Source organism: Boleophthalmus pectinirostris, unplaced genomic scaffold (assembly GCF_026225935.1).
Source record: "Boleophthalmus pectinirostris isolate CB_2022bp ecotype Guang Dong unplaced genomic scaffold, ASM2622593v1 HiC_scaffold_23, whole genome shotgun sequence".
Taxonomy (NCBI): Eukaryota; Metazoa; Chordata; class Actinopteri; order Gobiiformes; family Gobiidae; genus Boleophthalmus; species Boleophthalmus pectinirostris.
The window spans coordinates 24,258,772-24,402,950 of NW_026571207.1; the positions used below are offsets into that span (position 1 = coordinate 24,258,772).

The 144,179-nt window shown below is 38.3% G+C and overlaps 3 protein-coding genes across 4 annotated transcripts in view; all 3 read right to left on the reverse strand.

Annotated features, from left to right (window-relative positions):
• Nucleotides 1-10,776: 10,776 nt before the first annotated feature.
• Nucleotides 10,777-82,818, reverse strand: LOC110162382 (protein diaphanous homolog 1). The gene is made up of 27 exons (XM_055159315.1): nucleotides 82,066-82,818; nucleotides 68,742-68,768; nucleotides 67,719-67,883; nucleotides 67,348-67,449; nucleotides 67,122-67,255; nucleotides 66,032-66,115; nucleotides 65,876-65,942; nucleotides 65,344-65,483; nucleotides 65,162-65,267; nucleotides 64,466-64,576; nucleotides 64,238-64,356; nucleotides 64,019-64,135; nucleotides 62,453-62,568; nucleotides 61,020-61,084; nucleotides 60,153-60,332; nucleotides 57,318-57,833; nucleotides 56,126-56,240; nucleotides 27,478-27,576; nucleotides 27,270-27,364; nucleotides 26,696-26,797; nucleotides 25,672-25,911; nucleotides 25,472-25,601; nucleotides 24,983-25,108; nucleotides 24,650-24,813; nucleotides 23,861-23,993; nucleotides 19,041-19,130; nucleotides 10,777-13,301 (listed from the first exon to the last, which is right to left on the reverse strand). The coding sequence occupies exons 1-27, from the start codon at nucleotides 82,162-82,164 to the stop codon at nucleotides 13,114-13,116; spliced, it is 3,630 nt and encodes a 1,209-aa protein (XP_055015290.1). The 5' UTR covers nucleotides 82,165-82,818; the 3' UTR covers nucleotides 10,777-13,113.
• Nucleotides 82,819-84,072: 1,254 nt separating this feature from the next.
• Nucleotides 84,073-85,495, reverse strand: LOC129410659 (small integral membrane protein 32-like). The gene is made up of 2 exons (XM_055159327.1): nucleotides 84,946-85,495; nucleotides 84,073-84,730 (listed from the first exon to the last, which is right to left on the reverse strand). Exon 2 carries the CDS (start codon nucleotides 84,694-84,696, stop codon nucleotides 84,343-84,345), a length of 354 nt encoding a protein of 117 aa, XP_055015302.1. The 5' UTR covers nucleotides 84,697-84,730; nucleotides 84,946-85,495; the 3' UTR covers nucleotides 84,073-84,342.
• An 11,840-nt stretch (nucleotides 85,496-97,335) lies between these two features.
• LOC110162245 (short transient receptor potential channel 7) overlaps nucleotides 97,336-144,179 on the reverse strand; it is a 48,528-nt gene continuing 1,684 nt past the window's right edge. The window contains exons 2-12 of one of the 2 annotated variants that reach the window (XM_055159321.1): nucleotides 139,634-140,396; nucleotides 135,824-136,006; nucleotides 132,717-132,881; nucleotides 126,996-127,212; nucleotides 123,391-123,624; nucleotides 121,579-121,843; nucleotides 104,399-104,594; nucleotides 103,316-103,534; nucleotides 101,014-101,094; nucleotides 99,723-99,798; nucleotides 97,336-98,839 (exon numbers count right to left, since the gene is read on the reverse strand). In XM_055159321.1, the coding sequence (XP_055015296.1) occupies nucleotides 98,700-98,839; nucleotides 99,723-99,798; nucleotides 101,014-101,094; nucleotides 103,316-103,534; nucleotides 104,399-104,594; nucleotides 121,579-121,843; nucleotides 123,391-123,624; nucleotides 126,996-127,212; nucleotides 132,717-132,881; nucleotides 135,824-136,006; nucleotides 139,634-140,396 (2,539 nt within the window). In that variant the 3' untranslated portion in view covers nucleotides 97,336-98,699. Of the gene's footprint in view, nucleotides 98,840-99,722; nucleotides 99,799-101,013; nucleotides 101,095-103,309; nucleotides 103,535-104,398; nucleotides 104,595-121,578; nucleotides 121,844-123,390; nucleotides 123,625-126,995; nucleotides 127,213-132,716; nucleotides 132,882-135,823; nucleotides 136,007-139,633; nucleotides 140,397-144,179 lie in introns of those variants that run through there. The other variant, XM_055159322.1, reaches the window with a different exon arrangement.

The window sequence follows — 144,179 nt, forward strand, 5'->3', positions numbered from 1 at the left end:
AAATAAAATAGTGCAGCATTATTAACTATGTATAACTCTATAACTGCACCATATCTGATGTAGTGTGTAGAAGTTTGGGGATGCACATGTAAAACTTACTTACAGCCATTATTTATTTTACAAAAAAGGACCTTGAGAAATATCACCAACAGTCATTGCAGAGAGCCATCCAACCCATTATTTGTTCAACTTAAAGTGTTGAAAATGCATGATATTGTTGACCTAAGTATCCTCAAAGTAGCGTATAAAGCAAAGTGCAATGTATCACCTGTACGTATTCAGAGTCTGTTTGAGATGAGAACGAGGCCACTGTAATTTAAAAGGAACCTACACATTTAAAAAACACAAATTCAGAACCAAGGTTATGGAGCGAAGCATCACTGTGAAAGGAGTTAACTTATGGAATAGTCTTGAGAAAGATATAAAAGAATCAAGTACAATGATGCATTTAAAAACACACAAAATTGAATGCAATGTGTATGTAGCAAAAATAAAACCAAGTTGTTGTGCATAATAGTGAAGATTTCTGTTTGCAATCCATTAATAATTGTGCCTGAACTGAAATGTACTGTTTTGAAATGTTTTAAAGTAACTATCGGTGTTGATGTATAAGATGACTCTTCTTTCTGCTCCTTTTCATTGATTTCTTGTATGTTTGATGTTGCGACACGGTTGTTGTCTTTTTATACTTTATGAATGAAATAAATAAACAAAAAATGAAATAAAATAAAAATAAATAAAATAAAATAAATGTAATCAAATCTAAAGAATGTAAGTAAAGTAGATTAATAAAGGAGATTGGAAACTGTCTAGCTAATCTGCACAAACCATAATAAGTGTGGTACCAGCAGGCAGAGGATAACACAGTAGTAGTGGATTAATTATAAAGTGCTGCAGGACGTTCAGAGAGAGAAAGAGGAGGAGGGAGATGCTAAGACAAGCTCCAGTGCCCCAGTTTAGTGCTCTCATGGCTTTTTCCACTCTCCTCCTCCTCTCCCACCATCTATTATGCATTTTAGTCAGCATACCAAAGTCTTTCCTTGCAAAAATCCTTTCATCCCCCTCTCAGCTTTGTTCTATTATTGTCTTCCCATCCATTTCCCTTGCTCCTAACCCAGATATGAGCACTTTTCACAAAATGAAGCTGGCCCCACCCTTGCCTTTTCTCCCATATGCCTAAATCCTCTATTTTTGTCCCTTGCATTGACCTGTAGTACTAGGTCTCACGCAGGGGTGTGTGTCAAGCAGGCGCCATGCCACAGTCCATAAATCTCAAATATTCATGTGTTGTTGATGCCACGCTTGAGCAGCAACCCATGATGTCGGCAAGTGACAGACTCAGTTTCCATGGTAACCTCCTCCATCCGCTCCCCTCCTTTTTCAACATGGAGGAAAACACACACACACAGAGGCACAAAATGGAGGAGAGTTGTGGGAAAATGGCATATACTGTCCATAATACAGTAAATTACATGACCTACTTTTGAAATATGAAAAAAAAACAGCTAAACTACAGTGCATTATCACAGCAATAATCACAGTTCATCTAGAGAAGTCTAAAAAATGTTAAAGGAGCACTGCAAAACCTGTCTGGTGGATGGTGTGCTGTCTGCTTTTCTTCATATAGATGTTATTGCTTTGTATTCCATGTTCCACAATTTACATTAAATATATTTTGCATTTGTTCAATTACAGGTGTTTTTTATAGCTAAAAAATAATAATAATAATTTTTTTAAAAACTCAGAAAACTATATGCATTTTTACTGTGAGTGGACTCACATCTCCACAGATCTGAACTGTAACATGACAAGCTTATCTCCAAGGTGATAGAGGAATTTAATGTCACACAGTGGACCATTCCAGGCAAAGCAGCAGCCATGCCATGTAGACAAACAAGTGGTGGATAATCCAACTGAAAAGTACATAGTGCATCTTTAAGTAAACCTGACATATTGAGTACTCCTGTTTATTCTCTGTCACTGTCTGTATTCGAGCCTTTAAGTCAGGGGTGTCAAACTCAAATTCACAGAGGGACAAAATTAAAAACTGGGACTAAGTCGTGGGGAAAACTAAATATTTATTGAAAAATTTCAACAGCATCTGCATGTTTTCAATTTTTTTGAGATATGTTATCGTAATGTTAATCCTTTTCTTATTAAAATTTTTTTATAAAAAACTAATAATAGTTTTGCTTAAACATTGACTCCAGCACAAGCACAATATAAAATAATAACACATTTTTTAATACACAAAGTCTCTATAGCCTGTAGCCAGCAGGCCAGCTCTAATACATATTTGATATGATCTCATGGGTCAAATATAATTATGTCGCAGGCCAAATTTGGCCCCTCGGCATGTCCACTTTAAGTCAACAGTTATGGGTCTGATAGTGACCAACTTAGAATCATGCATGTTTTACACTAATTCCATTTTAACAAGTGTTTAAGTATATGTTTTTAATTATGTGTATGTATGTATGTATGTATGTATGCATGTATTTATTTATTTATTTATTTTCTTAAGGAAGTATGCTTTCTGAGTAACATTTAAACAAGTATCGAGCGTAGACAGAGAAATAAACAGGAGTGCTTTGGGGGTGAGTAAACAGTGTCTCTTCAGCACAAAGAAGCAGCAGCCCAGACAAGAACTGTAAGCTGCTTATTCTAATACAGCCGTACAATAGTGTTTAATACCAGTATATTTACCCCCACTCACTGCACTGTCCCCACAGCAGAGTCCTGATGCACTGACCTCACTGTCTCTATCCCCCAGTGCAAAAACACATCTCTGCTGCTCAGTCTGATGCACACAGTGTCCTTTAACACAGAGATGTAACTCACGGACCAGCAGTCACTTTGTTTATAACCCTGATCTTTACCATCCTAATTGTGTTGTTCAATGGATTTTAAATGTTAAGGTTACATCTGTTTGAGGCGTAACATTTTATAGCATATTTTGTATATAAATAATAAAATCTTCTGTCTGTACATGTCAAACTGCACTTACATGGTGTATGGTTAAATCTGTTTTGTCATTGTTCCCCTCGTATAAAGTTATGGCATATGTAAAGTAACAATTGTTTTTTTTAAATGCATGAAGCCAAAGGATTTCTGTGATGAGGTTTTGGATGCCAGTTGTTAGTGAAATTGGTGAATTTGTGTATTTTTTATTTGAATAGCAAAATCATTGATCTGAAATTTTGACATGATCACTGTCTGGTATGTCCAACTATTTCTCATATTAAAGATTATGTATTTTCTTTGTCTAATCTGAGAACTAAACATGAGCATGTGTGAAGCAGAAAATCAGACACAAAGAGGAAAAACCTATCACGGAAATGCACGGCTGCATGCTTTTTGGCTTTTTTTTTTTTTCTTTTTTTGCTTGCAGGAGTATGTGTAACCATGGTAACCAAGCTGAGCGAGGGGTGATGTCATTGCTTTCAGCAGGGGCTCTGTGCGGCTCAGCATTTTAATGTCTCACATCAGGAGAAAATGGCCGCCATCAGCTTCATGTATTGATTACTGATCATTTGCATGTTTAGGCGGTCACCCTGCAGCCTTCAGTTCTGTGGCTTCCTTCTCTATCAATGCCACTTCAATTATGTGAAGGAATAATGAGATCTAGAGCAGATGTGAGAAAAAAAATTAAATGTCACTGAATAATAGGCTGTTCATAATACACCCACCTTCATTTCATTTCTTTAAAGGTGCGCTATGTAACTTCTAAGGTGGATGTCCACTACTTGTTGTCTCGATGGAGATGTTATTTCTTTGCCTGGAATGTTCCACAGTAGGGCATTAAACATATTTCCCTTGCATTTGTTCAATTACAGGTGTTTTATAGCTCAAAAGTACATGATTTCTTACCATGTGCTTCTTCATAGATCGGACCGATAACCTGTCTCCATTGTGATTACCAAGTTTATTTCCATACTGTTGTAAAATAATCAAGGCAAAATAATAATATCTCCATGGAGACAGGCAGGCAGACCCTACACCAGAAAGTTACACAGTGCACCTTTAAAGTGCACTGCATACTCTATCTAAAACTAAATTCGTTGCATAAATGTTCTTGTGAATGTGGATCTATAGTTACCCCAGATTCATGTTTACAAATGGGGTCATACTTTAGTGGGACAGACATTGATTAAGTCATGCATGTTTGCCCCCCAACACACACAAACTGGGGAATCCACAGCCCCCCAAGGAAACACACCCACTACAGGCTCACTTTATATGGGTCAAATACATTCTCCCTGGACCTCAATCAATGTGAGTGGACACAGGGTTAAAAACAGGATTATGTGGATAATTATGTGTTATTTCAATTATGTTATCTTATTGGAAATAGATATGGTACCCAAAGTAACATTTATCTATTGACATGATTCATATAAACAAATAAAGGTGTGGTTCTCGTGACTGTTGCAGACAAAGACAAACAGCCTCAGGGTTTAACATGGAGACACACATCACTTTAACTTATTCACATCAGTACATCCAGGACATCCTAGTAATTTGAACCTATATTTGCAGTTTGTCTAGTCTACCATGGTTATTCAACCTATTTAAGTATATTTTTAATTCTTTAAAATTTTGGGGTGTAGAGCTGTTGAAGATGTTAAGTTATTTATATAAATATATAAATATATATATATATATATATATATATATATATATATATATATATATATATATATATATATATATATATATATATATATATATATATATATATATATATATATATATGGGAATATAAGATAACCTATATATGGTGCATGTCATAAATGTTATAGTTAAATACTGATCAAATGGTACTAACAACAATCTTAATGATGCACTATGTAACTTTTCTGGTTGAGGGTCCATCACCTGCTTGACTCCATGTTTCTCCTGGACTGTTAAACAGGATGGTGTTTAATTTAAGTATCTCAATGGAGGCAAGAAGGGCACATCACCACACCAATTTACAGGTCAGATGTGTTGAAGAGTGGGCTCTCTCACAGTAAAAATGCACATTATAGTTCTGCAGGCAGAACAATAACATCACCATGGAGATAATTTTGGTTGGACCCTCCACCAGAAAAGTTACATAGTTCACCTTTAATAGCCATGTAGTATATAGCCAACTGGATATACTAATGATGTAAAGGATTCCGACATTCGGTCACATTCAATATTGTCCCAGCTCCAAATATTAGACAAATAAGCTAATTAGAACTGACGACCAGGAGACTGAATGTTTGTAAAGTAAATTAAAAGAACCGTCCTGTAAATTTAGTTAATGAATAAAATGTAGATTTCTCTTCCTCTGGGGTCCACAGTGTGCAGTTTTTCCACTCCCACAGAATCTCAGAGACTCTGTTTGTGTGAGTGACCCAGGCCTTGTTAATATTCTGTTTGCATCAGGTCTCAGAGCAGAGACACAGACCCTCCTCTCTCCCAGTTCTTATTTACGGGAAACCTATCCTTACAAATGCTCAAGAAGTATATTAATGACTAATTAACTATTTAAATGCCACTTTTAAATAACTAAATGTACTGCCTGGCAACATTTTAAAGGGTCCATATTACACTCCTTTGTGATCTATGTTATAATGTTGTATATTGTATAACATATGAATAATGTTGTTTCCTCATCAAAAACCTACCTGAACTTGAGTTTTGTTTCATTCACACATGTTTAACACACAAATCATCTGTTTAGGCCAAGTTCTTCTCTCAAACAGAAAACACTCTGTTCCACCTCGTGATGCAAAAGAGAGATACAGGAAGTGTTCCACTGTTTTTAAAGTCCACTTCACTAGTATCAGTTGGATCATTTCAACCCTGGAATTTCCAATCTCTTTTGAACTAAAGATAAAAGGGAGCTGTTAATACTAAAACTACCATTTCATGACATTACAAAGTGGAACAGAGCATGTTGAGCTTTGGAGATAAAGACAGACTAATAATAAAGGGTTACTCAAACGTGTGTGAATGAAACAAAACACAACTGCAGGTCTGTTTTTGAGGAGGAAACAACATTATAACATGGCTTAAAGCTCACAAGAGTTAATTTTGTGTAAAATAGGACTTTTAAAACATGCCCAGAGACTGTGACATTGAATTTACTTTTACTAGTAAAAGAAGACAAAAGGTAAAAACTGTGTTTGTTGTTTGATGGATAACCACAAACTCTTGTACAGTAGAAGTTCCTTTTTAAAACATCTGATTTATGATTGCACTGTAGATGCTCATATGTGGTCCACATGCACCCATCAAAGAAACAGATAAAAGTATTTTGATGGCAACATTCACATGCTTCCAATATGTTCTAAAAATAAACACTTTTATTGTTGGGTTTGAAGTTGAAATAAATAATTGCGTGTCTTCTATACACTTACAATTGCAATAAAAGAGATATGGCCTTTATGAAACATTGAAAATACCCCTGGAAACATTGAGAGTTGGGAATTTTCAAGATTACCACTAAAAAGATGAATAAAAACATAATCCAAAAATTCTATACATCTGTCTGTCCCTCCATCCATCAACCCATCAATTTATCTCAGTATTTTTGTCAGATTATTTAGCATGCATTTAACTTTTTATAGATGACTGTTGTTTTAGTTATTCCCCTGTCACAAGTAAACTGACAATAGCAGGATACAGATGTAAAAAATATGTAAATCAACATGGCCGTACAAACTAGTTCCTGTGGAGTATTAGTAGTTTTCAGAATATAGAATGTGATAACAGGGGCAAGAGCCAGTGTTTCCTATTAAATACATGTACTTTGCCATGAAATATCCACAAGATAAATTCATAAATGTTGAACCTGGTCATTTTTATCAGTGACTAGACACCAGAACTCACTGTATTACAACAAAAATCTGCATTCCAACTGTATTTACTTTAGCTTCCCCGCATCAGTATTAAACATGACTAAACTGTGATGTCATCTGAAACCCAGCATAGACATAGCAGCAACACACGGGGAGGCAAACTGCTCTGGGACATGGATGAAGATGTCACTGTTTAAAACCACACCACCACGGCCAATCGGTTGACACTCCCTGGCCCCCACTAATCGTGCGCTAATTGAGTGTCACATGCGTAGTGTTGTACAAGGAGCGCAGTAATTCAATCAAGGAGATATGATTAAGAGATGAGGGGAGGCCAAATGAAGTCATAGACACATAGAGCTGTGCTGGACTATGAACTCATTCGATCCAACTCAAACTTAGGCAAATAGAAACTCACCACAGATCATCGCTATGTCAGGGCTATAGCAACCAGAAGGGGTAAGGGAAAACCTGTTTGTTCAGTTACATGTAGGTAAACAACAGCATGAAGAGGTAGTCAAATGATGTACTGTAAGTATTATTCATGAAACTCAATACACTTATATGTGTAATAAATACAACTTAATTAGTCTTAATAAAGGGGAAACAATCAGTATATTAATAATGATTTTGACTTAATAGTTTCTTAATTAAGGGGCTAGAAAAGGGGTGTCCTAATGCAGTACTTTTTACTTTTCTGAGCTGATCCACTTGATCTTAGGCAATAATTTTTACACCAAATGCAAGTAACTGTGTATTGTGATCAGACATAGTATTGATGTTAGGTGCTGTCAAAACTATAAAATGCACCCATCTGAATGATTCACTATTGGGCCCTTCTGTTTGAATATGTTTCAAGATTTGGACATCAGTGAAAAAAAGTTTGGAAGTTGTTGTGTTAGAAATTATAGTATTTATTAATTAATTAATTAATTAAGGCCTAATAAGGGGTTTGAATTTGGAGTTAGGGTAAGATAGGTTCATTTGTTCATCATGTATCAAGTATTATTATCAAAATGGCTAATTACATGTAGTTATGATTGTGGTCGTTGCCTGATTTAACTGCACTTTAACTGGTCACTGAGCCTTTTTACAAATCTATGACAATTAAAAACCAATATATTCATTAGCTTTAGACTGTGCACTGTCCCTTTAACTCACATACCCGTCTTGACTACTAAACTCATTTGTTTCATTCCAGAAGCAGTGGGGAATGCCTTAAATGTCCTCACTGAAATAAATGGGGGGGAGTTAGTTCTAGAAAGTGACTGAAAGGAGAGGCACAGCCAAGTTCAGGACAAATTAAACATTTTTTTGTGAGTGCCCGGGCAATGCGAGCTGAGCCAGGAGCAGAGATACGCACGTAGACACATTGAGGGCAGTGTCAGTGAGGGACTTAATACAGAAAGGGCAGAGAATATACTGTTTTGTTGATGTGCATTTAAGGTCATAGTCTTCCTCAGTCCTCTCCCTGGTTCACTCTGCTACCTGGAGACCGACAACCTCTCCCTCAGCCAATCAGACACTCCAGAACACCGTCTACTGTTTCCTGATTGGCCAGAGGCATCCAGGAACTCGTTCCACCATCAATGGCGTGTCATTGGGTCGTCTGGCAATGCTGAAGCCAATTATACTGCCCCCTCCCCTTTCTTTGTTAAGATCTTCTTTTATTCTGGCTGCTGCAGACCCCCTTCACGCTCATAAGGGCAGACACACACACATAGACGTGCATACAAATCTAGTCTCAATGTGTCAACAACAGGCTAAAGGAGTCTGGGAAAGCAGGAGGACTGACGCGCTTTGTAATAAGAAGACATGGAGGAGACCCCCCACTAAAGACCAAATGTAGCCTTCACACATACAAATATAATGACAAGTGTTATTCCATGGAAATCATGGGTTTATGAGTCATACTTTTACCTCAGCAGTTACGTCACGGTTTAGGTTTAAACAACAGCTACACTGACCACCATTCATGTATTACGTGCTAAAAAACAACAGGAAGCAGTGTAGTTAATATAATAACGACAGATTAAAAAAGACTGACACAGACATTGTGTATTGGGTATTGAGCATTCATCCTCCTTCAATCAGTTGAAAAAATCTACCTTGTTTTAGCCTTTATATGTAATTACTATTTCTACAGTCTGTTGAATTTCTCATCTTGTTTTGGATCAGTTTTGTTATGTTATTTGTGTTTTTGAACAATGCAAAGCTTTTGTATCTCAATTTCTGTTGGTGTCCCTGCTTATCTTCATAATAAATAAGTTTAATGGCACACTGTGGAAACTTTTAAATAACATAACAATCTTTCCAATGAAGAAACAAATCATGGTCTACCAGAAAGGCTCTACCTTTGAGGATCTTAATGCCACTATCTGGTATCTGTTGATACTGCATATTGGCAGATTATACAGCCAAAGTATCAAAGTATGGATACCAGCAGGAATGATCTCCTATTACTGCTCCCATCACATGCCACATGCATTTTCACATGATTCTTTTCAGTTTAAACAAAGTTCAAAGGGAAAACAAAGAGCCCTTGAGTTTGTCTTCAGTTCACACATGACCAGGATGTACACATTTACATTTGTGTACCACAGAGTCAACTCAGACTGGATCACTGTACACACGCACACACACACACACACACACACTAATGCAAATCTCCTCAATAAACCCACACAAGAGGCTTTTACATGCATGCAACTCAGACCTGCTCCAAACCTACACCATTCAGAACACTCCACTCCTCCTTATCCAGGTTGTGGACCATGGGAGAAGTAAGAATGTTGCTCAAAAATGTGTTATATTACAATTGTATGACTATTATCTTGGTGGTTTAATTTTAAATACATTTTGTAGTTCTCCAGATTGCTGAGATATCATCAACATTATCCTGTCCTGGTTAATTTCCTTATGTTTGTTTGCCCGACAAACTTTGAGGATGTTTGTGTTTGTGTTTTTACTGCAAGACAAAAAACTTTTTTCTGGTAGAGGGTTTGTCAGATACTAGTACAATACAAGTTACAGGTCAGATCTGTGGGAAGGCCACTGCACTCACAGTCAGAATGCTTGTTTTTCTAGGTACTTTTTGAGCTATAAAACCACCTGTAATTATAATAAATGTAAGGTAGAGCTGATTAATGTCATACTGTGGAACATTCCAGACAGATTCCAGACATCTCCATAGGAACAAGGTGACAGACTGCCAACCAAAAAGTTAAATAGTGCACCTTTAACTGTCACTTTTATCTGTGAATCATCACAGTACCAAGAACGTATGGCCAAAATATAGTTTTTTTCTTACAGATTAGCACAGAATTTATGCCTTGTTAGATATGTCTATGTAATCCCTCTGCCATCCAGGCATGGCCATGTTAGATATTGTAACATGTGTGAATATGTATTAGCCAGTGCATATGATTGATGCTCAACTTCCGATTTGAATAAAGAACAGATGGAAGGTCTCAGTGTGCATCGTCTGTGGGCAGATGAAAATATCTTTGGAATGATTTAAAGGTGGAAAGAAACATCTACGAGCCAAAATGTGTTCTCCAGATATCCGCATATTGACTATGTAAGACTCTTTATACAATACTCACTAAAGGCCAAGGCAAACTCCAGAAGCCTACAAATCTTAATCAGAAGTGGAAAATATTCTTACATAACTTGGAATCGAGTTAACTGGGAATGGAAGCTGGAAAATCTTTATGAAATTCATTAATTCCACTGTTTACTTGTGCCCTTTGGCTGCAAGTTTATCTTTAGCCGGAGTAAAGAGTTAGAGTTTTAACAGTACTACATGTTTGCACCAGTGAAATGGAGCTGAGGGGTTAAAAACTTGCACTAAAGGAATGTCCCTGGCCTACGTTCAACCGAATTAATAAACAAAAAGACATCAGTGTTGTTTATAGGCACCAAAAACGACTCAATAACATGATTAAATTAGTTAAGACTTTTAATAGCTCTGTGTAGCAACCAGCATGTGCATTACTCCATATACATTAAGCAATTTTCCAAAAAAAAAAAAAAGATCTATTCAAATACAATAAAATACTCAACTGTAAAAATTCACATAGAAAACATCTTAAAAATTAACAAAAAGGAATGTCCAAGTTGTTTCCAGTGAAGTCCATATTCATCAATCGTTTTTAGTTACAGTTGTAAAGCATGCCCAGAATAGCACAAGAGTAAAGTGTGCCTCACAGTGCTCCAGCATAGGCACAGCAGAGTACATGGGAGTTTATGGTTTGGTTGGGTGCAACCAATTTCTCTTACAAGTTCCCCAAGTATGAAAATGGAAACTTGTAAAACTAACATGCCAACATCATGTGACTTAAAATTAAAGGTGCCTTGTGTAACTTTTCTGTTGGAGGCTTTCTGTCTTCTTGGAGAAGAGGTGGGTGACCCCACTAACACTCAATGCCTGTTTTTCTAGGTATTTTTGAGCTATAAAACAATCTGTAATTGAATAAGTCAGAGCTTTTAATGTCAGACTGAGGAACATTTCAGGCACAGTAATGATGAATCCATACAAAAAGGGTGACGGACCCCCAACCAAAAAGTTACACAGTGCACCTTCAAGCATGTGACATTGTTTTGTGTAAATGTAAGTGCAAGTTTTGTTGGCAGATATTACAAGCTAAGGAAGGTCTTTGATATGTTTATGCTTGAAATCGGGAGCTAGACATGGACCACAAAAGTCCACCCAGTGCTATTTAAACATTTAAACAGTGTGCCTGGGTTAAACACATTCATTTTTGCATAGGAGAAGGCAGCGAACGTGACCATTACATTAAGAGATTTAGAAGTAAACATGTCAACGTTGATATATGTTGATCATGGAGAAGGTCAGACATCAGCAACCAGCACAGCACATTGAGGATTTTTAAGATTTTGAGTGCACAAAAAACATTTAGAGAAATAGACCTGTCTCCACAGTTTTCAGGCAGTCTCAAGTGTGCAACATTACCACAGAGCCGCTTGGGAAACCTAACATTCAAGACAGCATCCATACCTCTCTGTACAGTAATGAGACGCTGACATAGACAAACTTTATGTGCGCACAAGTCATTTTAGTGGCTTATTTTACACAGTCAGAGACACAGACACAGGAATGCAGTTGGGTAGCTACAAACGCCCTTTTAAATGCTATTTGGTTAAGTCTCCCTTTTCCAAACAACTGTACTTCCTTTTCCCTTTTAAGGTTTATACCAAATGAATTAAAGTTTGTCTCATTAAAAAACAAAGTGGTTTTAAATTTATCAACATATGTGTTTTGATGTGCCCTTAGAAATAACCCATAGAGACCAGTGTAACAAAAGCACTTTTGAAACACCTGAGTGAAACTAATATAAACTTTTCTTGGTTGGCACCATGCTACAGTAAAATAAACTGTGTCTTATGAATATGTATGAACAGTCTTGGTCGATAGTTTAAAACAGAGGCTAGAATGGATCAAAATGCAGCTCTTGGCTAAAATACAGAAAGTGAAATGTCAAGAAGGCTGTCTTTGGATGTGTCCAAAATGCCTTTTTAAATTCAAAACTAAATAATTACAGAGATGGTCGACAGAACAAAAGAAATTCAAATTAAAGTGTGAAATTGGCATACTCATTCTGGCCACATTATTCAGTAAACCTGTTAAGAATAGATAATATGTTACAATCCAATAAAACAACCAATGTGTTTCTTCAAGAGACATTTGAAAGAAAAATAAGTTGGTAACAGTGACTTCTACTAACGTGACGTGATAGCACTTTATAATAACTGGACCTTAATTAGCCACTGACAGTGTTCTTTAGCCTTAATAAAGACACCTAGTTTAAGAATGATTCAGGCGTAGTGACTCCTTAATGAAGGGGTTAGGGTTTTCATGAAATAGTTACTAAGCCTGGATCAGTCTTAATAAAGTATTTGCTCATTATGAATTAAGTCTTTATGTTTTATCAAGGCTGATTAAAGTGTAGTTACTATAATAACTAACTAATTCAGTGTTATCACTGATGTTTAGGGACTGGAAAAATGCATATATGAAGTGAGTTGGATTTTTGAAGATGCTAAAATTTTAAGAAATGCCAAACTAGAACATGTCTCCATGCACTGAGTTGCTGTCTTGTGATACAAAATAAATAACAAGTGCAACTAATCAAGTCATCGGTGTGTTTATTTCTAGTCAAAATTTGGTTTCCCAACACAAAACCGTTCTCTACTCAGTATATTATTGGCCCCTGTAATAGCTATATGTACTTGAAAGCCCTGTCCATGTCATCAAATTTTAATTGGATCGAGAAGGGACCGCCTCCAGAATATCCTCTAAAGATTCAGACGATTCAACGTTTGACTCCTCTGGGTCTTCTAGCCGTTGTTTTTTCACTGTGGATTTGCTTGGCGTGGGCGTGTCTTCCTGCATCAGCTCCTTGGCCAGGATGTTAGTCACTGCATGGCCAGCTCTTCTGTGGTTGGCTAGGGAAAAACCACAACAAATTATTGGTAATGTCTTTGATATGAGTAAACAAAATACGTCAATATTGTCACTGCTTGCCAAGAGTAACATATTGACATCTCATTCCCATGCAAAATCAACTACATTAGTTGATTAACCAGCATCAGCCTCAACCATGGACACTTAATGCAAACTCCATGCATTTAACATCCAGATGACTTTATATCTGTGGTGTGTGTGTGTATGTGTGTGTGTGTGTATATATGTATATGTATATGTATATGTGCATCTGTGTGGATTAATGTGAAATCTAGACCAAGTCACTACTCATGTCAGATTAGACCTGCTCTGCCCTGATCTTCATAGAGAGTCAAACAGAGTAAATGCAAAGAAGGGTGTGGCGTTAAGGTCAAATGGAGAAATAAGAGGATGGTAAAAGTAATGGGAAACTATGTAGGATCAGGGATACTATGAATCATGCTGTGGGAAGATTGGGTAAGCTTAATCAGAATGTGGCTGACATGGATAGAGAGAGAAAGAGAGAGAAAAAAAGAGGATTTGAAAAACAAAAGTGTGTGACAGTGTGTGCCCTCAGGTTGCTGTTCTAATACAGTTCTACCTCTTTCAGTGATGCTCACTCTCCTCCTACGCTACATCCACCTCCCTCCCTCTCTCTTTAGTGAGCTTCATTTTGCGGTGTGCAAGGACAGCTGTGCCGCAGCCGCCATTTTGAATTATATAGGTCAGTGGGAGATTGTATTTGTGTGTTCACTCTTATCCTGCTAGATGTTAAGAACTCTTGAGACGTGCAGCTGTGACATGAATAAATCATGAATATAAAACATACATGATGCAAATAATTAAAATCACACACATTTAGAATGTGTGAGTAACAACAAAGAAAACACATTCTGTATTCACATAATGTAAAATCAGTAATGACACATGCAAATGAGCCACACAGACACAACCATGAAACCACTCAGTTTTGTTAAAGATGCACTACGTAACTTTTCTGGTGGTAGGTATGCTACATGCTTGTTTCAATGGAGACAGTGATTTCCCTGGAATGTTCCACAGTATGAAATTAAACATATCAATAAGCAGGTGGCTCCACTAGGTCAAGTTATAGATTATTTACTTTGACCAACACCTGTAATAAAATAAATGTAAGATGGACACATTTAATGTCATTGTGTGGAACATTCCAGGCAAAATAAAAATATATCCATGGAGACAAGTAAGTGGCATATTATGCTCCAGATAAGCTACAGTGTGGTGCACCTTAAAAATATTTTCAAAATACACATGGTGCCACAAAAGGCCATGTCCACACCTGCATGCTTTCATTTAAGTAGTGAACTGGTAATAATAGCATATCTGCATTACAGTACGTTATATGAATTACAATAAAACAAATATAAATCATGCAAATTGAAAATTCTAAAAACACCAATTCTATCCTCATTCTAGACATTATTGGTAGCTCAGTGAAAACAAACTGGTGTGGATGTAGCCAAAGTTACCGATCAGGTCTCCAGAATTAGCTGTGACAAAGAGACAATAGAGTCTGGGGAGAGAGGGGAGAGGCAGATTAAGAGTTCACAACTTAACAGGTGTCTATGAAAGGAGCCCAGCACAATGTGTCACATTATCACTTCAACACACTTACTCAGTCCACTGTTCAACACCTCTCCTACTTTTCATTCCAAATTTAGACAGAAACTAATTACAAGTTATGTAATGACCTATAAATTCACAGTATTTATAGCAGTGGTTCTCAACCTGTAGGTTTGGGCAGCCCTGGGGGTTGCAAAATAATTTCAGGGTCTGTAGATGATACTGGAAAAAAAGATTTAAATGTATACTAGTCTTTAACCCTTCAAATGTGATGCATGTAGATTCTAATTGTTAGGCCTAGATACATTAATTTGGTAGGCTGTGTCCTGAAAATAAAACGGTTAGACATAAGGCTACTTTAGCATTTTGCAGGTAGGATTTTTTTGTTTTGTTTTGTTTGGGAGTCATGAAAAGCCAGCTGGTGTTATTATGGGGCTTGTGACTGAAAAAGGTTGAGAACTACTGATTTATAGTACAGTGACAGGCAACAATTCAAAAAACAATTCACAAAAGAAAATGTTGAAACCATTGTCCTGGTAATAAGACAACAGCAACACAGCTAGGACATGAGAAAAGACATTTAAGTACAAGCATTTTGACCAGGCATGAATAAAACATTGATAGTTAATGGCTACATCAAAATCAATATTTAAGCTTGAAGGAAGCAGTAAGTACTAGTGTTTGCTAAGAATAACTCCTGAGTAGTTATTCTAATGGGTTTAAGACTATAGGTGTGGGATGTCTTAATATATTTAAGAGAAATATTATGTTTGTCTGAGAGAGTTGTAGCATGTTTTATAGATAGAACAAGGATTTGCAAAGCTTATTTTGCAAATCTAACTTCATTACACACAGACACAAGTACAGCATGGTGATATTGTTTGGAACACCCCAGGGAATCTATTTCAGGAAGGGTCTTAGAGGTTAAAGTTTATATATCTATGACAAGATTCAAGGAGGAATATGTGGACAGTTAAGCAGAATTGTGTAGCTATGTTTTGGGTGACTTCTGGCAAGATGGACACAAATTCAGAGTCTTGGCCATAACACCCGTTACTGTTGAGACTGGACAGGGTGGCAGCCATGTTTGTTGGTATTAGAAATAGCTACTGTATAGAACAGGTACAACATAATGGAGGGTTTGAACACTGAAAGTGTGCTCAGTTTAGCAGAGACTAGTATCGCCATCCTCAGGCTACACTGTAAAACTGCAGCTGTGCACCCGAGCACTGTGGGAAAGGCTGACGTCACCCTGCTCTTCTATTGGCTGAGTGGTGGCATCTCTGTTCTGTCTTTATTGTGTCCATTGCATTAATTGTTTATGGAGCTGGTAATGGTGTGATTGATGTGGCCTGTGGGTGTGAACATCTGTGGGAGCACTTCTATGTTTCAGACTTTTTCTTCAGAGCAGACGGGGAGCAGAGCAGCGTGTGCCTCTTTTGTTACTCTCTCTTTTATTTCAGAGCCCTGTTGTGATTGGAGCTTTGTCCACCAGTTGCTACTGTGATTGGTGGTTTTAGTGGAGGTCATGACCCAGCAGATGGGTCTATTGCCAGTCTACAGCATGGCATGCCTCCACACAGACACATGTGGCCTCAAAGGATGCATTGTGCCCAATCAGGCTAATTGATCCACACCATTAAAGGGTTTAAAGAGCACACTGGCAGGGAGTGAAATCAGATTTAAAACAGTGGGGTTTAAGGAAGTGCATGCCACTGGACAGCACTAAATGTGGATGGATAAGTACCGTATATGTATGGGAATGCAGAGTCCATTTGTCTCTGTAATAAAATGCGAGCATCTGGTGAGTGTGTTTTGTCTGCACACTGCACTGGGCAATTCCACGCAGCCTACTCACTTTACTCAGACAGGGGAGGTCAAAGGTCAGGGGGTGCAGGCAGCACAGCCTCGTGGCTCTGCATTCAGCCCTATTACTTTGACACAGAGAGCATGACAATACACTCAGCAGGGCAGCAATAGTCTTTTAAAACCACACTAGTGACATTTCAGTCTCCGGGCGTGTGCACAGAAAGCACACTCTGTGATGCTTATGACTATGAGTAAAAACTTTTAAGTTAGTCATTTGTTGGTAACTATTAGTATTTATGTATTTGTGTACTTTTTCTGCTACAGTTATGCTTTAAAAAGTATAATATTGTTATCAAACTGATGTAATATCAGATTTAAAGCAGCAGCTGTTACAAAGAAATGGTGGTGCATGTGGTTCATGTTGTTAAACAGATGTCCACCTTGATTCATGTGAAACATTTTCTCTTTAGGCTGGTAAAGAATTCTGCCACATTCCAGAGTCATGTACATAGTGAAACATTGGCAAAGTGGGTTTATGTTTTCTTTTACTGTTAGTTTTTGTGCTCGATTGCATGCACACTTTATTTTATTAATAACATCTACCTTAACAAGTTAGTTTCTTGGGTTTTACCTCATCTTAATTCATGAAAATGTTTTATGTGTCTAACAAGTAGACTTCATCCTAATTAAAGTATAATATGGTGCTCAAAAGTGGAGGCAGCTTTTCACTGTATAAAGTAATTTAGCTGTGTAAGAGGTGACATCATTTTATTGTTATGCTCACAATAATGCCTGTAATGTTTTATAAAAATGGGTAAAATCCCCATACAAGTAAAACCATTTAGAAATACAGCAATCCCACACTGCCTAAAACTATTATGACAATGAGGTAGGGACATTAGTGGCCTCAGTGGGGCCTGAAAACACCCAGAAACAGAAGCCAGTCAGCACAAACTCTGCCAACTCTGCCATTTTCAGAGCTCTGATTAAACTAAACAACCCAGACAAAAGACTAACACTGCGGCTGGTATGAGATGTTACTGTGGGGCATACTTTAGCTATAGTGTGGGTAACATATGACTATTATAAAACTTGAGCCATATTATAAAGCGATGTAAGTGTGCAGACAAGTCACAATCCTTCAAACACAGGAAATCTTAAAAAAATAAAAGCACAGGGGCAGTCAAAGGACAGAGTGGAAAAGCTGAGCAAAGCTGCAGTATTTTTTTTCTTTCTTTTTACCAAATGCAGGCTCCAGAACAAATCTTTTCATTTTGTCTCATGAACACATGGTTTGGCATTTCCTGTGAAGACTGTGAGGTGGTCAGACACTAAAATGTGCGACTGACAGAATCCTGGAGTGAGGCCCTTTTTGAACACTTTTCCCTTCTATATATGTACTGGATGAGTTGTACTGGCATTGTATTTGAGACACACCACACCTGTGTTCCTTTGCAAAAGCTGGAAAATAACAAAATGGAGGACAGAGATTTCTTTATCCCCAAATGAATCCATGAACAAAAGAAAGTCTACCCTCTGGTCATGGTCTTTACACTGTGAGCACTGCTACACATCTGGCTTCTATTGAGAGGGATTGGGTTGCACCACTGCCCTGTTATGTGTGAATGTTGAACCCACACAAGGCTCACACACACACACACACACACTTTGAGCCCATGTTTCCCTCCCTCTCTTGGTAATGGGCATGGCACACTTTCCCGCTCACAAGGCCGGGCTACATACCAGTTGTTAAAGGGGATCATGTTACAAAGTTACTATCACCACTCTGACACATTCTTCCATGTTAAGTTTTAGAGGGCACAGAATGAAAAGTCAACAACTACTGACAAGCCTACAAATCTTAGCACAAAGTGAAGGGAAAACAGAAATAAAATAGGGTCTAAACAGGGGCTAAACAATGACTATACCTGGTAAAATTCAGGTCTAAAACAGAACCAGTAAACTCATCTAAAAACAAATCAGATATATTTGTTGTCTAAATCGCTATACCCAAACAGTGCAGTTATAAACAAATGCACAATGTAATGCTAGGAGTTGTGGTTGTTATAAAGACCACAAACAAAGGTAATAATAATAAAAAATGTAATGAGTGTGATATATTTGGAACATTTGTGGCTTCAGTATTCCCATAAGCATATTTTCCTGTTTTTATTGTACACTACCCCTCCCACTGAAAGCTATGACTAAGAACTAGCAACCCACAGCCTCTGAGCCATGCAACAGATGGATCAAAGATGAGATCAGCTAAAACAAATTCTATTCCATTCTATTAAATTCTAATGCAGATTTGTATTAGCGTTAATATTTACCTGCTTGTCTTGGTCCTCTCTTCCTCCTGAAGGCAGCTCCGGACTGTAGCGCCTCCAACAGGCCGTCCATGATGCCAGTCTCATCTCCCTCTGTAAGCACAGCACACATGTTATCAATCACAAACACCAAACATCAAATCAATCCAGCGTGGGCATTCGGAGCTCATACATGACGCCAAGCTATTTTTACGACCATGTTATTTTAAATCACAGCTACTTGTATGTGTCACTCTTTCCAGTAAAAAGAAATGAGTAGTTTTGATAAATGTCCCAGGCCTATTCACACATACACACACACCAAAACACACGTGACCAGATGTGTCATTTACTTGCCACGTGGCCTTGTTGGGAAATCTGCTAAATTAACCCAGATAGGCAGTGACCCACTTCTGCTAACATCAGCGCTTAGGGGCAGCTCTCATTCACTTAGCACTGAGGAGGGACACGCCCACTCAACATCTCCAAATGTAAATACTGAATGAGTGTTAGGTGCCCCATAATTGCCAACCAATTACATGCTACAAGAAAGTTACTGCCCTGTCATAGTAAAGTTTGAAATGTGATGAACAAAAATGTGCAGAATTGCAAATAGGAAGCATCACTAAGCCTGAGATGTCTGTGGGAGATTGTGGACCTCCCTGCTACTGCACTGGTACTATTTATTTTACAAAAAGTGTTCAGTCATGGTCCAAACTCAGTTATACTCTTTTCACTGGGTGGCAATCCCTGTTTCAGAGTACTAAAGAATCTATAACCTCATTTTGTTCTATGTGAGTGAAAACAACTTTTTTTTACTGAAAAATATAGTTGACCTGCATTTATATATGAATTGGGGCAAATTGCACATTAAAAGATTTAAACTGTTTGTCAAATACTGCAGTAGAGACAAATTATGTATCACATTTATGAAACATAATAATCATTTTCAGTTTTGTCCTTGCTCTGCCTGATCTCCATTATCATTATTGTCAGTAAACATAAACACACACATATATGATTATTATTTCTTTATGTACTTAGTACTAGGCACACTTTGCAACTTTTCTGGTTGGAGAAAGTTTTACCATGAATGTTCCACAATATGACAAGGTTACAAAGAAAACAGAACAAAACAAAAAACAAAAAAAATCTGCATTGAGGAAAATCACACTCTTTATTTTGTTTATTTAATTATTTTGCATATGCAGTTGTAAATAAGGAGACAGGCTTCAGTCCACACATGTCATGACATGACCACTGCTGTGAGTAAAGGTGTCATGGCAGCTTTGTGGGGTAAGAAAGAGTGTGTTGGCTGAGCTCTGGGGCAGATGGTTTTCATTATTTCTATGTGAACCTGAACACGGACAGAGAAGAGGGGGCAGAGGGCTGGGCTAAAGGTTTATGTTGTCACTGACTAGCCTCCGCAGCAGCATACTCCTCACTAACACAAACACATACCATATATTTAATCCTGAAAGTTAAGCCATGGGGCAGATGGTGTGCGGTCACGCCTCTCACGCCACAGTCTCCACAGAGCGCTCCTAAATCTTTCACAGCTCAAATACGCCTCTCATTGTTCATATCTAGAACTGCACTCTGGCTGCAAATAATGTAGGGCATGTTTTCAGTCCAGAGGAAACACATCTGGCACAGTTCCACAACAACTAATCACATGCTGTGCTTAAACCGCTGGAGTTAGCACAGAAACACAGAAACCCAGTTGTGTTAAAGAGCTGGAGGACATAGAGAGACCCAACAATGACTCCCCTTTGAGTTTCAGGACATATGTGTACATCTAAAATAGCAGCTCTATTCTCTCTATGGTGTGACGAATAGTTATAGTGTGGCTGTTTTGAGTGAAATTTCTTTTAAGGAAATTAAGCTGATCACATGTTGACATTTATAGCAAAGATATAGCCTTAGGGTATACTTGTAAATACCCTGATTGTTAGTGTGAAAAAAAGTCAATATTTTATAAAGTAGTGGGGGAAATTAACTTGTAAATGGATATAACAGTATCTTGTACGGGTCAGAGTATATTCATAATAGCAAGACTATAACTGTGAGCAGCATTTATAGCATCTATATTATCCTACAATTATAAGTAAACCCAAATGTAAATGCTGTTAATGACATTTTAACTTTACATTATTGTGATTCAAAGTTTGTATTTATAGAGCTAGCCATATACTACATTAATAGTAAGCTATTAGATAATGTGAACAAATTATATTCCTATTATACATATACGTATGGGTGTATGTATGTATGTATGTATGTATGTATGTATGTATGTGTGTGTGTGTGTGTGCGTGTGCGTGTGTGTGTACAGTACAAAATGGGGGGAAAAAAAAGTTTTGGGGTGAAAATTATATTTTGTTTACATAATACGCAATTTATTTTTGCTATATATAAATATTTGTTAAGTTCAGTGATTAATGTACAGAAGCAACCACATAAATTTTGAAACTATGTCATGAATACGGGTGGGTTCATACAAGTTTTTCTTCCCACTCCTTTTTGAGAAATGTGCTTTTCTGTTGTTTACAATGTATATGTAGTATACATGATTATTGTTTCTCTCTTGGCACAAACTCAAAATAAAAACAAATCAATCAATCAGTCAATCAATTATTTGTTCATGGTGTTAATTGTGAATGATCGTACTTACAAAAATTTTACAATGTGACATCCTTAAGTGATAAGATAATTTCGCCAGGTTACAAACTTCCTTTAAGACATTGCAGAGTTTAGACTAGAGAATCCAATAAAAAGAGACAGATTAATTAGTGTAAAAGGATTAGGCTAAGAGCATTTAAAGATGTCCGTATTAATCCCATCTAGTATGAAGGCTTGCACTGAGCCCATGTGATCGTCTGTTTACAACACAGCTATAAGAATTAAATTTCATATAGAAATGTACTATATGAAAACAATGCATTGATACGTCATAATGTATAAGTGCAGTATTTTTAACTATTGTAGCTTTAAATCACTGCTGTTATATTTCAAGATCAGCAGTGTTGTGTCCTCAGCCTTTCTCCTCTCCCTCACTCCACTAAGAGCGCACACACACAAACACATTTAAATCCCCCTGAGAGCATCTGCTGCTTGCTCCACATTTCTACCCTCCCCCACAACACTTACCCTACAAACTGAAAAATAGAGCAAGAGCACGCATAGTGGCCATTCCCAGACCAGCAATTCTGCGGCTTGGTCAATCCCACACACACACCCTTTTCCCACAAACAGTACCACCTTACAGCAAATAGCGACACCTAGTTGTAGCATGTGGAAAAGCACTGACTGTGTTGTGTGAGTAAATATTATGTTTGTGAGGCAATGCTCAGATATATTATTATGATAAGCAGTTTTCAGCACATAGGGGATAATTAAAGTGACTCAAAGGCAGCTTGTGACTGTGGGCATGAGGGAGTGGCACTAAACTCAAAATAAACTCTGGAAAAGTTGGACAATAGATGGAGATTTTTAGTAATCAGAACTTTGAATAAAGTATTAAGTATCACATTAACAAAGTTTCTATAGTTGTTCAGTTATAACTACAGTAACTATTATCACACGCCAAGAACATTTATGTGATAAGTGGGGGCAGATGAGGTGAGTGGCTGACTGTTTCACTCACACAGGAATGCCAAGGCCGGGAAACACAAATAACACTAGCCTATATGCTTCAGCACACGTGATGCATTGGTGTAAAAGTAGGCGCAGTAGGACACAACAGATATGCAATGTACTTGTGAATGAGTTGACAAAAACAATAACAGTCAGTCTATAAAGCAGCAGAGACTGTATTCAAAACAGTCTGTGTGTAATGGCTGTGCAATATGGACGTTAAACAAATCCAGAACAAAGAGCAGGCCTGAGTCGGCTGGATTTGTCTATGGGACAATTTAAATGGGGGTTGTCAAATAACCCCAGGCCACAGGCAGTCAAATATGCCACCTGTATGTAAATGTCCTTTAGCTCACAAACGTCTGCAAACATCAAACTTGAACATGAAATCTGACTACCCAATTCACAGTGCTTCAAACTGTTTACTGGGAGTAAAGATTTGAACTTTAAAGTGTTCTTTAAATAAAAGGGGAGAAAAGGAGATGAGGCCAGCTGGAACATGGAGCTCTGGGACAATGGCCAAAGAACTTTGTAAAACTATCACAAGCCAGACACACACTGAAGTCTTTACTCCCAGTTGCCTAAACACACATTGCACAAACTTATTGTGCTCCTAAAGTGACGGAAAAAGGGAACAAAAACTACCCTCTTGGTTTTCCTAACACACATGCAGAGTGCTGAGGTTGTGGCAAATTTGGACTGCGGAGGAGTCCCAAGAGCCCAAGTGGAGCCAGAGAGAGGAGGAATGTATAAAAGTAGGTCAGCGTCGAAGGGGGAAAGTTTCTGTATCTGCGGGCTGCACTGTGAATATGGGGATAAGAGCTTCTCAAAGAGTGACTATAACACTGTTAAACACACTGTGCCACTCTCAGCTTTAGATAGGAACCTAACTTTTGGGAAGATTTAGACTTCCTTTGGCTTCTCCTTCAAAGTCACAAAATCCCTCATGTATTTCTGAAGTGAAAAAGAGGTCAGGCAGTTTGTTGAATCCCTCCACAAAAACTTCATTGTTGTTTCTCTGCTTGAAGCACGGATCATCAACATTTGATTAACTCTGGCTTATAAATCCTGCAAACTTTTTTCTTCATACACGCATTACAAACACACAAATATACTGTAAACTGTGGACTGTGACTGCCCCCAAAAGGACAGAGCTGGGAATGCAAAGAGAGTGTGTGGAGAAACAGGTTGAATGCAGCTGTACTGACCTGCATTGATGTCCAAGACCTGGCTCCTCTTCAGTTTTTCCTCCTTCTCCTTCTCTGCCTTTTCTCTTGCCAACTTGGCTTTCTTAATCTTCTCCTCAGCCTCCTTCCTCTTCTGGTTCTCCTTTACTGCTTGCTGAAAAAATAACATTAAACACAATCAATCAACAGATAAGATATATTTTAACACACACATGAATTTGAGAATATATAAATGATTCTATGATCAACTAGTCAGCAGTGGCTGGCTTAAAGATGCACTATGCAACTTTTCTGATACTCATATCCATGGAAATGTTTTGCCTCGAATGGTCCACAGTAATGAACCTATCTATCTTGCAATTGTTCAAATATTATTTGCTTGAAAAACATGCATTCTTATTTCTGTCACTTTACTGGTCTTAATTTTAACTTGGGCTCTTTATCATCTGCTTGTGGAAAATTCCATAAGAGTAAAGACATCTCCATGGAGACAAGCAAGTAGCAAACTCTCCACCAGCAAAGTTACATAGTGCACATTTAAAGATTAGGGTGACTACCCCAAAATAAATGCAGCGGATTATGAGTGGAATGAGAAGTTCAGAGCATGATTTTTTGCTGTTGTGAGGCCGCAGGTGATGTGTAAAGTAAAAATATGTCAAAGATTATAATACATAATTGTGTCTAAACAAACACAGTTGTACCGTTCATGTTTTTCTCTTTGATCTATTATGTTTGTGCTCTTGCAGCAGCTGCCTCCAGCATTAATCCAGAAATAGCAAGCCTTGCACCTGTACATAATCACTTACTTACCCGGAACATGTTTATGAATGTTTTGAGGTCTCCAAAAAACTCCTCCACTGAGACTTTACTGGGGTCAAAAACAAAGTAGTTGCCCAAGTCTGTGTATTGTTTCTCCATGTTCTTGTGCATCAGGTCCAGTTTCTCATATTGTTCCTGAGCAGTGACGACAAAACTGTGAATCCTATGTGTTAAGGGCCGCACAGTTAATAATATATCTGTACTGAAGCAAAATAAACTATATTACATGAAAATAAAGTAGGTATAGCCTCTTTCATGTAATATTTAAGTGCAGGTTTAGACTTATTGTAAGGTTTAATGAGACTGATGCCAATGTGAAGGATATAGATAAAGTCTCCACAAACTTGTCCTTTTCATTTTGTGGAGGAGGAAATGTTTCCAGGTCTTTCTGAAGGTTTTTGATCTGGCGTCCCATAAGCTCTAGGTTCTTCTGAAGAGTCTCTGCAGATACTGGAGAGGGAAATGGGAAAAGTAGTTTAATAAACAATATTACACACACATAACACAATATTTAGTAATGCAATACAAGACATAGGCCAGAGACTGTAGAGGACCTCGTAATATTAAAAATGCAGTAAAGACTGAAGTCTGTGTAATCTCTCAGTCACCCAGGTAGGTTATGATGCAAAGACAATTGAATTCTCTCAGCTGGAAAAAAGGTTTTAAGAGTGAATATGTTTTGCAACTCACTCTGCTTTATTAGATGTGAAGAAGCTACTTGAATGAGTGGTGAAACATTCACTCTTAAAAATTTTTGTACAGATGAAAGTAGGACAATTTTTTTGGAACAGTCAACTTAGATTGTATTTGTACCTCTGCTGGCCTTCTCCACGTGAATGAGCTCATCAGGAAAACTCATAATATCTGGGTACTGATCTTGACACACTTCAGCCAGGAAATGGAGCAGTGTCATCTTCAGATCTGCAGATTTGGTGTCCCGTAACTAAATAAGAAAGAAGATAATATAGTAATACAGATCAGATGTAACTGCTGTCTTGGATGGCAGCATTTACCTTGCAGAGATACGAAATTGAGAAACCAAATGCTTTGCCATTGCGAGACCCAGCGTTCATGTAGTTGCCCACAAGGAGAATAATCTGCAGTAGTTTGGAGAAGGACTCGCTTTTGGACAGTTCCTCACAGGCTGCGGTCACAGACACCACATCAGGTTTAATGTTGTTGAGCTGCTCCTCAAACTGAAGCTTGAACAAAATAGCCTGGAGTCGTGGCATGAGCTTCTTCACACTGGATATCTGCAAATATGAAGAAAAAAATATCAGTACTTCAGTCTAGTTTTATTTCTAATGCTTCAGTTAAAGAGCATTTATGTGTACATTAGGGCTGCACACTTATCAGCATTACAGTCTCAAAAGATCATAGATTCTTAGTGCCCAGGGGTTAGGATTTAGCATAACGTCTTCTGTGACTGTGGAGCCTTGGTCGAAGTGGCAGATAAGGCTGCAGTGTCTTGGCTTTGGGGAGGATGAGACTGTGGTAGTATCTTATTTGAACAGTTACAATCATGGCATCATAAAGACTATACATGTCCAAAGACTATGAAATTAATTTCTTGTTTAATTTAGCAGTTAATAGTTTAGTCTCCTCTAGAATGTCTACAATGCCTCTGGATGCATTGAAAATGTGCACTTTAAAATGAATCCTTATTTGATAACATAAATTGCACAGCGCACATCATCACAATTATTTTTTTTTCCACTTAAATTATACTGCTTTGGTAAAGACAGGTGTCCAGACTGTGACAGGATGTGTGTCTAGAGTGACTGAAGGGGATTTTGCCCATTAGTCATATCCTCCTCCGGTGAATAAGGCCCTCTGTGCTTTGCAGCCTGACTGTCCCTGTATCTTAACATACTGACACTAGTAAAATGGTGCATCAATTTCCTTTCTGCATCATTTACAATTTCATGTGCCTGATACAATTTGTGATGCTTTGTTTTAGTTAGTCATGTAGGAGTCAGCTGAGAGTTATACTTCTTGTTTACAGCTCTTACATGTAAAGAGAGCCTTTGTTCTTACCACGACTCCGAACTGCTCAGACTCAGCCAAATCATCATATTCGTCCTTCATCTCGCCCAGGACACTGAGCTGCTCTGGGCCTGGGAGCTGCTTGATGAGATTCTATGTGACAGTGAAAGAAGAATATGTACAATATAAATGGATGGTTCAATAAAGTCAAGATGTCCACACTGTAACATTCAAACGAAATGATGTGAAATTGTATTAAATTGGTAATAAACATTGTATTAAAAGGTACCTTATTCGTAAAAATGTGAAAAACAGAACAGATTAATTTAAAGTTTCTGCAGTGGTCCAAACGTATTCCTCTTTGTTAAAGCATCGGGCTTTTCACAACCAGGGCGGAGTTTTGCCCTCACATTAATGCTAACAGTGAACCAACCTTACACCTTGTTCTGGGAATAAAAAAAATTTTCCTAAGAGCTGCCTTCACAAAATATTTGTACTGAGGCAAGGCCAATTTACTTTATTATATGAAAAAAATTATATTATTCAAACTTTCAAAAGAGCAAGGCATGTTAATCAATTATAGTTCTTCTTTATGTGATAAATGAAACAAATCAGTGTTTTATACCTGGACCATGGACTCTGTAAGGATCTTCTCATTAACCTCCAGAATTGCATTTTTGATCTCTTCATATGGAAGACGAAATGATCCCAGAAAGATGGCTGTAAAAGAATTACATTTCTTTTACAGAAGAAGTACATTCAATGAAATACATTTTCGTTAATTTCAAGGATCTATTGTAAAGTCTTAATCTGAGGGGGGGAAAGGTTCTTACAAAGATTCTGTGCAGACTTTCCATCCAGAATCTTTAGCTCCTTAACTTTCTTCTTCTGCATATTCTTCTTGTCATCTCCACCATCCGTCACATTTTTGGCTAAAGATGGAAAGGTAGGAGCAAGAAATGAATGATAAGGAGGAACACATCAACAGCATCAACATTAAAAAAGGATAAAACATGTATTATCATATGCATCTTACATAATGATGATGAATACAATTATAAAATAAACCAAAAGGATGAGGAAGTGGTATTTGTGTGTACACAATGATCCAACTGTACTTAAAAGTAGCATAAATCGTGTGGGTGGACAACACTGTGGTATTGTTTAAGGTCAGACAATGAGGTAAAGGGAAAAGCTCTCCTCACAGCTGCCATATGTTCTTCCACTTGTGTGAGTGAGCCAGCTGCTGCTGCTGTGTAGAAAATGTAAAGATAGAGAGAAGAACTGATTTGAGGCCGGAGAGTCTATTCCCCATCTCTGTCCACTCCTGGTCAAACAGTGCTTTGTTTTAGTGAGAGGGGAATATGTTAACAAGCCAAGTGAGGCCCTTATTTCACCACTTACCCATTCATTCAGAGCACCCACTACACAATCAGCCAGGAATGTCAATAAGCGCCTTTGTGCCACTCAGTATAAAAATCAACTCTTTATTGTCTGCATCTGTAACTCTCCGAGCTTAGAGGTTTGTAAACTTTGATACTAGATAACTTAGGCTGTACTCAGAAGGCAGCTGAAGTTTAAAACCAGATTTTGTTTTATATAGACAGTTTAATAATTGTCTTAATCTTGCTTTTGATTAGCAACTGACCCTGTTATTATCCTCCTGTAGTTAACATTTCTGATCAGTCTTGGTATAGAATAGGTCTGTGCAATACAATATTTAAAATTATTAATAATAATAATAAAAAAAAAAAAAAAGTCAGTTCTGAACTATATGGGTGCTAGTTGCAAGTACAGTCAAAGTTAGTTTTTTGTTTTAATTCTGGTTCAGTTCAAGTTTAATATGAGGTTATTCCACAGGATTATTTTTGAAATTTAAAAACCAGTGTCCTGTTAAAATTTTAGTTATTTTGATATTAGAAGTAAATTCTTTTTAATCAAGTGGAGACATTATGATAGATCACTGACATTATTGTACAGAGTGTTAGAGTCATAATCACAGCTCATTAAAGGGCACATAGGAAAACCAAACAGGAAGTACACCAGCACAAAATCACTATCTGGAACATTTCCGAGGAAACAACATGATCTCTTTCCACAGCATGACACAAGCCCCACGGGAAGCAGCCTAAATTAAAATAAACAAGGGGAAATGGGGGCTGCAGCCAAACTGCAGAGTTTCTGGGGAATAGAAGACTCCCACTGAGAATCAATGAAACAAACAAGAAACAAAATATATCTTGGTGAAATGGTGAGGTGGATATGACTTTAAAAAGGTGTTTGAGTTAATATGCATGCACCAAGTTAGATAAAGTATAGAGGCTACAGAAGCAAGGAGCCTGATCTGCAATCTTAAACCCAGTTAGTGGGACAGCTCAGCTCAGAGCATCGTGTCAGTGGGTCAGCAGGCAGGTCTCTTAACATGGGATTGTGAGTGTGAGCATCTGTGTAACAGTGGCAGCAGAACTCCAGCCAATCAGATTGCTCAAAGGGATGTTGACATCATGGCTGATTCATAAAATGGGGTCTGGTGTACAGATTGTAAAATGGCTGCTCTCTGGTTTCCCACATGCCGGCTCCATCCATTTATGGGCTGATGGCGCCCCTAGTGCTGAATATGTGTATTTGCCCTACTTTGCACTTAGTCATTGTGGGGGAGGAAAAAGGATGACAGAGGCAGATGACACAGGCACAGACAGACATTTTTTTATAAAATAAAGAAAAAAAGGACAAACAACATTTTTATTTATCCAGCTGCACTTTGTCTACTCCTGGACAAAAAAACAGCAGTACTTCTAAAATAATAATCATTATCACTTGTACCAGTACAAACACAGCCTGTTTTACGGGAAGCCCCCCCTCCCCTTTTTGTGCAAGCCAACAGCTGCCTGGCACTGAAAGATGATGAGGCAAGGGGGGGTACATGCGTGTGTGCACGCATGCATGTGTGTGTGAGTGTGTACCTTTGGTGTCATGAAACCAAATTCTTCCATTTCTGACTTCTGTTTTTAATTACAAAAAGGACAGAAGAGGCAGACAGATGAAGGGGGATGGAGAGGGGGAGACTTCACAGACTCATGAGGAGCCAAGTCATGCAGAGGTCTCAGTCAATATGTAACTCAGACTGTGTGAGTGTGCACAAAGAGTGGTCTGTATTGGTCTGAACACCCCCTCCTCTCACACACTCCCCCGCACTCCTCTGCTGTTCTCCATTTCCTTAAAAGGAGAAATAATGTTCACTGGAAAAGGTGATGAGTATCCAGCCTTGAAGCTCCAATGTGAAAAGTTAACAGAGGAGAGAGAAACAAAGAGCAAATGTATAAAGGACATGCACTGTCTACTTTCATTTGTGACCACAACAGACAACACCCTAACTTTTAAAAGAGTCAATAGTATTCTTTGCAGAGAATGCCTGTACTTTTCCTTCACATTGTTACTTTGATGCCCACTTCCTGTCACAGCAGTGGTTTATTTTTAACCCACTAAAAGCTTTCAGATGATGGGCCCCTTTGTATATGTGAAGCAGCACATGTTCAGAGGCCCTCTGTTGGCCAAGTTTGAGAAAAACAAAATAATTTAATAATCTACAAACTTTTCTTCCCCCACATGCAGACAGCATTCCAGAGTGAACAAGATTAAATGGAGCAGTGGAGTTATGGTTTCTACATCAACAGGCTGCAAGTTATGTGGAAAAAGTCAGATATAAACAAATCTTAAGTCCACATGTCATTATGAAGACTACCATAACTCCAGGGAAACTAAACAAAGTCTTGAGAATTTGCAATTAAACAACCATACCTTTTTAATTTTACAGTTAAAGTTAGATAAAGTTGTACAAAAAAAGTAGTGGAAAAGTTTGACAAAGCAGAGCACTCTTTGTCTAGAGGGTACACAATACCCTGACAGACGGCCAGCTGTATCCCAGGTCCTTTTAAACTTTAAATGTCTAGTCTTGTGTCACTCTGTACAGCAGTGTGTATGTGCGTGCGTGCCACAATGTAAGAGTGTTTGACAGAAGGAGAATAAGAGGTTTCCACGGTAACCCCAGGTCTGAAAGAGCCCCTTCATCCTGTTTTTCTCTGTGAAAGGAAACAGGGAGAAAAGATTCCTGGCTGTGTATTGAAAAGGAGCAGATGGCTGGGTGCGGCAGGAGGGAGGGGGGACGGGGCAGGATGTGGGACGGACATAGGCCAGGGGGCGGGTCAATGGGAGGGGCTTGGAGCTTGCTCACATGCGCTCCCCTGGTGCATGAACAGCGCAATTGCAGCCTAATATTTATTTTGGGGAGTTTTAAATAATAAAAGTTTATATGCATTGAGGATAGAAACGACTGTCAGCTGAGAAAAAATAAGCTAAAAAATGTATAGTGTCTGAACTTTAAAATCAAACATAATATGCTTGTTTTCACAATAAAAGTCAGTTTTTAATACAGTATATACATAGCAAGAGAAATTTATGTAATGGTTTGTTGTTATTATTATCTTTTTCTCAATTTTAAATCAAGAATATTTTATTTGATTAATTCTGAACTATTATTGGTCATGATAATTTTTTTTTTTTTTTGTATAGTTTGAAAAGTAACATTTAAATATACCATGGAGATATAATTTAGACATTAGTGCATTCATTTATTTGTGCTTAGGCAAATGGAGTATATGCAATTTAATTTTTTTATAGAGAATGTGCATTAAATGGTATATGTTTTTTACAGCAAAAACTGACAGCACGATGTTTGTCTTTAAAAAAAGTTCCTAGAGTGTTTAATTCTTCAAGAAAACAAAATCATTGAAGTTAAATTTTAAGTGTGTTATCATATAATGTCTTTATAAAAATTTATGTAAAGTTATTACTGCATTAGTCAGCTTATTCAATTAATTTTGTATGTTTTACATGTACTTGTTGACACTACAGGAGGCATAATGTGCGGAGCCGCAGACGGCGAGGTTGCATTCATACATGGAGTCACATTGCCCTCTAGTGGCGAAGTTGTGAATGACAGTCAGTGATTGTCATTAACCTCAAGTATCTTGCTCATTATTCTGCATTTCTTTTGCTGTTTAAGAAGAAGACGGGTATCTGTAATGGCATAGGGCAGAAATAAATTTGAAAAAGTAGTAAGAGGTTTGGGGAGAGCTGGAGTTTTAAGTGTGCATGGGAGAGTGCTTGTGTGTTTCTCTCAGGGCCAATTTGACCTCTCTCTGCTCTTCTGGCCATGAAGGTCTTCAGCAATGACGCACACACGGCACGTAGCAGCCTCCCTGATTAGACCGCGCACACTCATACACACATACAGGAGGATGCTGGCTGCATTGCTGATAAGGTTGCACTACAGTCAGGGCACCGACACAGCACTACCTTGAACTCAAATTCGCACTTTCTGAAATCCCACAAACAACCCCATAAATCCCTATAGCAAATAACACACAGGACATAGGCAAGCCCGCGCCCGCAAGCACAGCACAACAACAAGAGTAGAAGAGGTGAGCCAGGGATGGTGTGCTTATTAAATCAGTCCCATATCAGCCAGTCTCCTTGGGACAGAAGAAAAGATTTACTACAGCAATTACACGGGCTAATTACAAGGAGGGGAGATAGGAGGGATTGAGAAAAAACGTACAGGGAATAAAGCAAATCAAATCAAAAGAAGAGACAACAAATAAAAGGTAGCAAACTGTGACGATGACAGCCAATAAAAGAGCACGAAGGTGAGGAAAAGAACTTTATGACCTTGAGACAAAGGGCACGGAGGATGATTGATGAATGAAACAAAAAGAGGCCTTATACAAAAGTTCAGTGATTAAACCAGGGCTATGAGTCAGGCAAGCTGTGAATATGTGTTTATTATTCTAACTGTGAGTGTCCTTGACATACACTAGGACTTTAGTGTGCCCTCTAGAGGGAGGATAGTGAATTACAAGCTCAACAATGTCATTGGGTATCACTCATTTGCTGTTGTAGATTGTACATGATGCAACATGCAGAAATAGTATATGTATGAAAGTGTAGCCTTGCAGCATGGGGATTGCTCAAGCAGATAGCTGGGTATGTAAATATCAAATATGAAGACTGACATTTGTTAGATCTACACTACTTCAACTAAACTACATTTAACAAGATGTGCAAGGAGTCAAGCGTATCGATTGGATTCATTTTTGACAGTCCATTTGTAGTCTATAGGTATGGATGTCAGATCAAATATTTGTCAAAATCTTTCAAGTAGCAGAGGCTCCATACATCCAGGAATTTTATATTTGCATGATCAAGGAAGAAGGCAGGCTCACTGACATTCTCATATGAAGGAAGAAATGGAAACTTATAAATGAGGTTTCTATCTCAATTAAAAAGTTAGATGAACTGTAACACAAATGCACCCCTTGAGAACACCCTGCCCTGGGCGAAGAGGATTAGGTCGAGCATTCACGTCCGCCTTCAAATATTCATTATCACCTTATGGAAAGATAGTGGTGGAGGAGAGAGGGTGGGAAAAGTCGCCAAAAGAGCACTGCAAATTGATGGAGAAGTTCTTTATAAATTCAGAGTTCTGACTTATGCAAAGTAACACAGATGAAAGGGCCACAGACAGAGATGAAGGTCTATGTGGTGTCATGCCGCAGAGGACAGTTAAAAGGCGATGGTGGAACGCTAATCCTGCCGCTCCGATCCTCTTGTGTCCGACCATACATCACTTCACTCGTCTTTATCTCTGCTTCACTGATGAGGACAAAGAAAAGCACTCGTTTGCTCCATCCCTCCCCAATTCTGCCCCCTCCCTCCTCCTCACACGGTCTCTCCAGGCTAAGCTCGCAGGCCTGATTAGTGACTTGACCGTGTGGTGGAATGAGTGGCACACATGTACAAAAAGACACGAAAGCATTTACACATATGCGCCAAGGAGGGGACAGGGGCCAGAACTACTAGGTCTAATTACCCCTTAAGCACAGCCCAGGGATGGCGCGCGGGCTGGAAGGAGGCAGAGAAATTTTTGCCTCTTCAAATGTCACTGATGGCTTACGGGACACACATGCGCACAGTGTCTAAGAAGGGGTCTTATGGGCAAAAAAATACTCTGCAGCTTCTTATACCTACTTGTCACTGTATGCTTTCTTCAAACCAATGTGCCGGCAAGGAGAAGTTCAAGAAATAATAAGCACAACTAGAAGTACAAGTATGATGTAGAGTCAAATAGAACTAATTCAAAAGAAGCTGGTGTGTGTCAAGAGACTGCGGAGGAAGTATAAGCGATAAGAACAAAGAGCTTTCTGAGACCAAAAGACGAGCTCGGACTCAATTATATACTGACTTGTGGGAAACCTTAAGCTATTTATTTTATTTACTTAAATCACAAATGCTGGCAGAAGTAGCAGTTCATGTGCCAAGAAACAAAGGCAGCACATATTTGCATTTGTGTCTGAACTCAGCTCTTTGTTTCAGAGGCTTAGGGGATCTCTTTTGCAGGTATTTGAGCTACATCAATGACACTAGATCATAGTCGAACTAAGTAGCTGGAGGGGCACGACAACCATGATCTGGCAACTCTCACTCCAAATGGGAAAGGAAAAGTCTCTCATCCAACTGCATAAAACTTACTTCCCCCTGTAAGAAAGCGAAGGGAGTATAACAAAAAAGGTATGCATGACAGAATCAATGAGAACATCTGTTTGCTGGCCTCAATCATGCGTTGGCTGAAGGAGGCTCGACTGTACCACACATGCTGCACACATCGGATCCCTGGCTGTGCTTCCTGAGGCGTCGAGGGACGCGTTGCCAATCAAATAGCTATTTGAGAGCAGGTGAATGAAAACAACACAATGCACAATACAGCGAGAGACTGGCACCTGTTAAGTGACAGAGTCAATGTGTGCACATGGCTTTGTGATTGTGCTCAGAAATGCATGCACAAACACTGCCAACCGAAGAATATCCACTGTCCTCACTCATTCCTGAGGGACAGAGTGGGAGGCTTGGACTTAACTCTGGAAATATGATGGATGGGGAGCGGCACATTGGCACAAAAGATAAATGTTTACAGGATCCACTGGTCCTATTGTATATTGTGTTTGGTATGGCCCAAAGTAAATAAAATTCACCATTTTCAATGCCAGTTAATTTTCTATTGTCCTTTCAAAAAAAGGCTCCAGATAGTAGGAATGTAACTATAAAATACACTGTAAGCATTCAAAAGGTGCATTGTAACTTTTCTGATGGGGAAATCTACCACCTGCTTTCCACAGTTTAGCATTGAACATGAAGACGCAAATTATAGGGCAGAGGAGAGGAGAGAGGCAACTCTGCTCACAATAAGGATGTTTTTTAGCAACAGAAACACTTGTAATTGAATAAAAGTCAGATAGTTTAATGCCACACAGTGTAACATTTCAGGCAAAGCAATAAGGTCTTTAATAGAGATAGTAGGTGGGAGGCCCTCTACCATAAAGGTTATATAGTGGCCCTTTAAGAGCATGTACAGAACGGGTCAATAACATGTCCTAGAAAATGGTACTTGTGTTGCAGACTACAGTGACCAAGCATCAGTGTGCATGTCTAGTGGGCTATCGCTCCTCTTGCTGTCTTGTCTCTTCTCTCGGCTCACTGAGTGTGTCAGTCCACATTGGCCTTTTTCAGGAGCTACTGAGAGATGGCAGCACCATTAAAATTTTACCCACTATCCCACTCTCCACAACTCCCTGACAACACATGAACGAGCAGCACAGATAGCCCGGGCAGTGTACATGGATATTCACAGTCATGTATCTGACCGCAAATATGCACACACACGAAAGCACACGGACTTATTCCCAAGGAGTCAGTCAGATGTGATCGCAGGAGATGGGACGCGACGAGGCGAAAGATCCCATACAGATGGAAAAGTAAAGAATAAGATGAACAGATTACTAGTTGAAAACCACATGGGCGCACACATTTGACACATAGACAGCAATGGGAATGACTGACATCAATCCAGCAGGGGAAATGGAGACTGTGGATCAGCTGCACGCTCCATCCCTCACAACCATCTCTAAACCCACAGCAGACTTCTGCAGCCACCTACACTTGCTCTTTTAAAAGTAGTGATACATTTGAGTTCTTCCTCCTGTTCTATCACTTTATCTTTGGTGTTTTGTTTGACACAAGGCTCTTTTATGTGAAACCCTCTTCCTCCTTCTGCTGTCCCTTTATGCCCCAGTGGAGTATGAGATAGAAGGCAGGACTGGGAGGCCTATGGTCTCTTAATTAAGAAGCACGGCGGAACGAGGCCACAGTTAACAAGGGCACGCGCACTATTTTTGCATCGCTTTACTTCTAAGTAATCACACTGACTACAGGCCCCTGCGCTAATCTTCATCATCAGCGCAGCATGCACAACATAACCTGTACCCTTGGACATTAATCATTACTGAAGCCAGATGAAAAAATAAACTTAATGTACACCTAAACAAAATCACAAATTAATACACCCTATATATGGGCTGCATTATAGCAACACCTGGTCAAGGTAACTTTAACTATCTTTAGAAAGATGTCCAATTTTAGTTATTATTATTCATTCTGCAGCATAGTTCTATTGGCAATTACCCCAAATCATGTTTTTCAACTTAAAGGGTTATAAAGAAAGTTCAAAGAGAAAGAAAAACATGTATAAAGTCACCAACTCAACTAAGCCTACTAAGGCACTAACTTTAGCTCATGTTTAAAGTGCTGAGAAAATGACTTCAAACTACATATTTTAAGTACAAAATCCTTTTAAATTTAATGATTAGGATCTACATTTTTACTTTTATCAATATCCTGGTTGGCTTGCCTTCTTTTCTGAAAAATCTTAAAACGGGTCATTACTTTTTTGGTTCCCTTTTCTGGGAGACAAATTAAACAAACCAATAGCAATATAATTATGCACTCTTTCACTGAGCTAATAACTTGGGTCATTTAAGCTTTTACTGCCTAAATAAAAAACCCTGAGACTCACAAAGTTCCAAACACTTAACATTCAAAGAGCAACTTTTCTTGTATGATTCATAATTTTCTGAGTAATAGCGAGACTTTCTACAAATTAGGGGTTGGCTGACATTACTTGGGTAGATTGGTAGTTTCAATGGAAAACTTGACTGAGAACTGCAATATCACTCTTGGGCAGTATGTGTTCATTATTTTTGCCAATAAATCAAAGTCAGTCAACCCTGAATGGTCACTCCTCAACTTCCCACCCACGTTTGTCCTGAGCCTCACATCACATCATCTAATCAGAAGCTGTGGATTGGGCCTGAAATCTGTGGGTTGCAATCAGACATAGGACACACATACACATTAATTCACATGCTGCGCTGCAATCACCCACAGGAAAGACACAAGCTTAATAAGCCCAGAGCAAGCCGACCAAAAGGGGCCCATGATATTATTCAGTCTACCTCATCACCACTGTAACATGCGCTCGGAGGAGGCGGGATGAAAGCAGCTATTTTCAGAGTGCGTGTCCGTTCTTTGCGAAGGTGACTTTGGGCACGGTGGAGTGGTAATTGGGTACACATACAAATGCCTTTTTCTTTCTCTTCACCACGTTCCCTTAAACTCCTTTTCGCCCCTTCTTCTCACCTCAACACAGCCCTCAGAACGTGATTACATTTCCGACACGAACACGGGCTAAGGGGGGGCGGACGAGGTGGAGAAAAAGTGAGAGACGTGTGATTGACTGGAAAAACAAAAGACGGGGTAAGGAACAGGTCTTCTGCTGGGAGGGAAAAAAAACAAATGTTGAGACTAACATACATGCAGCCATTTGCATTTGCACCCTGCAGACAAAAGCGAACACCTATATATACATATATATCATTTACTCGGCAGGGGAGCCTGGCAAAGCGCCGGAAAAATATGCAAAATGTCAGTCAGTCTGCCACCCTGATCTTTTCTGTAGAGACACACACACCGACAGAGTAATGGCCATCTCATTTCCTCAGACGAGTGACATTTTCTCTTCTACTCTGTATTTTTTATTTTTTTTCTTCCGGTTGCCTGTCGCTGTGCTGGTAAAATTAGCATTCCTTGCCTTCCTCTGCCTCTCCCTCCCTCACTGGGCCCGACTAGAGGTGAGGACCATAGAGACGGACAAAGACAGCAAAAAAGTGTAACAAGAAGAGGAATGGAAACAATAGGAGGTATGGAAAAGAGATAGGAGAGGGACAAAGAAACAAACAGGCCGGTATAGCTTAGCGGAGGAGACAAAGACCACATGATGCAAAGAGGGAATGAGACAGCATACAGAGTGGACATGAGAGTAAATGAAGGGGGAAATATGCCCTCCAGAGATTTTTATCACCATGACAACTCTCTTCTGTCTCCTTTGCTGTCCAGTTGCATGATGAACACTGCTTACTCTAGTCAGACAACTCTTGCATTCAAAAGTGTATTCAAACAACTAGAGAAAGCACTTCAATGTGAATGCTGCTTTTTGAAACAGTCTACCAGTAAACAAGTAGCGAAAAAGAGAATAAAAGTTAGCTCAAGTACAAAGCCTAAATGAATGCCAAAAACAAAAGAAGTCCTTGGGAAATAACAGAGGTGAAAACTTAAAGCGCAGGAGGGAATACAAAAAGATACAGCTATAGTGACCTTTAAAAACAAACAAAGTGAGAGAGATGAGAGGTCTAATGGAAGATGCTGTTGAGGGAGATACAGTGAATTAACTTATGCTGAATAGGAAACAGCAAAGAAAAACAATCAGTGAAAAGGAGGAACAGGGGACTATAACGATCGGATAAGGAGCAAAGAGAGGAGAATCCTGATCAGAAATGTACGGTACAAAATAATAAGACTCTTCGACAGTGAAATGTCAGGGCACACAGACAGAAGCGGAAAGAATGAGAGAATTTAGAAGGAGCCAGGTGGGGTCAGGGAGATGGAGACGCTTCCCAATCCCTCCTATCCGCCCTAAAGGATGGATACAATCTTTTTGGATGCGAAAGAAGCAACACATCTCAGCGAAATATATTCCCTGTCTCCCACTGGAGGGAAAAACAGAGGCGCCGGGTCAGCGGGTGAATCCTCATACGATTGGAGAGAGACGTGTGTGTGTGCGCTCCTGTCAGCAGACACGTTCACCGGCTGCCTCAGAAATGGTGCCCTTGACTCAACCTTGAATGCTGTTTCACTCCAGTAAAGCTCTGTTTAATTCCAGACTCAAGCCCCATTGCTCCCTTTCTATATTACTCTATTACAACTTGATAGGACACCAGATAGAGAGCACTTTTCACCGTTATTTTTGACTAGATTTTTGGATAATGCTTGCAGTTGAGATGTTGAAAAAAGGTTTGTATTCATGTTTATAGAACCGGATGTGGAGTTCTTGTAAATAGATTTCATTTCACTAGGAACAAAATGTGTTCAAGTACCAGTAAAAATCCCAAAGAGAATTAGATAATGTATGCATTGTGTTGGCGAGAACAAATGATGTGAATCTTAAGCAGAAATCAAACTTTAATGATTTAAACTGTTCTTTTATGTTAACCTTAGGTCAACTGAATAGAGGAAAGGTTATTCCGCTGCGATTCCTTCCTGACAATCTGAATACCAGATGTACTTTTTCTATAGTTATTATAGTGGCAGTTCTTATTATGTGTGCTGTACGTGTATGAGCCATCACAGACACAAAATGCATTAATGCAGTAATCTCAATGGTTCAAAGCTCTAAAAGGAAGATGACTGAACGTGAACACCCATAAATTGGACTTCAACTCACTTCAAATGACTATGGTCTGGTCCAAGTAATCAACACGCAGTGAAAATAATACTAATCATAACCATTTCACTAAATATGCCTACTTTACAACCATTTTCAATAATAGAGCTTGAACTTCTATGTATTTTTTTCCGAAGTAGTTCGGCAGAGACCAGAACCATTTTCTTCTTAAAGGACATCTTCCCAATCACTTGTTCTGCTCTTTGCACCCTCCCCTCATCGTTCTTTCTCCACCCAGTGAGTAATGGCGGCACCAAAAGATACTGGCAGAGAGCTATAAAAGCGTAATTTGTTCCATTTTCCTCTAGAAACCAAATTCACTTTCTGTCCTGTGTTACAATCTATTAACATTCAGATGGCCAGCATTCAGACAGCACATTACCCACCTACACTCGCCGCTAATGACCCCCACAAAGAACGCGCACATATAGACACGCTCACAAGAGCGCATGCACGCTGCACAAGAAGAAAAAGTACAAAGTGGAGCCATGTCTGCTTGAATATGCACTGGCAAGTATGCAAAGAGTCGTAATAATGAAGTGTAGAGGGCACAAGGAGAAACAATGATTATATAGCAAAGCGAAGATGGCATGAAAGAGTGCTGAGGCCGACGATGTCACTCTGAATCAAATTAGGTAACTTCTACAATCTGACTTTCCATTCAAAGGGAGGACTTTGTCTTTTCTCCTAATGCTCTCAAAGTCATGACATTTCAATAGTTTCAGTGTCTATGCAAATCACCCCAACTCTAGCTTCATCTTGCCATTTTGAAGTCACCCTGCTCACCACTTCTGTGCCTTTCTCTTGCCATCGCTCACTTGCTGATTCTCTTTCACACTCTCATCTAATCATCCCTTCCTTACAGGGCTCTTTCTCTCTCCTCCTCTATCCCTCTCCTCCATTTCCAGCTCTTCTCTCTCAGGGAGCTAATAGCCTCATCCTTTGTTCTTGGAGAACAGCAGGGAACAATGGCGGAGTGGGGCTTGTCGTTGTGGCAACAGGCATGAGACAAGAGAGAGAGCCCGGAGACAAAGAAGAAAGGCGTGGAGAGAAAGAGCACGCTCAGAGGGGATGCTGGTTGTTAGCCGGGCGGCAGGGAAGCGAGTGCCGGCTAATTACACTCGTTTCTATGCACAACGCAATTAAGCCCCGATACACACCGCCCTCACTCATATAACCAGCAGCAGTCACACGTAGACCCCAGAAAACTTTTGAAGTACAAGAAAGAAAAGGAGGTGGTACAGAGGCAGTGCAAGAGATTCTGTGAATTCAAATCAAGGCAACACCATTAAGTTCAAGTTAAACAGTGTCAGGTTCATATGAGTCAAATTCTTTAAGACCCTATTAATGTCAAAACTTGCTCTGGGTAACTCAAATTCTAATTCTCTACTGCAATCGACTCAAGAGATATAAAATGGGGCTGTCAAAAAAGACCAAGTAGCACTTTCTGACAGATATCACAAGCTATGGCATAATGGCAAAACATATTTCTAAGGAATTCTAGACCTCTTAAATAAATGTTGAGTAGTAGTCTTTAGTTTTTCAAAGTAATATTGTTTGTCCTATACTGCTCTAAACATCTTAGCAAAGTGTTTTTTTTTTTCATTTAAACTGTGCCGAGATTAATTATTTCCCTCTTGGCTACAGTGCTCCCTGTGCATCAACTTTAGTTCACTTCTATCTAATCAGCACATCGGATGATCTCGGGCATTCTCTGGAGATGAAGAAGTGTAATGTCACACAAATTAACGGTGCAAATAGTAGAAGCTCTAAAACAGTGCAAAAGGGAGTTGCTGGGAAATAAATAAGAAAAAAGGGAGAAAGTGCAGGATATGGAAATGTGGAGAATTACATCCAGGTCACACCACCCTGCAGGCTAAAGAGAAAATGTTCCCCCTCATAAACAGCCCTCTCCAGTCCCCCTCGTCTAGCAGCACGCCTCAGTACACTTAGGCACTAACACGTCTCAGAGAAACATGTGCTGTGCGCTCGCTGCCTGACTGTCTCTTTTATTATTCATGTGGTTTAATGCCTGCCCAAAGTGTGTGCATGTGTTAAAGGTCCATGTTAAGGAACAGAAAGTGTCACTGCACATCGGAGAGCCCGCTGATCATCAGCAGAAGACGTAGGGCTGTTCAAAACTGAGTCACCATTGTGCATGGCAAAAGCCCAACTTCCACACCAACAGCGCAAAGCCACAAACGCCAATGAGCCAGATGAGGAGTGAAAGGAGTCACATTAAACAGCCAAACTCGCCCTGTTTCGCTTTCATAGCCCCAGTCCATTTTCATAATGCATTAAAACCACCACTGAGAAGAAGACGGGGAGGAGGAGGAGGAGGGGGGCAGAGAGAGAGGGATGCAGGACACAGAGCGAAATAAAATAGGATAGGAACGGGGACAAGAAACATTCTCAAAGTAATCTAAAGCTGCTGGATGTAGTATGGGGGTGCGAAGGAAACAAGATAAGGATGAAGGGTGCGGAGGAGTAAGAAAAGAGTGCACGTCTTAGAAGGGAGATATGGGAATAGAAAGTGTCTGATAGAGGCACAGACAGATTAGGGAGGTGGATAAAAGGAGATGGGATACACTGATAAAACACAGTGCCAAAGGATGGGAGCAACAAGCAGCGATGGTTTCTTTATGTGCACATATGGGCTGGAAGAGCTCTGTGCACTGTTGTCTGCAGTCTGAGGCCAGAAGGGTCTCCATTTCAGCACCAGCAGGCTGATGAGACTTTGGGGCCAAACAGCCTCCGGGCAGAGCTGGCCTTGTTACTACCCAGTTTTTTTTCTCGCTTTCGCACAAACAGACACATGATCTTGAATAGAGAGCCAACAGGGACATGGCCGTAGTGGCAAGCAGAGAATTTAAAGTATCCACTCATTAAAAGCTGCATAAACATAGAACTATTAAAATGGAGCTGATTAATTATTTAAAATGCATAGTTTGTCTGAAGAGAAATGTCTATCGTTTTGAATTTGTATGAAGGTTAACCATAAACACAAATATATATCATCATTACATCAGTCCCATGCCTGGATAAGGGGACTTTTGAAAGAGGCATCTGGCAATCATTTTGCCAGTCACTGCTGATGATGAAGATGATGCCCAGAATTAAACCAAAAGGGGTCAGAAGCTAATGTCCTCTGTGCCCTTAACATGCCTGGATATTAAGGGCTTCTCTTTGGGAGAGCATCGGGTCCAAAATCTATGAGAGCTATAATGTTTGGCTGACAATAAAAGGTGCACTGCGTAACATTTCTAGTGGAGGGTCCACCACCTGCTTGTGTCCATGTTATTGCTTTGTCTAAAATGTTCCACAGTATGGATTAAACCTATGTTATGACAGAGACAAGTAGGCTGCAGTCCAACACTACATTACAATACAGATCTGTGTAGAGTCGCCCCTATTCTCCAAAGTAATTATTCTATTTTTGGAGCAATAGAAGCACCCATAGTTAAAAAAAAATGCTAGACTGATGTGTTTAATGTCATACCATGCAAAGCAATATCTCCATGTAGACAAACAGCCGGAGATGGTGTAATAAGTATCTGAAACAGCTTGAACAGTCTAATCTTGAATGTTCTTCAGTGTTAAAGTTCAGCCTGTTTCTGAGCACAGGACATGACTTTAATCCATATCCACAGTCAATTTTCTGATACCCCAGAGCCTATTTTAGTTCATCTACTTGCAGTAGATGTATAAGCAGCACTGACTTAGCGCAGGCAGGGGATGAATGAGTTAAAGAATCATTCAAAGTGAGAGAGAGGCATCCAAAAGCCTATCTCCTCCAAGTCAGTGGCGTGAAGGCTATCTCACACACACCTGACAGAGACAGAGTGCTGCCAATAGCGCCGAAGGGAGCAGCACGAAGGAAAGGCAGGAGGCAGCACAAAAGATGAAGAGAGAGAGGACCTTCTTGAGAAGTGAGCCATAAAAGTGAAAACATCATCAGACAGAGATCCTTGGATAACGAGGAAAGGACAAAGTTACAGCGGCCATTTTGATGTGACTTCCTGTTGCCTATTATGAAAGTAGGGATGCACCAATACCACTTTTTTGAAAATCGATATGAGTACGAGTATAATAATTTCTGTACTTGCTGATACTGAGTACCGATACCAATACTATAACCCCCATGATCACACACTGAGTGTGTTTACATGTACATCAGTATCCCAGTTATTAGCCATATCCTGGTTATGGCAGTATTTGAAATATGCTGTTTACATGCACACTGAGAAACCAGGATACTCATATCCCTCTATACATGATCAAATGTAGTATCACGGTTTCTTGACATAATCTTACAAATGCGCAAGTGCATAAACCAGAAAAAAACAAACAACCATGCTATTATAATGCATTTAATTCAACTTTGTGCACATTTGTTTATGTTTCACAGAAATTTAATTAAAATGACATGGCTAATTTGAATAAAAACAAACAAACAAAAAAAAACGATTGCTCCTTGTGCCACTGATGCGGTCAGCTTCTGTCAAACTAAAGGACATGACTGTGAAATATGCATGTTCTTTCTGTGACAGACTGAGGTGATGCTCATGGTGAGTCTGTTCTGTGCGTATATTGTGTTGGAGATGGTTCATGTTAAACTTTTCAGTGATTTTACGTCTGCAGGTCGTACGTGTGCAGCGCAACTCTTTATTTAACAGTCATTTCATGTACAGTCACTTTACTTATGTTGGCTACCGCAGTGATGAAAAAACTGAAAGTTGTGAATAATTCTCATAAGACTCGCGCAGTAGTGGTACACTTGTTGTAGTCCATTTTATGGGAGTTGTAGTTTTGACTGTTCCCGCAGCTGGTTAGGAAAATCCAGATCCACCCAAAGCAGGAATAGCTCTTTCTCCTCACTGCTCCTTGGTCCTTATAGTTGAGCAGAAGGAAGGAGAACTTGCTGCAGGCATGTTTGTTTGTCTTTTGGATGTATGCACCCTCAACTTCATGTTGCCATATTCAGCATACTGCGTATACATGCGATAGTATCCTGGTTATTATTGGAATATCCCAGCTACAGTATAGTATATATATTTAGTATATACTAGCTTATTCGGGATACTGAAACCGGGATACTGCATAATGCGTCGTGTAACAGTGCATGGTATCGACAAATGTTTAATGAGAATGAGTATATTAAGGAAGTATCGGGCAAATACCCGATACCAGTATCAGTATTGGTGCATCCCTACATTAAAGTGTTTTTGAATGTTTTTGTGCCAGGCCTGGCATTTGCACAAAGTAGAGGTGTGCAGCAAACTCTAAATGGAAATGTGATCACGTATAATAATAAATATAATAATAATAATAATTGTACATAGGTACATATTGTATCTTCCACATATGTTTGGTCTTAAACAGAAGGTATAGATGTGAAAAGATGTGAGAATGGCCAGTGTCTTAGGTTAGTAAAAAAAAATAAAAAAATAAACCTTACCTTGCCAAAAGAGCAAATGGATAGTGGTAGCTCCATTGACAGATGTACAAGCTTTGTGGCTTTAGAAAACAGCTTCAGAAGACACAATGTGTCCATTTGTTACTGTCTGCCACCTGCTTGTCTCCAGATTTCATTGCTTTTCCTGGAATAATCTATAATATGAAATATCCATCTTCATGGAGTAGGCGGCACCACCAGGTCAGAACTGTGGACTGCCAAGCCCACTCACAGCAAGACTATTACTAATTGTTTTAGCATAACATTGAGTGTTCTAGCAACTGCACAGAACTGTGATAAATGTAAGATTTTTTTTTATTACAATAACAACTTATTGTAATAAAAAAAAATAAATAAATAAATGTGGGGACAAGCAAAGAATCACCAGCATCTCTAACAATGTTCACCTGTAACTATCATAAAAACTATCATAAACACAGGCAGTGTGTCGATAACATTGGTGATGAACTATGAAAACACTTAGAAGTCCTGTATGTTTCAACATTTCCTCTGACTGTTAGGGATGCAACAATAACTGAAAAATTGTATTGTAATTTGATATATTGCGACTTTTGACAAGTTTCTTTGCTTAAATTGATTGTAATAGCGCAGCAACAGCTAAAAACAGACAACTACATATACCATGATGCTTAGCTATGTTTCAGTCCAATCTATATGATGAAATAAGTGTTATTAAGCACTTTTAGATCTTAATTATTTGAATTGGAGAGGTGAGCCATGATCGTCAAATAAGACGAGGAACAGTGAAGTAGTATCAGTTCTTGTTATTGGCAACACCTTGATTTGCACTTGTACAAGCTCCTAGCAATACCCATTCATAATGTAGCTGAATAAATGCAAGATTTATATATTTAATGCTATACTGCTGAATATAACCTTGTATTACCATGTCCAGGGACTATATCTTTACTATTAAAGCAAGCATATGTCTTATGTTTTAACTTGCATTTAAAAAATGGTTGAAGTTTGTACAGTATCCTGAAGTTTGAGGATAAATAACTATATGCAGACATTGTTGTATTATTTTACCATTACAATCTTGTTCCATCCGATGTTAGATCCACTGTGCCACTACATTCTATTATCTATTAGTATAGCTCATAAAGACTGAGGCAGACAAAGCACAAACAAAGTAAGAGCATGATCGTGAACATACACCTTCTAATGAGCAACGAGACACACTCATTGAAAGAACAGGGCGACTGAAAGCACTGTCTCAAGGACAAAGGTAAGCCACTCAGTGCAGTCTGAGAGCAGAGCAGCTTCAAAGGGCTCAAGTGAATCCCACAAAGTAGCACTGCTCCAGTTCAACTCTTTGACGAATAAAAAACTAAGAAAATTGGAAGCCAGATGCAGGAGTTGGCATCCAGGGAGGGACATCATAATACTAAAGCCCCCCTAAAAGTGGAGCAAAGCTTTAGAAATCTGCCACGCTTTTCTTTTCTTTCTTTTTTTTAACAGAAGTAACAAAAACAACAAAAAGAAAATCTTTACAGAGGCTCAGAAAAGTGTGGTGGGAGGTAAAAGCAAGATTAAGTAGGGACCTGAAAGTTATTTTTTGTTGCTTGTAGAGCAAACAAATGCAGCAAAAGAAAGACATTGTGATAATGCATGTGGAGCAATAGGAACCTTAAAACAGAAGTAAAAATACATAAAAATAAATGAGAAGGAAAACAGATATAGTAACAGCAAACATAACAGCACAAGATTAGAAAATTGTAAAGTGTAAAATTGGAACAACATGCACCTGTAAGTCTTTTCTTACTTCTTTATAATCCCTGACCTGCATCCGCAATGCAAGGTTGTGCAAGTGAAGGGTTCATACATCGATAACATTACATTTCTAATTAGTTAATCCGTTTTAAGTGGATTAAGTATTGGAGTATACCAAGGCGAGAATTTCCCTGTTTGACCTGTGTGAGTGAGAAGGAGTGAATGTCACTTTGGAGCAAAGGTCTCTTAAGACTGGTCTGTCCCCTGCTCCACGATGTGGGGAAATGGAACTGGCAGCGGCCCCCCAGTGAAATGCATGCTCTCCATTACAGTATCCTTTGACAGACTACACACTGAAGTCCCCAGATCAGGTCTTAAAACGTTTAGGAATTGGGTAGTGCTGAACTCTTAGCATTACTTTACACATCTTAAGTGCGGGCTCAGGGGGGGTCTCTGCTTACTCACATAACAGACATGGCTCCCCTGACGCTGCCACTTGTCCTGGTTCAAACAGCTGTCGCAAAAATGGTCTCAAGATGTGCATGCTAGATTACAACCCACTCTCACAAAGTGCCTTTAAAGATGACAATTCAAACTGAATTAATATAGAGAAAATAAGTCAGAGTTTTCCAGTAAGTGCTTCGATTAACGCTACATAGCCTTAAAATAAATGTCTCACCCCACATCTTCCAAGCAATCCCATCACTATTGTCTTCAGCAAAGTGGTACCATTTAAAAGTACGCTGAATCAAAAAGTATAGTAGAAAAAAGCAGCGTCAACACCTAATAGTTTAATTTGCATAGTCATAAATATTTAACTTAATGCAGATTTCTTCAAATACATGTTGCACCTTACTTATTTTCCTCACTGAATTCATGGGAAACATGTCACATAAATTGCAGCTTTAACCCTACCAACAGTACTTAGATTTATATACAACTTCAGTTTATCTAAAAGTAATGGAAAACTAGCTATTTGGACTAGAGTGTAAATAAATGATAAGCAACATATTGTAGTGCGCAGTGTTGCTGTGTACAGTGTTGTGTTGTGAGTGCTCATTAAAGTGTGCTCAGTCGACAGAAAAGGTGGGGAGGTGCGGGGGAGCCCAAAGTAGTGATGGATATTGGGAGGTAGAGGCAGTTGGGTGGGGATGGAGTCACAGAGGAATACAAGGAGAGAGTTGGGGAGAATTAACATGCTTTCATGCTTTCTGCACTTCAGTGGAGCACCACAGGGCCTGTTGATGCTTCTAAGTGCCATGCAGTATTAAGCAGAAAAATCTCTAAGGAGGCCCAGTGGCGTAGTGTGCATGTAGTGCGAGCTGCTGACCGCTAACTGCAAAGTACCAATCCCTAAATAACCTGCTCCTGAACAGAACAGAAGGAGGAGGAGGCACAGTGCACTCCAAGCCAAAAAACTTCATCTGAAGCCTTTTGAAACACTAGACACAAAAATATTTACATTATTGTACAAAAAAATGCATGATCCCTTTAGTGAATGCAATATATCGTACACAATTAAGAACAATGTAATACAATGTCTATCAATCTGTGAAAAACCTGAAAATTAACACATTGTAATAATCTAACTCCAACCCAAAGCACAATGTAATTACATATTAGAGTGTTAAGGATATGTTAATGATTTTTACGCCGTGTTTTATTGTGTACTTAATGAGATAATACAATGTATGTAGTCTAAAAAAGTTTTATTACATATTCTGCAATTTGGATACATCTAACAACAAACTTAATGCTGCATCTACCATATATGTGATCTATCTTTTCACATTGTGATCATCTGTCATTCTTATAGCAGCTTTCTGAATGCCCTTTCTAATTTCACACTGAACACTGCTGCCTCCATTTGTCTTCCTTGTAGCCTCATTTATCCTGCGCTCCTCTCCTTCACTCTACCTTCAATCACACCCATCTGTCTTTGCGTCTTCTAAACTAAGATTAGCCTCCATCCATCTGGAGCTCAGACAAAAAGTTTGCTCCTGCCTGAATGTAGTCTTTTCTGACAAGTTGACAAGTTTTATTGTTTAATTAACATGGAGGAATAATTTAAGTCACACAAGATAACCTTCTAGATGTGTTGTATTTTCAATTTGCCTTTGCCAAGTACTCATACTAGTGAAATGTTATTTTTGTAAAGACTTTGAATGATGCGTGTGTGGCTAAAAGCTGTACTAAAAGCTTTACTAATGCTTCAACCTAACAACTGATTGCACTCATATGAAAACATGGTTTAGTTAAAAGGTGTTCAGTGCCATGGTTCATTCATTCATTGATAGAATCCAAAACTTTTCTATTAGAATACTTTGTGTGGCGTTGTTATAAACTCCTGGTTTTAACTCAGAAAAAACTAAAAAGTTTGCAACTCAATGAAGAATAATTAAGGCTAGGTTAGGTAAGGCTAAGATTGTCAAAGCCCTCTGAACTTTTTGCACTGAGATCAATAGGGCATCAATAATTTCATGGTATGAAATCACTATAACCGCTCTCCTTTCTTAGTTGTTAATCCCTGATGCTCAAATTTAATTTCAGCCCCAAAATAATCTGATGGGTGAAGCAAGCAGCATTTGGGGAAAAGATGATAAGAACTGGATATAGGGGAGTTGCAATGGGGAGGGGTGATCATATGAGCTCACATAGATGTTTTAAGCAAAAAAATTATGTTTAGGGACAACTTCTTCACAGCCTCATTCACCTCATTCCTTAGCCTCACTACAACTCGGCTATCCCCACGAGGACCGCCACATCTCTTATTCAGAGGGGAGGTTAAAAATTCAAAGAGTGGAGGCGGCGGAGAGGGAGGGATTGAGGGTACCTGAAAAGTGGTCAAAAAAGCAGGAATATCTACAGGGAGCTCTGTCAAGCACTAATCTAGACGGGCCCTTGCTTTGATTATGTGTGCATGTGGTGAGGAGTTGGGATGTGGAGGAGGCAGATGAGTAGAGAGGAGGCGTAGACTTTTTTACAGCACAGTGAAAAACTAAAGGTGCCTGAAGGCTGAAAAACATGACACTTGCACATAAACAGAGGGTAATGGAGAAAATGTAAAGATGAAAAACAGTCAATGACGATAGATCACTCAAAATAACAGTGCATTCAAACAAAAACAGTTAAACCCTGCGTATATGTTTTCATCATATCACAGAAACACAATTTTCAATTTCCAGCAGATTAAGGTCAGAAAGTAGAGCATGCCCTGGTCCACTGAGTTTTGTAAATACCATTGGTGTCTGCTGTAAATGCCACTGGGTTATTCATATCTCCAGGCAACGGTAGGTTTCATTAGTGTGAAATAAAACAAAGCGCATGACAATTTATATGAGTATAAAGTATAGTATTAGTATATAAAATTGTTCCAAACTGTTTCCTTCCATTTGTCATGATTATGGATTACAGTTAATTATGAATGTTTTTCCTCTTTTGTTTTTCTTCCTTTTCACTCTGTTGCACGTCTGATAATAAACTGCTCCTTTAATTTCAGTTTTGATTATATTTAAATATATAGATTTAACTTCCCGAGTAATTAATTTCTTTTATCTGAATATCAAATTGCTCATTGTGTTTCTCATCTGCATACTGATCCTATCACACAGCAAAGACCCAGTTGATATTGCTGGTTAGATGGTCTTATCAGGCTTCACAATTTAATCAGACACATTGCACGCAATCAATATTTAAAGCACAAAGACAAAGTTATAATGATAAAGTATGTCTCAAGCTTTAATATAAAGACTTGTATGCGAGAGTTGCACACAGACGGAGCCATTGGCAGAATGTGAAAGATAGTCTAATAGCCCCTAATAACTCACTTGTCAGCCAACAACTCATCAGCAGCAGCTTAGGGCTACTGTTCAACAATTCAAATGAGATAGAAGTTTAAAAATGGACACTTTGAATGTGTTTTCTGCTTCCAACTCTCCTGCACTTGCTCATTTCACAGAGTCTTTATCTGTACACTTTGGCTCTCTATTTTTTTTTTTTTTTTGCTTTCCATCTTTCATTCATTGTCTTCCTCATAAGAAGGCCTTTATCAGAAAGAGATAAGACGAGGAAATCAGGAGGAGAGACGGAGTGGGAGAAGGAGGTGGGGTTAACGCTCCTATCTCGCCAACTTCATCTTTTGAAGTTGTTGCTCTTTACTTCTTCCGTTTTATGCATGCTATCAGTGACATCAAAGTGGGCCAACTTTTTAAATCCATGCATGAGAATATACGGTGGGATATGTCACTATCCCCAGGGTAAGGAGTCTAATAAACAGCATGGTACACAAACACAACAAAAGTACTCTGCTAAAAGTGAATACTGTGTTACCCGGGGTCGTATGTATTTTGAGGAACATATTTTCTGTTCCAAAAGATGTGTGACTTTTCTTGCCAATACACCACCATGTTTTATGCACATATGTAAGAAGATTGGGGGTGGACCCAAGACTATGCTACTGTGACCATAAGAAGCACAGCAGAAAGTGGGTGGGAGAGTGTAGGTGTGCACGCATATTCTATTTAATTCCCCACAGACAACCCTGCTCAGTTTAGGTCGCTCCTGGAATAATTTTAAAACAGACATATTCACAAAACGGTAAGAATTCTAATTTGATCAACAAATCCTCAATTAAACATACACTCGCTTTGATGGCATTCATGCACAGGCACAGCTGCTGCCGGGCCTCGCTCAGATGTCATATCACTAGGAACATTTAAATGGTAATGGTTTCGGGATGAGACGTTGGAATGTTGGCGGGCAACACGAACCAACAGCTGGCTGAGATTTGAAACCGAGTGAAGCGAAGAAGGCCCTTTTTCGTTTAAAAACAGGATAATCTCCAGGAAAGAGAAAAGGCAGCAAGGAGATTAGGCACACACTGTGGTAACACTCGGGCTTGACTACACTTGGCTCATTTGCATGTAAAACAGAGATGTAACGAGGGAGGAATGGGATGGAAAGAATGAGCAGGACAAAGCGCGTGTGTGCATTCAGAGGTGTTTTCTGTGAATCCAGAGTCGGCGCGCTGCTCTTGGCGGTGAGAGCAGACACGTGCACCCATCGAGGTGTTTGAACCTGATAAGACCTGATGAATGAAGGCTGTTTTGTGGCTGTTTCGCAAACATAAAGAGAGGGAATGAGGTAAAGCTGTACTAGCTAGCACAGTGTGATGGTTACAGCTTTAGCTCACACACAGCTATGGCCCCTTTCATTACTAATGCTGCAGGCTGAAGAGTTTGCTGAAAGCCCTGTAAAACATGAAGACTTATATGACACAAACTAGACATGAGAATAATTATTTACATTTTAGTCCTCCTTTTCAAAGTGGGAGGTGAGTGAAAGTACTGTTTGTATTTCGGAGAGACCACAAAGCACAGACCTCCAGCCTTGAGTCATTAAGAGAGTTACACATGGAAAATGTTTGCTTCCAGCCATGAAATGGAGAAGCAAGAATAGAAATAAAAGAACTGATATTTTTTCCCCTCGCTCTTTCCACAGCATTAGTGACCCTTACATTAACCCAAGTCTCTTTCGGCAGACCCAGCCAGAACAGCACATTATTTATTTACAAGGATTTCTACTGTGGACTGCACAAAAGAAAACATATACACACAGCCTTGCAAAGGATCTTCAGAAATATTACTATACACAAGCTTTTGAAGACACAGCCAATTTAGACCCATCTCTGGAGTACACACACTTGTGAGTCTTAATATCCATCTTTCATTTAGTCTTCTAAGTGCTTTATTAGTCCAGATTTTCAAAAGTCTCTTAAGACTGAAGATCTGAGACAACACACTGTATGAACTGGAATCAAAAACTGTAATTATCACCATCAAACACCAACACACTTTTTAGCTTGGCTCTGACAAAATACAGACAGAATGTGGGATAAAAAGGGTGAAAAATGTCTCAAATATTGAAGACCTCAGAATAACTATAACCATGTCACTGAACCATAAATGCAACCAAATCTATTATTTAATGACCCTTAGATGCACAGAGGACAAGGTTTCTGTTGAAATGGGCAAAGCTAACAAACAATAGAGTGAATCATTACCAAATATTTTATTATTATTTCATGGACCTATGTGGCTTAGACATTTGTTCAAGAACATAAATACATTTCATCTAATCACAAACTGATTTGAATGCAGACTTTAAAGCAAGCTAAAGGAATGTGAACACCCCCACACACCACAGTATGTCGTTTCCTTGTAAAGCGGCTGCTCATTAAAGAGAGAATAATAAAGCTAAGTGGAAACAGTGAGATATGCACACACCTACAGAGAAGGAAATTGATTTGTTTGAAACACAGGGAGATCAAAAGGCTTATTATAATTGGTTTGTAAATGTGGTTGTGCGCCCCCACCCACTCCTTTGCAAGCATATACTAAAGCAACGCAAGTCAACTAACAAATATTTATCAACAATATAACTCCTGTGATTGATATGCAAATATGCAAAGCAGCAAAGCACTGGTCACATGGCAAAATAATGTATCTCTCTTTGAATTACTGTAAATCAAAAACTGTGCAGAGACACTATTAACTAGGGCTACCCAAAACATGCCACATAGGTGTCCAGGAAGAACAGCTGATAGCTAAGGTCAATTAATCAATTAACCTACACAGGGACTACAGGTGAAAATCAGCACTGGTGCCACAACCTGGTACAACGTATCTCTCCTGTTAAGGTTAATGTAGATTGTGCACTGTCCCCGTCTCATTAAATAAACTAATAAAGGCTATAGGAAACAAAAATTCTTGCTCAATTAAAGACATGTCCTGCCGATCGATGAATTAATTAAAAAGGGGGCGCAACATAAGCTTTGAGAACTATACATTTCTGTATCCGACCCAAACCGCTCTCATAAGACTACACCTGCATGGAAATTTTAAAAACAGCAATATATGCAGAAAGAAAAGTACTAGAAACAATGTATTTGAATAAAGAGATTAAACTTGTGAATTTTAATCAGCTTTTTACATATACTGAAAACACAAAATCTTCAGCCAACTTACTAACTAACTCCTTTCTGCTGTTGTCCCATATAACTCTTTATAACCTACATAAAAAGATTAGATGACCACTACAAATTTTGGTTGACAAAGATATCATCGACCAATTAATCGACTCAACGACTAAAGACATACAGACCTACAATTAACACGAAGTTCTATACCATTATGATAACATTGTAGCTTTTTTCATCAGATCACATCAGTTGTCCAAAACTCAGACATCGCTCTGTTCATGCCTTTTCCACTCTCCCCCTTTTTTCAATCATGGACTGATTCAGAGTAAGACTTGTGTAAGACACAAGACAACTATTGAGCACAGTAAGTGAACGTAAACGTAAACCTAATCAAAAGAACTCCAAACAATGAACTGTGTTTGAATTGATCTTATGATAAAATACACAGCTTCAGGACCCATGATAATTTGTGTTACTCCTACAGAGTGACACAGATTTATAAAGGAGCTTCAAGTCTGAAAAAAGTCAAACCTGATTCAAAAGAGAGAGAGAGAAAAAAAAGACAATTATGGCACAAGCTCATGAACAGCAAGTTAATATTTACATGCATTGAGATTTGGGTAGAGTGGTGATGTGGAGCTAGCTAGAGGGAGGGAGGTTGTGTGTCTCTCACGATCATTGCTCTGCTCTTCCACATGAGCCAAGAGGTCATGACCCCTGCCCCTGCCCTGGGCTCAATGACCTTGTGCACATTTGTTTCAGCATGTAGGAGTGAACACTGTGCACTGAGCCTGAGCTGAAGGCAGAGAGGGAAAGTGAGGGGGAGAGAGAAAGAGGGAGAGGGGGAGAGGGAGAGAGCAAGAGAGCAAGAGACAGCGAGAGACAGCGAGAGCGAGAGCGAGCGAGAGAGCGAAAGAGTGAGAGAGGCAGAGAGAGAAGGGGAGAGTGGAGGTCAAAGAGGCTCAGTGGTGCTGCAATGTGGCATCATTGTGCCTTTGCTGGTAACAAGTGGAGGCAGCAACATGATGAGCATAAACAAAGAAGAAACAGGACCCTGTATGTGAGATTTTTAAGGATTGATGAGTCACGTTTGGCTTACCCTGGGTACCCAGACTGGGTCGATAGGGAGCACTTGCACACAGCTTGGGTTAATGGCTCCCTGTGTTTCTATGCCCCGGGAATGGTTCTAGGTCCAGGAGCAGGGGTCTACTACGTGAGCAACTGACGTCACCCAAACATAAGAAATGAAATGATAAAAACTACAAAAAATTTAACCTGAATTAACATTTAAAATCATAAAACCAATCTCAGGGATTCATAAAAAAATTGTCACTGAGATGCAGCTGAAGCTGGTTACATTAAATAGGTTTAATGTCAGGTTGACTAGCACATGGTTTGATATATTGTAATTATGGAAGAGAGTTTAGATTATTTGCATATCTAAATATTACATTAAAAGGTATGCAATCAGTCATGAATTGTTTTACCAAGTAGTTTTGCTCAGTAGTATGGTGCAAATCTAACAAGAATTTGCCAGTCCAAATATTAAGACTAAACCATCTTACAGTATATTGACCATAGCACAAATGTGTCATCATCTATTCTGGAGAGTCTAAGTCCTATTGGAAAGGCGCACAAAGCAGCTGGTGTCTCTAACAATGAATATGATTTCCATTTATTCAGAATGTCAGACATCTCGACAGGTGGGGAAAATAAAAAGGCCATAGTGTCTTCATAGCGTGCTCGGAGGAAAGGTTATTGGACATCAACCAGAACATGTGCCTGTCTTTGCCAATAAAAAGCCAATGCACTGGAGCATAGGCCAAGAACGGTGAGAGGGTAAATTAAGCACCGACAGGCATACGTTACAACTGCCATCCAGGTGAATGCCAAGAGGGGAGCTGCCAACACTGACATTTAACTTGCATCAACAGCAAGCATCCTCCATACCGCACGTGCACTTGCGTTTATGCAGAATGGCGTGAGTGTATGCGCACGTGGACCAAGGCTGACGGTGAAGGTCAAATAGAATTACCTCCACCCCGGCCGCTGTCGGTCCGTGACTTCCTGGTTCTGATATGAATATGGAGGAGGGGGAGCAGAAGGCACAGTGACACTGGGACAAGGTGACAGGAGTGGACAGGTGTGTTTGTGTGTCAGCACTTTGTTCCAGGACAACAGCAGGTGGATGGTCAGACGACATCAGTGACCTTCTCCTTATCCTCCCTCTAGTCTCCTTTCTTTGTCCATCTCACTCCGCCCCTAAGTCCCTACTCGTCCCATCTGATCTGATCTGATGTGGTCCAGCCCACATTTAAACAAAGATGAGTGCAAACACAGGTGTAGCTGGTTTATTCATAACACAGAATGAGAGGCTGTTTTTAATGCTGATGCTGAATAATGCATGTCCTCTAAACAGTGAAGGGTACAATCTCTGAAAATATTGATATAAATATTTGTGTATTGCATTCTTACCTTTGGTGGCTGGTGAAAGCAAAGGGAAAAACAGAAAACATGCAATAAAGACATTGTTAGTGGAAAAACAAAACATACCAGATAATATTTCTATAGTTGGCAAATACATACTCTTTGTTTGTGAGGAGAAGGTCAAGGTGAGTTTGGCAAAAAGCTCATTGTTTTCAAACTGATCCTCTTTTGCTTTTGTCCAGAAGCTGTTTTCGCAGAGGTCCTCTGGTCCAATCTGAGAACAAAGACCAGAGAAGGAAAACGGCATTCATTAATCTATTATGGCAAACAAATGATGGCCATTGTGTGATAAAGAGACAATCAGCTACACTTATTGGTTTTAAGAGCCGGACAGCGAGACAGCACAATAATAGGGACTTGGGCAAACAAGTAGTCATTTTCTCTAATTTTAGCCCTTTTTTTCCTTCACACAAGCATTTGTTTAAAGCTTTAAAGAAAATCAAGTTATTTTCTTCCTTCCTGTAGTCTTACTCTCAGCTCCATTTGTATTTTTTTAGATTATCTTTTAATAATATGGGACAGTGAGATGCAATTAACAGGTTGTCTTTCCTTTGATTGCCTTCATCAAAAGGAAAAGGAGAAGGCTAGAACATAGTGTGGTAAATGTACAGATTTTCAGAATTTATTCCATACAAAGCCTCAGGGAAGGGAGGCAGGACAGAAGCAGCCGTGAAGGGAAATGTGATATGGGTCTGAACTGAAGCAGCAGAAAGTCTGTGTCTGAGCTCATAAAAATAAAAGATAAAACCAAGCTTGAAAAACTTCATTTGAATTACAAAAGAATACTGTCCTTTCGAGCAGCAATTTAATTATCTTTCAGTGGCACAGTTAACAGAAGAAGGCTTATTAAAAAGCAATTTCAGTGACATCCTCGTCAAACACTCGCACCCGTTCAGCACCAGCCCAAGCGCAAGCAGGAGGGAGAAGCTAAACGCTGATGAAGTCTGCTGGAACCATTAAACAGTAGCTTTAGGCTAAAGAAAGACAGAGATCGTTTTGATGTTTAAACCATCACAGATGAGAGGAGGAGAGCAGGCACATCATCATAAGATACACGTATGCACACAAGACATTTTAGGTCAGAACCTCACTGCAATGTGTGCACAACATCAGTATAATAACATGTAATACACTGTAGGAATGCTGGCATTAGGTTTTAATCACATACTACACCCTAACTCAGAAGGGGCCTAGGGTCAAACAGACTCCTTTGAAACGATGCACATCTTTTTTTGACTTGGGACTAAAACCCTCACTTTGTGATTCTGAGATTTCACAAACAGAAACAAACCTTGCTCCAGTTGGCTCTCTTGAGCTGGACCTCAGGTTTATATTCCTTCTTTGGCTGCAGGCCATAAGGTAGAGGAGGGGGCACTGCAGTCCAGCCCCCAAACGGAGGAGGAGGAGGCATCCCAGGACCTCCTGGGGGAGGTGGAGGAGGTGGAGGTCCCATACCAGGAAGGGGTGGAGGAGGTGGCGGTCCCATACCAGGAAGGGGTGGAGGAGGTGGCGGTCCCATACCAGGTAATGGTGGAGGAGGTGGAGGCGGTGGGGGTCCAGTCATGCCAGGTAAGGGTGGAGGAGGTGGAGGAGGTGGGGGCCCAGGCATACCAGGCAGTGGTGGTGGTGGAGGAGGTGGGGGCACAGGCATGGCTGCATGGCCTGGAGGAGGAGGTGGAGGAGGTCCAGTTCCAGTACTTGAGGGAGGCAGAGGTGGTGGAGGTGGCAGTCCAGGTGTTGTCACGGGTACAGTTACTGTGATAACTTTAGTTTTGGCTTCTTCCAGATCTTTTTGCAGCTTTTCAATCTAAAAAAGAATGATGATTTTAAGTTAACAGACAGTACAAATAATTTTGATGTAGGAGACTATAAACCTAATTAAACTTTTGTGGTCGCCAAAACCCATTTGTGATTTCAACACAATTTTTTTTTTAAACCGTAGACACGTCAACCAAGAGATTAGATTTAACAAAAAAAAATCAAATACAGTGAGCAAATGGAGAGAGATAAGACAGATTAAAATGAGTTAGATGAAGTTTGAGAGGCCTTTAGGAGAGACTGGAGCATGAGGCACAAAGAGAGAAGCTTGGCAGGGGGTAATCATGTCCAAATAGAATTTCAATGAAGAATTTTTAAACGTTAAAAAAGAAAAACTTCTTAGGGAAGAAAATACTTTATAATTAAAATTCTGAATTCAGTTCATGATTGATCTCAAAGTCCAATGACACAGCCAGTAATAATAATTGCCAGCATGGAAATAAATTTGAAGAAAATTCAATTAGGCTTGAAGACACAAAATACAGTTTATCAATGTAAAGTAAGTTAGACCATCTAAAGATGATGTTTGTTTATGCAGTTTCTTTATTTGAACATAAAAAAGGTCTGAAATGAGCCTTCTGACAGCAGCAGCATAAATAGCTGGAAACAGCATAAAACTAAAAAAAAAAATGAGTGTGAAAGATCTCTACATGTGAAGGAACCTCCAATGAACAGAATTGATTATTCTTCATGAAAATCTTATTGGCTCATTTGGCTTGTGAAGCTTCGACAGTCTTTCTGTGTGTGATGATCACACAGCTCGGTTGGCATCAGCCACAGTTGATGAAGCTCACTTTATAATTAGCCCAGCTCTCCAAGTGACAGACACACTGAGCATAAAGTATATATACACATAAAGGTAGGACGCATGCAGAGCCAGAGTGTTCTGGGTCACTGGCCCCTCACTACTGCGTGTCACTCAGTGGACAGAGCACAGAATCAGAGAACTCATCTACTTTATATTAGCCGTTTTCACATTCAAGATGCCACCTGCTCAAATGGGGGCATGAGCCAGCGTCCCAGGACTGATTAAACTGTGTTTATTGAAGAAATAGCCATTAATTCGATTTTGTGACCTATAATCTATATTCCCCATCTGTTTCAAACTGAGATGGAGACTTGGTAAGACATCAATGGTAGAATGGAATGAAAGTAGTAAAATGCAGTTTGTCTAATGGTACCTTTAGTAATACCTGCATGTAACAAAAATTAACATCAAAGTTCAAAGTCAACCATCAACAATACCATTAGGTACAGAAATTTTAATATTACTATGTAGTTTGGCATAGTTATGGTGTTTATCCATTACCTCTCCCATTATGCACTAAATTGGGCTTACATGGTATGATTTTGTATGATTTTAAGATGTTTCAAATTATTCCCAAACTCACACTGTGAGATTGAATCTCATACAAAGCGCAAGATGTGAGTGTGTGCACTGTACGAAGCAATGGTCGTATATGCCGAAACTGCTGACAATGTATGAGGAAGACTGTGTGCAGGGCCTGTGGACACGTTTGTGACCCCGCAATCTTTCTATATGTGTGCGTTTTAACTCCCAAATCATCATAGAAATATGTTGTAACTGTTGGCATTGTTAAAGGTCCTATATTACACAAAATTTAAGCCATGTTAGAATGTTATTACCTCATCAAAAACATACATGGAGATGTGTTTTGTTTCATTCTCACATATTTGATTTTGTTTCACCTTGTGATGTAATTTTCAAGTTAACAGATTAGCAATGAGCAGTTGATCGCAGCTCATGTGACTATTATTTGCCTGAAAATCGCACAATGTAAACTGAACCTTCATTTGAAAAGGAAAGCAATGTTCTAGAAGTTGATCCAGAAATTCCTATGTATAGGATAATGAAAGAGTTAATGCTGACATGGCTATCATTTGAGATTTTGGCATGGCCTATCTCTAGACATGAATCTAACCTAATAAAAACTTGAAACTTCCTACTTGTACAAGATGTCAGAATCAAAGAAGTAGTTAGTGGAGAGAAGATGTCTTTTACAAATTCAACAAGATGTGGAATGTTTCATATTTCTGCTGCATTTTTCATAAAAACAAAGAATGTAATGACTGTTGGAAACTAGGGATGGCTTGATGTATCAATATGAATAACTGATGTTCAAGCATTTTCTAGACTGTACAACTGCAAAACTAGGGTCAGGAAAGTAACAAATAAAAGGTCTGTGTAAAGGATTGACGGTTTTCTCATTGTGATATTACTTGTACTATGTTGGAGTGGGACTCATTAGCAAAGGGTAAAGCTAAGCACAGGGTGATGATCAGATACCTGTAGCTCCAGAGAGCTCAGTTGCTTCTGTAGTCCCTGGTTCTCTTTTTCTCGCTCCTGTTTAACAGAGGCCAGCTGTTCCTTCTCTTGACTCAAATCCTGCAGTTTCTGCTCATAGTCTCCTTCCAGCTTTTTCAGTTCCACCTGCAACTCGTGTCGTGCAGTCAACTCTGCATCCAGCTAACACACACAAAAGTATTGGGTGAGTATAGACAGTACTTACTTGTTTTCTTTTATTTACTGCATGTTGGAAATGGTACAAAAAAGTGAATTTGTGAGAGTCTAAAGTACATAGCTTCATTTAGCTCCGTCAGCAATTATCTTGCACATAAAAAGCACAAGTCCTTACCACTTCCTCATCAAGACATTAAGTCCCACCAGAAATTATTTATTGTGTTCATCTTAGTGAGTCTGCTGATGGATTGCTTCAGTCGCACTTTACTTTACAGCACAGTAAAAGGCATGGTAATAGGATGCAAAATGGCCTGGTAACTGGGATAATGAGGGATAATGCTGCCCTGTATCCATATTAATACAAAGAAAACACCATGTTTCTGGGTCATTTATACCCTTCACACTGGTTTAGTTGTATCATGCTAGCATGAACTCAAGTAGAATGATATCCTGTTTCCATGAATAAGTACCCAGTAATGTCCAAAATTACACGTTTCTTTTACCCAGCCAAGGACATCCAACTATCATTCTAATACTGTGCAGTGTTATAAAGCGCTACCATTAGCACGTTTCTTAGTGCATGTCAGCAAGATACACAAAGTATTATCAAATCAAAATGTCTGCAACCATAAAAATTTCCTTTGGGATAACATAGTATTATCTGTATATCTAATAGGGAATTGCATATTTAACCTTCTTCTCCAGCTCAGTGGCTTTGGCTTCACTGGTTTCCACCTTAGTCTGGTTCACCATGTTATCTGTAAAGAGTGTGAAAAAATAATGTAATTTCATCAAGAAAAGTCATTAAAACAATACTGACATCCATTAGTTCTACTCTGTGTCTTCTGCTAGTTTTATATTGTGATTTAGCCAGTATAATTCTTCATATAAATGTAGTAGCAGTTTCTCAAAGTCAATTAACAAGTTTGGGGGTCATTCATTATCAAAGGTTCTGCTTGAGAGAATCAACGGTAAAAGGGAAACGGACTGACCAGCGGGGCACTTTCACAGCGTAATTGGAGTGTCTACAAGTGGTTTACTATCCACAGGCTTTTCCAACTCAAGCTGTAAAAAGCTAATTACCAACAAGATGAATGCCACAGTCACTTCATCAAAGACAACCCAAGAGGGCAATCAAACTGATAGAACCCACCAACATGCCGCGAAATACGTTATGGAACTACAGAGCTCATCAAAATCATAGTTAAATAATTACTTTTTCTATATTTTTCAAAGATCATAATATTCAATAAGTCACTCACAAACACTTCTGAAAATTATGAGCTGTGTAATGGGGGTTATGTCTGCCATGGTGGTAGGCTAAATGGGACAAACTTTGAATAGAAAGCTCTGAGGGAGACGGAATGTGCCGGGAAAACTGTGCTGATTTTTAGAGTTCAAAGAAAAACACTAAATAATGCATGCAGGGCAGAATTGGGCTGCTTTCCACTGATAATAACTTGGGCAGCCATAAAAGAGGCCAGCCTGTGTATGTCAGGACACTTTTAGAAATGGTGCAATTGGCGCCTCATGCAGTGCACAACGCAGCCCTGTCATAAACAAGGAGTCAACTCGTGAGACATGTTCAGGCGGCTGCTCTGCTGTGCTTTAGTGCACTGTGGTCAGCAGGTGTTGTTTGCTGGCATTCACAACTGCCAATCAAGCTCTGAAAATAAAAACCCATAACCCATTCACAGATTTTTGGCTCTGGTTTTGCCAATAAATACTAGAAATTAACTAAAAACTAGGAAATAAATTAGAAATGAAAACCTATGTTTTCTTGTGTGATTGTGTGAACTAAATGATCAAGATATGAAAATTAACATACAAGTTAATCAAAATCAATTTAAATTTTCTTTATAACAAGAGAGCCAAATTATTTTACACAAATGTTATAAGCATAATCATGCCCCTTTGTTAGACCTGTAGCAGTTGGTCTGAATTCCTCTTTGGCTCCCTTTTGTGGTGGAGTTAAGCAAACTTCTCTTCACAGTTAGCCCACAGTATGCAGTTTTAACACTTAACAATATTAGTGGTGTACAATTGTTTCTAGCAAAATAAACAGCTATCTAGAATGGGTTTTTTTTTTAAACCACAGTTAAATGCGTATTCATCAAAGTTCTCACCTATTAAACGTTCAACTTCGAGTTTTAGTTTTTGGCATTTAAAGTCAGGATCTGCTCCATTCTTCTGAAGAACAATCTGAGCTATACACTCATCTATCAACTTGTAATACTGAGGTCTGAAAGAAAGAGAAGGAGGCAAAAACATTAGAAAAATAAGGCACATTTTGAAGACTCAAACAACATATTTATGTATTCAGTTCACAATTACAATTAGGAGGTGCAATTTAGATAAACACAGCATTATTGATTGCCTAAACATCAGGAGAGACAGAGAGCGAGTCAGGGATGTGACTGGCACAGAGCATACAGGTGCATGTGTCGTCTCTGTCTTTTGTCTGTAACTGAAATTGGATGTGTGTTTGAGCATGACAGCTCTGGTTGCTTGTCACAAAGATTGATTGCATGAGGCTGCCAGGGAGAAAGTGTGTGAATGTCCAAAGCCCCCGTTTGATCAGGCAACTTTTACAGACAGTCAATTCTGGAGGTGTCTTATTCCCTGACCCCATTAGATGCTGCCACAGTCACAATACTTTATTTATTCTGTCTCAGTCTCTCCCTCCCCTGATTTCTCTTAGTCACTCTGCCTTTGTCTAACACTTATTTCACTGCTTCACTACACATGAGGAGTTTTTTTTTTTTTTTTTCTGAAGGAGTCAAATTTTATCGTGGAGCAGGAGAGACACCAAGTGGCCAAACCGAGGTACTGTAGAACAGTAAAGAAGCCATTAAGAAGCTAGGAAAATACATTTTAATTCATGTATAGTAAAAATAAATGTATTGCACATACAAAAAAACTTGTAATTTAATTAAAGTCGTGCTGATAGGATAAAATGTGTAATTAATATATATACTCAATTAATGTTTTAGCAAAATCAATAGCCTTAAATTAGAAGGCAGTCAATTTCAAGAAGATTTAACTATTCACAGTTAATATTGAGCACTTTTCTCTTGCAATAATTCCACCTTTACATTGTCATTCAGCAATTCTCTTCTGCCTGTTTCTGTTTTTCTAGCAAAGCCTCAAGGGCTTTGAGACACAAGGAGCGAGGCATTAGCATATTTCTGCTGATAAGAGTTGATTGCACCCATTTCTATTAAAATGGAATTAGACTTCACTGCATGTATTAATTTCACAGCTCCGAAACAGCACTCAAGGAAAAACAAACAGCAAATAGACAAAAGTGCGAATGCATATAGAGGTAAATTAACAGAGTAAACTAGAAGGGCAAACCAAGCGATTCTCTTGAATACTAATGCACTTTCAATATACATCTGTTATACATCTGTGTGGGATTTCAGCCCATTTTTAAGGATGTTGTGATTTCACAAAAAATCCTTATAAAAAAGATGCATCTTTGCTGTGATCAGGCTCTTCTTTCCATAGAGCTAACTTGTTAACTTGCCTGGAGGGTTGGCCACTTGCTTAAGATTGCATTGCATTTTCTGGAATGTGACACAAAGCGGCATCTTAAGCCTAGTAGTAGCCTGCCACCAGAAATCTTATGCTGCCCTGCTTTTAAGTACAGTGAACAAATGAAAGTGTATTTGGGAGGTGAGTGGCTTTACCTGGCCAAATAGTCATTGCGGACCAACAGGAGGTGTTGCATTACAGACAGGAAGTGTCCCTCAGCTTTGGAGTCCTTCACTGTGTTGACCAGGATCTCAAACACCTCCCTCACATCATTAGGACTAAAGTTAAAGAGAAAAATGACCCCAGGAAATGAAGGCAGTCATGTTGTGTATTTTTTTTTATAATTTATGTTCCAAATTTCATTAAAAGGATATTCCATCTCTATGCGAATGTCATCTAGACGTGCTCTGAGGTCCTCAGCGTCATCTTCAGCTTCATCTTCAAAAACAGTAAGCTGTACCCTCAGCTCCTCATTTTCAATGGTCCGTATCTCCTACAATGGTTGGAGATTAAACAACAAAAGAAGATGGTAATAAATGAATAATTTCTCATCTTATTTATATAAGCGATATGGCCTATAATGATATGGGAACTGTACAAACCTTAAGTTGTTCTCTGAGTCCTAGTCTTAGCAGTTCAGAACGGATGTGGAGCCTGAAGTCCAACTCTTCTCCTCGACTAATCAAAGCATTGATCAGTTGCATACAGCCACCCTGTGTAAAATCAATATAAGCATGTAATCGTAATATGACCATAATAAACTAAGATGAAAGTAGTGTTTCCAAAACAGTAAAATAATTAAACTACATGCGTCAAAAATATTTAAAGATCAACACATGCTTTATGTCCTTATGCAATAACAAACTGTCAACTGCACTGTTAATTAGACATAAATGACAGTCATCACAGACATCATAAGGTCCTTTGCTGTTAGTCCATCCTGAAGACTGCACAGCATGACGCACTTACTTATAACAGCAGTGGAAGATGCAATGACAAAAGGGCAATATGTATGCGGGCGGGTAAGATAATAATGTCAATGCACATTATCGTCCACTGTGCAGCTTACAACCATTGGTACAACATTATAAGAGGTGACTGCTTTTAAATATTACTAATAGGGTGTTAGAGAACTAGTCTTGTGGCCATGTTTCATTATTGGTTTGGCTCACTAAGAATCAGACGAAAAGCACCAAAGCAGTGTAGTGAAGCCAATATCTTATAATCTTGTGTTGTATAAATGAATGCTGTGATGTCTAATTAGAAAGACCAGTGTAAATACCAATTTGTGTGAGTACCTTAAGAGCAATATTGTGATTGTTCATTCCAGACAGTAAAGGCTGAAACCGCTCAACCTCCCTTTTCTCCGCCTCCTCAGTTATGGCCTCCAGAACACGCTCATGGCTGAAAATGGCAAACACAACATTTTCACATCAAACTCAAACATCTATGCAGCATGATGATATATTTATTTCCTTACAGATTCTCAGGCTGTTCCAAAATAGAAATGGCAGAAAGCAACTTGACAGCATCCACCATCATGTGAGGCACTGTAGGGTTCATGGCTCTGACCAGCAGAGGTATGCCTTCACCAGACTCCAGCATGGACTTTAAACCATACTAAAAGACAAACAATAGGCATAAGAAGGTGGCAAACATCCAGAAAGCTTAAATACAATGTAAACAGAAGAAAGGTTTCACTTAAAAACCTAAAAGATTAAAAAATGAAAATACAGCATCTCAAAGGGATTCAAATCAAGATAAATGGTGCTAAAGTAATATCCTTGCATCTTGCATCAACAGAATTCACCTTTAATAAAATGGATTTCAGGTTTCACATGCTGAAAAAAGTTTAAAACATGTGAGCTCACTTGAATTTCTCAAGTCTTGATTAAGTCATTGTTCATTCAGGTAGGTAACAAAAAAAACATTATTTTGCAATCTGCAGCAATTTTGTAATGTTCCATATGAATTCAAATAAATATTAATGTTCGCAATTTCCAGTCCTTTACCTTATTATTCATGAAGGCCTTCAGACATCGAATTATCTCATGCTGACATTTTACCGCCATCCTCATTCTAAAAAGGGGCACATATAACACAATGAGGACATACAACTTATTGTTATATGGTGTACTTTTGTACTTTTGTTGGTTTGAACAGCTTACGGATACTCATGTTTGTCGTCTTGGAGTAATCGAAGACGAGTTAGTAACAATGTTAGACCCTGATCTCCAAAGGTTTGCACCCAACTGGAAGAGACAAAAGAACATTTTTTAATTTCTTTGTACAATCAGGCCAAGAGCTCATCCATGTAAAGATTCAACCAGCCAATGCTGCATTCATGTGGTCCTTGGGAACTTGGAGTTCAGATATAAAACTACAGTAAACCCATAAATATAATGTTTAGTGAGATAAATATATAACATCTATTGAACAATCAGTTGAATTTCATCCGTCTTCATACACCAGGTGATATCAGACATGGACCTGTTTTTTCCAACTTGTGTGAGCGTTCATGTGCCTTTTTCAACTCAGAAAAACATTTTCCAAAGTTCTCTAGGACCACATGACCACAGCATAAGCCATCATGAAAAATCAGTTTTTAATCATGGCAAGTTGCAACTGTGTTAAAAACAATGCTAATGCTTTACACGGGCTGTGTCCCAATTCATGTTTGTGTGTATGTTTTTAAAAACTCATGTGTGTGAGAGTACAAGAGCGCCGAGGAAGCTAAATGAGAAGTGAAGGGCGCGCTCCAGTGTTGTGAACTTAAAACACAAAGTACACATCTGCCCATTAGTTTCTACACTGCAAGTCAATTAATCAGAATGTCATCATCAGCAACTGAAAATGTGAAGAACTTGCGCATGTATTTAAAAGCTCTACAAGCTCCATTTTTACAGTTTCCGCTGCTTTCTTGGAAATAAACCATGTGCCTTTTATAACAATCACATTGGAACAGAGGGAAATCTATTTTGGCCAAATGTGTGGCGTGGTGTGAGATATGTACCTCTAGTGTGAATATGCTTTCAGAGTGCAAATGCAGGGCAACTGCAAGTCAGGATTTGATCAAAGACATTAACTTTAAATTGAGGATATAGACTTTTTATAACACTCAACTATTAAGGACAAACATTCCATAAATCATGAGGTTAAACACATACTGATTCAGTAGCTTGGTTCCAGTAGCTGAGCCATAATTCTGAGAGAAGAGCTTTCACACTGGGCCTGCTCCACACATGTCTTTTGTCTTACCTGACAGGGTTGTTATTGAGGGACACTCTGAGAGACTCCAGACAGCTCAGCAGCAGCTGGGGGTCACGGTAGTCTTCCTGCAGCTCCTGGATGTACATCACTGCAGACTTAGAGCTTTCCTTTTGGTTTTGTCCCTGACAAACACAAGAGGAAACACATTTTTTTCCCAGTATTTTTACAGGACAAAAATTTCAGATAATATTGCCATATATTATTTTTTACTTACAGCTTTGGATGTGTGCAGGTATTGTGAAACCATCTCACGTTTAATCACAATGTCCTTCTCTCTAAGAGGCTGCTGCTTCTCCTCATTCAGGTTCATATCCACCTATAGATTAACAAATATGGGCTGTTTGCACAGAAGAATTATGGCAAAATTGACATAGAAATGTTTCATGTTTGGAATTTTACATATGGCAAAAAGAACAGGTGTAGCAGTAGCTTAAACAGTTTGACTTGAACCAGAAGTTGTACAAATTATATGCAATACACCACAAGGTGGCACTATACGCCACAATAAATGACTAAAAATTCCACACATAGTTCACCATGTCAATAGTGCATTGCTTTTGTCCAGTTGGCCTCCTGATTTCTTACCAGCATCTGTTCGAAGAGCTCCAACACATACTCATCCGGGAGGTCCTGCAGCATGGGACTCTGGGAGCTTAGCTCGTAGGTGGCAGCAGACGAGTGACGCTGGCTGGGCATTTGACCAGGCTTTTCCTTGTCCTTCTTCATCCTCATGCTGGTAAACCGCTCCAACTGTGTAACCCAATAAAACACTCTTTACAAACACAAACAACTCTTGATATTGCATCAGAGGTAAAAGGATTAGTTAGGGTTAGTCCAGGGTTAGTCCAGGTTTGGTCCAGGGTTAGTCCAGGTTGAGTCCATGGTTGAGTCCACGGTACGGTTGAGTCCACGGTTGAGTCCACGGTTGAGTCCACGGTTGAGTCCACGGTTGAGTCCACGGTTGAGTCCACGGTTGAGTCCAGCTTTCGCCCACGCTTGCTCCTGGTTTGGTGTATGTTTCGTCCAGGTTTCGTCCAGGTTTGGTTTCTAGTTAATTCGATGTGGTGTCTGTGCATGTGTGAACACGCCTTTAAGTATGAGTTTGTTACAAACTGTGCAAAGGTCAGAGGTGCTGGTATAATGGAGGTGTGGGGTTTTTACTATTTAAATTTAAACTTGTCTTGAGTTCTCAGGGACAGAGTCATTTGACATTGAACAGCTCATAAGTTTAGTGCTAGACTGTAGTTTGTTGAGCTACTTGATTGACAAGAAACAGTCAAGACTGAGGTGAAAGATCAGCTATGGGATTCAAGAGGCGTAAAAGGTAGGAGTGCCGTCATAACAAACTATTCAAAATGTTGTTGCTCAGTCTTTTTTAATTAACTTATGAATTGTTGATTCATTCATTATAATATAAGTGTGAATAATATGTTTGTGTCAAGACCCAAGACAAAAGACACTCCACAAAATATTTGAACAGCTTCATTAGAAATTCAGAGTTAGTGAGAGAGACAGGACACACCTAAGTAGAAGCATGCATGATACAAAGGGTTGAAGCACATGCACAGTGAAGTTAAACACATCATGAACAGTCTAGAAGGATCGTACCTCATCAGGAATCAGCCGTTTAAGAGTCTGTGAAAGGATGGAGAAAACAGGGAAAAGAAGAAAAGGAGAGAGGAGATAAAGAATCAATTAGAATTCTACATTTTCTAGATTAACTTAATTCAAAGTTTGAATAAAATTACTTCATGTGTGTTATTATCATAAAGTCATTATCAGTAAATAAATTTTGGCAAAATATGGAAGGTGTTTCTATTTGATAGTTGGAGACGAGTTGGAACTTTTAAGTTATTAAAAAGGGCATTACTATCCCTCAACCTGAAGATGGCAGCATACACCAAGCATACACCAAGCATACAGCAAGAAATACCCAAGAAGCCTTCAGGGCAAAAACCAGCACACCCAAAATGACTGGAGAAAGCACGGGAGACATTTAAAGAAAATGGAAAACCACTCCAAACCCAAATGTTTTTTTTTTTTTGTTTGTTTGTTTTGTTTTGTTTTTTTTTGTTTGTTGTTTGTTTTTTTTTTTGGGGGGGGGGGGGGGGTTATAAAGAAAATTAATAAATAACAGGTCCAGGTTTGTCTGCTGTTTCTAAGCTCCAGTCTACACACATCACATCTCACATCAGTCTCTCAACTCACAGAAGCAAACACACCTCAAACACCTTAAGTGAAGTTTTACTATTTGAGGCAGTAAAAATCTTTAATTGGTATCAGACAATGCTTTTCTGTCAGTGGGCATATATTTAAACAACATCCTATAGAACACTAAGCCAACTGTGTTTAGAGAAAGTGAAACTACAGGGCTTCCTAATGCTTGTCAGTAAACGGTACAGTACACGGCACAGTGACCAGTACTACAAAAGAACATTACTATAAAAGTACTATACTATACTATACTATACTATAAAAGCAGCAGCGCTTCTCCTACAGTCTGCAGCGGAGTCCTCAGCAACTTAAGCAATTCAAAACAAACACCAGTAATAAATAATCTCCTTCCTGAATGAGCACAGAACACTGGTTTGATGCCATTTCAGGCACACATACAATCTACATCTACCTTGTTTGCTCACAGACATCTCTTCGATTTACTTTAATGAATAATTAATAAACAACTTTGTCTAACTGACAGTTGTCTGAGTACACACAGACTTTGACATTTCAACACAGAGCCTCCCATCTCTCCTGCTGAGTTGGCCCAATGATCAGATCCTGTATTGTAGATTTATGCAATTGTACAACTATAACCTCAAAAACCCCACTGACCTAAATTCATGTTCCAAACCTTACTAAAGATCAAAACTGACTTATCTTTGTTAAATTTCTGTATTGACTACCTGTCTATTGAACTCCACTGTCAATTGTGAATAGCTGACAGACACTCTGTGAAAAAAGTATGAACATCCCACTCTAAATGGTTCAAAATCATCCAATGGGCAATAAGTTAGAAAAATAAATAGAGCCCGCCCGATATATCGGCTGCCAATATGAGCACCTGGGGGCATATCGGCTATCGGCCGATATGGTTGCTGATAGGGGCCGATATTTTCACGGTCATGTTATATCTTGTTATAAAGCTTAAACTCTCTACATTATGTTCACTTAATCCAATTTACAGACAGATAAATTGACTAATATGTGGCTCCACATCAGTATTTATCTGTGGTGTAATTTGTCTGTCTGTGTGTCCGTACTGTCCCTGAACACACCACAGAGTTCCGTCACTCACGTGTGTTTGTTTACACTCGCAGACATAGATCCAAACACTGAGATTATTTTCTTTTCACGGACAATCGGTTTGAGTCTGGATTAAAAGGACATTTATTAGTGCAGACTTGTGATGTGAGAGGAGCCTGTGTGAGCGGTGAGTGTTGGAAATATGTCGACTTTGAAGCTCGTTTTGGTAATTTTCTTATAGGTTAGCTGCTGTAGCTCCCACACATAAACAGGCTGTTTTCTATTGGTCTATTGTAAATTGATTACATTGGCCGTATATTTGTTACTGGACCTGGATTGATATGTAAATGAGCTGTGAATAGAGGTGTGAATTAAGACATTTGTGCATATAATTAATGACCGCAGCGCGCAGCATTTACGGCTAAAGGATAATAGCGGTAGCTTACTTTCTTTAGTAGTTAGTAGTGATGAGTCGGTCGCGAACGAAGCGGCTCTTAGAGTCGGCTCTTTGAAGCGAACGACGGGAGCCTGATCCTTATTGGGAGCCGTGTTTTCTCTTTCTCTCACTTTCTCTGCACTCTGCGTGCAGACCCATGAGTTTGACAGCGGCAGCCGCTCAAAACGAAACTTGCGAAATATGCGTGTGCATAGGATAGAAAAAAAACATGCATATTTGGCTGTAGTTCAGCATAAAATAAATAAACCAGGACTAATCTGGGTTTGAGAGAGGGAGAGAGATAGAGACCGAGTCCCGACAATCAGTGCTGGTTCAGTTCTGGTGTGTTCCTGTTTTACACATGATCTGTTTTAGTCCTGGTTTAGTTCTTTTTCAGTCCTCGTTCAGTTCTGGTTTAGAATGCCATTAGTCCGACCTACTGTCTGTAAATATGAAGCAACGAGGGCAGAATAACAATAAATGTTGCCTAAATAAACCCAATTTAAAATCCACTAGAGCCAAATCTAAGTTTTTTAAACAATTCAAGATTTACAGTGAATTTTTACATCACTAAATATATTGGCGATTTTATTGGCTATCGGCAGATCCAACTCCCATTATATTAGTTTCATATCGGCCACAACAAAATCCATATCGGTCGGGCTCTAAAAATAAACCTTTCATTTTTTTTTTTACTTTTCAAACCATGAGAAATGTTCGCAGCAGTTCTTTTTTGTACATTTGGAAAAGCATTTCAAATAAATTTATGTAAGTCTATTAAATACACTTTTCATTTTGTGTGCTTTTAAGAGTGTTTAACCAGAGCCTATTTATCTCACTTACTACTTTTGCAGATTATAGCATTAATGGGCTCATTGTAGTGCAGGCTTATGTCATAGTAAGTTCTGTGTAACTGAATACTAGTCAGGGCTCCACTAGTTTGTCTTGACACTGATGGTAAAATTTGACCCATGGAGTCACCCTAAAAATCCCAAATGCAGTTGAAATCCACAGCATTGCCATGGTAACCTCTGTGTACTAATGCAACTGAGGCCAGCCCTAGTAAATGACACACAGGAGGCTGCTTTTTAAAGTGCTATTTATAAAGAAGCAGTTACTCAGGAAATGACATCAGCTGACTTTGTACAGTTTAAGTCTGTTTCTTTAACGCCCTATACACAGATCTCTCATAATGACGTGGAAGAAAAGGCTTAGACTAACTTTACTGATTCACAAAGGAAATTTGTTGGACACAGCAGCTTACATATTGCAATAAAATAACAAAGGGCAAAAATAGATATATGGTAATAATTACAAAGTAATTAAGGTTGCAAAAAATAGAATAGCAATAGAATTTTTTTCATGTTTTCCAGACTATGCTTGACTATGCACTTCATCACTAGATTTGTCCTCAGACAGTGTGAGACACTGTGATGCATGTCTGTCCAAGTAGGACATGTTTTCTGCATGACTGCTCACAGTTCTCTTCTATGCTTTTGTTTCACACAATCAGGGTTCAACCAATCAGTCATGTTGCCCCAGACAATCACAGCAAGTTCACTATATTACCAAAAACTGCCCGGTTATACCCTGTTGCTATAGAATTATGAGTTGATACTCACTGCACGGCTATAGGACTGAATGATTGAGGAAAAGTACCCTATTTAGAGCATTAGATAAGCCATTTATGTTTTAATAGAGAATTCTGCTCAATGTGCACATTTTAAACACATTCTGGATTATTTGTGAAAATAAAATATGAACTGCTAATCTAGTACAAGACTTCCAAAAGGAAAATTATATTTGTTTGCATGGGGAAATATAGAAGTTATACGAGTTATAAGAAGTTATAGGAGTTATAAGAAGGCATATAGCACATGATCTAGCACATGGCATATCTAGTATGTTTGTTTACATTGTTTTACATACTATCTTGTCCTTGTCTGAAAGATAGGGCTGTGTAGCTACTCAAAACTGAGAGATTCTGTCATTTCTAATCATTAATGTTATGTTGGACTCTTTCAATCTAGCCAATCCTTGTGAATACCTTGAAAAACACACCACTCCACAGATTTAACCAGTAACTTGGCCTGGTAGCATCATCTGTTTATCACCATTGAGACAAGCTCACTATGGGATATACTGTAGGCCATTCCAGGCAAAGCTATAGCATCTCCATGGGTCAGTCAGGTGGCATAGTGCACCTGTAAATGCCAATGATTAAGTCTAAATTGTTTATTATGTTCAGAAAAAGAATACTGAAAGTAATTTTTGGTTAAAATAAAATAAAATCTAAAATTGAGACAGATTAAAAAATAATAAATGTCTTATCGTTCAGATGCCCAACTCAACATTTAGTCCCAGTTTAGTCAATTATGAATCCCAAATATTCTAAAGCCTTTTCATCCCAGTAGTTGAATGACAACATCTTAAACAGTGAAAGGCTGCAGTCTTGTAAACACAACCTGCTGATATGCACGGCTGACTGACTGCTTCTAATGATGCCTCTGAGCTTCCTAATCAAGTGGCTCAGACCATGTTGTTCCTGGTGACCAAAACACGAGCTTCATTACTCACACAACCTGCTTTATCACAGCCCAGAGGATACAGTTAAAGTGCATTTGTCAACAACACTAAGATAGGTTTTCATCTCATAGTCTTTTATAGATGTTAGGGATTGTCCAAAGTATCGGAAATCAGATACTTATTGTTACTCAATTGAGCAAGTATTGATACTAAAAAAGTGACATTCATGAGACATAAATTAAACTTTTCTGAATATGGGTGGGCGGCTGTGTAATCCTTCATTCATACAGGAGTGGTTCAGTGTAAAGAACAATGCAGGAGTTCAGATGACCACTGATGAAAACTTTGTTACATTGAACTTCCCTGAATAGTTTTAGAATTATCTTGAGCTGTATCAGAACATGCATAAGAGCACATAACATGGCAACTGAGTGATTACACAGACATGAGGCCAGATGTTAATATTAAAGAAAGTTTAATGTTGAAAATGACACTGTACTGTCTAAACTAGGGATGGGCATGATTAATCGATTAATCGATAATTGATCATTAAGAATTTCATCGATTATGTTCATTTTAATCGACAAACAGAATGTTGGTTGCTGTGCGTAGCGTAATCAAACAGGGGTCTGTACATGTAGCTCTCTGCACTCAGAAGGAGCGAGCAGACACAAACAGTCGGTCAGCCTGCAATGTACCGAAGCACATATGTGTATTTAACGATGACTTGTACAAGAAATTCCACGCTTTCCGTTGCGTTCGGGACAAGTGTGAGTCCATGTGCACAGTGTATAAAGCAGGAACATATGTTTCGGTGTCCAGTGGGAAAAAGCTTTACCAGGTGAGAGTCGCACAAAATCCACCCCCCGTACAGTGTCCTGGTTTTGACAAACGCAAATCTAGTCACACTAACCTGTATTCCACTGAGTCATGTCTTTTAATCCAACAGAAATTGACCGCATCAGCGCATAAGAGCTGTAGTTTTATCTTCGTTTTGTTTATGCAAATTAGCGATGCGGTTTTAAGTTTCGTTTCTGTGAGAGTTGCGCAAAACTGAATTAAACACATTATAATGTCAAACGGATTGATGTGGCTCTAGAGTCGTTACGGTTTATATGTCATAAAGTTGAATTTATTTATGCAGATTAGTAGTGCAGATAGTAATAATAATGATGATCATTTTAATATAAAAACGTTAATGATTAATCAATAATCGATCGTTAATTCTTCCGACGATCGATTAAGAAAATTTCATAGAATGCCCATCCCTAGTCTAAACTAAAGAGTGTTTTTACTATCATTGTTGAATTCAGTAAAATTAGAATATTATTCATGTTTGGGTCTCCCTCCTCAGCTCATTGTAGTTAGTCTTTTTAATGTTGGTTTGCACAAAGTTGTAGAGGCTGTAAACTGGCCCTGCATTCATGGGTTCATTTACAGGCGTTACTTCCACTCTGAGCAGGAAAAGTGAGTGCTCCTCGCTGTTTACACACACCACAGCGGTCAGATTAGCTCTAATCTGTCAACAGGAGAGAGTCAGGACAGAAGTGACAATGTAATCCCACCTAAGCCCCCCATATTTAACATGCACTGCCCACACGGAGAGTCAGCATTCATATGGAACAAGGAGCTACGCCTGACAGCAGACACTCCTATCACAAATACAATTAGAGAGTGCATAAACAAGTCTATCTCTACATCAGTGTGTCAATACTCATCATTGGACCACATGCCAATGGTGGTCGGCAATATATTATTCAAAATACTGTGAAAAATACTTAAATGTCCTGTGTTACATAAAATTGACTCATGTGAGCTTTAAGCTTTGCTAGAATGTTGTTACCACATCAAAAACATGCCTGGAGTTGTGTTTTGTTTAATTCACACAAATTTGAGCAATCTTTTATTATTAGTCTGTCTACATCTCCAAAGCTCAAAATGCTCTGTTCCACCTTGTGATGTCATATAACAGTAGTTTTCAAGTTAACATCTACCTCTTACCTTTTGTTCAGTACAGATTAGCAATTCCAGGACTGGTATCATCCAAATGATTCTAGTGACAGCGTATGTAGTTTAAAAACACAGTAGAGCACTTCCTGTATTACCATATGACATGACAAGATGGAATAAGAATAAGAATAAGAAGTTAGCTCAGCAAGGTTTATGTGTTAAATATGTGTGAAGGGAACAAAACAAAACACTAGGTAAGTTTTTGAAAAGGAAATAGTATAATGGATCAGAAAATCGCATAATATGGGCCCTTTAGTTTACAATAACTATGTGTGTACTATGTGGTTCTGTATGTTTGTGTGTACATTTACTTATTCTGGGTTACAGCACATTTGTTACATTTGTTGGACATCCAGTTGGACTTTCAATCCTGACACCAAAAAAAAAGATTTTGGTAAATCCATCACATTGTGATTTTCTCTTGAATGCAGCTTTATGCTCAAACAAAGAGACTTTTTCCCACCCTCATCTCTTATATTGGTCAGCCGCAGCAATGCTCTGAGTGAAAGCAGTGAGCTTCAGGAGAAGCAAACTACTATAGTTGCCTCTTAAAGCCAATATTAAAAGTTACTATTATGTTAACCTGCATTGTCATACAATAAAATCATGATCTGGCTCCTAAAAAAATGTGATATCAAATTTGGATCGTCCACCTCTACTCAAAATTGTTTATATTATCAATTCGCTGGAGGTCACTACTTCAATTTAAAGTGAACAAAATGTGAAATTATATTCTATGTGTGTCATAGATTATAACTATACATATTGAATCCTGAATCCACACAGGAATATGATCATATTAACTTCAAAACTAAATCACAATTTTGTCAATATGTCACAATTCCTGAATATTTAATTACAATTTGACCAGACCTGCCATGAAAAAACGGTAGACAAATTAAACTCAAGTATCAGGAGCACTAGACCTTCTCAGCAGAGGTTACAGGAACGACCAATTATGAGGACAAAACAAGAATTGCGTGAGGACTTTCGACCGCCAATTTCTGGTATGTTTTAATGGCTTTGGTCAGTTAGCAGATTAGAACACAACATTCAACATTAAAATGGAAAAGTACATCACTTTTACATAGACTTGATGATTCTGATAATATACAGGAGGTGACATTTATCAAGGCCTCTGGTGCTTTCTGCTACAATGGATGGAAAAGAGGGGAGCTGAGCGATAAGGCAAAGCTACTATGAGGAAGCACCATGTTCACTATTTTTGCAACTTCCTGTAACAGTTGTATGAAATCATCTCTTTCAGAACTAGAGAGTCACTTTATGCTTTTTGTGACATTTTAATGAAGACAAAGTACAGGGGGTGAAACTGTAAATATGCAACAAAATCATGCCAACAACTCTAAAAGAGGTTCAACTCCCACTTCTTCACTTGATTTCAAAAACTGATCAATAGCTGTACTGAAAATTTAATGCAAAGGAGGAGAAAAAGTCAATAATACAGTCTCCATATCTTAGGTAACAAAAACACTGTGAGACAGTGGGAAACATAGCTAAATCTTTATATTACTCATATTACTTTTATTATTATTTTATATATACTTAATTTGCTTGAACGTGCAACGTTAGACCCTAATTATTTTTGTTTAGTATTTATTGCAAAATAATTTTGTTTTTTTTATGTTTTCATTTGGTTTTGCAATTAAAGTACAAAACCGTTCCATCCCTCCATGTGTCTTTCTTCACATAGGCATTCCAGGTCCCAATAATGAACTTAAAGTCACTGTTCATTGTCTACCAAAGTGAAAGGAATGACGAGAGAACAGAGAATTTTGTTCTGCGATTATGGTTTACATGACAGAACTCCTCAGCAGTCCAGCCCCTCTACCGTTTTTATCATTTGGATTAGTTACAAACTAGAGTGTGACTTCCTGAAGCGGGCACAATGCTGCTGACAGAGTGGTTTGGGTTGAGCACATGGCAACAACCAACTTAACCACTGCCTCATCAGTCTTAAAGGAGTAACAACTCAAACTTAACACCTAATATAAGACTAGGAAGCACACACAAGAAGCTTACCAGAATATAGCCATGTTGACAGGGAGGCCTGAATCATTGAAGTATGATATATTGCATAAGAAAAATCAAAACTACTTTATACCACTGACAATAACCCTAAGGCAGGATAATCTCCGTGAACCATGTGAAATGTAGGCTGTGTGAAACTTTTTTAATGTGTTTTATTAGGGACAATCAAGTCTAAAAATAAGATGAAGTTTTTTTCATGGCCAGTATTACCAATAGGTTAGAACAAGCCCAGAGAATATTTTTTGGCCGATATTTTTGAGCATATATCTAGATTGTGGTCATTTTCCCCAAGTTACGTTATTTGAATTTCTACAAACTAACTCATCCATGCTCTTGTTTTACTACAAAAGAGCAGTGTAGTCCTGTTTTTTTTCTGTCCACTCTTTGGAGTGTTCAAATAAAGCTTTATGGATATTCTTCATGTCTATTTATGCAGCTGGTTGAGGCAAACAAAATACTGGCCTCTGTTGGAGATTTAAGGCCGATAGCCAGAGAACTGAAAAGATGAGCTAAGTCAGAGCTAAATGAAACATGGGCAGTCAGGTCGCACCTTCACACGGCTGGCACTTTGAGATAATCTTGTAGTATGGAAAAATGTTACTTAAAAGAGATGGTGCCTTTTTTTGTATTTTAACTCTATGCACAGTTTTCTGTCTGTGTTGAACACATTTAATTTATATGGCACTTTTAATTGAGGTTAAACGCTTGCTGAAACTAGCCCTGAGCTCCCTAAAGCAACATGACAGCACAGAGTCACAGTCCAGTCCAAACTGTGGTCTTCACATGAAGGTGGTGTCAGAGGCTAAAGTCACAGTGGTGCATTCCTCCTAACAGCTTTATTCCACTGAGCAGCTCTCACAGCTCGGGGCTTCTAAACAACACCATCCTCATCTGGACTGTCTCCTCCTGTGAAGCACCGAGGGGATTCAATGCAGCCCTCAGACACACTTAAAACAACCACAAATCTGTCACACTTTAACTCACTACAATCTAAAGATATGCACTTGCATATAAAAGAGATGCTTTTAAACCATATGAACCCAAAGAGAAGTGTCACTTAAACTAAACAACTGGCAAATGACACACAGACAGCACAAAGGCATATTGTCCAGTTCTTTGCGATAATTTGGCTAAAAGTATTTATCCATGAGCCAATGTTTTGTCTTGTTTATCTGGAGATGCCAAGAAAAGTGAGAGATGCTGCTGTGGGAACTAATGAGTAAATAAATAAACAAATGTGCATATGGCAGAGACACAGGGTAGTACAGAGCTCCAAAGTAACAGAAAATAAAAAGATCAATAAACTTCTTCATAGAGTTGGGGCCTGGGTCAAATAATATTATCACAATTTATCTCGAACTCAAACATGGTCTTTACATTTTCATTCTTATCGTATCCTATTTATGATGTCAAAACTGCCATAAATACCTTAATTAGATTTCCTTGCATTGTCAATTGTTTACTTGCACAATAACCCTGTTTTGCAAGGTAGAAAGTCAGGGGAAATCTCGTTTCATAATAATCCTCAATTTTATGATTTTACAATTATTTTAACTCTCGACTATTAAAAACAACACAAATTAATTTCATTAATTAATTTGATTGCCCAATTGCCCAGTTGCACTTCTTTATGATCTAATCTCATTGCAGTGCACTTGTCGCAATATTACAAATTCAAACTCAGTTTCAATACTAAGGATGATAACTAACTCAGTACTGATTCTAATACCATGTACAATTCTAGCAGTAGAGTATTACTATGTGGTCGCATTGCTACTTTGCAGTGACATTGCGTTGAGGGTGTTCTACATGTATCTCACACAATGCACATCAGCAAACACTGTCAAAAAAGTTTTAAAGTACAAATTTCAAGAGCCTGTGACCTATATGAGGGTTAATGGTCCTGTTCAGGTGTTTGATTTTCAACAAAGAATGTGAGATGGACTACCTGGAAAACTGTTGGCTAATGCTAGCTAGCTTGTGCCTGGATTTTATGTGTGAGACTTATTTAACAGCACAAATGTAGTTCCACCTAAGTCAGTTCTTTCTGGTGAGATTCTGGTGATAAAATATAGCTCAGATTAAGTCTAACTTAAGTAACAGACAGACTTTCTAACAGTACTGTTTTCATTTAGCTTCACAGCCCCAGGGAATGCTGATGACATCAGCTGTAAAGGATCACAACTATTCTAAAACTATTCAGGAAAGGTCCAATTTTGTCCTTTTCACATAACTGTCAGTATTCTTTGATACTAGTTTTAATATTGATTAGTATCTGGACCTGTTTTGACTACCGCACACTAGTTCTGCTTGTTCCACTAACATGCAAAGTATTTGGGCACTAATAGTTATGCTAGAGTCCTCCTCAGTGGGGTTGAATTGAAGAGCTTTAGTCTAGTCTTCTCGTCTCACTGCAGGGATCGTAGTGTCCACACACACACTGAGACAAAGTCCTGTACAAACACTCCATTAACCACTCCAGTTTCACTCTGGCACAGGCATGTCCAGCTCTCACTGTCTGATACTCTGTCCTCTGAGACAGAACCACCAAAGCTGCCTCTTTATGTCCAAAAGTGTAAAACAAAATCCTGTACAACCTGAAAATATACAGTAAGCTTGTACAAGCATGACTACACAAGAGTTTAAACGCTGCCACTTCAATGATTGTGAGTGAGACAAGCTCAGGTGGTTCCCCACGGAAGTGAGTGCACTGCTGCACACTGACAAACACTGCATTCAAAGCTGAGCACCTTCCACCTAAGAGTAACAGCAGTCTACTACTCTAACAAAACTGTCTAGTACTAGTACACTCTCTCTCCTCTTGTCAGCGATAACTGACAAACTCCATTTTAAACACCTTCCATTTCATTATGACACAGGTCTGCAGTCCGCCCAGGGCCATAACCTACTTCTGAAAAAGAATGTTTCACCTGCTTCATCAGCTGCCACCTGAGCACACAAAATACACTTCTCACACACAGAATGCAAGGAGGTGACCGCAAGCAAAACTATGGATCAAAATATAAAGATCTTAATTCACAATGCGATGTGTCCAAAAATACAACTGACAAATAATGTTATGCACCTAGTCCCTACAGATGTAAGATTAAACAAGATAAAAATCAAAGTTGTGATTTGCTAATTGAAGAATTTAAGCAGCATTGACTTATCCAATATAATAATAATAATAATAATAATAATAATAATAATAATAATAATAAACAACAAGAATCATCATCATCATTGAGCCCTTGTACCAAAAGTCAGAATCGCACTCTAGCAACATGTACTATTACTGCACATGGCAATATCACTGATCTTTGTACTGCATCCTAGACAAAAAAGCTTTTGAGAGCTTCAGGTGTGTCTCTGAGTGAGTTCTCCTCTACACACGGGTCTTACGTTTTGTCTCCTCTATTGTGTAGTGTCTCCTTGCCCTGTTGAAGTACAGAGTATGGAGAACCCATAAGGAGTTCCCTAGTGATACTGCAATTTGGGAAATTTGAATCATGAGCCCTAAATCTAAGTTCACAAATTTCCACATATTTGTTATATCTAGTTATAGTTGGTCAGTTCTCCACTTTTCCCTGTGTACATGTAAATGTAGTGTGTGTCACTCTCTGCTTCTGAATCATGAAGTTCTACCTGCTAGTCTGCAGTGATAAACAGCCCTAGTACAGAAGTTAAACTTGTTTATTATTTACAACACATTAGGGAGAGTATTACCATAATCATGTTAGAACCAACAATAGGCCTAATGATGCCATCTGTTTGAAGCCAAGTTTTAAAAAGGACTTGACTTACAACAGAAAGGTATTTGTACAATACTGCTCCGAATACCAAGCTAATTGGACGCTGTGTCAGAGGTTTGCGTACAGGACAGTTATATGACAGGACATAATAAGAGGCCAGTGCACTGCTACCAACGGTTACGCAGAAGAAAATGGCTCTTAACCTTTGGCTGAACTCTGCTTAAATCTCTCCACTGGTCTGTGTTGTAATACTGTCAACATTTAGCAGAGAGAGTGGGCAAATGGAGAAAGTCCAGGAGGCATTTTAGACACTTTATTTGATATAATCATGCACATACATTTACTTATGCTCACTCTTCTTATTTCTTGTCTGTGCATGTGTGGGAATGGTTTAGAGACAATACCAGGTGTTTCTTATGGTTACCATCAGTCTGTATGGAATATCAGTTTTCACCTGTTGCTAGACATAGCTGAGGGGTTAAATTACGCAATGCATGACTGGTCCACTACTACTGCTCTCCTCCCTTTATGACAACATGCTGAATCACACACACTGACACTGTAATTCTCAATAACGTAAGTGTCCACGCCTTTGGATAAAAATGGCAAAACAAGACAGGTGTTACCATGGACTAGTTCCACTCATAAAAGCATTAGTTATCAAAAGTACACAGAACAGAAGAAAGTTGAATAGTCACTTCCTCATTTGCTGGTGAAGAGTGATAAGACGCCTAAAACAAGATTGTTGTTGGTATATGGAGCCATGAGCCAAAGGCACAGCCTGGGGGGTCAAAGTAATATAGGGATGAAAGGATATTGGCCATCACCTGAAGCCGGGGAAGGAATGTCACTCAGCTGAGGTCCATTCACTTCACTGCGCCATGAAACAGACACGTATTTAAATTAGGATACTTACAAACTTCTTTTTCCCGTCTCCATCCTCATAGCTCTTCTTGGATTTCTTGTCTTTCTTCGGGACAGCAGCCGAGGCAGAGTTCCCCGTGTATGGATCCATACTTTGAGCTTAATCCGTTTCCGTCAACTGTGTGATAAAATAGACCACTGTGGCAAAACTCTCCCTACACCCTAACATCACACACATTAAATAAACAGTCCGGTTGGCTTTGATTCTGTATTTACATTTGGCAATAATAAACTCCCATGGGCCTAAACTTCATGCTAACTAGCGCAGTGTTGCTAATAATTTGGTAAGCAGCCAACTTGAGTGAACCCCTCGCTAAGCGTCCAGACTCTGTCAAAAGGAGGGAAATTCAAAGCACTGACCTATGTCTGAGAATAAACACACACTGACTGACTGAAGCGGGTTGGAAAAGAAACTGATTTAGTCTTAAGTAAAGTTGAGAAGATACATCAATCTAAACCCTGCGAGTTTTGATTAAAGTCTTCAGGGAGTGCGTTACTTGTAGCGCTAATGTTAGCTTTGGCTAGGCTAGCTCGCCTGCTACAGTAGGTAAACTCCGTGAGAAAAAAAAAGTTTGTTCTTCTCTTGCCCCAGAGTTGCTCAAGTATTTCCAGAGCAGGTCCGCGTTTGTGTTAGAAGTGGCTTGGATCGGTAGTTTCCTCCATATTAGTTTCTATGGCCTGTGCAACTTGAAATAACTTTTTTTTTACCCGAATAACAGAAGGTAATCGTCTCCGCAGCGGGACAGTCTTCCTGTTCTGTCAGTGCGAGGCTGGAGGGCGGAGCTAAGGCGCGCAGCTCTACACCTGAGAGGATTTCACCAGAGCAATGTTTACGGAGGTCCACATACTATCTGGTTATTTTACACTAGATAAAGCACAAGGTAAGATAAGCTGTTTTATGGACTTGTCAGATGTTTAGGCCAATGTAGATTATGGGGAATATCCTACAACAGGCAAGCGCCTCATAAAGTAGCAACTGAAACATAAAAAATGCAAACCCTATGATTTAAGCTAATTTTATGCCTTTTTTCCTTTCAGCTTTTGAACTGCCAGTCAGACATCCCCACTTGCTCTTGCCTACTAGACATGGGAGTAATTCCAGTTCATTTGAGTAGATCAGTCAACCTTGTGAATCACAATTAGAAATTCTCATTACGCCCCACACTTATTAAACCATATGAAAGACACGGTGTCGTGGTTACGCATGCCTGAACAATGTTAAATTACACAGTAGGCCACGACATGTATTTGACAAGCTGCCGTCAGAATGAGCGAATTCATATTCAGGCACTAGCCCCATCTAGTGGTAACATGGTAAACCAGAACTACAGCCTACAAGCCAATTAAATGGATTATATAAATAAGCCTACATTGGTAATAAACAATGAGCTAATAAACCAAGGCAATATTTCGCTATGTATACATCCTACATAACTAGACTCTCCAGTGTATTTCTGAGATTGTCTGTGTGCATATTTTACACTAGCTATTACAATAACCCACATGACATAAGTAGCAGATAAGGCAGAGATAAGGATCTGTTCTGGTATGCAGGACATATTTTCTGGCAACAAGATTGGAAATTATTTGCTTGCCTCCTGTGGCATAGAAGCGTTTATCACAAAAGGTTCATCACACTGTAACCCAGAGTCTCCTAAATGTCGGAAGCCACTATAGTGAGAAACGTTTGAAATTTAAATTAAATTTTAAAGTACATGGTTTTACTGATAGCACCATGAGCCTCATGGACATCTCCTGGATGTACATTTGTACAGTGTTTGTACTGGCCTTTCATAAACAGAAGAAAGATGAACTCATCCCTCATATAGAACATTTAGAGAGCTTATTAAGTCCTCTGTGTTTAATTTTCTCACCATTTTGCATTTTACAAGAAACAGTGGTGAAATCTGAACAGTTCACAGCACAATGTACACCACTGAATAATAAAATAATTTACATCAAGCACATATTTCCTTACTTATCCATGTGTCTGCATAAGTCTGACTCCAACCAAAAAGAATGCAAGATTTGTTGTCTTTACAAATTCTAGTTAAATATAGCTTATTTTTTTATTTATTTTACTCTTATGAACTCATATGTAGGCCTGTGGTTATGAAAATGTCTGCACCTTGTGTTTTTGGTAACCTTTGCAGCAGAGTCTCATATGCTCCCAGAACACTGAAGGGGGTACTACATGGTCAATGCTGTGCAGCAGCATCACTGGGTCATTTACACTGCGATAATAGTCCTGGCACAGTTCGGTTAATGTCTATTTGTAAGAGGTCCGGGCTTCTCTCAGGGACCTGTCATATGGCATGGAGGCGAAGAAAGAGTTTCGCAGCTGGCAGTTAATAAAGAACACGATGAGCAGCACCAGGAGAAAAAGCAGCAGGCACATGACGATGTAGGTGACCAGGTCGGGCTTGTGGAGCTCGCCCTCGCGCATCCCTCCTCCCCCGGAGCTCCCACGCGCCGCGGTGGGCCTGAGGAGCGCCGCCACGCTCACAGATCCACTGCTGTGGGACGAGTTGAGAGAAGAGGGTGCGTGCGTAGAGGACTGTGTCATGAGGACCAGGCCAAAATCCGTGTTGTCAGTGGAGTTGAGGAGGATCTGTCTGAGCATGGTGAGGCGGAGGCTCACCGGCTCCCTTGGTCAGCTAAGGCGCAAGGAAGAAAATTTAAGATAAAGTTCTTTATGTTGTAGGCATAATATTATTTCGGACAAGACAAACACGTATGGCAACAAAATAAAAACAAATCCGGTCACTTTCAAAACAAAGAAGCCTGAAAAATCTATTCACCGTAAACTGTTAGTTACTAACATACGCAGCAAGTTAACTAATCATATTCTAGTGGAAGATGGAACACTCACTTTGTGGCGCGCTTCAAAGAGTTGCGCAAATGGAGTGGACAAGACGAAGTGTCGCCTCTGCATTCCTTAGCGTCCAGTTCTGTGTGCTCCTGCTCCACAGAAGACGCGCTGAGATGGAGCCACTGTCCATATGTGGCACCACAGCGTCCACTATATCAGACCAAACCAACTGAATGAGAATGGGTCAGCGCGCACGTATAGAAATCCATCGTGATATTTTCGGTTTAAAATCCAAACTGTGCGCAAGATTTTGCCTTGAATCCAATGAAGATTCGGCTTTAAAAGTGAAGTTCAACAGTACACATGTCCCAACTGTGTGACACTGCAAAACAATCTCCTTTGCCTTGTGCGTCCTGTGCGCAAAAGAATAAAGGGCAAGTCTGGTCGCCCTCTTTTGCCAGCCCTTCTTTTATCCAAGTGCTCATCGATAGCCTTTTGATATATGGCGCGGAGACACTCTTACGGGACTATTGATCCAGGATGACTAAGAAGAGACGAAAAGGTGGGATTAATTAAGTTCAGCCACAGCCGCGCGCAGACACTCTTCCTGTCGTCGCCTTGTGGGAAGTGTGTGAACAGACGGGGAAGAGAGAGACGCAGATCAGGGGAAGGGAAGGAGGGCGCTGCAGGCACGTCAGAGGACCATGTCAGTGTTAGGAGAAAGAGCAAATCTATCTATCCATCAAACTTGGACTGAAGTCTTACACCCAGTGATGGTTTATTTTAGTAATTTGGTTATTACAACGTCTGAATTGGTTTTGGTTTGAATACGCTTGGGTCCATCAATTTTTGCATATTGTGCCAATATGCACAATATGTAAAATCGGGTTAGATTCCTTTAGTTTTATTATTATTATGTTTTAATGTATTAATTGTTCATCCTTTCATGGATTGTGAGTGGCTGGAGGGTACCAGAAACTATGAACCTGGTGGGGTATTATACAATTAGTCACAGCTGACGGATAACCACTGTCATATTTAAGAACAATAGTAATACAAATCAAGCATGGTTTGGGGGAGGAACTCAGATCCCTCAGAGCCCACTGGCTCAACCCAAGGTCCATGAAAGGCAGATGGAGGATGAATCTTCAAACTTTCTTTATGTAATATTACTTTTTCAAAACAATTAATTGTGTGTTGACAAAGCAACAGTATTTACACAGCTGGGCTATCTTCCTAAATAGATTTTGGAGAGAATGAGTTAATTTATTGCATGATATCATCTTTACACATAACAAATTAAGTCTTTTAAAATCATGTTGCATTGTCAGTCACAGTAGAATTACTCAGCCCCTAAACTGAGGTCAAACGTGGTGAAGTGGGGTGGAAAGTCTGAGATGAGGCACCGTAACCAAGCGAGTCCTAAAAGCTCTGCCAGTCTGATTCATATTCATGTGCACCTGTTTTGTCACGACAGAATGGCTGCCAGACATAAAGCAAGGACGGAGGGGCACGCATTGCAGATAAATACTGTAAAACACATCCAAATGAGATGAGACTTTGATGCCAAACATCAAACACTGCACAAAATCGATAGACAATAGAAAGATGGATGCAATCAGCACTAATAAGATAAACACCTAACTGTCCTTGTGAGCCAGATATTGGCTTGTAATTTAATAATAAAGAGGATTACAATGGACTGTGTTTATTGTTGAGTCTGTGTCTTCCCCGAAGCTGTATTTACATAAGGAGACACAACTGTGATTACTTAACATCACTGTTTATTGTTGCGGTGAATATTTCTGTCATGCAAGAAATGTGAGAATACATCGACAAGTGTTTAGCTATTGTCATCCACATTGCTGGATGAGTAGTGCAATATTTTTGGACTCCTTGAAACATCATACTTTTCTCCAATAATTTTCAGTGATTTCTTTTCACTTTTGGAAACTGTTCCAGAAAAAAAATTATTAGTTTGTTTTTGCTGATAGAGTTGCATGTTTCATGTAAAGCCAAGTTATTGTAGACAAATTAACTATAAACCATGTCAAAGCATGTGCAGTTTGTCAGTGAAAAGACACATTCTATACCATAGAAGTCCAACCTTAACCTCCAGCTCAAGTTTTAGATTATGGGCTCTTTAGAATGTTGTGATATCATCTGAACACAACTTAAAGATGCACTGTGCAACTTTTCTGGTGGAGGATCCATCAAATGCTTGTCTCCATGGAGGTGTTATTGCTTTGGGTGGAATATTTCACCTTATGGTATTAAACCTTTCTATCTTCATGGAGACTAAACCAGACCAAGTTACAGGTCAGATTTCTAGGGAGGCAACACCGCCCACAGTCAGAATACCTGTTTTTGTAGGTATTTTTGAGCAGTAAAACCACCTGTAATTAAACAAATGTAAAGTAGAACTGTTTAGTGCCATTCCAGGCAGAGCAATGACATATCTGCAGAAAAAAGCATGTGACAGACCCTCCACAAGAAAAGTTACATAATGCACCTTTAAAGATATGCTCATCCCAATATTCAACATCATTTGTTTTAATATCAGGCAAACCCTAACATTGAGGTTGATGCTTTTTGAAGTGATGGTTCATTTAACACTGGTCTGTCATTATCTCATGTTCGTCAAAGGAAGACAAGAAGATCAGGTTAAACCTATTACCTGTAACCCGTGACAATGGAATTTTGATTAAGAATGTTGAATAGTAATTTCCAGCTGCTGTAGGCTTCATTAGAGACCTCATAGCATGTGAACACCCCCTATTCATTTACTACGCCATGCGACATGTCACACAAAAACAAAGGGCTCCTCACTAAATATATCTGCTCTCCATGTGAAACATACAAGCTACAGAGCACTTCATCTTTTGCTCATTTCACAGTGATTTCCACTTACTGTCCTCCCCTTCCTTCAACCGCCACCAACTTGTTCTGTTTTTAATCCGTTATATGGAAAAGACAGCTCATCCATGAAGAACTCCAAAAAGATAAACAAGTTTTTTGGACTTCCTTTGCGACTTATATTGTGTTGCTCTATGTAAGGAGCAGGCAGGCTTTTGAATTGGTTGATGTGGAACAAGCAAATTACAAGGACAAGAGCATCGGGTTTATATCATCCACTCACACAAACTGTAAATTGACACAAAACTCTTTACACATGAACATGAAACCAACTAAAATGTACAAAATACTGCTGTTACATCCAGGATTTTAAAACTGGGTTGTCAAGTGCAGTACTGTAAATTCAGAAGGCAGCTGCAGCTGTAAAAATGTATTTACAAAAAACATACAGTAAACTTATGTTTTATTTAACAAAGAAAAAGAATGTAGTACATGTATAAAGTAACAAATTTACATCACATAAAACGAAAGGTTTTGTTTAATGTTTCGTGGGAGTAATATTGTGTTTCTGGAACTGTTCATAGCACAAGTTGTAGAATCAGAGCCAATGAGGAACTATGTCATTTTGTATGGATCTCTCAATGTGACAAACGTTGCTCCAAATCATACCTATTAAGGATCAATTTGTCTTAATAATAAACACATTTTTCTGCTTAGGTCAATAGTTGCTTCATGTTAAAGTGGACAATGGTGAAACAAGTGTGTGTGATTTGGACTGTGGCATGGTGGTAAGAACATATTGAGGTTGGAGCATACAGTTGGGCGAATTGTGGAGGACTTAGTCATTTGATTGCAGAAAGCAGAAGTTGTTGATAGTAGAGACCGATGATGCATTGTTAAGTCTGCTTAAAGATCCTATATTACACACAATTCTCTCTTGTGAAGTTGAAGTCATATTAGAATGTTGGTACCTCATGAAAAACATACTCAAAGTTGTGTTTTGCTTCAGTCACAAGATTTAGTGATCCTGCATTATTAGTCTGTCCACATCTCCAAAGCTCAAAATACTTTGTTCCACTTTGTGATTTCATGAAGTTGTCGTTTTCTTGTTAACATCTATCTTTATCAAAGATATTAAAGATGTTCATTTTGTTTTCTTGTGTACTTTCAGGAGTACATAATCCAGAAACAAGGCACGGACAGCATTAACCGTGATGACGGAGTGTTCCTCCTTTCACACACCTGGGACACCCTCCTCCAGAGAAAACCGGGCGATGGGAGGTGTGGTCAGTCTAAGCAACCTGCCAGGTCAATCAGGCTGACCAACAGCTGATAGACGACATGTCACCACCAACACCAGTGACATTTCTGAAGATGGTTTGCAACTAGCAGCAGAAACATGTCAGCAAGGTAATACACTTTACTAGTTTGTCTTAAAAAACAAACAAACAAGAGGTTAATCTATACGTACCTTTTGTGCAGTAAAGAAAAATCTGAAATTATCCAAATGATTCTAGTGAACGTGTATGGAGTTTAAAAACACAGTGGAGCTCTTCTTGTATAAGCACATGACATCACAAAGTGTTAGAACTTAGCCTAAATATGGCGTGTGTGTATACTATACATGTGTGAATGAAACAAAATACAAAATGTAATGGGTATGTTTGTGATGAGGAAACAACATTATAACATAGATCAAAAATAACAAAATATAGGCCCTTTAATCTTTTCAGTTTGAGGATGCATTCCCTTTATTCTTACTCTTGACTTTCAAATATATTTAAATTTAAACATATTCAGTCTGTGCACAGCCGTCATTATAAATATTCAGGTGACATGAGTAAAAAGCTTTAGGAATCGTTATTTGACAATAATAGTCGTTTCTTTTTTTAGCTCTGAGATCCCGAGAAAGTAGAGTAATTATTAAAATGCTAATAGCCCAGAATGTATTGTACTGTGCTCACGTCATGGGGGATTACACAAAACGCCCAGACTCTGTTTTCTCTCATGTCAATACAGAGCCATTTTCTGTCTGATTGATTACAGGCATCGTTCTAAACAAACAAAATGTGACATGATAATGCCCCTGCCCACTTATTTAATGTAATTGTGTTCATTTTCTTCAATCCATCTCCTCTTTAACCCCCTCATAAAAAAACCAAAAAAACAAACAAACAGCAAAATAGGATTTCTTCCTGCCAGCGCATCAAACGCCCCCATTGGCAAAAATCAGACACTCTACAATTAGTCACTTGATTATCTCGCCAGAGCACCAAATGCATCTACTCATCTCAGGGAAAGGTTTTAAAGCTGAGGTATTTACTCCACACTGTGATGATTGACAAAGTGGTACAGAAATAATGGGCATAATCCATAGAGCAACTATACATTTAAATAATTTCTACTTGAAGTGAAATTATAGTTTAAGGTTATGCATTTACATTTTTCCGCTGACATAGCTTTTCCTTGCGTTGGCTGTTTAGTTTCTGTGGGAGGGCTAAAAATAGTGGAAATTAAATTTTAAGAAAAGGGAAGAACATAGTATCATTTTATATAAAACAGTGTAAAAAAAAAAAAAAAATCTAAATGAGTTTTCTAACTGTTATTTATCACTAACTAGTAACTAGAGAACAACTTTGAAAAATATTGTGGGTTTTTTTGTTCCAGCATTGTCCAGTTAACAGTATAGACCAACATGAGATATTGACCAAACCGATATCATGGGATCTGATCCATCAAAATGTTAAATATTGGCACAGATATCTGATACTAGTATTGTTTCGGTGCATCCCTAATATTTTTATGACAGCATTCATAATATTCACACTGTAAATCAAGTCTTTGGCACATATATTCAAATACAAAAATAAGTATTCAAATGTATTCAGGCAGTTTTGTCTGTGCTTTTGAAGTGCTGTATGATGCATTCTTGATCCATATATGACCACACATAAATGTATATTTTACATTCACATAACTTTGACTTTGAACTCAGCTCAGGTCAAGTGGCCTCTTAGCTCTACATGTAGCAAATAAATCTGACTAAACCAGTGCAGTCTGGGGGAGGCACTGAGCACTGCCGCCGGAGGACAATAAACATCACAAGTGGGAAACCTCGGCTCCACTCTCCAATGCCTCGGTTCCATCTGAATTACAAAATGGGAGTCATTTGGGGGCTTTGTTCAGGATTAATGAAAGTTACCACAGCAAAAGTAAACAAGAATGTGTGAGGAGAGCTTCAGGAGGAATCCTTGGTCCAGCAGTCAGGCAGCAGAGCAGACACAGACACGACACACACCACAAAGTCAGAATGGAGGCACATGGGACAAAGCAAGGCCACAAGGAGCTAGTGAAGGAGGCAAGGGCACAAGAAATTAGTGAAAAAGGCAAGGGCACAATATAGTGAAGGAGACGAGGGCACAAGGAGCTAGTGATGGAGGAAAGGGCACACAGAACTAGTGAAGGTAACAAGGGCACAATGAGCTAGTGAAAAAGGCAAGAGTACAATGAGCTTGTGAAAGAGGAAAGGGCACATGGAGCTAGTGAAGGAGACAAGGGCACAAGGAGCTAGTCAGGGACAATGCACATAAAAAAAAGTGAAGGAGGCGAGGAAACAAAACAGGTCAACAAGCAGAACTCCCCAGTCTGCAGCTGAGAGAAGGGTAATTGTAGCATCAGGTGTGAGTCTGTGTGAGGCTTACGCATGAGGTCTAAAACAAGAAGGGTCACAGAAAAGCAAGAACAAACAACAGATGGCACTGAACTTGGAACTGGGTACTAAACAAACACAAGTAAAATACAGTGAGTACTCGTTGCAATGTCATAGTACATGATTATTTGTAAGGGTCAGATGTGTCAAATCAAATACTGAATTACACTATGTTGTTGCTATTCAATACAAGCCTAAACAAACTGAACTTAACTTCTGATCAATGATTAGCCTAATATCTTAAAAACTGTTTTCCTTTTGCCAAGACAGTGCAGTTTCATAAAAGTTACACCAAGTGGTCTGGAAACTCCAAAAATAAATATTTTCCTTCTACCACAAGTGCGCTAGCCTAAAATGAATCAAAATCTTCTCATCTCTCAAGTGATGTTGGACATAGACCATTGCACACTTTTCCACTGACTGAGGCTATAAATATACGAATTGAAACTATACATAGATAATAACTCTAGTGTTGAGTTGAAATAGTAAAGCCACTGTGTTTGACAAGATTAATGTCTGTTTAAGTGCTATGGCTCGTCCATAAAAGGGAAACTATGTTGTAGGTACATAAATAAACTAGGGAAACTGCTGTATATTGCGAGGTGCTCTTTCTTATAAACATAACTTCCTGTGTGTCTCACTTCTTCTCTTTTCTGGCCCAAGTGCCTCTTGAGAAAGATGTAGCCAATGTTTGTAATTTAAGAAATGCACAAATGTTGAGCCACGTCTAGTCCACCATTCCAGATTCATTATCCACCACTTCCCATAAATACACAGATGGACTTTAAAACAGGAAGAAACTTTGAGGGGCGATGAGGGGGATCTGATCTGATTAAAATGGTGGAAAAACACTGGCGAATGCAGATGGCGAAGTGAATATCTAGGCATAGAATGATTCTATTTTTTGACAAATGATTGATATGTGAGCTGATTATAAATGACTGTGCTGAATAAATGAGACTCCAGATATTTGCTGTTGTGTACATCAAAGCCAACCATTTATTATGATTAACTTGATCTACGTATGCAAATGGTAAATGGAGATCTGGCACCCATATTCTCTGTGGGACTAGTACAATCTGTTTGAAGCTCTGTCCTTAAAGTTAATGTGTTGTTTTTTATAAAAGTATACTAGTACATATTTGTGTGACAAAGGTTAAAATGGTGTTTACTCATGATGTGAGGTCCTATTCGACAGATAAGTTTAAAGAATGCAGGTTCATGCCTTTCTTGGTTCTTTATTTAGTATTAGTCTGTATCACGTGTAGATCATTATTCTACAATAATTACAAACAGCCATATTGATCTAAAATGGTTAAATGTGGAAACAGGTCCATTAACTTCCTATTCAAACTGACTTTTTTTTTTTTTTTTTTTTGTAGTACAATAAATACATTAAGAAAAGTGAACCGAGATAAAGGATAGATGAAAACAGACATTTTCAGAACACTTAAGTCTCATATGCAATGCAGGATTACACAAACATGCATGAAAAAAAAAAAAAAAAAAACCTTAATGATGAAGAACACTATATAATGAGGTAAAAGCAAAATATGTTCCCTTTAAAGAAATGGTGAAAGAAGCCAATACTACTTATGGGAAGTCCAGAGAATTTGCAGATGTTTTGTTGTAATGAACATCATAAAAATAGGTGGGCCTGCGGCTTTATAGTAGTAGATATTAGTAGTCATACTTTGAATAGAATATGCATTGCTGTAATCATCTGGTGAGTTACATAGGATACATGATAGATGCTTGTGGCTGGTGCACTACGCTCTCTCTCACTGCAGTTGCAATTATGAGTTTGCTGGTGGCTGTGTAGCGGCTCATTCCTCAGTGTGGCAGCTTTATGTGCCTGGAGAGCTGCTGGAGCCACCTGCAGGGCCTGTCAGGGACTTGTCATATCAATCCCTCCATCCATCTCCACTCCGCTCTGCCCTGGATTTGAAGAATCGGTAAACACTTGACGAACCTTTCTGTAGTTTGGATTGTTCCTTTTTCGGTTACTCCATCAGCTCTCTGTGACTGCTCCAAAAATGAGATATTGGCTTTTCGCTGGTAATAAAAAGTGCTATAGATTAGTGATTTGTTTTTACTGGCTGTCATTTTGGAGGAAAAGATAAATCATTCATGTTGGGACTCTTATAGCTGAGGTTTTGGTGATGAATGCCCAAGGCTGAGAGACTGTGACAACTTTATTTGTGGCAATTGTCCAGTGATTTTCTCATGCCTGATGTCTATTATTAAATTATAATTATTTATATTCTACAAACTAAATATGGATGCCTCTCAGAATTTTATGTTTTCATATTAAATCTGTCCCATTTGTGAGCGTTCCCACAGATTATGGTTAAAAAGAACCGCATGCAATTTCAGGCAAGGTTTTGGATGCAACTAACATTTTCCTACTTGATGATCTTAAATGAATAAATAACATAATAAACCAATTCCATCTTCTGCAGCACACAAATGGTGAATAAAAAAGGACGTGCACAGTGTTTTTTTCCCCAGAGATAATTTCTTACATTCAACCCAAACCCCAAAGAACTTAAGAAACAAACTGATGGTATCAACTGGTGTAGTACACTTACAGTTGTATTACAGTTAATCGCTTCAGTGATAAATGACCATGACTGTAAGATTCTGACTTCAGCTTTATTTGTTGCAATTGTGCTTTGGTTTGTTTAAAGGTTCAGTCCTGATGGTGTCCCCAGAGGCACTCCTCTTTAATGAGATCTTCTGATGAGAAAGTCTCATGGCTTAAGGGCTGATGGATGCCATGGTTCAGGGGCGTGACTCCATGACTCAAGTGTTAGAATGATTGTTTGAGTGACAATCCACAGTTGGCCCACCATGTTTCAGTGCCACATGATATTTGTTTGTGTAATACATTCACTGCAGAGACTGGTGTGTGACTGTTCACGCGTTCAAGCCCTCCTACTTATTTCCGAGCTTCTACAAATATGAAAGTTGGAGTAAGCTGTTGTCTGTCTGTTTATAAAAACATATTTCCTCTTAAGTCTGTCTCTCAGGGGGTGGCTTCCAGGCAGCGTGAGGCAGAGGAGGGAGAGAGGGGGCTTTAATCTCCAAGCTCTGAGTCCCGAAATCCATGTGTTTGAGAGGCAAGGTCACTGGGTGCTCTGCTAGAGAATGAACGCCACTGTCAGAAGGAAGCATGTTGAATACAGTGGAAATGAGAGAAATAGAACTTGGACATGTTCTTGTCTGAGGCCTTTGGGAAACATTACCCAGAGGAGGTATCATGTCAAAGCTGGACAGAGGCAGGCAGCATTGGAGAATATAGAAAAGAAGTATGATTTAAAATACCACTATGCATGTAAAGTATGCTTTGATACTGGGAAACTTTAGGCATTCATTGATTTGGCCTGGGAAAATGTATGGAATAAAATGTATATAGAATTGCACCGACAAGACAGTTTGATTCAGGGCTGGATTCTTATCTATAAAGTTTTTTTAAAACCGAGAACTAGAGGTGGAAATTAGCAATAGTGCTACAACCTTGTATAAAGCATCTCTCCTGTCAAGGTTAATGCATAATGCGCACTGTCCCTGTCTATAAATAAAATCAACTGAGTCCAGGTTAGGTCTTGTGTTTATTTTGTTTTTTCTTCCAATATGACTGAAACACATTACAGACATTTAGAAAGCTCCAGAAGCGATTTTCCAATTTGTATTATATAATTTCAGTTTAAATATAATTTTACCATTTGATAATCCATCAACTTTGTCTCCTTAAATAATACTGCAAGACTAAACTCAAGTCTGAAGTGAGAGAGGAGAGGGCCATCTAACGGAAATCCGATAACAGATCTGGAGGAACAGTCCAGTCTGTCCGACTTGTTGCTATGGAGATTCAGAGTCCAGTCCAGGTTTATGGTGGCTATTTATGTCCTGTAAAGAATATTTTATATTTTTAACAAAAATTCACTCATTCCCAGGACAGTGATTTGGCGTATGTGTCTCACTGGAGTGGTTTGAGCACTTGGCAATGATGGCAACAGTTAGAAGCAGACGGACAGATATGGACAAGCGCAGTAAGTCCAATAACTATATTAGTATGACTATAGTTATGGGAGACAGTAGTGGAGACAGTCTCTTGAATATAAAGTTTTATACAACACATCATAATGGCTGAATCATTATACCACAGTGCAATCAGATAAGGCTACATGCTGTCTTCCTGGCCGTTAATTAAAATGGCTGCTGTTTCTCCTCATTAAATTGTAATAGAGGGAGCTCTAACTGCTAAATCTATTTTTCAGTTAGCATTTAACAAGAGTGCTACTATTTAGACAGCAATTATAACCAGGTTTACCAAAACAATCTGACCATAATTTTATGCGCAGTCGAAAGTGACTTACTTTCTTGTAAGTATTTTATTTGACTTAAAGTGAGTAAGATGATGACACACATTTAAGACAGCACTGCTGTGAGAGATAGTTGGTATGTTCTGCTTTGCCATCAGTACTCTTACGCATTTACAGTCATTTTAGTGACAAACCCAAAAGAAATGGCACACTGTACAGTAAAAGGAAGTTTATGTTTATGTTTGACAAGCTGAAACAATGCAGGAATCTGAGTGAATGCTAGAGCTTGTAAAGATTTAAAATATGTGATGTAAAACAGGTGCATGACTCAGATGCTCTACACTAATTTTTCATACTTAAGACTTTAGACTCCAAGGGGAATTCAGCCACAGTGTGCAATACAATCTTTGTGTGATACAACCCTTAGCTCAGAATAAATATTATTCATTATGGTCTGCATGATGGAAAATATATTTACAGAGTATATGTATGTTTTATTGAACAGAAAACACAGTGGAAATTACAGCTCAGATAGATCATATAAAGTTGAATCATAATAAAACCAAAACCTTGGCTCTAGAAAATCCATCCCTCCATTTTCTTCTGCTTATCCAGGGTCGCGTTGCAGGGACAGTCGTCTAAGCAGACTTCCCTCACCTCAAACACTTCATCTACCTGCTCCAGTGGGACCTCAAGGCGTTTCTAGTCCAGCCAAGAGCCCTACTCCCTCTAGCGTGTCCTGGGTCTTACCCAGGCCTCCTCCCGGTGGGACATCCCCGGAACATTTCCCCAGGGAGATGTCCAGCAGGAATAGATGCCTGAGCCACCTCAGCTGGCTTCTTTGAACGTGGAGGAGCAGCAGCTCTACTCCGAGCTCCTCCTGTGTGACTGACCTCCTCACCCTATCTAGCCTGTAGAAAATCATTTTATATATTCTTCTGGAATATCACCTCTAGCAGCCGAAAAAGTGGTCTATATCTATTAAATACAACTAAATACAAAGACTGCAAATAATAACAAAATTACAATCAACATTAATAGTGAGGCAATTTGCTTTCATCTATTCACTTTTCATGCCCCCCCAAAAAAACGTTCGGGGTACAAAAATGGGTTCATAGGGTTTGGTGATCAACACAATTGGGTGTAACGAGTCAGCACAGGAAGTATGTATATATATATATATATATGTATATATATGTATATATATATATATATATATATATATATATATATATATATATATATATATATATATATATGTATGTGTATGTGTATATGTATATGTGTATATATATATATATGTGTGTGTGTGTGTGCGCGCGTGTGTATATATATATGTGTGTGTGCATATATATATATATATATATATACACACACACACACATATATACATACATATACATATGTATATGTATATGTATGTATGTATATGTATGTATATGTATGTTTGTTTGTTTTTTAATAAATGTTCATGTCAAAAAATATATTGTAATGAATAAGCTTGAGCTGTTTTACTAAGGGAAACATGACAATATACAGTACAAGATTTAGCTTTATTCTGTGATTTAGTGACCATTAAAAATACAGTTGAGATTTGTCTTTGTGACAGAAAAGTGGGCTGCATACAAACTAATGAAATAGTGAGCTGCTCTAGAGATCTCTCAGACATAAAAACAATACATGAATTCACAAGTCTTAATCAAATAAACCTGGAACTATCCTTTGAATAAATAATTTATACCATTGTCTTATTTATCATAAGATAACTCACACAGTGTCTTTTAATGACAAGTTCAAATACATAGAGTGAAGGTGCTGGAGATTGTTTCTATAGAATAAACTCTACATCCAAGAGAATACCAACACTTGAAGCATATCAAAATAGTTTAACCTGGAAAACCCTGTAGTAGCATTATCTAAAAGTTAATGACAATTTATGCATCACTCTAGCACAGTATAAATGTTGCATAAGTCACTAAATTAAAATAATATTTGTGTAAGCATGTGGTTCATTTTAAACATCCAAAATAATACTGGAACTAAAAAATGTAAATCTAGATTAGTTGTGGATAATATGTTTTGCCCTTAGCCTGTATCCAAAACCATATAATTATCTTCACTGAATCCCAAATACTTATGGCAAAAAAGATGAGTCATTATAGAGATTGTGAAGATCTGTTTCTATTTAACAATGTTTTTGAGTATATTGTACGATTTTTTTTTTTTTTTTTTTCACTTCTGCTACACAAGGGCACGTGTTATTTAGAATGGCACTTTAATAAATAAATCAGTCAGGTAAATTTCCCCTTTGACTTGGCCATATTCGCACAAATTACTAAATAAACAAGATATTATGATTCAGACTGAAAACATAAGCATAAATCATCAAATGAAAGATGTGTTTTCCTATTTTAAACAGCTCTAAACTCAACAATAAACACATATAGGAATGGGTTAATTAGATTGCCTGATGTACAAAAAGGGTTGTGCAGTATGATGACAAGCAGAAGAAGACATAACAACATTTAAAGCAAAGTATACAATTGTTAAGAGCAGTGGCACTTTTTCCCCTCCTAAATCTATTCTTCCCATATATTTACCCCTCACGTCTGTCAAAGTCCCACAATACCTCATGCACTGTATCATTTTACCCAGAAGCCCCCTCTCCCCAACTGTCCCTGAAGATGGCTTTAATTCAGATTCACCTGTCATCTCACTCTTCTCAGCATGAGTATGTGTGACCTCTAGTCCTCAAGATAACTTTTCCTATCCTTTATAATTACTCTTTGCATATACATAAGTCTAAGTTTTTTGCCTTGACAAAACCTTCTCTTAAAGTTGACACCTTCTTCATCTGAGCTCTTACTGCTTATTAACTTCTGTCTCAGTCTCACCCTTCTCTTACTTTTGCTGCAGTACCGTTAATGTCTCATGGTGTTTTTGCCAAACTTGTCGCCCAGTTGCTGAATAAGCAAAGCCAGTTCTCCAGCGGCCTGGGATTTCTCTTCCAGAAGCTCGTAACGGAGACTGGAGATGTCCTGCTTGATCTCTTTCAACTCGCCTGCAACACAGAGAGAAAAAAAAAACAACAATATATCATCGTTAGAGGAGTCATCCAGCCACATGGGGTCACAAACCATGGACTCTGTCAGTTCCAAGCCTGGATAATTGGACCACACATCAAAAAGGATTAAAAGTGTACAAAAAACAATGTCAAATCACCATCTGAATTACTTCTGATTTGTCTAAAAATATCAAAGGCAGACAGTATCACTTTTTAAAGAACATAAGCCTGTTTCTATGAATATGTCATTGCTCTGCTTGGAATGTTCCCCAGTATGATTTTTTTCATTAACATTTATTCAATTACAGGTGGTTTTATAGCTTAAAAACACCTAGACTTCTGACTGTGAGCGGGGTTGCCTCTTCACAGATCTGACCTGTAAGATGGTTTGGTTGATCTCCATGAAGATAGAGATGTTTAATACGATATTGTGAAACATTCCACACAAGGCGATAACATCTCCATAGAAAAGAGCATTTGACAGACTCTCCAAGTTTCACAATGCACCTTTAATCTTGGTCTCTCTCATAATAAAAATAGGTGAATATTTCAAAATACAAGCACAATAGTCACAAAACTTACAAACACTACATTAATCATTATTACAAGTCATTAAATGAATTACAGTCTCCCAGTGAAACCAGATCATATTTCTACAGTGTTTGTAATGTTGGACAGTATTGTTTGCTTTCACCCAAACATCCTTGTATATAACATCATAAATATTCCTAAACATGTGTAAGACATGCATTCTGGGATGCACAGTTCACCAGGTCATCCCCTGGTGTACATAAATGTACCAGAACAGATGTTTTAGCAGTAACTCCCACATACTGTACAGCTCTAGCCCCAAGCTAATAATACTGTTGGAATTTTGTACCTTCATTAACTTCGTCGTTCTCTCTGTCCACTTGTGCCTTCAGGACGTAGCGCTTAATCAGCCTCTTCATGATCTTCTGCAAGAGAATAAAACAGCACAGGAAAGGATTAGGTACAAAGCACAATGTCCAATGACCTCACTCTTTAAGACTATATGACATTTCTTCAGACATTTCAAGCATGGTTCTGTGTGGAGCCAAGCAATGTATTCTGCAGAGTATTGATCAGTGGCCAACAGGGATGTCCTCAGAAGTGTGAGCCGTCAATCCCCGCTTGTGGCCACTCTCTGCTCAATAGCTGTCAGCGCACATACAAATGCCTAATCAACAGGCAGCTGAATGACACTGGGGTTATAGTGAGCTGCAGTGGTCTGTGTGAGTTTGTGTGGAGGATTTATGAACATGGGAGCACAAAGAGCTCGGAGGGGCTTAGATTTCCCCGAGGACAACAGTGAAAGGCAACTAAAGAGGACACAGCTCTTCTTTTCCACCTTAAAGACAACGTGCTCTGGCACACGTGCTTTTGTTTAGAAAAAAAAATAATAATAACACACACAAACAACAATAATAATAATGAAGGGACACTCCATTATTTATTGAGAGCTAAACTATGTGTGTGTGTGTGTATGTATATATATATATATATATATATATATATATATATATATATATATATATATATATATATATATATATATATATATATATATATATATATATATATATATATATATATATATATATGGTTTGTGTTGTTGTTCAAATTAGTATATTGGCTTGTGTTGTTGTTCAAAGTAAATTTTGTAAAAATAAAGCATTCTATATGCTATAGTACACAATTATCATTCTAACAATAGCATATAATTATATTTAAAAAAATATATATATATATGAACAAGCTCATCTTAAGTGTTTTACTGGAACAGAACAAAATAGGGCGTGGGGCAATCCTGCCATTATTACTTTTACTTTTACTATTACTTTTTTTACATTTTACATTAGTAAAACTAACCATACAAGAGGTGTAATATGTAGTCCATCCACCATTTATAAAGTCTAGAGTGCTCGTCCATCATTAAATTAATTCTGTTAAAAGTGTTATATTGTATCTAGGTCTTTTCCAGGCGTCTTCAGCCCCATTCTCTCTACCCCCGTCAGCCCCAATCAGACTTAAACCACCCCAACTCTCAGCTCCTATTAGTGCACGTGTTGGTTGGATTCTCTGAACTTCACTGTGAATATTCTCCCCTGTCTTTCATCTCATTTGCTCTGACCACTTAGCGCCTCACTTACCTGGTATCTTGTGGGGTGTTTTCGAGTTTTCCGGGGCATAAACTCCTCTCCCGGCCGAGGGTAGGTCCTGAAGCGCTCGTCCTGTCACAAACGCGAGATGCAGGTTAATTTCACATTTCATGGCCCATTGAACCTCCACAACTTAACTATTTGACTGCAAGACTGTAGTACCTGAGGGAGGCTGTTTGGGTTCAACATCTAGGTTTAAATACAACCCTATAAACTATGTTTTAAAATCATCAAAAATAAATAGTCAAATGTAATAAGAAGATCTTTTTTGGTCATCTAGTTTTTCTTGAATTTCAAACATTAACTTCCTAAGCACTTTGGGCTTTTACATTTTTTCGAACAAAGAAAGTGTTAAAGTATAAAGTTGAATTTTATGGTCTATTTTAATCTGAGAAAGAGGTCAAAGGATAAGAATCTCAATTAACTTCTGTCAGTGAATGATATCTTAGTATTTGCCAATGACCTGCAATAGCCTTGCTTTGCAGCCTGTATGTTGTTATGACACTCCCATGTCAAAATGAGTTTTGACTAAAGTGTGGCCATTTTCAAGTCGCTGCTATATTAAAAAATCATTCTTATTTAGATCCACCCAAAAATAATATACAATTTTTTGTTTCTTTTAAGCAAACATCACAGTGTGGTCAGATCTGGTTACTAAGAGCAGTTTTACAATACACTGTATGGGGGCAAAAACAATTGTACTTTACTACATGAGAAAAATTGGGTAGAGTTACTTAAAGCAAAGGCTTGATTGATAAATGTGCCTAACTATTGTGTTGTGCATGGACATATATCATACGGTTGTTCATTTAGGTGGTATAATGTACTGTATGGGCTAATGCCTTTAAAAAAGAAGAGAGGTGGCATAAAAGCACAATGTGGGCTGCCTCATCATCTGCACTACAAGTTGTCTGAATATTGTATAATATTAAAGCACCCTACACTCATTTGTTCAGACTGAATAGACTGGCTCCCACCAAATTGCATCTACAGATTGAATTTTATACAGCAACATTTTATAACTGCGGTACATCTTTTAATATAGAGCCTGATGTAACCTCTATGCTGGTTCTCATCCTTTTCATGATCCAAAATGTGAAAAGGGACTCATTTCATTTACTCATAAAAGCTGTGAGCACTTACGGCACAAGAGAAGAAAACCTATGCCATCTCACTTGACATTCCTGGAGCCGGACTGTGGATGACGACATTTGTATTGATTGTTTAGTAGTTTTTGCAGCTGCATTTAGTCTGTCAGGTCCGAGTAGAGAACTTTAAGAGCTCACAGAGGCAGCTGGGTGTAGCTCGCTTTGTCCTAGTCCAGAAAGATGGGGGAAGATTTGAAGAGATGCAGGAAGCTTAAATGGCCTGACTAATAGCTGAACAGAGGTGCTGAGGCCAGGCATTTGAACCAAGAGGAAACGCTCATAGACAGGGTCGGCACACACATCGATTCACTGGTAAATGGCCTAAGCAATTTTCTTCACGCAATGATTTTTTTTCATTATATTGACTTTGTTTTGATGGACAATTTTCAAGAAGAGGAATGTGATGGAATTAACAGACTGAATCCTAGTGTTCCAGAGGGATTGGTGGGCATGTTCAGGTATATAAAGTACAATAAACTTGAAGTAGTCTTAAAATGCAATGCTTAAAAGTTTGGGTCAAGTAGTTTACCATAGTTAGACCTGGTCAGATGAGACTTGTAATTCATTTCAGGGTACAGTTACAAGATTTATTTTAGTGTTTGTCTTTTTAAAGGTCAAATCCTCAAGATCTAATAAAAACTGTACCTAAAAGTAAAATAAAAGTAATATAATGTAGATGTACAAGGCAGCATTGCAGAGCCATCTTGTTGTCTCAGTCTCTCTCAACTAAATCAAACAAAACAAAATTAAAGTAAACAATAAAGTATTATTCACATTAACCCTGAAATGTTCAGATGTACAAAGTACTACTTCTACTATATCTGACATGTCTGATTTTCAGCTCAATCAACAATTATTTTCTATAGCAATATTATTTTGTTTCTAAAGTGTAACCAGACCAAAAAGTACAATTTGTTATAAATAAATAAATAAAAACACAAATTACCCTTAGTTATGCATGACAAAAGAGGGTTAGGGTTACGAAATAGGATTAGGGTATAAAGCCTGAATTATTTTTAATACACTATTTATTTATTGTGAATTCATTTTTTCTGCATGCTTTATTAAGATTAATTAGGTGTAAGTATTATAAAGTGTTACCAAAGTTTTACCAAAATACTATCTCTTCTCTGCTGAACACTGACCTTGTTCTGAGAGTTGAGCATGCCCATCTCCAGTTCGTTGCAGTGATGTCCGTTGGCCTTACACATGTGGACGAGGCAAGACCTGATGCGGAGCGCCATGTAGTAGAAGGACTTTGGACTTGGGACCAGATTGAATGGAGCAGGAAGTGTGCGTCCCTCATCGAAATACGAGAGCCACAGTTTTGCTCGAGCAAACTTCCACTCCACATCAGCATCCTCCTGGAGATAGCAGTCAGCACACACAGATTCAAATTAGAAATAAAAAAGCAAAAACTAGAAGAGAGTTTATCTTGTTTATTTCTTAAATAGTATTAAAGGTCCTATGTCATACAAAATACTCTTTTGAGCTTTACGTCATGTTATAATGTTGTTACCTCATCAAAAACATACCTGGAGTTGTGTTTTGTTTCATTCACACATGTTTGAGTAACCTTTTATTAGTAATGTGTTTTACATCTTCAAAGCTCAGAATGTTCTTTTCCACCTTGGGATGTCACTAAGTGGTAGTTTTCAAGTTAACAGCTACATTTTACTTTTTGTGCAGTAGATATTGGCAATTGCAGGGCTGAAATTATCCAAATAATTCGAGTGAAGGTGTGTGGAGATAAAAATAGTGTAGTGCACTTCCTGTATTGCCACATGACAAGATGGAGTGTTTTCAGCTGGAGAAAAGAACCTAAATATACAGGGTTTGTGTGTCAAACATGAAACAAAACACAGTTTCAGGTATGTTTGTGATGAGGAATCAACATTATAGCATAGATCAGAAAATCGTTTAACTGATTAAAGAGGTTGGTACTCTGTTCTACTCACTCATACGTCTAACTAACTGTAATTTCTTCAAATGCTTTACCAAGTTACTAAAGGCAGCAAATATTTCAATATCGTTCTTTACCTATATGTGCATAAGTAAAGAAAAGAATGTAGATTCTTGAACAATCTTTATTGCTTTTTATTGATCAGTGGCCTTTTCACTGACCCCTTCAGTCCCCAAGTGCCACCGAGGTGGCGACAGCAAATCCTTACTGACTTGTTGACAATAAATCCAGGGTACGTGATGAACAATGAATGAGTTGTGTGTACCTCTATCTCCTGGTATGAGCTGTTGATCATTGCTATCAACATGTTGAGGAGGACCACCACCATTGTAACATTGTAGACCCCATACAAGACATAGCCGATGTTCTCGATGAATTTATGATCGTATTTGAGGACAACAGAGATAACTTCCGACAGACCGAAAATTGACCAAAAAAGTGTCTTGAAGCTCTCCTCCACCCTGTAGAAAAAAGAAATCAGTTAAAGCGTAATAATATCTACGCACTTGCACTTAGTTAATTAGCCCTTTTATGCAAACAGAAAAAGCAGGATTGGTAAATGCATTTCAACAAAGCACAGTTTATGAGCTAGCACTGATGAAATACGCGATGAGTCATGTCCAATTTGAACGCATTATCCTGTTTCTCTCCATAGACACACTTAAACACACTTATTTCACATGCAGCGCTTGGCTCCAGAGAAGCTTTAAAGGAAGATGAGTCAACTCTGGTAACTGAGAGGTGGATAGCCCGGCATGCATTAAGAGCACCCTAGCTATGTGCTAGACGATCTGTAAAACTGACAATCACAAGTCACATTAAGGATTAAGCCAAAAAGTGGTGCTGATGGGAGTTGGATTGTGTTGACTGCTAAGAGGAATTATCTGTGTATACATTAATATTTCCCATTAACACATTTTTACTTGATTTATTTATCGTTAATAAAAAATGTTAACAGTTTGTAAAGTAAAGAAATTCTGCCCCATTGTTATTAACTATCATGTCCTGTTTGTTTCCATTTTATTTTGAAATCACTTACCCTGATTCTGTTGCAGACTTACTTCCACCCTCTTGTGTTCCCGCCTTTGATTACTGCCCCGCCCTAATGTGCTGCACCTGTGTTCCATTAGCTCCCCATTTTCCTTCCCCATTTGGCAGATTGTCTCTCTGTTATGCGGAAGCTACTGTGTTTTTTGTGCCTTTTTGGGATAAAACTTTCTTGTGACTCTGGGTCTATTTTTGGAGCCAGTTACTCGTACAAACCTGACAATTAACTGTTCATACTGAAGTAAGATGTCTCTGTGATCTGATGATGATATACTGATCAATTTTATTAATTCTCTGAAAACAAACAATACAGATTGTAATTTTACTTCAAAGTCTGAATTCTCCACCAAACCACAAAACACCGAATGACAATAAGAATTCTATTAGTTGCCCAGCCCTATTGCCACCCTATTGGCAAAAATGCTTAAAATGTACAGTAAGAAGTTTTAAGGTTTTAAATTATAACTTGTAAAAAGGAAAAACTATTTATATTCTGTTGAGACTGTCATTGTTTGTTCTTACATTATAGTGCATTTGAGCAGTGATATTTCCACACACCTTGTCTTAAGTGCTCACAACTGTCCATCACCGATCTAAAACCCACCCCTCTGCAGCTGTTCCCTTCACACATTCTCCACATTTCTAGAATTTAATATAGCAATGTTGGTGAGTTAAATTAAAAACTAAAAATAATTTCTATCCAATTTCTTTCCAAAGAGGGAAAAGCAAATTGTCAACTTCCGACCAGACTTGGGGTACAGGCATGCCAAAAAAAAAAAAAAAAACAATTTATGGAGTGGAGAGGTTTGGGAATTGCCGCCATGTTGGGGATCTGAAATGTGTACTGAGGCATAAGAAAGCCCGAGGGGAAGATCAGTATAGGCCTGAGAATTGAAGTGGCCACCATCCTCCAAATTAACTTCTCTGAGCGAGCCGTGGTTTCACTGGCAGCAGGGAGCTAGGTGCAGGTGCTGTGATAAAAGCCACCCTCACATGTGCAAAAGGCTGTGGCAGACACTATCCTCTCCTGCACTTAAAACACAGGCTCCTAGGAGCACTTCAGCTCTAACCTTGGAACAAAAGAGCAAAACACATAAACTTTAAGCTTCCAGACCAATCGATGTGTGTGTGTTGTGAGTAAGCCTTGTAAGAATAGACCTCTCTTTGGTAAACAGACTTCCATGAACAAACGTACACTATGAGACAAAAGGCAGTGCCAGGTGAAGAAAACAAGCCAACCCTATAATTACTTCAAGACACTCATTAATGTCCCCTTTAGCAGTATCTTGAGCTCAAATAATAGCTTTACTACACAGGTTCTTCCCTTTAATACAATGGCAAAATGATCACTGAACCACTTAATCTTTTCTTGCACAAGCTTATTAAAAGCCACATACACTTTCACAATGTTCAACTCACACATGAAACAATAGGTTGCGTTCACAATTCGATGTTGTAGTTTTAGTTGGATTTTTTTTTGAATTTCCAAAAGTAAGATGCACAAATGTTGAATCTTATTAATCCCTATTTATGGGAATAGCTCAACAAATTTGTCATAATAATCTTATAGCCTTAAGTCATTTTAACTAACAATCAATCACATCTTTGAGGTTGAATGATGTGACCACTTTCTCAAGCTACTTGTGAGAAAACAATTTCACCTTTTTATTTTTGCTGAAAGAGAAGACAAGTTAAAAACTTTATGACAGATTTTGTTTCATGTGGATAGGTCCAGTAATTACACATATATTAACCATAAACTGGGTCTACAAATCCACAATTAGACAGTTAAACAGTAAAGTCCATAGATTTCTGATCTATCCTCCAACTAAATGTTAAACTTCAAGCATTTTAGATGTTGTGATGTCACATGAATTAACCTATTGAACTAAGGCAGGATGTAGATGCAACACCATCCCATTACAAATGTATTGTACTGTACGTTAACATGTGCCATCAAGGCATTTAACCTTTACGTCTGTAGAAGTTAATCATGAAATATTTATTATGTGTCCTGATCTCGTCAGATCTCAGAAGCTAAGCAAGGCTGGACCTGGTTAGTGCTCAGATGGGAGTATGCTGGGAGTACCAGGTGACACAGAGGGGCGCCAGTGGTAAAACTGCTGTTATGGCCTTAGACAAGACATTGCCTAGTATGGAGGTGGTGTATGTGGTAGTGGAGTTCAAAGGGGACAATAGTGTAGATAAGATTTTACCTATTGTGCATTTTTTGGTTGATGGGGGAAGTTGAAATGCTTGGAGGAAGCCCACCCAGGCACAAGGATAAACATACAAATTAGTGTCAATGTGAGTCAAACACAGAACCTTCTTGCTGTCTTGAAATAATAACAAGAATGATTTCCTGAAGATCATTAACCTTTGACACACAGACAAGTCACATGGGACAACCAGTCAATAAAAAATAAACTACAATTAAACAGGAATAAGTCCAAACAAACTACATTCAGTAATCAATCCAAACAGAAATGAGGCATGCTCAACAATTAGCGGCCATCATTGTTAGAGTTAGGGTTAGGGTTATGCTTTGTTTTAACACAATCTGAACATAAAGAACTGACTAATCTGGAACTACAACAGGTGAGCTGATTTGTGCTGTTCCATAAGTCCCTGTCAAATAACATTACAGTCACAAGATAGCTAGCATTAGCCAACAGTGCACAGCTGTATTGATCACAAGCTCCTGCAAATGTGTTGTTTAAATACATTTTGCTTTACTTTTTTTTTTTTTTTTATTAAATCAACCATACATCTTAAAACTGTTTTGACTTTCTTTCTTTTTTTGTTTTGTTTTTTGCTAATGTATGTGTTATTATGTATGTATGTATGTATGTGTCACCACGGTAACCCCTACATGTAACTCTACTGGTGTAATGTTAAGAACACCCCCAGCATGATGTCATTGCAAAGTACCAATAACAGAGTCACTTGAAGGTCCTCTTTGGTGACACACTGGTTTAAGAGACTGATTTGCAAAACATTCAAAAGTCAATGTAGCCCAGGGTCGGACTGGGAACAAAATTCGGCCCTGGCATTTTTCCTCAGGACCGGCCCATCCCACTCAATTCGAAATTGAGGACCAAATGTGGTCTGAAGTGGACTGGCCCACCAGGCATTTGCCCGGTAGTACAGATTACCAGTCCAAGCCTGAAGTAGCCATTTGCCTTTCCATGGTGCAGTCCTGCCCAGCATCAGTCATGTCATCTCTCAGACAGCAAGTGAAGGTTGTTTTCAACAGCCTCATCTCCTCACTCACTATTCACGTCACACACTTCCGACAGGCTATCGCGCAATCAGGAGAGCAGCTGAGGAAGGTGATTTTGGTAGGTCTGCCTTGAAAGCCTGTTATTTTGGACCCCTCTCTCTTTAACAGGGCTCATCAGTCTTGCTTATCAGCTAAAATGTAAAGTTCTGCCCCATATTCAAAATGAGGGGAATGTGCCGCTTGAATGCCTAGGCCTCGGTTATGCTGTTCTGACTAATAGGGCTGTGTCATGATTAGTTTTTTGTTTTTTTCCTCATGACAATATTTTGATTAATTTTGAGACAAAACCAGAAGTTATAAGTCAGATCTGTGGAGAGACAATCCCTCGCAGTCAGAATGCCTGTTCTTCTCTGTATGTTTGAGTTATAAGACCACCTGTAAGATAGAGCTGTTTAATGTAATACCATGGATCATTTCAGGTAGCGCAATGACATATCCATACAAACATGCAGGTGACAGACCATCAACCAAAAAGTTACATAGTGCACCTTTAAAAAATAATAATGGCTTCAATGAAAACAAGTATATGAACCAATGCTTTCCACTTTCCACTTCAAAGCAATTTAACTCAAAAAGACCAAAGATTTTAAGTCAGAATTCTGCTGCAGTACAGCATGTTTTACTGAGACCAAAACTCTTGGTAGAATGGCCTCAAGACTATTATTGATCATTTGAAATTATTGGATCACAATTTGATTAACACAGCCCTATTGCCTCTATTTCTCCCTACAGCTTAATTGCATAATACCATCTACTTCATCTTTGCTACCTCAATATAGTAAATCCTCAAAGGTTTTATGTATACAAACAGTTTACAAAAAAATCACCTTACCAAATGAAGTGTGAATGAATATTCAGACATCTGTGTAGAGAACCACCATTATCTATCAATAATACAAATGAACAGGTAACAGTAAGACAGTGTTAGATGGGCCATTATATTAACTGTCATCAGTTTGTCACCATTTTTTCCTCTGGACCTCAACTACAGACAGTGAAAACTCCACAAGGACTGCACTTATGGGTATGCTTTGATACAATTGTCTGTTATCTAATTAGGAACAGGACAAAATACAATAAACATTAACAGTACACTTTAACTTTTTATGAAACTACTGAAATAATTTATATTTTTATTTTTAGGTTCTCTGTGTTGCAGAGTTCTGTTGACTGGATATAATATGAAGTCCCCCCCTTGTTTAACTCTGATTCAGTTCTTATTTAATTCACTTAAATCTTTCTGAGTAGCTTCGAACTAATTTCCCTGGAAAATCACCAACACCAATTACTTAAATTTCGCTGAAGTCGGCCGAGGCGCTGGCCACATGTTACACAATAAGCTCTTAGTAAGATGGATGAGATGGTATATGGTAGAGATAACAGAACATTTATAACTAACTTTGCCAGCAATTTATTAATTTCAAACTTGTGTGTTTTTTCATAACCATCATGCACACCACACAGTGAGGGAGCAAAGACAACAGCCATCTGGGGACAGAGATGGACAGTATGTCATTATCCTTTATTAAGAGTGGCAGGTCCCGATGGGCAGCTCACAGCATGGTGGTTCTAGTCTAACATTTGAATACACAGCAGCTCCCTGGACTCTGGTGCTTCTCTGTGTGGGAGAAGAGTGAGTCACCCCGAACATCCAAACCTAATCACAGACAAACCCAAATCAAAGTCTTTTCCCGCCGACGTGCCACATCTTTATATCTTCACTCCTCTTTTAGCTGCCTCTATCTTTGCGCCTATCATTTATTTCCTTCCAGTCACCCTCAACCATTTTCTTATTATATTCATCATCCTTCCTAGTCCTCCCTTCCTGTCTCGCAATCTTCCTATCTCTCCTTCCCACAAGCTTTTGCCAATATCTGACGCTCAATCTCATCTTTTGATTTATACTTTTAAAGTGGGCACATCCAGTTACAAACATATCAGTTGGTGAGGCGGAAAATTTTAATTGTGTTTAACTTTCTAGAACAAAAGATAGCAAATGCACCATCATGAATGAAGTCACATTAAAATGTTTTTGAGTTTAGGCGCACAAACTTTCATTCTAATAGTGGAATGTTCCTTAAGAAGCCCTGGAGGAGGGTGCTATAACAGAAGACATGAAAGAAAGAAACAAGACTCACAGTGGAACATTGGAGGTTTATGATTAAGTCACCTTAGGGGCACACTATGTAGCTTTTCTAGTGAGAGGTCTGCCACCTGCTTGTCTCCATGGAGATGTGGTTGCATTGACTGGAATGTTCCAGAATATGACATATACATTCAACAATCACACATTTATTCAATTACAGGTGTTTTGATTATAAAAAAAAAATAAACAAATACACTGAAAAACATAATTTTTTACTGTGAGTTGCTGCTCTCCATGGAGATATGTTTAATAACATTCTGTGGAACATTGCAAGCAGTGCATCTCCATGGAGACAAGCAGATGGCAGACCTCCCACTAGAAAAGATACAGTGTGCCTTTAAGCACAACAAAACATTGTAGCTGCATGATTCTTCTATAATTCTGACAGCCTTCATAATCCCTTCATATGATATACAGTAGAGCAGTGGTTCAGAAATAATCTTTAAATAACTAAAGTGAGAGAAAAAACAGACCAAACTAAACTAGTTCCAAACTGGGGCTAAAAATAGTAACATTCAATAACATTTAATACAGATGGAGACAGAAAAATAAGCATGTTTAAATTGGTATTGGTATTTATGGTAATAGCAGTCACTTCTAAAAATAATCAGGTTAAATTTACGGTTTAAATATTTCTTACGAAACTACAATGTTTTCAATAGAATCACCTGGCTCTTGCCCCCATTATCTGGGACATTTCTAGAACCTGAAAACCACCAATGATAAACTGAATTGATTAAAATGTGAGCCATAATCAAATCATCTCAATCTCTTCTCATAGTCAAGAAATAAACAGTCTGTCAATAAATAGTCCCTCAAGAAATAAACAGTGATTAGGTAAAGCTGCAAAAATCCTGATGCATGTCTCTTTTGGCTGTTTGTAAGCGTCTGCAGATTTGTGACATTGAGGATATTAAGCAGAATGACAACATAGCAAAAATGCGCCTTATAGTTTGTGTCTTCGGGCGGGGCATAAAAGAGATCTTATTGAGAAGGGAATACAGTACCACAGGGTGAACAATTAACAATGTTTTGACAGTGAATCATACACGACATCCCCCATTTTATTGGCCTACTCCGCATGGGCTGTCTGTCTGGACTATCTATTTTATGTTACAACACCCTTAAACCAGCAGACAGGGATTATTCTGTTTTTACAAGCTTTATCATGACCACAGAAGAATAGAGGGACACTGAAATGTGAATTACACTTTTGAACATAAAAAGAGAAAAATGAGGACAACTACATTAGTAAAAGACTAAGTTTGAAATGTACAAAGTGCACTGACAAACCATTTCTTAGTGCAACTGCAAAATCTGGCTCTTACTGTGCTGGAAGTCTTTTGTATTTTACTTTTTCTACATACTGACTAAATTTGAAAGTCTTATTCTGACTCAATCCTCACTCCCTGTTGCTGAATTTTAAACGAGTGTATAACCATTTAAGAGTATGCTTAGGCATTAAAGCACTCACCACTGCTTCTTTAAATTGTTTTACATCCTGGGGAGGAGGCTTATCTGTGATCATATTGATTTGCCTGTAATATTCCATGATATAGCACTGAACTTAATTACTGAACTCTGATTCCACTACTGGTGTTTTAAGGCTCAAAAATGCCTTGAAAGAAATACATTCTTACTGTGAATAAGGACCTCAATCCATATATCTGACATGTAACTTGGCCTGGTGGCGCTGCCTGCTTGTGTCAGTAGGTCGCCTACCTTCCACCAAAATGTTTCATAGTGCACTCTCACAAAACTATAGTATAGTTATTTGAGACACAAAGCATTGTATAAAACAAAACAAAAAAAAAGTCCTATATTGTTCAAAATTGACTCCTGTGAGCATTAAGCCATGTTAGAGTTGTGCTCTGTTTCACATATGCTTGAGTAACAATTTATTATTAGTCTGTCTACATCTCAAAAGCTCAGAATGCTTTGCTCCACCTTATGATGTCATGTGCTGTTAATTTTCAACTTAACTGCTACCATACATCTTTTGTTTAGTAGATATTGGAAATTCCAGGACTGAAATCATCAGTGATTCTAGTGAATGTGTATGGAGCTAAAAAACACAGTGGAGCACTTCCTGTATCACCACATGAGAGAAGAACTCACTCTAAATATTCAGGGTTTATGTGTTAAACATGTGTGAATGAAACAAAGCACTACTTGGAATTTGTTTTTGATTAGCAGACAACAATAGATAAGAAAATAGCGCAATATGGCCCCTTTAAGATGACTGACCAGTATAAATGTGCTTAGGCATAAAAATCTGTCAAGCCAAGTTATAAACATCTCACCCAACAGAATGCTAAACACCTTTCAGCACAATGAGAAATATTAACACAAGTGGAATGCTATGAATAGGTCTTTTGGACAAATATTAACATTCTTTTTAGCTCCAAGTAAAATAGACATTATTCTTCTATATATTTTCTATGCAGCTCCATAAAGTATATTCTATTGTTATGTACATACTTTCAGTCTATCTGCATTCTGTAAGTGTGAGTAAGTGTGAGTAAGCTGCTGTGACAGGTCAGACAAACTGCCCGTGTGCCTTTCTGACGAATTATAAACGCTCCACACACTTCTATGTGAATACAAACCGAGAATTGGCACAAAAGACTTTGGCACCTGGTCTGGCTGTTGACATTTAAACAAAACGAATGCCTCCTTTTCATTCCTGTTGCTCTCTCTTCTCTCTTTAATTGTACTCCTGTCTCCACCCCTCATTTTGACATTCAGATGACTGGCAAATGCAGCACCCAATCTGCCTTTTCACTTAGAGAAGTTAAATTTGTCTATTTACTCTCACTGCTCTGAGTAAGGACTTCCTGGCATCTTCCACTTCAGTGCACAATGAGACTAACTATTTCCTCTCTCTAAGTCAAAACTGCTGGTGTCTTCCCTCTTTTGTTCATGCCAGTAAATCACAATCAAATGGAAATCACAATTTAAGTTGGTTCAATTATCAAATCAAAAAAGGCTGCAGTTACATAAATATACAATGTCCTCTGGAAAGAAAAAAAATATATTTTTATAGAAAAATCTTGTTGTACCTTCAGTTTAAATCTCATACCTCAACATATTCTGAAATCTTCTCTCAATACTATTCTCAATTGTGAATGCTCCTGGAGGAACAGTATCCTACTTTAAAGGTCCTATATTACGCAAAATAGATTATTGTGAGCTTTAACCCATGTTAGAATGTTGTTAGCTCCTCAGAAACATGCCTGAAGTTGTTTTGTTTCATTTACACATGTTTGAGTAACCCTTTTATATTAGTCTGTCCACACCTCCCAAGCATCAAAATGCTCTGTTCCACCTAATGCTGTCAATAAGAGGTGGTTTTCAAGTTAACAGCTGTGACCTTTAGTTCAGTAGAGATTAGTCATTCCAGGGCTGAAATTATCCAAATGATTCTAGTGAAGGATTATGGAGTTTAAAACACATTGAAGCACTTCAAAATTCAAAGTTAGCTTTATCGTCAATTTCTTCACTTGTACTAGACATACAAAGGAATCCAAATTACGCTTCTCTCTATCCCATGTGTAGACAAGACAGGACAAACATTAAAATACAAGACAGGACAACATTTACATGCATAGACACAACAAATAACATCATCTCTAACTAAAAAAATTAAGCTAAAAACACTAGTGTATAGTAGAGTGCAGTTCAAGTCAGTCCGACTTCCTGTATTACCACATGACATCACTAAGTGGAACAGTGTGTTCTTTGTTTGAGAGAAGTATGCAGGATTTGTATTTTAAACATACGTGAATAAAACAAAGCACAACTCCAAATCTGTTTTTGATGAGGAAACAACATTATAACATAGATCACAACATGCCAAATATGGGCCCTTTACACACTAACTTTAATCTAAATGTTTCCCAAATTTGTGCAGCCCTACCAACAGCAGTTGTCTATATGTCTACATTCTTACGATTCAGACCACACTCTCTGGTGCTTGGCCTTCTCCTCATTGTGCCTCCTCTATGTTATCTCATACTTTTGTTTATTTATTCTGGCTCACCTCCCACATTACACCTGAACATAAGGGTCTTTGCCAAAAACACCTTGTCGTCCATCTGTATGTCTCCCAGGTAATCTTTTATAAGCCACTTTTCACCTGTCCTCCTCCACTTCCTCCCTATAGAACGCAACTCCAAATGATTTAACACACTCAATCTATAGAGTATTACATTCATTCACTTTGCATTGATCGCCTCAGACCAGAGCGTCAAAACAATCAGTATTCGGATTTTGGAAAGTCAATGGCATTCTCTCTTTGTTTTGTTCTGTCCATCGGAGACCAAACAGGATTTATTCTTATCTCTTTGTTCTTTCTCTTCTGCTCAGACACGCCTTGGTCGTTCCTTCTGTCTGAGTCTCTGAACAGTGTTGCCACGCTCGGCTACTAAAACAGAAAAGAGCTTGGGCTAGATTGAAATCTTTGTAATATGGCCAAATACAGGGAATGGAGCATGGTATACTCCTATACGTTTGCAGAACAGTTGTCACAATAGTAAAATGTTAAAATAAAAAGGAAGAAGCTTTTTACTCAATCTTTTACTCAAGATTGCTAATCACAACTGTACACAATATATGTCATATAGAATCATTTTGCATCCATCTTCTACATCTTATCCGGGGCTGGATTGTGGAGGGACACCCTTCCTTTAGCTCCAAAGGGCTTTCCAAGGCCAGCTGAGAGACATTGTGTCCTAGGTCTTCCCTGGGGTCTTTGCCCGGTGGGACATGCCAACAACAACTCCCCTAGAGAGGCATCCCAATAACTAGGTTGGTTTGGTCATTTCTGTATTTAATGTGCACACACATAGCTTTGCCATCTTGACCAAAGTGTGGACATTGTATGTGTGGGCGCTTTCTTTAGTCTGTGTATCAGATCAGAGTCTGACTGTTCTCTCTGGGGAATGTATATGCAGCCATTACTGCCCGGTTGTCATTAAGCTTCAACCAGTTGTGCATTGCCTGAGTCTATAAATGTGTATCCCTTTCTCCAAAGGTCAAAGGTTTATTTCTTGATGGTTTTTTCACACTATTGTTTTTACCTTTCAGCACACAGTAACCCCTGAGGTTTTATACTACAACCACCTGACCCTCAGCTCACAAACACAGCTACCAACCAAGTTTCAAGCCTATAGCTACACACTTAATATTATGCACCTTACAGTCTACAGTATTCTACTTCATTATCTAACAATGCTTAGAAGGGAAAAAAAAAACACTGTTTTTCTTTTATAATGGCCAAATGAATAGGACACAATCGGAGTTCAAAAACATTGCCTTCGTAAATACTTCAAGCACACATTCAAAGCTAAATTTAGACACAAAATTGCATCTGGCTTTGCTGACAAACACATTATAGTGTGGGTGAGATCTGAAGCCATGCTGACCCCTGGTGGTCAAATTGAAATTAATGGGTATCACACTGCGCAACAGAAAAAATTGTGAGTCTAAAATTGCCAGATCTCATTTGGAGGAAAGCACTAAAGGGTATTATTTTGGTCAAATTGTGTGCAGAGAGAGAGAGAGAGAAAGAGAGAGATTCTATTTTTAGCTTGTTGGATTCTGAAGTCAGCATTGATTGTGATCTCTTAAGAAGAGTGCAAGGGCAACAGGCAGTGCATGAACTGACATAGTGGAGAATCTTGGGTTGCATTTCATTAGCTCAACAAAATTGCCACATTAAACTTTAAACTGACTACAGTCATGTCTTTGAGGCTGAATAACGGCACCATTTTCTGAGGCTGTTATGAAAACCTTTCTTTTTCTCTCTTTTGTTTATTTATACTTACAGAAAATGCATTGAACACTGGTAGTTTTTGTTTCATGTCATGGCCATGTAATTAAAGATCTTAACCATAAATCAAGTCAATAAATCTGCAATCTGTCAATCATCAAATTTTACCATACAATTTTTAACCAACTCCATTTTACACTAAACATCAATTTCAGAATGCACAATGATGGAAAATAGTTCATATCTATGGCAATATTATAAATGTTTGTTGTTTATTATATTGTTTGGCTAGTAAAGAAGTCCTCAAGTCCTCATAAAACAGACATACTAGAATGCTACAATGTCACATGAAGGAATGAACGATGAATGATTGCATTAACACACGCAAACATACATATACATACATATACATACACACATGCACAGACACACACCCATGCACACAATCCGACTCTCTACCTGTGCTCCTCTTATAACACTTGATTCCTCCCTAGATAGTGGCCACCTGCTCCACCTGTCAGCTGTACCTCTGTAGTTATATAGGCTCTACTTAAATTTAACTCCAGGTTTTATGCTGCTGCTGCTCTGCCCATGCCCGTCACGATGCCCGGATCTCTTTTGCAATGTGTGAGCAGCCAAGTAGAACTCAGTGCCCTGAAAACCACTGCTCTGTGGCCAAGCAAAAAAAATTTGCAAGTTCTCACTAAGTATTCACAGCAATTTAACACAACTGAATATATAGAGTGAGTTTTGAACAGAGTCACAATTCACTCTACAGAGAAACTTTTTATGAATAGAGACAGCACTTAAAGATGAGCTATAGGGCTGCAACTCTTATGCAACACAATCTAAGAGTCTGCTCTGTGTGAGAACATAAAGAAAATGGTTCACTGGAGACATACTCAAAGAAAGGCGATCAGGTTAAAGTGTTAAACACATTTTTAAAAGGTGCACCATTTAACTTTCCTGGAGGAGGGTCTGCCACCTGCTTATCTCCAATGAGGTGTTATTTCTTTGCTTGGCAACAGGATTAAACATCTCTATCTCCATGGTGCAAAGCAGGTGATGCCACCAGACCAAGTGACATGTCAGCTCTGAGGAGAGGCAACTCCTCTCACAGAAAGGATGCAAGGTAACAAAGCATAGCTTGTACAGAGTTACATTTAAAGGCACAGAATTTTGGACATAGGACCTCATTTCCTAGTTAGCCAGAGTGTTGGAGACGTGCGGAGACACTTTTTTAAATATTCCATCCTGTCCTTGTATTTGCAGTGTTCGCTGGTGCTAGGCAAGCACATGTCAATGGCCAGAGTTATCCTGCCACTAAAAACAGTCTTACCCACTCCACAAAGCACCCAAAGCAAATCTATTATTATGCCAGACTGTCGATGTGAATGTCTGTGTTGATAGAAAAATGTTTGAAATAAAACTAACCTTGCATTGCATGAATCGTCACATGATGAGGAACTGTTTTCTCATATATCAGTCCGCCGCTGCCAAGCTTTCCATCAGGAAGTACAACTTGCTGGTGCTGCTCAGATATAAATCCTTCAAATGTAAGGTTGGTTTTACATCTAAAATTGTTCTATCAACACAGACATTCACATTGACAGTCTGGTGTAATAATAGATTTGCTTTGGGTGCTTTGTGGAGTGGGTAAGACTGTTTTTAATGGCAGGATAACTATGGCCATTGACAAGCTCTAGCCTAGCACTAGCGAACACTGCAAATACAAGGACTGAATGGAATATTTTTTAATAAGTGTTTCCACATGTCTCCAACACTCTGGCTAACTGCTAAGTTTTTCTGTTATATTAAATGCTAAACTTTTTTGTCATGCCAACAGCTTCTTTCCACATGCTGTTATAATCCTGAACAATGCACTTTGAATTTTGATGTACCACCTTACTATTTTTAGCTACTTAATCTTGTGTAGCTTGTTTACTTCATAGTGTCAACATGTCATATGTAATGAATGTCAATTTGTTTATGTGTTTGTTTTTACTGTTTCATGGTGCACTTTGAGATTCTTGCACATTTTTTCCTGTGTGGTTTTTGACTACAAATGGTAAATAAACTAAACTAACAAATACATTTTTAAATATAAGATATAAAATTACATTTAGTTCTGTAGAGTGTGGGTTAGATGTTTTCACTTAAAGAGAAACAGTGATCTATAGCTAGCTAGAGTGACAATGATACAACTTTTTGAGTCGACTTGAAGAATGTCATTCAGAGCAATCTTCATCCTCAATAATCTGACTGATCTGGATGATTGATGTTCAAAATAATCAGGCGAGTGAGCAGCAGAGGATGGCATTTGGCAGCATTTGCAGCAACAAAATGAGCCCCCACTGGAATTTGTTTTCTGACAAGACTTACAAGCACATGGGCTAAGGTGCAGAATGCTTCTTTACATGTTGTGTGGGAATAAACATTAATAAAAAGTACTAGTTTGAGTGTTGTTGAACTGAAAATGCACATGACATGGTCAATGACAGAAATGATTGAATGCCTCTAAATATGTATAAATACAAGATACAGAATACAACTGATACTTTGCATCTGTTGTCATCAACATGATGCTAACTCAAAGCACTACTCTGTTAGAAGTTCTGTTACTCAAATTAGATTTTAATCTGAGTTTGTTTTAACACAATCTGAGCAGAATGAGGTGACTTGGGTTAAACTACAACAGTTGTGATCATTTGTGCATTTAAAACTGCGTCTTATACATAAAATTACAGTCACAAGTTATTCAGTTCTTCAAGATAGTCACTCTCACCATTTTTGTTAAAAAATCAAACCCTTAAACAGGACCATGAATGCTTATATTAATCACAGGTTCCTGAAAATTAGTTGTTTAAATAATTTTGTTCTTAAATCTTTTTGTCTGAGTTGGCTAATGTGTGCATTGTGTCATCATGTTAACTGCTGAACATTCCAATGCCAATAGAGATACATGTAGAACACCCCCTCTGTGATGTCACTTCAAAGTATCGATAGATTAAGTTGACATTAAAACTCCAGTGAACAACTCCAAATGGCACAATCATGAGGATTTCACCAGATGTTATAATGTTATCCATACAAAAACAATACATACATACACATAACAAATGCTAACAAATCTCTAACTGAGATATAGCCTGGAAATAACTATGCAAGTGCTGTTTTGGTAAAGAGTCTATATTGAATTAAAGTTTAGTTTTTATTCATAAAGTTGTGTAAGAAATGTTATTGTCTGATGTCAATGGGCAAATCCCAAAACCATGCTGATTGCTAACAATTTGAGAGAACTTATTTGACCAGCACTTGTTACAAAATGGCTCAGGTCTTTTCTGCATTTGTTAGATTCTGAGTGACTGTGCTTAAAAAAGTTAATTATATTGTACTAAACACGTTTTTGTCTTTTGTCGGGCTCTTTATCAATTAATAATTGCCACAATTAACTCCAGCATAGTCACTGAACTGCTCACAAGTTCTTAGATTTTCTATGGTTGAAGCAAAGGCTACTATTTATAAGTTAACAAGAATAGTGCCATGGCCAAGATGGAGATGCAAGATTGATTGAGAACTTTTATCCATAGAAAGTGCCATTAACCCTATTTATTATTATAACTGCAAATATATTCACTGCCTAACATAGATAGTGATGAGAAGAAGACTATAGGTTTGTTACCACTGAAAGCTGACATGATCATTAATCTACCCAAGATTTATTAGTATTATTATATTTTTTTCTATAGTGAAAAGTAATAGCAGATGGGCATTGTGTTAAGCCACATGGACAATGCACTGAATAATAATATATATTGCCTCTTTAAGATTTTGAATAGGTACTCAAAAGCAAAATAGTTGATCTTTATTGAGTCCCATGGCTACCAATCTGTACCAACACATCTGTACAATATCAAGAAAATACAAATGTTCTATAAGCTACTGTTAATTGCTTCACTAGACTAGTGTGTTTCGCTTAATTACTTAATTAGTTTCATTGCAGAACATGCAATGTGAGTGTAAAATCATTGACCAACAGAATTACAGACTGTGGACGAAATTAAACTTCGATCTTTCCCAATGATAAATGAACTGATTAAATTAACTCCACAAACAGTCAGGCCATGCACTGATTTTGGATTGTCCTGGGGGAATAGTGACAATGCTGATACAAAGATACTGGCTAAATGTGACCCAAATACAAATATACAGAACTAGGCAAATGTTTCAAATATATATAGCAGAACATATCAAAGCCCAGATCTGAATTCAAAGTATTCATTCCTAAAGTAATGAATTAGTGAGTGGGGCTGGGCCATATCATATTGCATATCATCTTTTGCTTTGGGGCAATATGAAATATTATTGCACGTGCATTGAGGCTGACTTTCCTCTCAGCTGTGAGTGAAAGGTGGACAGAGATTACAGGCAATTTCTACCTAGAACAACTCATACAAAAACCCTCATACTGACAGAGGAAGAATATGAGGATTGGATGGACCTTCAAGCTCAAAGGTCTTATATTACGGGAAACTGACTCTTGTGAGCTTTAAGCCATCCTATAATGCTGTTACCTCATGAGAAACATACCTGGAGTTCATCAAGCTTCATTCACATGTCTAAGTAATCCTGCATTAATTGTCTGTCTACAAAGCTCAAAATGCTCTGTTCTATCAAGTGATGTCATGTAGTCAATGCAGTTTTCAAGTTTACAGCTACCTTTTACATTTTCTTCAGTAGGGAATGGCAGTTCTAGGGCTGAAACTATCCAAAAGATTCTAATAAAAATGTATGGAGTTTAAAAATACATTGGAGCAGTCCCTGTATTACCACATGACATCACAAGGTGGAAAACAGTGTTTTCTGTTTCAAACAATTAAAGGAAACAACATTATAATACAGATCAGACAATACTGTAATATGGGCCCTTTAAATAATTTGAAACAAGTTATTACAAACATTATAAATACCACATTAAGTATTTTGTTTAGACAAAGTTATATAGTTAATTATATCCTTACTTTTTTTTTTAGGTGTATTTCAGTTTTGTTGGTAGCTAAAACAGCACAGACTACCTCTTATGAATGGACAACAACACTAAACACATAACTACAGCAATAAATCCAATTAAAATTCATAACTAGATCAAACAAACCAACCAGTGCACTAGAAAACCATGCATTTTTTTGTACTCACGTGGTAAAGGCAGGGTTGTACTTGGCTCCCAGGTAGTATGAGTAGAGGTTAAACATTCCTATCATAAAGGCCACAAACACCATGATGAAGATGACCATGAACTTAAAGATGTCTTTCACTGTTCTGCCGAGGGAGATCTGCAGTGGCCCGAAGCTCTCATTGGCTGGCAGGATGTAGGCAATACGTGAGAAACTGAGCACCACAGCAATGGCATACAGGCCCTCGGAGATGATCTGGGGGTCGGAGGGGCGCCATTTGTTTCTGGCTGTGGGAGGAAAAGGAATATACTGAAGTTAAAAATCAATGTTTTCTAATCTTGGTTTTGTATTGCCATGGTTGGGTTAACCTGTTGAGTGAAAATTGCTTCATTCTGTTGTCTGAAAGGGCCTGTTTAAAAGTAATATTAACTCTGGGAAATGTGTTTTGATGATGTCAGGGTAAAGATACAAGAGAAATGACAAATAGGTGAGTCTGACTTAAAATAAGGAGAGAAGGACAACAAATTAGGTAAGTCAATTAAGAACACCTTCTCATTTGCAATGACGACCTGGCCAAGAGGCAGCATAATAGAGCACAAACAGAATATACTCACACATCAATCATAACATGAAAAAGTGAATACAGATGTGAGACAGTGAAACATTTGCAGATTAAAGATATAAAAGTGTTAAAAGCATGTACAATGATCCTGTAAAATTGTTTTTATAGGAGTCTGTTTACAGATACAGAATATGATATATATTATGTTAGATGTTTATGGCCAAATAAAAGCATATAAAATAATAAACTATTTCTGTCATAAAAAAAATAAAATAATAAATAATAATAATAATGGTGAACATGTAGAATACTACAGAGCTAGAAAAAATTAGGTCTATGTTGACACACACTGATGCATTAGTGGTTTGTTATAACAGAGTCAGTCCAGCAGATGACAGCACTGATGAAGGTTCCCGCATAGGGCCACTGGGGACAGTCCGCCTGCAGCATCACACACATCAAACCATCCATGGGTTTGTACTCACAATTACAGCTAATTTGAAGATCCGATGATGCCTAAGATGTGATTATGGTTCTATTTTTATACAGTAGCACAGCAGGCCAAATACAATATAAAAATACAAATAGCAATTGAAACTGAAATTGGTGCAAAAGAGCCAAAGATTCCTCTTGAAATGGTTGACATCTTGGCATATCTCGCCCAGTTATGAAACTAAAACGTTTTGTTTTGTTTTATCTTCAAGATGAGTTGGTTATATTGACAATTGTCTCAACAACAAACATGGTTTGTTTTCAAAAGGCTGCATAATAACTCAATAAAAAAAATATTTTAAAAAATACCATAAAAAAAGAAAAAAAGAAAATTTTGAAAATCATAATTACAGTACAATGCTCTGAGAGACAAAATCCGACACTGAAAAACATAACTACAAGGCAGTGGCCCTCAAAATGTATGGAAATGTGTGTAAACCTAAGCAGTTACATAGAACAGCACATTTCAAACCCCAAGAAAAAGTGTTCCCCTGTGTTTCCCGTACATACATATTTATGTCACAAATTATATTTCTTTGCATTGGAAAACTGATTTATCTGTGAGGGATGTGCCAATAGGACTAATATAGTTGTACATTAAATCTAATTTAAAATGAACACTAGCCCCCAACAAAACATATTTAATAAATACTTTTATTTATGGTCTCAAGTGGCCGATCTTGAATATCTACTGGAGGGCAGCAACAGGTATATAGACAATTTCAGTCTTTACAATAGAATCTTATGAATACACTTATAGTATAGTAAAACTCTACTCACCAAAAGTGAAGTAGGCCACTTCATCGGGCAGTGAGGCGTTGCTAAGGTCGTCATCAGGCACGTGCATGTCCACATACTGCTGTGCTTTGGTCGCCTTGAGGAAAGCCATGAATCGTGCAGTAAACGATGCTACAAAGATGGAGAGCATCCCGAAGTCCAGGACGTTCCACAGGTGAAGAACATACTCCCTCGGCCCATCACTCCAAATCTCCTTACACTCAGACCAGATCATACCTGTGGGAAGAGGAATGCATGCGATCTTTTATAAACCCTAACACTAATATTTTTAATAATAATAGTCAAGTTGACCTGTTTCCATTTTTTTGTTTTTTTTGTTTATTGTATTTCTATTTAGTATTGCTTTTTTGTGTCTTTTATATTTCTTGTAGTTTTTCCTTTGTAGTCCTGTACTGTACAGCACTTTGGGGACCATAGTTTTTTTTTAAATAAATGTGTTACATAAATAAAGTTGATCTTGACTTAAAATGTAAACACTTACAGTTTTGTATATCTTTTTTGACAAACGTTCATTACAAAAAACTAAATAATGAAATTGGCCTGGACCAAAAATGATGGTACCCTTAACTTAAGTATTTAAGTATTTTGTTACACAACCTTTAGAGGCAAGCTCTGTAATCAAACGATTTCTATAACTGTCAATGAGAGTTCTGCTCTGGTCAACAGGTATTTTGACCCACTTCTCGTGAGAAAACTGTTCTTGTTGTCTCAGGTTTGAAGGTTGCCTTCTCCAGACAGCATGTTTCAGCTCATTTCAGATGTTCAATAGAATTTAGATCTGGGCTCACAGAAGACCACTTCAGAACAGTCCAATGTTTTGTTCTTAGCCATTCTTGTTTTTAGCTGTGTGTTTTGGGTCATTATCCTGTTGGAAGACCCATGACCTATGACTGAGACCAAGCTTTCTGACACTAGGTAACACTTTTTGTTTCAAAATACCTTGTTAGTCATGAGATTTCATTGTACCTTGCACAGATTCAAGACACCCTGTGCCAGATGCAGCAAAACAGCCCCCGATCAAAACCAAGCCTCCTCCATGCTTCATAGTAGAGATAGTGTTCTTTTCTTGGTCTGCTTCATTTTTGCGTCTGTGAACATAGAGCTAATCTCACATTCTGCCAGAAGCTTTGGGGCTTGTCCATATGCATTGTGGCAAATTCCAGTGTCACTGTTTAATGATTTGCTTTCAACAGTGGTGTCCTCACATGAAGTCCACTTTGGCATAAACAGTGACGAATGGTGTGATCTGACATTGATGTACCTTGCCCTTCAAGTTCACATTTAATTTCTTTGGAGGTTGTTCTGGGCTCTTTCATATAATCCATCTTCAATTTGTCATCAGTTTTCCTCTTGCAGCCATGTCCATGGAGGTTGGCAACAGTCCTGGACCTTAAACTTCTGAAGTACATGTGCAACTGTAATCACAGGAACATCAATCTGCTTGTAGATGGTCTTATGGCCTTTATATTTAACCTGCTTCTCTATAATTTTCTTTCTAGTCTCCTGACACAGTTCTCTTCTTCTCTTTCTCTGGTCCATGTTCAGTGCTGTATCCATCATGTCTCCAAACAGCACAATGGCAACATGTCACCCTTTAAACAGGCAGACTGACTGAGGACAAGTTTGAAGACCCCTGTCATGCCAATTAGAGGACACACCTAAGTTTAACATGTCCCTATTGTCCAGTTACGTACAATCTTTACAATCACTTTTGTCCAGGCCAGTTTCATTAGCTATTTTTTCTTAAATTATTCTATTCAACAACAATTCAAAAACAGTGTCTGATTTTCTTTGGTTATTTTTCAGGATTTTTTTTATTCATTATTGCTTCTTAGTTTCAAGTTACTTCAGTGACCATTGTTGATTTTGCTTTCATTACCAGAGGGGAACAATTTTGTCCACGTCTGTAAGTAGGGGGATGTTTTCCATTTGGTTTACAATACAACAATAAGCTATTTTTTATCAAAGTTACAAGTGCATGAAAGACAGACTTGTATGGTTTTCAAGGACATGGAGAAATGACCCATCTAAAATCATCTGTTTTCAATTTATATTTTCACCCACGCAACATTTTATTTTGTGGCATATATTCACAAATACAATTACAAATGTCACAACATCAAAGCTTGTAATTCACACAACACTCAGACATCTCCGTTTGGATCACAGGTGCACACAGACACATTGACAAGCACTCAGTCTTTCCTCTCCACAGCCAAAACAGGCTGAAAATTGCTTAGTGAAAAGACCCCTGATCAGCATCATCACTACAACAATTACGAGGCTTTCGAAGTATGCCACTGGAATTACAATTGCCTGTCGGCTCGTGCAAGGACAAACAGCCTAAATAGTAAACACCCGGCAGCAGACGTCAACACCTGCTACTAAAAGATCCACAGATGGAAAAATCGCTGCTATTCAAATTTGCAAAAAGTTAAAAATAGAAGTATAGGTCCAACTTACAAATAATGCTATTGTATCTCGAATCCAGATGGGAAACAGCTGTGGTCTGACATATGCTGCCAATGGCTACGTATTTGTCAAATTTGGCATTTTGACAGCATGTTCTCTTCCCCAATTTCCACCTGGCTGCGTTTTTATAATGATCAAAATTCAATCCAAAATGGTTACATCCAAGTTTTACTTCAAATGCCTTCCTTATAATCTTCTATACTATTTCCCTTGACACTTCAGGCCATCTGGACCAACCTGCAAATTTCCACACCAATATTGAAAAACGGCAGGGAAAGAGGTTCTATTTGTAAGTTTGACTCCTGAGGCAAAGACCCAGGAAAACCTTAAATTTAAATTGTGAAAAAGATGCTCCTTTCTTTGCTTTCAACCACTAAACTTGTTTGTGAGGGTGGAACTACCATTGGCAATCCCACAGACAGGATATTCAATATCTAATAAACCATTCCATGAAATGTACAAGCTAACCTGACCTTGCTATTGCACAGAACCATAAATAAGTCCTGAAAAGACATTATCACTAACACATATAGCCATAAACAACACATTTAAAATGTATAGTATCCCTTCCATCACCGCTAACCTTTACATCATTTTAAAATATTTTTTTGCTATGGTTCAGGTATCACCCCATACTGTGGCCTTTATAAAATGTCATGCTTTATAGAACCTTTATACTTTTACATTTGGATTTCTTCTGTTCAGTTGCTGTTGAAAAATATATATTATCCATATCATAACAAGTAACATAGCATGAAGACCCATACTCGTGCAATAACGCAGACACTTGATAATTACAATGACAAAGGACAATAACAACATAAGTGGATGGAGGTGGGGGAGTGGGGATAGCAGAGTCTCTTGCTGATTTCATGATGAGCTGAACCTAATAAATTGCAGTAATCAGAATAATCAGAATCTTAACAAAGTCACATATTGTATGTAAAAAAATGAATGTTGATTTTGTCCATTCTATATCAAATGAATGGATGGTATACTTTAAATTGATTATCGTAAAACTCAAATTATACACACTGAATCAATTCTTAATTTTCAAAAAATAATAAATAAGTTGTGTCTGAATTGTTTAAGTTATATTAAATAAATGCACTCACCCAGGACCCACTTCATGATGAGCATCTCTGTCCAGGAGAACTGTGTGGTCTTGACCCTGAAGACCTGGCGGGGGTGGTCCGTGATGGTCTCGTTGGGCAAGTTCTTGACCCCCTCAAAGCGGTCGGAGGCATTGATCACCAGCAGCCCCAAAAAGATGGTGAAGGAGACCGCATGAGCAACAAACTTCATGAAGGGACTCCGTAGGATCTGACCAAGCTGCAGACGAGAACAGATAAATTAAAAGTTTTGTTTTGGCTAACCATCACACTTCACAGTGAGAAGGTTTGATCCCTGGGTCACCTGACTCTTTCTTTGTGGAGTTTGTATGTTCTCCCTGTGTCTGTGTGTGTTTTCTGAGGGTACTCTGGTTTTCCCTATCAATCCAAAACATGCACCAAAGGTAAAATTCTCCAGCTAAGGTAGTCCTGACCAAGACCAGCACAAGATAATGGAGATGGTGCTCACAATGTGCTGTGGTGCACACTGCTCCAGAGGAGATACCCCAGAAGCATTGAAGGATAGGTCAAATGCACAGGAAAAATTTCCCTACGGGTACAATGAAATGCACCTTATTCTGAGTACCATTTAAGCCCTTAATCTGTTTGTTTCCATGGTGATGTCATTGCTTTGCCAGGAATTTTACATTGTATGCCATTACACTTTTTGTGTCTATGGGCAAGGCACTTCACCTGACATGAGGGGTGCCTGGGGCGCAAAACAGTGTAGGATAGCCACTGCCCATATCACTAGTTGTGAAACACTGGAATAACTAATGTCCAGTGAGAAGTCTGTTTACCCTTGTACATGTGACCATAAAACTGCCATTCTTTGCTATAATTTATTCTACTTATTTGCCATTTGTAGTTGTAAGCTAAGTCATTTTAGAAAAAAATATAATTCATGAGCTTTTCTGCTAATTATCTTTCCCAAAATATCTTTGTTTTAATTAGCAGTGTTTTCTGTATTAAGCTCAATAATGGGATAAGAACTATTATAGATTTATATATATATATATATATTTATGACATATATATATTTTTTTAAATAATACAATTTTTACATTCATTTTTGCATACCAGGGTTGTGAGTCACCAGAGTGAATTGCCTTGTTGGTTGTCTGCCATGGAAATTCTAGGATTCTCTCAAAATTATTATAAATCTACATGCGGATTAGTGCAAATAATGCTTTAACGAGATGCTACGCTAATCACACGTCTATATGAAAGCAGAGGCGCAGCAGCTGTTGTGATCTGTGTTTGTGCTTATTACCAGCCTCTAAGCAGACTCCACTCACACTGGGAGACACTTCTTGTGGAACAGTGCCATATGGAGACCACTTTGTGCACTACAACGGGTGGTCTTCAACACTCTGTACACTGCAAGCCTCAGTTTTCTTATGAATGCAGCAAATGTGAAAAGCTGCTATAATGGACACACACATACACACATACTCTGAACCCCATAGGCAAACCGAACATTTGCCACTCTCTAAACCTGCTGTGCTCAATATTAACAACCCACAGGGTATCCATTCTGTGCAAAATATCACATTCTATACTTGTTCCTTACAGCACAGCCTAGTAAACCAGGAGGGACTAGGGCTGTCAGGTACAATCTTAACCCTAAAATACCCTGTAAACCTCAACCTTCCACCAGGATGCGCCTGGATCCTTCATTACCACCATACGCTGAAGAGATAAGAGCCATCCATCCCATTCTTTGGAGAAAATAAGATGGTCAGTCCCGATCAGGCTAAGTGCTATGCGAAGAAAAGGCTCTCTCTAGGAGCTGTGTACCTGTGTGGTGGTGGCTGTGATGGGATAAATGCTGATCTGGTCTTTCTGAAGTAAATGGAATTGGATAAAGATCATGTAGAGTAAAAGAGAATGTGAAATGTAATATAGAGCTGCAGTTATCCGCATCATCTTTTCATCTGAAACAGTAACAGCTGAGGAGATAAACTGTAGCTGTATGTAGAGGTATGGTGGAACAACTACAAATGTGTAGTACCTCATATAGAGAGAAAAATATGCACTGACCAAAAATTACAGCATTTTAATAGCACTGCATGAAGTTTGTATTAAAGGCACATTAACTTTGTATGTTGCAAATTGAGCTCCCACAGATGAATGCTGTCATTGTGTCCTTGGGCAAAACACCCAACGCACCTTGCCTCAAGTGTCAGTGTACTCTGTTGTATGAATGGATCAGTGGCTCCTTGATATGAAGTGCTTTGAGTAACTTGAAGGCACCTTGAAAGGCTTTATATAAAAATGTGACCATTTACCATATTTTTTAGAATACAGTTTGTCAGGTAGGAGAGGGGTGTTGGAATCAACAACACATCTGCTTTTAAAATAGGGCTTGGTGAAAAAATACTGGCTGTGATAATAGATTTGGTTTCTACATAAACACGTAGTTTGTTGGTATAGATGCTATAGATCCTACGATCATAGGGAAACATCTATTTTTAGTCCATTATTGATTTTTGTGTAGTGGTTTTCAATTTTGTCAGGGTCATAGCAGCTCTTTTTGTTAAGAGCCAATAAAACCAAAGCTCATATTAAACTACTTCTTTTGGTGGCTAGTATTAATGAAGCATGCTCTCTCCTTGAATTGTAAGAATTAAGTTTGATGTGGATTGTATTAGCTAGTCTAATGATACTTGGAGGTACAGTCTCAAATCTGATCCCTGGTTTAATCAAATGTAGCAGGATCTTGCTTGTAAGGTCTAATTCAATATGCAGCGGTGTCCAGTCAATCTGCGTTTAATGAAAATGGATTGTCACCTTGTCCTGTGCATATTGATCGCACTTTTTCCACAGTCATCCCACTTTGGTTTTCCTCCTGGGATAAGTAAAGTAAGACCGGGTTTATGCAAAAATATGAGGGCACATTAAACGGGTCTGGGGAGACTGAAGAAGTGATTAGTGAAAATAGGAGGTAATGTGGGTGTGGCGCGTAACATGTAGCAGCTATAAACAACAGGAGATCCTTGTCAAATTGATTGTGACAGCAGGTTAGCATTAGCATTGATAAACAGATCTGCCAGTCATGTCTCCCTGAATGGTCACGTCATTCATTTTAACCCTCAGCTCATATTATCATGGAATTACATTATAGATTTCTTTAGTATTTGTAAGATGTCTCTGTAGGGGCGTGGCAACCAAATGACATTTTCCCAAGAGTCTATAGGTCAAGTTTCTATAAAGCGTTTTATTTTCAGGTGAATAATTATGAATGAGGACATTTGACGAAGACTGTAAAAATTTGCTACAGAGCCTAATACAAATAATGCAAAACAAATTATCTTTCTCCTCCTGTAATAAATACGACACAATAAATAGAAATTTGTTTTTTATTGCTTCCAAAATTACAAATTTTCCCCCTAAAGAGATTTCTGAAGCAATTAACTTGGTCTCTCAGTTCTTGCTCTGTCTCACATTGACAGTCCTCTTGCATATTCAGAAACAAAAAAATAATAATCTTTTTAATTTGTCCCAGTTGATTTGAGATGTTATTTGAAATGAGAGTCAGATGTTGCTATGTTCAGCTTTATTAAAGAAGATAAAAAACACATTAAATTGATCTGATAGGCAGGTGTTTGGTAAATGCTATGAAGGAATGCCTTTTCATTTGCACAGTTTATGAATAATTTGGCACATTGTTACTCATCATTAAGCCAGTCTTTGTATGGAGCTAAATCTATCGTGTGTCTACAAAGCTTTTTATCGGGCATTGTATATGGCAAATCAGACTTATTTTACAAGTGTATAAATTCATTAGGATTCTTTAAAACACCACTAGATCCTGTTGCTTTCTGTGTAATCCTAAACTATCATGCTTATATCTCGTTCCCCTTGCCCACCCCACTCCCCCCACTGCATATCAATTAAAACCTCCTGTGTCCAAATCCAAAATGCATAAGTACTGTAGACTGTGCTGACATGTATGAACGGCCAGTGATGGGAAGAATACTTTGAAAATGTATTTATTTACGGAATACTGAATACCTGCATTAAAATATATTTTGTAATATATTCCTTTACATGGGTCAATCAAAGTAATGTATTCTGAATACTTAGAATACATTTACACTGAGTTGCATTTAAATTATAGTGAAAAAAATGACATATAATCACAAACTGCGTGTTTTTATTGCAGTGTTTGTTCTTCATAAATGTACGTCTAATTAGAGAAGGAAAAATCAGACATGCACTCACCACAAGAGCTGTGTTTTCTTTTTCTCTAATACTGTACAGTCCAGCTAAAATTGCATGATGTAGTACCACCAAGGCTTCCTTTGATTTAAGGAAAGTAACAGTATTTGGAATACCCCTAAATGAAAAAGTAACTGTACCGGAACACAGTTACTTAAAATTTGTATTCTGAATACACATTTTTGATTCAGTTAGTTCCCAACACTGTGTATGACACAGAGCATTAGAAGAGCTGGGAGAGCAACAATGTGTACGATATGGAAAAGGCTTAATAAAAAGAAATAAACTCATATGTCATCTTTAACTTCATTCCATTCCATAACCCTTCAGTCTACACTGTTCCCTCCACTCTCAAATGCTCCCTGTTGTTACACCCAGGTGGTTTTATGACAAAGTGTAATGTACTGTAATTTATGACTCAGCTCTTTCGTGACAAGTTTTTTCAACTTCTCACAAACGTTTAACATGAGTCGCGATCTCTTTCTGTGTCTCTCTTGCTTTTATTTATTTTATTTATTTGATCACTCCAGTATACTCTCCACTTAAGCAAGGGTTATAAAGGTTGATGAGTAGATTTGCATAACCATTCCCTCAGCTCCTGCCTGTGTGCCTGTGTCAGATCCAGTCACTTCACAGATTGTAATTTGCTTGATGGAGTATTAGTAAAATGGGATAAAGTACCTTAGGGTCTGATAATCGCTTTGAGATTACAGGGAAGCTGTTTAAATGAGGATGCTGCCTTTGCCACACCAGCAATTTATCAGTCTAGGATGCAGAGTAAATATTTTGACAACAAGATGGAGGACTCTCTGGTAGCACATTTGCAGAATAGAGCTGCTTTCCAAGACCACATATTTGGAAACAAGCTCACAACCAACATGTAAATATTGGATATCCAAGATACATTTTACAGCAAAACTATTTTAGGGAAAAGCTAAATAAGATTTTTCTGACAAGTGCAAGTGCAAGTATTGCAACTGTGATATTATTTGCAATTTGATAGCTATCAACTGAAACAAATTATATTAGAGACCCATAGCACTACAGAACACTTGCTGACATCTAAAGGTTTGAGGCTTGCAGGTTTTATTTATAGTAATCCAGAATATCTTGTTGCAGAAGAGAGGAGAAAAGTAACAAAATGCCTTCAACTTCTCCAGTTTTTTGGAACAATTACTACGGAATATGCTGGCAGAGGTTGCAATGATACAGCAAATAATCACTTTGTAATTTCCTAATTGTGACTATTCAAAATTGTTATTTTATTCAGTTGTGATCATTATTACAGCCCCATTTAGTTGGCCATAATGGAGCCCATGGTTGGATACCAATCAAGCTGGAGTATTTCATTTTGTTCCCAAGGTTACACTGACAGTCTACTATACACTCCATATTGATTCAAGGACAATCTAGATTCTCCACTTTACCTTTACATGGACAGAAAGCCCAGGGTGAAACTATGGTAACACATGTGTTGTTTTATTCAGTGTGTCTCATTACCTTGCTACATGGCACGATCCAGTAGGCAATAGCCAAAAAGGGCAGCCCCACAGTGACTCCCAGGACGGTCCAGCACTTCACCCCGATGGACTGCTGCCTCAGGCCTGGCAGGTTCTCATACCAGATAGTGAGCAGCTGCTGCTGGCAGTTTGGATGGGCCACAAACTATAAAAAGGTGAGAAGACATATTAGAGAATATTCATATTTTTTTTTATATAGATTTGACATCTAAAACTAGTATTAATAAATATCACTCTGATGTTTTATTCGTTTTATAATTAAGGCTTGTGAAGCTGAAGCATATTCTAACCAAGGCCCTAAGGCAGAGTCCTCAGGTCAATGTTAGTAGCTGTTGATGACGCGCACTGACACACAATCAATATATGACATACAGAGAATAATTCACATTGTAATTATTTAACTGAAAGCAATGCGATATTCAAAGTCTAATTTCAACCAAGACCATAAAACAGGAACATTTTGACAAGATCCAATACCCTGAGGCAAATCAAGGGTGGTGGTTACTTTCCTTAAATCTATAATGATGATGATGGAGAATAGTGGAGAATGTGGTAAGAGTGGAAGGCGCCAAGTAGTGGCATCTTGGCTCTGTTTGAGTTTATCTTTGTTTGTTAGACTGAACCCTTACTGTTTTTGATCTTCATTAATGTTTTGTATTTTACAGGGTTGCTTGTTTTTGGGTGGTTCATTTGTTAAATTGTTAAAACCGATAAATATTTAAATGTCAAAAAATTATAATGCTGAAGAAGGATAAGGCTAATATTAGTATGGGTCTTTTGAATAGCGGTGAGTAATAAAATTTTATTTAATGCATTTGTTCAAGCTAAAGCAGCAACGTAATCAATGCTAATAATCTAGATATGTTGTCCTGTTGTTCTCATGTGTCTTCACATCATTCAAGCTTCACTAATGGAATTTAAAATAACCCAGTGCGATTCTAACACATGAGTGGAGTCAGCCACCTTCACCAGAATTCCTCTCATTGACAACTACTTCTGGTCCCCTATTCCACAATAAGGCAATCAAACACTGACATGACACAATCTGACAGGGACCTTCACATAAACACAACCTGCTGTTTCTATAGCAATCACCAGCCAGCTGCATTGTGGGTAATTAGCACTGGGAATATTGTTTGCCCGCTAATTATGCCTAAATAGATTGTTTACTAACCCGTGCAAATTATTTAAAAGTATACTTACTTATAGAGGATTGTGTATATAAAATGTGAATGATAAATAATTACATAAAAAAAACAACAGGAAAAAGTCATATCTAATACACAATAACATAACTTTTTTATAATAACCCTTTGATACAAACATGTAGGTAACACACGGAGGTGGTGGAATAGGCAAAAGTGCATTCAAGAAAGAGTATCATAAATATAATTAAAACATAATTCATTATGTTACATGTAAAACAATTATGTTGCTGTAATTCAACCTGTACAAACTCAAAACAAATGTATATAAGGAACATGTTTATGAAGAAATTGTTAATATAGGTATGGCACATACAAGCTGACAGGGAAAAACAATCAATGCATAGGGTGTACTGAACAGGATATGAGATAGTGGTCTTTCCATGGAGCCTAGACTCTAGTGGTGATGAAAAATAAACAATAAAACAAAAATAACATAACAGATTGTTGTTCTAGTCTTTCAGTCTAATTTTTCGCTTCCTAACTTTTCTTACAATATTGACATTGACAACATTCATTATAGGAACAAATACATAATATCCCTTATACTTATAATACTAATACTAATTCAAGAAAACTATAGCTCAGAAAGGTCGCAGAGCAGAAGTTGTAGTGGAGTAGAAGGATAGACAAAGAGGATTTACTTTGACATTTGGTCGGACTACCTCTGTACAGCGAGGATTAACTTTGAGACAGGGGCCAGTCTCGTGTTTACTCAAGGTCTTCAGAGAGCTCATGCCTGAGAGCACACACCTTTAATTACAGTCCTGTTGGAACTGTGTGAACTTATGTGTGAAACATATAAGGTAAGTATATGGTAAATATTTACAGTTTGCATGCTCTATTGACTTACAGACAGGTAGTTAAACAATTAACGCAGGGTGCGAGAAATCTATTACGAAGGGGTCACAATTCAAGTCTGGTAAATGGCTCGAGTTCAGAATGGCCTCTACTGCACAAACTTAAAATGCATGTTTGTGTGGGGATGGGGATAAGAGATTTTGAGTGTCAATCCCTGGGTTAATCCACTTTATAATTAATATTAGATTTTGGTCTAGTTTACAGCTGGTTAAGACATGGTTTAAAGGGCCCATATTATGCTATTTTCTGATATTGTAATGTTATAATGTTGTTTCCTCATCAAAAACATGCTTGGAGTTTTGTTTTGTTTCATTCACACATTCTGTTCCACTTGTGATGTCATGTGGTAACACAGGAAGTGCTCCACTGTGTTTTTAAACTCTATGCACCCTCACTAGAATCATGTGGATAAGATCAGTCCTGGAATTGTCAATCTCTACTAAACAGAAGATAAAAGGTAGCTATGAATTTGAAAACTCCTGCTACATGACATCACAAGGTGGAACAGAGCATTTTGAGCTTTCGAGATGTAGTCAGACTAATAACAAAGAATTACTCAAAAATGTGTGAATGCTACAAAATACTCCGGCAGGTATGTTTTTGAGAAGGTAACAACATTATAACATGAATTAAAGCTCACAAGAGTCAATTTTGTGTAGGACTTCAAGTCTTTTTTATTATAATGTTATCAGTCAATTTATATGTTGCTTACAGTATAAGCCGTAATTGACTTAAGATGATTCCAAATTGTACTTAAGTAAGAGTAATTTTAATTTTAAGTATAAAGTAGAAGTCCAAGAAATTACACAAAAGTAAAACTAAACTAAAAGTACTGGGGGAAACTATTACTTAAGTTAAAAGGAGGAAAAACAAATCATATCTGAAGGACGGGCGCTTTAATACTTTCACTGACACAGGAATTTTTTCTTGTGATACTTCTACTTGAGTATTTTTTTGCTTCAGTATATGCACTTTTACTTAACCAAACTGAGTACTTCTTCTACCACTGGCTATATCTCACCTTCTTGACCTCATACTTGATGGCCAGTTTGACGCGGCTGAGGCAGGGTCGGTTGTAGGCACTGGGGGGGCACAGGTCCACGTCTCCGTTGAGGATGGCCTCCACCTCCTCAGTGTCCCGGCACAAGTCCAGCACCCCCACCACAAAGTCCTTACACTGCATGGACAGCTTACGGTAGTCATTCTGAAAGGCACAGAAAATGTATAAGGTGCATAGACAAGTTTCAAGTCTCAGCAGTTTATATGACATTTAATCGGACTGGCTTGATACCAGCAGTCACAGTGGCCCTATGTATGAAACTGCAGTAAAGATAATATGAATATGCATGTAACAATAAAAATTTTTGTGACCATCTAACATAATAAAAAACTATGAAAAATTTACCATGTTTTAATTACAGTAACTTTAAAAGGCCTGAGCTACAACAAATAAATGGCAGAAAAAACAATTATTAGTCTTCAGATCTTATTATATATTGCATAAAAAACAGCAGAAACTTCCCCTATTCCCCTAACTTCCTAGCCTGATTCATCAGCCGGTTTCACTTTGTAGAAACCGTCTGACCTCGCAGTGTTAGAATTTGTTTGCTCGATGGTAGGTGAGTACATTTTTTCATTTAATAAATTTCATTTTATTTGGTCATGATGTATGTAATGCGTCACTAACGGGGCTAACTGGTATATTAAGATTTTCCCAAATACCGTAGAAAGAAGGGCAACAAATTCTTTCCCTTTGATAAAATTTACCAAACATTCTCTTTGTTCTAGCTTTAAATCCTCGATCTCAGGAATTATTGACAACACAGAATATATGGCTCTTCGCTGATTGGCTGGTGCCCGAACTTGCCTTTCCAGGGTTTTTGCAAACAGCCTAGTGTATTCCGATTCCTGACCTAGTCGCTGAAGAGAAATGAAATTGAGTGGAGGCACTAGGTGGTGCCAGCCTGGCTACTAACTTCCCACTATTGCAACAAAAATATACCCGAAAACATATTATTCCAGCTTTCATATACTGAACGAAGTCAATTGTGCCAGGCCTTTATGCATATGAAAGGTAAAACAGCGGCACTCAAATAAGTTAAATATTTGTACTTTTAATATTATTAAATATTTTCTCTTATTCAAGTATGGTAAACACCACTTTTGCATATTGACTATGGTCTTTGGGGGACAAGGACACTTAAACAGTCACTGTATTATCATAACTCTATTTGACCACTGTGATGAATGCACTTGGCCTTCCTATTAGTGGTTTCCATTATTCACCATAAAGACACACTGATTATGGAGCAGATGCATATCTCAGCATTAGCATTAATGAGCTTCTTTACACTGACCTTTTATTATGTTATATTATATTATGTTGGTATATGCTTATCCATACACCATTTATAGTCAATGTTGTTGCCATTTTAGTTTGTGCCTGCAATAGCCACAATAGCACTTTCATTTAAGGTACTTTCTTATTAAATGAGGTTTACCTATGAAAGACAAAATCTAATGTTTATGTTGATGGCCATCTAATAAAACTCATTTGGTGCCAATTTCATTATGCATATTGGTTTATTGTGAGACTGCAAGCTAATCTGGAGCATTGGACTGGTCATTGCAAACAAACATCCTGTACGCCAGCTCCTAATCAGCGATGGTGCCAGACTGCATAAAGAAAAAATGATTCATGAAAACTGCTTGCTTTTCTACTGTGTATATCTAACAAATCTGTGCTGAAGTAAAAATAATTACCAAGGTTTTATGAAAAGTTGTTCTACATCAAATAGTCTGAGGTGAAAGGTGGGTGATAAAAGAATTAATATAAATTAACAAGATAAGACCCTGTGAGGATGTGCCAATGTGGAGAGATTTTAAAACTGTGATTCAGAGCTTTTACTCATGCTAACACAGAGCGTATGTACCCTCCCCCTCCTCTTGGTCATGTCTGTGTGAGAGTCAGATTTAACCACACAGGTAGGTGAACCTCAGGAGAATCAGATAGCTTTACATAGTTAACTCTTAAAGCCAATACAAGTGTGAGTTCATAAATCATGATAAAATCGAGATTACTACCAAGGCTCTGAGCAATTCACTATATGACTTTTTTCCCATATTGCTCACCTATGAAATTGATTCACACAGTTAAACTGGGAACCAACTCTGCCCTTTAGGGACACGAAGGGGAAAAAAAAAACATTATTTGGTATATTTTCCCTTAAGGTGTGGGAGAAATAAAATACTATGCTATCTCATGCATTTTACAATTCCTTTAGGAGTGCAGTAACAGGACGGTATGTTTAGCGATGTTTCCATAATCGATAGTATTTACCCTTTGAGTGACTTGAGAGGTACACACTCACTGACACACACACACTCACTGACACACACACGTGAAAATCCAATCATAATTCACAAAATGTGGCTGCTGCCCCAGGCGTGAGATAAAGGGAAGGAGTAGTGTTGTGAGATTGAAAATGGAGACAGAGCCGAGTGAGAGTGTTACAGATGAGTGAGCGGAGGGACAGGCACACAGGGATGGGGCAGGCCAGGAGCTGTGCTGTCAGTGGACTGGCAGGACCACCATGGACACACAGCATGCCTCATTTTACAGCACTGTTGGTTAGACATGGGAGGAAACAAAATACTTTTACATTTAGCTGAGGCTTGGGGAAAAATGTACTTGGTATGTGAGTGTGTATTTTGCTTAAGACATGTAGTGCCGTATGTAGTAACAGCAGCACTATAGTAAAAGCTGTATGATAAAAGATAATATTTTTTGTCATGCAAGTAGCAATAAGCAAAGGTAGTAGTAACAGTAATTTTGCATTCTTTTTACAGTGAATATTGATATTTGTTTGTCAATCTGAGGGACTCATCTCAAACATTCATAGACTACTTTTACTGTGCCTTATGGGAAACTAGAATAGAGGCTTAAAACATAAGCAGTTTGAAGATAAACACTAGAGAAGCTTTTACCTTCTCTCTCAGGAACAATTTAACATGCTCAGCCTGTGTTGTTACTAGAATTATAACAAAAATCATGGTTGGACTTGATTTATTAATTCAAAATTCAACAATGGCTGACTTTAACCTTGGAAAAAATTGGTAACATCTTCCTTCACCATCTGATGATAAGTCGACAAATATTTAGCCATTGTGTTTAAATGTCACTTTTCCCAATTATATGCTACTTTCATGAGATTTTAAGTGTCAAATTCAGACAAATTTTTTTATTACCGAATGTTGCATCATATTTTAAAGTTATTTATACAGAGGGAAACAAATAAAATGTTAGATGTAGGAGTGATAATGAGATGGTAATGAGACAGATGAGCTCTAGCACTTGTGCGCTCCCTCAGGTGAGCCCTTCTTATTAACTTTTCAGCAGACAGGGAACTGAATGACAAGCAGAGGGGACAAACGACAAACACAGGGCTGAAAAAAGACGACAGTGAGGTGTGGGAAAATCTACATGCTGTAGGACAAATTGGAGATAACAGACAGCAGCTTTTTTATGTAAGATAACATAATCAGAATTGATGACTATTCCTATTGCTAAAAGCATTCAAAAAGACCCATTTTGATATACATGAGTCACATGTTGACACAGTACGAGAGAAACATTTAAGTAGTTTTATGGATTTTTCCAACATAAAATGTGACTTTTCACACTGTCAAGATAGTGTCAGCTGACTAGAAAATCATTACATCGCATAATGTCTTTCTTTATTTCAGTCAATTAGTATGAACTATATTGTAAATAAGAGTAAAACTAATCTGACTTTTTCCTTTTTAAGAATACAAGTGAAAAGAGTTGTACCTTAAACTCAGTCTCGATGTTGGCCAGTCTTGCCAGTTCATTGCTGAGCTCCAAGGCAGTTAGCACAGGGTCCTCACTGCTCAAGGACAGGTACGCAGCGCTGGCCAGTCCTTTATAAGCATTCATCCTGGAGCGTGAGTGACTGAAAGAGTCCTTCTTCTGCTTGTCCAAGCACTCGTCACACTTACAGAAGTAGTCATGGGGCCTCTCTATGCGAGCCCCTTTAGTCAACAGGATGTGCACTATCTCATACTCCTGACAGTGAGCAGCCAGTATGATTGGGGTGATGTCATGGGAAAAACGTGTCCCATCTTCATCATAGGCGTAAAAGTCATCGTCACGCATTTCCTGCTCTATTGGGCACACTGCCAGGCGCAGACCCCCTCCAAATGCTGAGTGTGCCAATATAGCCTCCACAATGCGAACATATCCTTTGGAAATAGCTAAAAGCAGACCGTCACCTATTCTTGCCAAACCTTCTTTCTTTAGTAAAAGTTCTGTCACTTCCAGGTGTTCGTTTCCTACGGCCAGCTGCAATGCATTCTGGCCCATGTAGTCCACACAGTTGAAGTTCAGAGTTTTGGACTCTTCCAGCATTTTACGCACTACAGGGATATTTCCATATTCAGCAGCGTCTAGGAATCGCTCCTCTTCTGCAGTGAGCGCAGACCCTCGCTCATTAAACATGTAGGCCGGGCCGCGCACAGCCTGGCGACGCCCTTTCTCCCGCAGTGTGGTGTGCCTCCGGTGCATGGCCTCCACCCTGCAAATGGAAAAACACGTGTGTTACTGGGGGCTAATAAGATGGTGGGAGGAAGTGGAAAGTGACATATAAGAACAAAGCACTCAAGTGGAAAAGACAGCTGGATCATTAGAATCCATGACAGTAGGCTTAACCAGAAAATTAACTAATTACTGTTATTTAATGGATGGTGGGCGGATGTGGACCAACAAAAAAGGCAAGACAAGTCAGGGACACGTCAGACAACCCAGAGGACAACTAAAGAAGTGGTGATAAATCTGCCCCTAGATCTATGCACAACAATACAGGTCAAAGCTCACCACAAGACCAACCAAGGCCAGCCTCTGATTGACAGTATTGAAATTATGCTTTTGACTTCATTGGCATCACAATGACAAACTCCAATCAGTGGCTGCCAATGTTAGTCCTATCTAAAAATCTGAATATGTTCCACTGAATTCAGAAGGTGGCTTTCTACTTAAAGGTCCTATATTAAGCAAAATGCACTCTTGTGAGCTTTAGGTCATGTTATAATGTTACCTCCTCAAATACATGTTTTGTTTCATACACTCATGTTTGCATAACCCTTTATTATTAGTCTATCTCCATCTCCAAAATGCTCTGTTCCACCTTGTGATGTCATGTAGCAGTAGTTTTCAAGTTAACCGCTACCTTTTACCCTTTGTTCAATAGACACTGGCAATTATAGGGCTTAAATCATCCAAATGATTCTACTAAAGGTGTATGGAGTTTCAAAATACACTGGAGCACTTCCTGTATTACCACATGACATCACAAGGTAGAATAGAGAGTTTTTTGTTTCAGAAAAACAGCCTAAATATGCAGGATGTGTGTGTTAAATATGTGTGAATGAAACAAAACACAATTTCAGGGATGTTTATGATGAGGTAACAGCATTATAACAGGAAATAGTGCGATATGGGCTCTTTAAAAATTGCAAATGACAAAGCATGCCATGACCCAGCAGGACAGAACAGCTGAACTTCCACATCAGTATCTATGTGCACTGTAATGACTTTTGTGGGAGCGTAACACATTTTACCAGGTGTCTGTAGACTTTTTTTCACAGAATAGGATTCTTGTGAGTCTTATCTAGCACAGCTCTTTGTGAAGAAATTCTCCCAGAGGTGAAATATGAGAGGGAACAAAGACCAGAGGCTTCTTGTAGTGTAAAGTGGCATCAGTCTGGGCATTTAATGTAAAAAAAATATTGTTAAATTAATATTCAAATCACTTTTCTCTTATTTAAAAGCTCTGAAAAAGTGAGATCATTAAGTAGGACATCACAAGAATGTGAAATCTCCATTGGGCTTTTAGGGCAATTAGTGGACTAAAGAATGTATCAAATTCAATCTTAAATTGGCAAATTCCATGACTGCAACTAGTAGAATATCTTTTACTTTTTTTTTACTATGTATGTATGTATTAAGAAACCTGTTAACCTTGTATAAGACTTTTTAAATGCAAATGATTATTGGTAGTTAATAAGTCAGTATTTCTTTGTGCACATTCTGAGTCCAGCTAAATGACGATGGTTGTAGCAGGAGGGAACTGCCATAAAGACACTGCCAAATCAAAACAGACATGTGTATGATATGCTTATGCCCCAGAAAGAAAAGTCAAACAAAAACAGGATGTTTTATTCAATCAAAAGTATTATCTATAAGCTTGCCGACTACATCAATACAACACCCTATTTTCTTTCCTTGAATTGGTTAGTGACCTCCAACCGAACTATTACAAAAGCAGACTGGCATTTCTAGTTATAGAGCTACTTGTAATTCTAGTCACTTTGGAGGCATATGTTGTGTGCGTGGCTCTACGCACTGGACAGAGAAAGTAAAAAGGTGAAAATGGAAATGCGTTCATGGTGAAAATATTCCCCGGGGGTGTTAGAGGATGGAGGAAGTGAGAAGATGAAGAGAGGAGCCGGCCAAGGCTCTGCAGGATGAGGAGGCCACGAACTGCAATGTAACATTGCATTGTCAGTGTGATTAAGGGTATAAAAGATTTACACAATAAGTATAGTTTCCCTTGGGCTGTCAGTCTTTCACAGTAATGAATGCACAGTATGGAAAGGGTAATGCAACTTAGGGAACAGATATAGAGACAAATGTGTTAAGAAAGCAAAACCAGACAAGCCCAATTATTCTGAATTTAATGACCAACAGTCACGTGGAAAAGAGGAATGAGTTCAATATTTTAATTAAATATAAACTAATATTTAAAATTTATGAAAAAATAACAATATTGTTTAATTTTTTTGGTTGTTTTTTTCAAACATTCAACTTTCTTAAATTTTTGTCAGACTATAAGCAATAATTGCATTTTCTCATAGGTTTCACTATATGCCGATCTGATCAGTTTGGTCCAATGCCCTTTGTGCCTAAAAAGGACACTATTCATTAAACTGCATACTTAACAATCACCAATAACAACCTAACTATATCATTTACATACAGTCAACTGTTTATATAGAACATTTTATATTGCATTATGCATAAGACCACTGCCTATGCAATCCTGTAAACAATAGAATAGTTCAAATAAAAGCAGAGACAGCCTGGCTGCAAGCCCATTTAGATAACCTCATAGCCATGTAATGAATAGCTACATTCCATCTTTTTCTATCTCCTCTTCCATCTATCACTGACCATTTAAGATGCTGATCTGAGAACACAAGTTAGTTGCATCATGTTTTTGCAACATTAGAGTCAGGAAAAAGATGGAGATAAATGCACACCAACAAAGTGTATTTCATACTGTTATGCTATTAAGTGAGCCATGTTTTGAATGGTCCTGGCCCAGACTGATGCTTGGGCATCATTTGTGTTAAAGGCGGCCTGTATGTCTTTGCATGGCCACAGGTCCAGGGACAAGGGTTTGATATGTGAGCAACTGATATCACCTAAACATAACAATTATTTCTTAAAAATCCAAATTGTACGTGAATTATACATTTAAATTATAAGGTGCATCTCAGCAGTTCAAGATGTTTAGTAATTCCAAGTTTGTGGTGCTTTGAGACCAACCTGGCCAAAGCTAGAGAAACACCAACTACTTCAAGTTTACTGTTTATTGTCAGCCTTTTATGGGTTTATATACATTGTGTATGAATAAATGAGAAAAAGCCCTTGCTAACATGCATTAGCTTTGTTTTGCTAAGCATGTCAGCTCAAGTTGCTATCAATGAAAATGCGGCAGTTTATCACAGGAAGTGTTTGGCGAGAAATTATTATTTTCTGCTTAGATTTGTTTTACCTTGTTTTCATCTCAGCTGCGTTCTCGCTTAACCAATCATCTCGCTCAGCTGTATAGCTCTTCTTTAGCTAAAATCACACCAGTAGCCAGGCTGCTTTGTAAAGTATATACCCAAATGTGTGCTACTTGCATGCTAATACACATTTCCTGATTATCGGACAATATAAGAGCATATAATTAGATGCAGCTGGCACGCAATGGAGATATTCTGACCTCATGAGCAGCTTATACAGTGTATCTGTACTGGGGCAAAACAGATTTTGCTCAGATACATGAGGAAAAAAAATGCACAGGCCCTTTAATCTAACAACAGTAAATGGCACTATGTTAAAAAAGCACTGTGCAAATAGTGTTCACATGGAAAATGGCAAATCAATCTTAAATAATTGTGTGATGAATAGTAACACTGAGTTATAGAGTTACATTAAATTAAGATGACTTCAACATGCATGAATCAAAATACAATTACAAGTGGGTTAATAATGAGAGGAATACATCGTAGTAGGACAATTACTCAAATTC

Excerpts from the sequence above, each read along its gene's own strand:
- LOC129410659 (XM_055159327.1), bottom strand. The coding sequence starts at position 84,696 with ATGCTCAGACAGATCCTCCTCAACTCCACTGACAACACGGATTTTGGC.
- LOC110162382 (XM_055159315.1), bottom strand. The coding sequence starts at position 82,164 with ATGGATCCATACACGGGGAACTCTGCCTCGGCTGCTGTCCCGAAGAAA. Across the intron at positions 65,943-66,031 it reads GACGACAAACATGAGTATCC|AATGAGGATGGCGGTAAAAT; the intron begins GTAAGCTGTTCA and ends GCCCCTTTTTAG. Across the intron at positions 25,602-25,671 it reads CAATTTCGTATCTCTGCAAG|TTACGGGACACCAAATCTGC; the intron begins GTAAATGCTGCC and ends TTTCTTATTTAG.